We start from the raw sequence: 144,179 nt of genomic DNA, 5'->3' as shown, positions 1-144,179 counted from the left end.
GAGAGTGGAGAGCACCAGTTTCAACTGTCACAGGACAGAGAGTGGAGAGCACCAGTTCCCACTGTCACAGGACGGGAGAGTGGAGAGCACCAGTTCCCACTGTCACAGGACGGGAGAGTGGAGAGCACCAGTTCCAACTGTCGCACGACAGAGAGTGGAGAGCACCAGTTCCAACTGTCACAGGACAGAGAGTGGAGAGCACCAGTTCCAACTGTCACAGGACAGAGAGTGGAGAGCACCAGTTCCAACTGTCACAGGACGGGAGAGTGGAGAGCACCAGTTCCAACTGTCACAGGACAGAGAATGGAGAGCACCAGTTCCAACTGTCACAGGACAGAGAGTGGAGAGCACCAGTTCCCACTGTCACAGGACAGAGAGTGGAGAGCACCAGTTCCCACTGTCACAGGAGAGAGATTGGAGAGCATCAGTTCCAACTGTCACAGGACAGAAAATGGAGAGCACCAGTTCCAACTGTCACAGGACAGAGAGTGGAGAGCACCAGTTCCAACTGTCACAGGACAGAGAGTGGAGAGCACCAGTTCCAACTGTCACAGGACAGAGAGTGGAGAGCACCAGTTCCAACTGTCACAGGACAGAAAATGGAGAGCACCAGTTCCAACTGTCACAGGACAGAGAGTGGAGAGCACCAGTTCCAACTGTCACAGGACAGAGAGTGGAGAGCACCAGTTCCAACTGTCACAGGACAGAGAGTGGAGAGCACCAGTTCCAACTGTCACATGACAGAGGTTGGAGAGCACCAGTTCCAACTGTCACAGGACGGGAGAGTGGAGAGCACCAGTTCCAACTGTCACAGGACAGAGAGTGGAGAGCACCAGTTCCAACTGTCACAGGACGGGAGAGTGGAGAGCACCAGTTCCAACTGTCACAGGACAGAGAGTGGAGAGCACCAGTTCCAAATGTCACAGGACAGAGAGTGGAGAGCACCAGTTCCAACTGTCACATGACAGAGGTTGGAGAGCACCAGTTCCAACTGTCACAGGACGGGAGAGTGGAGAGCACCAGTTCCAACTGTCACAGGACAGAGAGTGGAGAGCACCAGTTCCAACTGTCACAGGACGGGAGAGTGGAGAGCACCAGTTCCAACTGTCACAGGACAGAGAGTGGAGAGCACCAGTTCCCACTGTCACAGGACAGAGAGTGGAGAGCACCAGTTCCCACTGTCACAGGACAGAGAGTGGAGAGCACCAGTTCCAACTGTCACAGGACAGAGAGTGGAGAGCACCAGTTCCAACTGTCACAGGACAGAGAGTGGAGAACACCAGTTCCAACTGTCACAGGACAGAGAGTGGAGAGCACCAGTTCCAACTGTCACAGGACAGAGAGTGGAGAGCACCAGTTCCAACTGTCACAGGACAGAGAGTGGAGAGCACCAGTTCCCACTGTCACAGGACGGGAGAGTGGAGAGCACCAGTTCCAACTGTCACAGGACAGAGAGTGGAGAGCACCAGTTCCAACTGTCACAGGACAGAGAGTGGAGAGCACCAGTTCCAACTGTCGCAGGACAGAGAGTGGAGAGCACCAGTTGCAACTGTCACAGGACAGAGAGTGGAGAGCACCAGTTCCCACTGTCACAGGACGGAGAGTGGAGAGCACCAGTTCCAACTGTCACAGGACAGAGAGTGGAGAGCACCAGTTCCAACTGTCACAGGACGGGAGAGTGGAGAGCACCAGTTCCAACTGTCACAGGACAGAGAGTGGAGAGCACCAGTTCCAACTGTCACAGGACGGAGAGTGGAGAGCACCAGTTCCAACTGTCACAGGACAGAGAGTGGAGAGCACCAGTTCCAACTGTCACAGGACGGGAGAGTGGAGAGCAGCAGTTCCAACTGTCACAGGACGGGAGAGTGGAGAGCAGCAGTTCCAACTGTCGCAGGACAGAGAGTGGAGAGCACCAGTTCCCACTGTCACAGGAGAGAGAGTGGAGAGCACCAGTTTCAACTGTCACAGGACAGAGAGTGGAGAGCACCAGTTCCAACTGTCACAGGACAGAGAGTGGAGAGCACCAGTTCCCACTGTCACAGGACGGAGATTGGAGAGCACCAGTTCCAACTGTCACAGGACAGAGAGTGGAGAGCACCAGTTCCAACTGTCACAGGACGGGAGAGTGGAGAGCACCAGTTCCAACTGTCACAGGACAGAGAGTGGAGAGCACCAGTTCCAACTGTCACAGGACGGAGAGTGGAGAGCACCAGTTCCAACTGTCACAGGACAGAGAGTGGAGAGCACCAGTTCCCACTGTCACAGGACGGAGAGTGGAGAGCACCAGTTCCAACTGTCACAGGACAGAGAGTGGAGAGCACCAGTTCCAACTATCACAGGACGGGAGAGTGGAGAGCACCAGTTTCAACTGTCGCACGACAGAGAGTGGAGAGCACCAGTTCCAACTGTCACAGGACAGAGAGTGGAGAGCACCAGTTCCAACTGTCACAGGACAGAGAGTGGAGAGCACCAGTTCCTACTGTCACAGGACAGAGAGTGGAGAGCACCAGTTCCAACTGTCACAGGACGGGAGAGTGGAGAGCACCAGTTCCAACTGTCACAGGACGGGAGAGTGGAGAGCACCAGTTCCAACTGTCACAGGACAGAGAGTGGAGAGCACCAGTTCCAACTGTCACAGGACAGAGAGTGGAAAGCACCAGTTCCAACTGTCACAGGACGGGAGAGTGGAGAGCACCAGTTCCAACTGTCACAGGACAGAGAATGGAGAGCACCAGTTCCAACTGTCACAGGACAGAGAGTGGAGAGCACCAGTTCCCACTGTCACAGGACAGAGAGTGGAGTGCACCAGTTTCCACTGTCACAGGAGAGAGAGTGGAGAGCACCAGTTCCAACTGTCACAGGACAGAGAGTGGAGAGCACCAGTTCCAACTGTCACAGGACAGAGAGTGGAGAGCACCAGTTCCAACTGTCACAGGACGGAGAGTGGAGAGCACCAGTTCCAACTGTCACAGGACAGAGAGTGGAGAGCACCAGTTCCCACTGTCACAGGACAGAGAGTGGAGAGCACCAGTTCCAACTGCCACAGGACAGAGAGTGGAGAGCACCAGTTCCAACTGTCACAGGACAGGAGAGTGGAGAGCACCAGTTCCAACTGTCGCACGACAGAGAGTGGAGAGCACCAGTTCCAACTGTCACAGGACAGAGAGTGGAGAGCACCAGTTCCAACTGTCACAGGACAGGAGAGTGGAGAGCACCAGTTCCTACTGTCACAGGACAGAGAGTGGAGAGCACCAGTTCCAACTGTCACAGGACGGGAGAGTGGAGAGCACCAGTTCCAACTGTCACAGGACGGGAGAGTGGAGAGCACCAGTTCCAACTGTCACAGGACAGAGAGTGGAGAGCACCAGTTCCAACTGTCACAGGACGGGAGAGTGGAGAGCACCAGTTCCAACTGTCACAGGACGGGAGAGTGGAGAGCACCAGTTCCCACTGTCACAGGAGAGAGAGTGGAGAGCACCAGTTCCAACTGTCACAGGACAGAGAGTGGAGAGCACCAGTTCCAACTGTCACAGGACGGGAGAGTGGAGAGCACCAGTTCCAACTGTCACAGGACAGAGAATGGAGAGCACCAGTTCCAACTGTCACAGGACAGAGAGTGGAGAGCACCAGTTCCCACTGTCACAGGACAGAGAGTGGAGAGCAAAAGTTCCCACTGTCACAGGAGAGAGAGTGGAGAGCACCAGTTCCAACTGTCACAGGACAGAGAGTGGAGAGCACCAGTTCCAACTGTCACAGGACAGAGAGTGGAGAGCACCAGTTCCAACTGTCACAGGACGGAGAGTGGAGAGCACCAGTTCCAACTTTCACAGGACAGAGAGTGGAGAGCACCAGTTCCCACTGTCACAGGACAGAGAGTGGAGAGCACCAGTTCCCACTGTCACAGGACGGGAGAGTGGAGAGCACCAGTTCCAACTGTCACAGGACAGAGAGTGGAGAGCACCAGTTCCAACTGTCACAGGACAGAGAGTGGAGAGCACCAGTTCCAACTGTCACAGGACAGAGAGTGGAGAGCACCAGTTCCAACTGTCACAGGACAGAGAGTGGAGAGCACCAGTTCCAACTGTCACAGGACGGGAGAGTGGAGAGCACCAGTTCCAACTGTCACAGGACAGAGAGTGGAGAGCACCAGTTTCAACTGTCACAGGACAGAGAGTGGAGAGCACCAGTTCCCACTGTCACAGGACGGGAGAGTGGAGAGCACCAGTTCCCACTGTCACAGGACGGGAGAGTGGAGAGCACCAGTTCCAACTGTCGCACGACAGAGAGTGGAGAGCACCAGTTCCAACTGTCACAGGACAGAGAGTGGAGAGCACCAGTTCCAACTGTCACAGGACAGAGAGTGGAGAGCACCAGTTCCAACTGTCACAGGACGGGAGAGTGGAGAGCACCAGTTCCAACTGTCACAGGACAGAGAATGGAGAGCACCAGTTCCAACTGTCACAGGACAGAGAGTGGAGAGCACCAGTTCCCACTGTCACAGGACAGAGAGTGGAGAGCACCAGTTCCCACTGTCACAGGAGAGAGATTGGAGAGCATCAGTTCCAACTGTCACAGGACAGAAAATGGAGAGCACCAGTTCCAACTGTCACAGGACAGAGAGTGGAGAGCACCAGTTCCAACTGTCACAGGACAGAGAGTGGAGAGCACCAGTTCCAACTGTCACAGGACAGAGAGTGGAGAGCACCAGTTCCAACTGTCACAGGACAGAAAATGGAGAGCACCAGTTCCAACTGTCACAGGACAGAGAGTGGAGAGCACCAGTTCCAACTGTCACAGGACAGAGAGTGGAGAGCACCAGTTCCAACTGTCACAGGACAGAGAGTGGAGAGCACCAGTTCCAACTGTCACATGACAGAGGTTGGAGAGCACCAGTTCCAACTGTCACAGGACGGGAGAGTGGAGAGCACCAGTTCCAACTGTCACAGGACAGAGAGTGGAGAGCACCAGTTCCAACTGTCACAGGACGGGAGAGTGGAGAGCACCAGTTCCAACTGTCACAGGACAGAGAGTGGAGAGCACCAGTTCCAAATGTCACAGGACAGAGAGTGGAGAGCACCAGTTCCAACTGTCACATGACAGAGGTTGGAGAGCACCAGTTCCAACTGTCACAGGACGGGAGAGTGGAGAGCACCAGTTCCAACTGTCACAGGACAGAGAGTGGAGAGCACCAGTTCCAACTGTCACAGGACGGGAGAGTGGAGAGCACCAGTTCCAACTGTCACAGGACAGAGAGTGGAGAGCACCAGTTCCCACTGTCACAGGACAGAGAGTGGAGAGCACCAGTTCCCACTGTCACAGGAGAGAGAGTGGAGAGCACCAGTTCCAACTGTCGCACGACAGAGAGTGGAGAGCACCAGTTCCAACTGTCACAGGACAGAGAGTGGAGACCACCAGTTCCAACTGTCACAGGACAGAGAGTGGAGAGCACCAGTTCCAACTGTCACAGGAGAGAGAGTGGAGACCACCAGTTCCAACTGTCACAGGACGGGAGAGTGGAGAGCACCTGTTCCAACTGTTACAGGAGAGAGAGTGGAGAGCACCGGTTCCAACTGTCACAGGACAGAGAGTGGAGAGCACCAGTTCCAACTGTCACAGGACGTGAGAGTGGAGAGCACCAGTTCCAACTGTCACAGGACGGGATAGTGGAGGGCACCAGTTCCAACTGTCACAGGACGGGAGAGTGGAGAGAACAGTTCCCACTGTCACAGGACGGGAGAGTGGAGAGCACCAGTTCAAACTGTCACAGGACGGGAGTGTGGAGAGCACCAGTTCCCATTGTCACAGGACAGAGAGTGGAGAGTACCAGTTCCTTCTGTCACAGGACGGGAGAGTGGAGAGCACCAGTTCCAACTGTCACGGGACAGAGAGTGGAGAGCACCAGTTCCCATTGTCACAGGACAGAGAGTGGAGTGCACCAGTTCCAACTGTCACAGAGAGAGAGTTGAGAGCACCAATTCCCACTGTCACAGGACGGGAGAGTGGAGAGCACCAGTTCCCATTGTCACAGGACAGATAGTGGAGAGTGCCAGTTCCTACTGTCACAGGACAGAAAGTGGAGAGCAGCAGTTCCCTCTTTCACAGGACGGGAGAGTGAAGAGCACCAATTCCCACTGTCACAGGACGGGAGAGTGGAGAGCACCAATTCCAACTGTCACAGGACGGGAGAGTGGAGAGCACCAGTTCCCACTGTCACAGGACGGGAGAGTGGAGAGCACCAATTCCCACTGTCACAGGACGGGAGAGTAGAGTGCACCAGTTCCCACTGTCACAGGACGGGAGAGTGGAGAGCACCAGTTCCAACTGTCACAGGAAAGAGAGTGGAGAGCACCAGTTCCCACTGTCACAGGAGAGAGAGTGGAGAGCACCAGTTCCAACTGTCACAGGACGGGAGAGTGTAGAGCACCAGTTCCCACTGTCACAGGACAGAGAGTGGAGAGCACCAGTTCCAACTGTCACAGGACGGGAGAGTGGAGAGCACCAGTTCCAACTGTCGCACGACAGAGAGTGGAGAGCACCAGTTCCAACTGTCACAGGACAGAGAGTGGAGAGCACCAGTTCCAACTGTCGCACGACAGAGAGTGGAGAGCACCAGTTCCAACTGTCACAGGACAGAGAGTGGAGAGCACCAGTTCCAACTGTCACAGGACGGGAGAGTGGAGAGCACCAGTTCCAACTGTCACAGGACGGGAGAGTGGAGAGCACCAGTTCCAACTGTCACGGGACAGAGAGTGGAGAGCACCAGTTCCAACTGTCACAGGACAGAGAGTGGAGAGCACCAGTTCCAACTGTCACAGGACAGAGAGTGGAGAGCACCAGTTCCAACTGTCACAGGAGAGAGAGTGGAGAGCACCAGTTCCAACTGTCACAGGACGGGAGAGTAGAGAGCACCAGTTCCAACTGTCACAGGACAGAGAGTGGAGAGCACCAGTTCCAACTGTCACAGGACAGAGAGTGGAGAACACCAGTTCCAACTGTCACAGGACAGAGAGTGGAGAGCACCAGTTCCAACTGTCACAGGACAGAGAGTGGAGAGCACCAGTTCCAACTGTCACAGGACAGAGAGTGGAGAGCACCAGTTCCCACTGTCACAGGACGGGAGAGTGGAGAGCACCAGTTCCAACTGTCACAGGACAGAGAGTGGAGAGCACCAGTTCCAACTGTCACAGGACAGAGAGTGGAGAGCACCAGTTCCAACTGTCGCAGGACAGAGAGTGGAGAGCACCAGTTGCAACTGTCACAGGACAGAGAGTGGAGAGCACCAGTTCCCACTGTCACAGGACGGAGAGTGGAGAGCACCAGTTCCAACTGTCACAGGACAGAGAGTGGAGAGCACCAGTTCCAACTGTCACAGGACGGGAGAGTGGAGAGCACCAGTTCCAACTGTCACAGGACAGAGAGTGGAGAGCACCAGTTCCAACTGTCACAGGACGGAGAGTGGAGAGCACCAGTTCCAACTGTCACAGGACAGAGAGTGGAGAGCACCAGTTCCAACTGTCACAGGACGGGAGAGTGGAGAGCAGCAGTTCCAACTGTCACAGGACGGGAGAGTGGAGAGCAGCAGTTCCAACTGTCGCAGGACAGAGAGTGGAGAGCACCAGTTCCCACTGTCACAGGAGAGAGAGTGGAGAGCACCAGTTTCAACTGTCACAGGACAGAGAGTGGAGAGCACCAGTTCCAACTGTCACAGGACAGAGAGTGGAGAGCACCAGTTCCAACTGTCACAGGACAGAGAGTGGAGAGCACCAGTTCCAACTGTCACAGGACGGGAGAGTGGAGAGCACCAGTTCCAACTGTCACAGGACAGAGAGTGGAGAGCACCAGTTCCAACTGTCACAGGACGGAGAGTGGAGAGCACCAGTTCCAACTGTCACAGGACAGAGAGTGGAGAGCACCAGTTCCCACTGTCACAGGACGGAGAGTGGAGAGCACCAGTTCCAACTGTCACAGGACAGAGAGTGGAGAGCACCAGTTCCAACTATCACAGGACGGGAGAGTGGAGAGCACCAGTTTCAACTGTCGCACGACAGAGAGTGGAGAGCACCAGTTCCAACTGTCACAGGACAGAGAGTGGAGAGCACCAGTTCCAACTGTCACAGGACAGAGAGTGGAGAGCACCAGTTCCTACTGTCACAGGACAGAGAGTGGAGAGCACCAGTTCCAACTGTCACAGGACGGGAGAGTGGAGAGCACCAGTTCCAACTGTCACAGGACGGGAGAGTGGAGAGCACCAGTTCCAACTGTCACAGGACAGAGAGTGGAGAGCACCAGTTCCAACTGTCACAGGACAGAGAGTGGAAAGCACCAGTTCCAACTGTCACAGGACGGGAGAGTGGAGAGCACCAGTTCCAACTGTCACAGGACAGAGAATGGAGAGCACCAGTTCCAACTGTCACAGGACAGAGAGTGGAGAGCACCAGTTCCCACTGTCACAGGACAGAGAGTGGAGTGCACCAGTTTCCACTGTCACAGGAGAGAGAGTGGAGAGCACCAGTTCCAACTGTCACAGGACAGAGAGTGGAGAGCACCAGTTCCAACTGTCACAGGACAGAGAGTGGAGAGCACCAGTTCCAACTGTCACAGGACGGAGAGTGGAGAGCACCAGTTCCAACTGTCACAGGACAGAGAGTGGAGAGCACCAGTTCCCACTGTCACAGGACAGAGAGTGGAGAGCACCAGTTCCAACTGCCACAGGACAGAGAGTGGAGAGCACCAGTTCCAACTGTCACAGGACAGGAGAGTGGAGAGCACCAGTTCCAACTGTCGCACGACAGAGAGTGGAGAGCACCAGTTCCAACTGTCACAGGACAGAGAGTGGAGAGCACCAGTTCCAACTGTCACAGGACAGGAGAGTGGAGAGCACCAGTTCCTACTGTCACAGGACAGAGAGTGGAGAGCACCAGTTCCAACTGTCACAGGACGGGAGAGTGGAGAGCACCAGTTCCAACTGTCACAGGACGGGAGAGTGGAGAGCACCAGTTCCAACTGTCACAGGACAGAGAGTGGAGAGCACCAGTTCCAACTGTCACAGGACGGGAGAGTGGAGAGCACCAGTTCCAACTGTCACAGGACGGGAGAGTGGAGAGCACCAGTTCCCACTGTCACAGGAGAGAGAGTGGAGAGCACCAGTTCCAACTGTCACAGGACAGAGAGTGGAGAGCACCAGTTCCAACTGTCACAGGACGGGAGAGTGGAGAGCACCAGTTCCAACTGTCACAGGACAGAGAATGGAGAGCACCAGTTCCAACTGTCACAGGACAGAGAGTGGAGAGCACCAGTTCCCACTGTCACAGGACAGAGAGTGGAGAGCAAAAGTTCCCACTGTCACAGGAGAGAGAGTGGAGAGCACCAGTTCCAACTGTCACAGGACAGAGAGTGGAGAGCACCAGTTCCAACTGTCACAGGACAGAGAGTGGAGAGCACCAGTTCCAACTGTCACAGGACGGAGAGTGGAGAGCACCAGTTCCAACTGTCACAGGACAGAGAGTGGAGAGCACCAGTTCCCACTGTCACAGGACAGAGAGTGGAGAGCACCAGTTCCCACTGTCACAGGACGGGAGAGTGGAGAGCACCAGTTCCAACTGTCACAGGACAGAGAGTGGAGAGCACCAGTTCCAACTGTCACAGGACAGAGAGTGGAGAGCACCAGTTCCAACTGTCACAGGACAGAGAGTGGAGAGCACCAGTTCCAACTGTCACAGGACAGAGAGTGGAGAGCACCAGTTCCAACTGTCACAGGACGGGAGAGTGGAGAGCACCAGTTCCAACTGTCACAGGACAGAGAGTGGAGAGCACCAGTTTCAACTGTCACAGGACAGAGAGTGGAGAGCACCAGTTCCCACTGTCACAGGACGGGAGAGTGGAGAGCACCAGTTCCCACTGTCACAGGACGGGAGAGTGGAGAGCACCAGTTCCAACTGTCGCACGACAGAGAGTGGAGAGCACCAGTTCCAACTGTCACAGGACAGAGAGTGGAGAGCACCGGTTCCAACTGTCACAGGACAGAGAGTGGAGAGCACCAGTTCCAACTGTCACAGGACGGGAGAGTGGAGAGCACCAGTTCCAACTGTCACAGGACAGAGAATGGAGAGCACCAGTTCCAACTGTCACAGGACAGAGAGTGGAGAGCACCAGTTCCCACTGTCACAGGACAGAGAGTGGAGAGCACCAGTTCCCACTGTCACAGGAGAGAGATTGGAGAGCATCAGTTCCAACTGTCACAGGACAGAAAATGGAGAGCACCAGTTCCAAATGTCACAGGACAGAGAGTGGAGAGCACCAGTTCCAACTGTCACATGACAGAGGTTGGAGAGCACCAGTTCCAACTGTCACAGGACGGGAGAGTGGAGAGCACCAGTTCCAACTGTCACAGGACAGAGAGTGGAGAGCACCAGTTCCAACTGTCACAGGACGGGAGAGTGGAGAGCACCAGTTCCAACTGTCACAGGACAGAGAGTGGAGAGCACCAGTTCCCACTGTCACAGGACAGAGAGTGGAGAGCACCAGTTCCCACTGTCACAGGAGAGAGAGTGGAGAGCACCAGTTCCAACTGTCGCACGACAGAGAGTGGAGAGCACCAGTTCCAACTGTCACAGGACAGAGAGTGGAGACCACCAGTTCCAACTGTCACAGGACAGAGAGTGGAGAGCACCAGTTCCAACTGTCACAGGAGAGAGAGTGGAGACCACCAGTTCCAACTGTCACAGGACGGGAGAGTGGAGGGCACCTGTTCCAACTGTTACAGGAGAGAGAGTGGAGAGCACCGGTTCCAACTGTCACAGGACAGAGAGTGGAGAGCACCAGTTCCAACTGTCACAGGACGTGAGAGTGGAGAGCACCAGTTCCAACTGTCACAGGACGGGATAGTGGAGGGCACCAGTTCCAACTGTCACAGGACGGGAGAGTGGAGAGAACAGTTCCCACTGTCACAGGACGGGAGAGTGGAGAGCACCAGTTCAAACTGTCACAGGACGGGAGTGTGGAGAGCACCAGTTCCCATTGTCACAGGACAGAGAGTGGAGAGTACCAGTTCCTTCTGTCACAGGACGGGAGAGTGGAGAGCACCAGTTCCAACTGTCACGGGACAGAGAGTGGAGAGCACCAGTTCCCATTGTCACAGGACAGAGAGTGGAGTGCACCAGTTCCAACTGTCACAGAGAGAGAGTTGAGAGCACCAATTCCCACTGTCACAGGACGGGAGAGTGGAGAGCACCAGTTCCCATTGTCACAGGACAGATAGTGGAGAGTGCCAGTTCCTACTGTCACAGGACAGAAAGTGGAGAGCAGCAGTTCCCTCTTTCACAGGACGGGAGAGTGAAGAGCACCAATTCCCACTGTCACAGGACGGGAGAGTGGAGAGCACCAATTCCAACTGTCACAGGACGGGAGAGTGGAGAGCACCAGTTCCCACTGTCACAGGACGGGAGAGTGGAGAGCACCAATTCCCACTGTCACAGGACGGGAGAGTAGAGTGCACCAGTTCCCACTGTCACAGGACGGGAGAGTGGAGAGCACCAGTTCCAACTGTCACAGGAAAGAGAGTGGAGAGCACCAGTTCCCACTGTCACAGGAGAGAGAGTGGAGAGCACCAGTTCCAACTGTCACAGGACGGGAGAGTGTAGAGCACCAGTTCCCACTGTCACAGGACAGAGAGTGGAGAGCACCAGTTCCAACTGTCACAGGACGGGAGAGTGGAGAGCACCAGTTCCAACTGTCGCACGACAGAGAGTGGAGAGCACCAGTTCCAACTGTCACAGGACAGAGAGTGGAGAGCACCAGTTCCAACTGTCGCAGGACAGAGAGTGGAGAGCACCAGTTCCAACTGTCACAGGACAGAGAGTGGAGAGCACCAGTTCCAACTGTCACAGGACAGAGAGTGGAGAGCACCAGTTCCCACTGTCACAGGACGGGAGAGTGGAGAGCACCAGTTCCAACTGTCACAGGACAGAGAGTGGAGAACACCAGTTCTCACTGTCACAGGAGAGAGAGTGGAGAGCACCAGTTTCAACTGTCACAGGACAGAGAGTGGAGAGCAGCAGTTGCAACTGTCACAGGAGAGAGAGTGGAGAGCACCAGTTCCCACTGTCACAGGACGGAGAGTGGAGAGCACCAGTTCCAACTGTCACAGGACAGAGAGTGGAGAGCACCAGTTCCAACTGTCACAGGACGGGAGAGTGGAGAGCACCAGTTCCAACTGTCACAGGACAGAGAGTGGAGAGCACCAGTTCCAACTGTCACAGGACGGAGAGTGGAGAGCACCAGTTCCAACTGTCACAGGACAGAGAGTGGAGAGCACCAGTTCCCACTGTCACAGGACGGAGAGTGGAGAGCACCAGTTCCAACTGTCACAGGACAGAGAGTGGAGCCACCAGTTCCAACTGTCACAGGACGGGAGAGTGGAGAGCACCATTTCCAACTGTCGCACGACAGAGAGTGGAGAGCAGCAGTTCCAACTGTCGCAGGACAGAGAGTGGAGAGCACCAGTTCCCACTGTCACAGGAGAGAGAGTGGAGAGCACCAGTTTCAACTGTCACAGGACAGAAAGTGGAGAGCACCAGTTCCAACTGTCACAGGACAGAGAGTGGAGAGCACCAGTTCCCACTGTCACAGGACGGAGATTGGAGAGCACCAGTTCCAACTGTCACAGGACAGAGAGTGGAGAGCACCAGTTCCAACTGTCACAGGACGGGAGAGTGGAGAGCACCAGTTCCAACTGTCACAGGACAGAGAGTGGAGAGCACCAGTTCCAACTGTCACAGGACGAAGAGTGGAGAGCACCAGTTCCAACTGTCACAGGACAGAGAGTGGAGAGCACCAGTTCCCACTGTCACAGGACGGGAGAGTGGAGAGCACCAGTTCCAACTGTCGCACGACAGAGAGTGGAGAGCACCAGTTCCAACTGTCACAGGACGGGAGAGTGGAGAGCACCAGTTCCAACTGTTACAGGAGAGAGAGTGGAGAGCACAAGTTCCAACTGTCACAGGACGGGAGAGTTGAGAGCACCAGTTCCAACTGTCACAGAACGGGAGAGTGGAGAGCACCAGTTCCAACTGTCACAGGACAGAGAGTGGAGAGCACCAGTTCCAACTGTCACAGGACGTGAGAGTGGAGAGCACCAGTTCCAACTGTCACAGGACGGGATAGTGGAGAGCACCAGTTCCAACTGTCACAGGACGGGAGAGTGGAGAGTACCAGTTCCCACTGTCACAGGACGGGAGAGTGGAGAGCACCAGTTCAAACTGTCACAGGACGGGACTGTGGAGAGCACCAGTTCCCATTGTCACAGGACAGAGAGTGGAGAGCACCAGTTCCAACTGTCACAGGAGAGAGAGTGGAGAGCACCAGTTCCCACTGTCACAGGAGAGAGAGTGGAGAGCACCAGTTCCCATTGTCACAGGACAGAGAGTGGAGAGCACCAGTTCCAACTGTCGCTGGACGGGAGAGTGGAGAGCACCAGTTCCCACTGTCACAGGACAGAGAGTGGAGAGCACCAGTTCCAACTGTCACAGGACGGGAGAGTGGAGAGCACCAGTTCCTTCTGTCACAGGACGGGAGAGTGGAGAGCACCAGTTCCAACTGTCACAGGACGGGAGAGTGGAGAGCACCAGTTCCAACTGTCACAGGACAGAGAGTGGAGAGCACCAGTTCCAACTGTCACAGGACGGAGAGTGGAGAGCACCAGTTCCAACTGTCACAGGACAGAGAGTGGAGAGCACCAGTTCCCACTGTCACAGGACGGAGAGTGGAGAGCACCAGTTCCAACTGTCACAGGACAGAGAGTGGAGCCACCAGTTCCAACTGTCACAGGACGGGAGAGTGGAGAGCACCAGTTCCAACTGTCGCACGACAGAGAGTGGAGAGCAGCAGTTCCAACTGTCGCAGGACAGAGAGTGGAGAGCACCTGTTCCCACTGTCACAGGAGAGAGAGTGGAGAGCACCAGTTTCAACTGTCACAGGACAGAGAGTGGAGAGCACCAGTTCCAACTGTCACAGGACAGAGAGTGGAGAGCACCAGTTCCCACTGTCACAGGACGGGAGAGTGGAGAGCACCAGTTCCAACTGTCACAGGACAGAGAGTGGAGAGCACCAGTTCCAACTGTCACAGGACGGAGAGTGGAGAGCACCAGTTCCAACTGTCACAGGACAGAGAGTGGAGAGCACCAGTTCCCACTGTCACAGGACGGGAGAGTGGAGAGCACCAGTTCCAACTGTCGCACGACAGAGAGTGGAGAGCACCAGTTCCAACTGTCACAGGACGGGAGAGTGGAGAGCACCAGTTCCAACTGTCACAGGAGAGAGAGTGGAGAGCACCAGTTCCAACTGTCACAGGACGGGAGAGTTGAGAGCACCAGTTCCAACTGTCACAGGACGGGAGAGTGGAGAGCACCAGTTCCAACTGTCACAGGACAGAGAGTGGAGAGCACCAGTTCCAACTGTCACAGGACGTGAGAGTGGAGAGCACCAGTTCCAACTGTCACAGGACGGGATAGTGGAGAGCACCAGTTCCAACTGTCACAGGACGGGAGAGTGGAGAGTACCAGTTCCCACTGTCACAGGACGGGAGAGTGGAGAGCACCAGTTCAAACTGTCACAGGACGGGAGTGTGGAGAGCACCAGTTCCCATTGTCACAGGACAGAGAGTGGAGAGCACCAGTTCCAACTGTCACAGGAGAGAGAGTGGAGAGCACCAGTTCCCACTGTCACAGGAGAGAGAGTGGAGAGCACCAGTTCCCATTGTCACAGGACAGAGAGTGGAGAGCACCAGTTCCAACTGTCGCTGGACGGGAGAGTGGAGAGCACCAGTTCCCACTGTCACAGGACAGAGAGTGGAGAGCACCAGTTCCAACTGTCACAGGACGGGAGAGTGGAGAGCACCAGTTCCTTCTGTCACAGGACGGGAGAGTGGAGAGCACCAGTTCCCATTGTCACAGGACAGATAGTGGAGAGTGCCAGTTCCTACTGTCACAGGACAGAAAGTGGAGAGCAGCAGTTCCCTCTGTCACAGGACGGGAGAGTGAAGAGCACCAGTTCCAACTGTCACAGGACAGAGAGTGGAGAGCACCAGTTCCAACTGTGACAGGACAGAGAGTGGAGAGCACCAGTTCCAACTGTCACAGGACAGAGAGTGGAGAGTACCAGTTCCAACTGTCACAGGACGGGAGAGTGGAGAGCACCAATTCCAACTGTCACAGGACGGGAGAGTGGAGAGCACCTGTTCCCACTGTCACAGGACGGGAGAGTGGAGAGCACCAATTCCCACTGTCACAGGACGGGAGAGTGGAGTGCACCAGTTCCCACTGTCACAGGACGGGAGAGTGGAGAGCACCAGTTCCAACTGTCACAGGACAGAGAGTGGAGAGCACCAGTTCCATCTGTCACAGGACGGGAGAGTGGAGAGCACCAGTTCCTACTGTCACAGGACAGAGAGTGGAGAGCACCAGTTCCAACTGTCACAGGACAGAGACTGGAGAGCACCAGTTCCAACTGTCGCACGACAGAGAGTGGAGAGCACCAGTTCCCACTGTCACAGGACAGAGAGCGGAGAGCACCAGTTCCAACTGTCACAGGACGGGAGAGTGGAGAGCACCAGTTCCAAATGTCGCACGACGGAGAGTGGAGAGCACCAGTTCCAACTGTCGCACGACAGAGAGTGGAGAGCACCAGTTCCAACTGTCACAGGACGGGAGAGTGGAGAGTACCAGTTCCCACTGTCACAGGACGGGAGAGTGGAGAGCACCAGTTCCTACTGTCACAGGACAGAGAGTGGAGAGCACCAGTTCCAACTGTCACAGGACAGAGACTGGAGAGCACCAGTTCCAACTGTCGCACGACAGAGAGTGGAGAGCACCAGTTCCAACTGTCACAGGACAGAGACTGGAGAGCACCAGTTCAAACAGTCACAGGACGGGAGTGTGGAGAGCACCAGTTCCCATTGTCACAGGACAGAGAGTGGAGAGTACCAGTTCCTTCTGTCACAGGACGGGAGAGTGGAGAGCACCAGTTCCAACTGTCACGGGACAGAGAGTGGAGAGCACCAGTTCCAACTGTCACAGGACAGAGAGTGGAGAGCACCAGTTCCAACTGTCGCACGACAGAGAGTGGAGAGCACCAGTTCCAACTGTCACAGGAGAGAGAGTGGAGAGCACCAGTTCCAACTGTCACAGGACGGGAGAGTGGAGAGCACCAGTTCCAACTGTCACAGGACAGAGAGTGGAGAGCACCAGTTCCCACTGTCACAGGACGGGAGAGTGGAGAGCACCAGTTCCAACTGTCACAGGAGAGAGAGTGGAGAGCACCAGTTCCAACTGTCACAGGACGGGAGAGTGGAGAACACCAGTTCCCACTGTTACAGGAGAGAGAGTGGAGAGCACCAGTTCCAACTGTCACAGGAGAGAGAGTGGAGAGCACCAGTTCCAACTGTCACAGGACGGGAGAGTGGAGAGCACCAGTTCCAACTGTCACAGGACGGGAGAGTGGAGAGCACCAGTTCCAACTGTCACAGGACGGGAGAGTGGAGAGCACCAGTTCCAACTGTCACAGGACGGGAGAGTGGAGAGCACCAGTTCCAACTGTCACAGGACAGAGAGTGGAGAGCACCAGTTCCAACTGTCACAGGACGGGAGAGTGGAGAGCACCATTTCCAACTGTCACAGGACAGAGAGTGGAGAGCACCAGTTCCAAATGTCACAGGACAGAGAGTGGAGAGCACCAGTTCCAACTGTCACAGGACAGAGAGTGGAGAGCATCAGTTCCAACTGTCACAGGACAGAGAGTGGAGAGCACCAGTTCCAACTGTCACAGGACGGGAGAGTGGAGAGCACCAGTTCCAACTGTCACAGGACAGAGAGTAGAGAGCACCAGTTCACACTGTCACAGGACGGGAGAGTGGAGAGCACCAGTTCCAACTGTCACAGGACGGGAGAGTGGAGAGCACCAGTTCCAACTGTCACAGGACAGAGAGTGGAGAGCACCAGTTCCAACTGTCACAGGAGAGAGAGTGGAGAGCACCAGTTCCAGCTGTCACAGGACAGAGAGTGGAGAGCACCAGTTCCAACTGTCACAGGACGGGAGAGTGGAGAGCACCAGTTCCAACTGTCACAGGACGGGAGAGTGGAGAGCACCAGTTCCAACTGTCACAGGAGAGAGAGTGGAGAGCACCAGTTCCAGCTGTCACAGGACAGAGAGTGGAGAGCACCAGTTCCAACTGTCACAGGACGGAGAGTGGAGAGCACTAGTTCCAACTGTCACAGGACGGGAGAGTGGAGAGCACCAGCTCCAACTGTCACAGGACGGGAGAGTGGAGAGCACCAGTTCCAACTGTCACAGGACGGAGAGTGGAGAGCACCAGTTCCAACTGTCACAGGAGAGAGAGTGGAGAGCACCAGTTCCAACTGTCACATACAGAGAGTGGAGAGCACCAGTTCCAACTGTCACAGGACGGGAGAGTGGAGAGCACCAGTTCCAACTGTCACAGGACAGAGAGTGGAGAGCACCAGTTCCCACTGTCACAGGACAGAGAGTGGAGAGCACCAGTTCTCACTGTCACAGGACAGAGAGTGGAGAGCACCAGTTCTCACTGTCACAGGACAGAGAGTGGAGAGCACCAGCTCCAACTGTCACAGGACGGGAGAGTGGAGAGCACCAGTTCCAACTGTCACAGGACGGAGAGTGGAGAGCACCAGTTCCCACTGTCACAGGACAGAGAGTGGAGAGCACCAGTTCCAACTGTCACAGGAGAGAGAGTGGAGAGCACCAGTTCCAACTGTCACAGGAGAGAGAGTGGAGAGCACCAGTTCCAACTGTCACAGGAGAGAGAGTGCAGAGCACCAGTTCCAACTGTCACAGGACGGGAGAGTGGAGAGCACCAGTTCCAACTGTCACAGGACGGAGAGTGGAGAGCACCAGTTCCAACTGTCACAGGACGGAGAGTGGAGAGCACCAGTTCCAACTGTCACAGGACGGAGAGTGGAGAGCACCAGTTCCAACTGTCACAGGAGAGAGAGTGGAGAGCACCAGTTCTCACTGTCACAGGACGGAGAGTGGAGAGCACCAGTTCCAACTGTCACAGGACAGAGAGTGGAGAGCACCAGTTCCAACTGTCACAGGAGAGAGAGTGGAGAGCACCAGTTCCAACTGTCACAGGACGGGAGAGTGGAGAGCACCAGTTCCAACTGTCACAGGACAGAGAGTGGAGAGCACCAGCTCCAACTGTCACAGGACGGGAGAGTGGAGAGCACCAGTTCCAACTGTCACAGGACGGAGAGTGGAGAGCACCAGTTCCAACTGTCACAGGAGAGAGAGTGGAGAGCACCAGTTCCAACTGTCACAGGAGAGAGAGTGGAGAGCACCACTTCCAACTGTCACAGGACGGGAGAGTGGAGAGCACCAGTTCCAACTGTCACAGGACAGAGAGTGAAGAGCACCAGTTCCAACTGTCACAGGACAGAGAGTGGAGAGCACCAGTTCCAACTGTCACAGGACGGGAGAGTGGAGAGCACCAGTTCCAACTGTCACAGGACGGGAGAGTGGAGAGCATCAGTTCCAACTGTCACAGGACGGGAGAGTGGAGAGCAGCAGTTCCAACTGTCACAGGACGGGAGAGTGGAGAGCACCAGTTCCAACTGTCACAGAGAGAGAGTGGAGAGCACCAGTTCCAACTGTCACAGGACGGGAGAGTGGAGAGCACCAGTTCCCACTGTCACAGAGAGAGAGTGGAGAGCACCATTCCAACTGTCACAGGACAGAGAGTGGAGAGCACCAGTTCCCACTGTCACAGGACAGAGAGTGGAGAGCACCAGTTCCAACTGTCACAGAGAGAGAGTGGAGAGCACCAGTTCCAACTGTCACAGGACAGAGAGTGAAGAGCACCAGTTCCAACTGTCACAGAGAGAGAGTGGAGAGCACCAGTTCCAACTGTCACAGGACAGAGAGTGGAGAGCACCAGTTCCAACTGTCACAGGACAGAGAGTGGAGAGCACCAGTTTAAACTGTCACAGGACGGGAGAGTGGAGAGCACCAGTTCCAACTGTCACAGGACAGATAGTGGAGAGCACCAGTTCCAACTGTCACAGGACGGGAGAGTGGAGAGCACCAGTTCCAACTGTCACAGGACAGAGAGTGGAGAGCACCAGTTCCAACTGTCACAGGACAGAGATTGGAGAGCACCAGTTCCAACTGTCGCAGGACGGGAGAGTGGAGAGCACCAGTTCCCACTGTCACAGGACAGAGAGTGGAGAGCACCAGTTCCAACTGTCACAGGACGGGAGAGTGGAGAGCACCAGTTCCAACTGTCACAGGACAGAGAGTGGAGAGCACCAGTTCCAACTGTCACAGGACAGAGAGTGGAGAGCACCAGTTCCAACTCTCACAGGACAGAGAGTGGAGAGCACCAGTTCCCACTGTCACAGGACAGAGAGTGGAGAGCACCAGTTCCAACTGTCACAGGACAGAGAGTGGAGAGCACCAGTTCCAACTGTCACAGGACGGGAGAGTGGAGAGCACCAGTTCCAACTGTTACAGGAGAGAGAGTGGAGAGCACCAGTTCCAACTGTCACAGGACGGGAGAGTTGAGAGCACCAGTTCCAACTGTCACAGGACGGGAGAGTGGAGAGCACCAGTTCCAACTGTCACAGGACAGAGAGTGGAGAGCACCAGTTCCAACTGTCACAGGACGTGAGAGTGGAGAGCACCAGTTCCAACTGTCACAGGACGGGATAGTGGAGAGCACCAGTTCCAACTGTCACAGGACGGGAGAGTGGAGAGTACCAGTTCCCACTGTCACAGGACGGGAGAGTGGAGAGCACCAGTTCAAACTGTCACAGGACGGGAGTGTGGAGAGCACCAGTTCCCATTGTCACAGGACAGAGAGTGGAGAGCACCAGTTCCAACTGTCACAGGAGAGAGAGTGGAGAGCACCAGTTCCCACTGTCACAGGAGAGAGAGTGGAGAGCACCAGTTCCCATTGTCACAGGACAGAGAGTGGAGAGCACCAGTTCCAACTGTCGCTGGACGGGAGAGTGGAGAGCACCAGTTCCCACTGTCACAGGACAGAGAGTGGAGAGCACCAGTTCCAACTGTCACAGGACGGGAGAGTGGAGAGCACCAGTTCCTTCTGTCACAGGACGGGAGAGTGGAGAGCACCAGTTCCCATTGTCACAGGACAGATAGTGGAGAGTGCCAGTTCCTACTGTCACAGGACAGAAAGTGGAGAGCAGCAGTTCCCTCTGTCACAGGACGGGAGAGTGAAGAGCACCAGTTCCAACTGTCACAGGACAGAGAGTGGAGAGCACCAGTTCCAACTGTCACAGGACAGAGAGTGGAGAGCACCAGTTCCAACTGTCACAGGACAGAGAGTGGAGAGTACCAGTTCCAACTGTCACAGGACGGGAGAGTGGAGAGCAACAATTCCAACTGTCACAGGACGGGAGAGTGGAGAGCACCTGTTCCCACTGTCACAGGACGGGAGAGTGGAGAGCACCAATTCCCACTGTCACAGGACGGGAGAGTGGAGTGCACCAGTTCCCACTGTCACAGGACGGGAGAGTGGAGAGCACCAGTTCCAACTGTCACAGGACAGAGAGTGGAGAGCACCAGTTCCATCTGTCACAGGACAGAGAGTGGAGAGCACCAGTTCTGACTGTCACAGGAGAGAGAGTGGAGAGCACCAGTTCCCACTGTCACAGGAGAGAGAGTGGAGAGCACCAGTTCCAACTGTCACAGGACAGAGAGTGGAGAGCACCAGTTCCCACTGTCACAGGACAGAGAGCGGAGAGCACCAGTTCCAACTGTCACAGGACGGGAGAGTGGAGAGCACCAGTTCCAAATGTCGCACGACGGAGAGTGGAGAGCACCAGTTCCAACTGTCGCACGACAGAGAGTGGAGAGCACCAGTTCCAACTGTCACAGGACGGGAGAGTGGAGAGTACCAGTTCCCACTGTCACAGGACGGGAGAGTGGAGAGCAACAGTTCCTACTGTCACAGGACAGAGAGTGGAGAGCACCAGTTCCAACTGTCACAGGACAGAGACTGGAGAGCACCAGTTCCAACTGTCGCACGACAGAGAGTGGAGAGCACCAGTTCCAACTGTCACAGGACAGAGACTGGAGAGCACCAGTTCAAACTGTCACAGGACGGGAGTGTGGAGAGCACCAGTTCCCATTGTCACAGGACAGAGAGTGGAGAGTACCAGTTCCTTCTGTCACAGGACGGGAGAGTGGAGAGCACCAGTTCCAACTGTCACGGGACAGAGAGTGGAGAGCACCAGTTCCAACTGTCACAGGACAGAGAGTGGAGAGCACCAGTTCCAACTGTCACAGGACGGGAGAGTGGAGAGCACCAGTTCCAACTGTCACAGGACAGAGAGTGGAGAGCACCAGTTCCAACTGTCACAGGACGGAGAGTGGAGAGCACTAGTTCCAACTGTCACAGGACGGGAGAGTGGAGAGCACCAGCTCCAACTGTCACAGGACGGGAGAGTGGAGAGCACCAGTTCCAACTGTCACAGGACGGAGAGTGGAGAGCACCAGTTCCAACTGTCACATACAGAGAGTGGAGAGCACCAGTTCCAACTGTCACAGGACGGGAGAGTGGAGAGCACCAGTTCCAACTGTCACAGGACAGAGATTGGAGAGCACCAGTTCCAACTGTCACAGGACGGGAGAGTGGAGAGCACCAGTTCTCACTGTCACAGGACAGAGAGTGGAGAGCACCAGCTCCAACTGTCACAGGACGGGAGAGTGGAGAGCACCAGTTCCAACTGTCACAGGACGGAGAGTGGAGAGCACCAGTTCCAACTGTCACAGGACGGGAGAGTGGAGAGCACCAGTTCCAACTGTCACAGGAGAGAGAGTGGAGAGCACCAGTTCCAACTGTCACAGGAGAGAGAGTGGAGAGCACCAGTTCCAACTGTCACAGGACAGAGAGTGGAGAGCACCAGTTCCCCGTGTCACAGGACAGAGAGTGGAGAGCACCAGTTCCAACTGTCACAGGACAGAGAGTGGAGAGCACCAGTTCCAACTGTCACAGGACGGGAGAGTGGAGAGCACCAGTTCCAACTGTCACAGGACGGGAGAGTGGAGAGCATCAGTTCCAACTGTCACAGGACGGGAGAGTGGAGAGCAGCAGTTCCAACTGTCACAGGACGGGAGAGTGGAGAGCACCAGTTCCAACTGTCACAGAGAGAGAGTGGAGAGCACCAGTTCCAACTGTCACAGGACGGGAGAGTGGAGAGCACCAGTTCCCACTGTCACAGAGAGAGAGTGGAGAGCACCAGTTCCAACTGTCACAGGACAGAGAGTGGAGAGCACCAGTTCCCACTGTCACAGGACAGAGAGTGGAGAGCACCAGTTCCAACTGTCACAGAGAGAGAGTGGAGAGCACCAGTTCCAACTGTCACAGGACAGAGAGTGAAGAGCACCAGTTCCAACTGTCACAGAGAGAGAGTGGAGAGCACCAGTTCCAACTGTCACAGGACAGAGAGTGGAGAGCACCAGTTCCAACTGTCACAGGACAGAGAGTGGAGAGCACCAGTTCAAACTGTCACAGGACGGGTGAGTGGAGAGCACCAGTTCCAACTGTCACAGGACAGATAGTGGAGAGCACCAGTTCCAACTGTCACAGGACGGGAGAGTGGAGAGCACCAGTTCCAACTGTCACAGGACAGAGAGTGGAGAGCACCAGTTCCAACTGTCACAGGACAGAGATTGGAGAGCACCAGTTCCAACTGTCGCAGGACGGGAGAGTGGAGAGCACCAGTTCCCACTGTCACAGGACAGAGAGTGGAGGGCACCAGTTCCAACTGTCACAGGACGGGAGAGTGGAGAGCACCAGTTCCAACTGTCACAGGACAGAGAGTGGAGAGCACCAGTTCCAACTGTCACAGGACAGAGAGTGGAGAGCACCAGTTCCAACTGTCACAGGACAGAGAGTGGAGAGCACCAGTTCCCACTGTCACAGGACAGAGAGTGGAGAGCACCAGTTCCAACTGTCACAGGACAGAGAGTGGAGAGCACCAGTTCCAACTGTCACAGGACGGGAGAGTGGAGAGCACCAGTTCCAACTGTCACAGGACGGGAGAGTGGAGAGCACCAGTTCCAACTGTCACAGGAGAGAGAGTGGAGAGCACCAGTTCCCATTGTCACAGGACAGAGAGTGGAGAGCACCAGTTCCAACTGTCACAGGACGGAGAGTGGAGAGCACCATTTCCAACTGTCACAGGACAGAGAGTGGAGAGCACCAGTTCCAACTGTCGCACGACAGAGAGTGGAGAGCACCAGTTCCAACTGTCACAGGACGGGAGAGTGGAGAGCACGAGTTCCAACTGTCGCACGACAGAGAGTGGAGAGCACCAGTTCCAACTGTCACAGGACGGGAGAGTGGAGAGCACGAGTTCCAACTGTCGCACGACAGAGAGTGGAGTGCACCAGTTCCAACTGTCACAGGACAGAGAGTGGAGAGCACCAGTTCCAACTGTCACAGGAGAGAGAGTGGAGAGCACCAGTTCCAACTGTCACAGGACGGGAGAGTGGAGAACACCAGTTCCCACTGTTACAGGAGAGAGAGTGGAGAGCACCAGTTCCAACTGTCACAGGAGAGAGAGTGGAGAGCACCAGTTCCAACTGTCACAGGACGGGAGAGTGGAGAGCACCAGTTCGAACTGTCACAGGACGGGAGAGTGGAGAGCACCAGTTCCTACTGTCACAGGACAGAGAGTGGAGAGCACCAGTTCCAACTGTCACAGGACGGGAGAGTGGAGAGCACCAGTTCCAACTGTCACAGGAGAGAGAATGGAGAGCACCAGTTCCAACTGTCACAGGACGGGAGAGTGGAGAGCACCAGTTCCAAATGTCGCACGACGGAGAGTGGAGAGCACCAGTTCCAACTGTCGCACGACAGAGAGTGGAGAGCACCAGTTCCAACTGTCACAGGACGGGAGAGTGGAGAGTACCAGTTCCCACTGTCACAGGACGGGAGAGTGGAGAGCACCAGTTCCTACTGTCACAGGACAGAGAGTGGAGAGCACCAGTTCCAACTGTCACAGGACAGAGACTGGAGAGCACCAGTTCCAACTGTCGCACGACAGAGAGTGGAGAGCACCAGTTCCAACTGTCACAGGACAGAGACTGGAGAGCACCAGTTCAAACTGTCACAGGACGGGAGTGTGGAGAGCACCAGTTCCCATTGTCACAGGACAGAGAGTGGAGAGTACCAGTTCCTTCTGTCACAGGACGGGAGAGTGGAGAGCACCAGTTCCAACTGTCACGGGACAGAGAGTGGAGAGCACCAGTTCCAACTGTCACAGGACAGAGAGTGGAGAGCACCAGTTCCAACTGTCGCACGACAGAGAGTGGAGAGCACCAGTTCCAACTGTCACAGGACAGAGAGTGGAGAGCACCAGTTCCAACTGTCACAGGACGGGAGAGTGGAGAGCACCAGTTCCAACTGTCACAGGAGAGAGAGTGGAGAGCACCAGTTCCAACTGTCACAGGACGGGAGAGTGGAGAGCACCAGTTCCAACTGTCACAGGAGAGAGAATGGAGAGCACCAGTTCCAACTGTCACAGGACGGGAGAGTGGAGAGCACCAGTTCCAAATGTCGCACGACGGAGAGTGGAGAGCACCAGTTCCAACTGTCGCACGACAGAGAGTGGAGAGCACCAGTTCCAACTGTCACAGGACGGGAGAGTGGAGAGTACCAGTTCCCACTGTCACAGGACGGGAGAGTGGAGAGCACCAGTTCCTACTGTCACAGGACAGAGAGTGGAGAGCACCAGTTCCAACTGTCACAGGACAGATACTGGAGAGCACCAGTTCCAACTGTCGCACGACAGAGAGTGGAGAGCACCAGTTCCAACTGTCACAGGACAGAGACTGGAGAGCACCAGTTCAAACTGTCACAGGACGGGAGTGTGGAGAGCACCAGTTCCCATTGTCACAGGACAGAGAGTGGAGAGTACCAGTTCCTTCTGTCACAGGACGGGAGAGTGGAGAGCACCAGTTCCAACTGTCACGGGACAGAGAGTGGAGAGCACCAGTTCCAACTGTCACAGGACAGAGAGTGGAGAGCACCATTTCCAACTGTCGCACGACAGAGAGTGGAGAGCACCAGTTCCAACTGTCACAGGACGGGAGAGTGGAGAGCACCAGTTCCAACTGTCACAGGAGAGAGAGTGGAGAGCACCAGTTCCAACTGTCACAGGACAGAGAGTGGAGAGCACCAGTTCCAACTGTCACAGGACGGGAGAGTGGAGAGCACCAGTTCCAACTGTCACAGGAGAGAGAGTGGAGAGCACCAGTTCCAACTGTCACAGGACAGAGAGTGGAGAGCACCAGTTCCAACTGTCACAGGACAGAGATTGGAGAGCACCAGTTCCCACTGTCACAGGACAGAGAGTGGAGAGCACCAGTTCCAACTGTCACAGGACGGGAGAGTGGAGAGCACCAGTTCCAACTGTCACAGGACGGGAGAGTGGAGAGCACCAGTTCCAACTGTCACAGGACGGGAGAGTGGAGAGCACCAGTTCCAACTGTCACAGGACGGGAGAGTGGAGAGCACCAGTTCCAACTGTCACAGGACGGGAGAGTGGAGAGCACCAGTTCCAACTGTCACAGGACAGAGAGTGGAGAGCACCAGTTCCAACTGTCACAGGACGGGAGAGTGGAGAGCACCAGCTCCAACTGTCACAGGACGGGAGAGTGGAGAGCACCAGTTCCAACTGTCACAGGACGGGAGAGTGGAGAGCACCAGTTCCAACTGTCACAGGACGGGAGAGTGGAGAGCACCAGTTCCAACTGTCACAGGACGGGAGAGTGGAGAGCACCAGTTCCAACTGTCACAGGACAGAGAGTGGAGAGCACCAGTTCCAACTGTCACAGGATGGGAGAGTGGAGAGCACCATTTCCAACTGTCACAGGACAGAGAGTGGAGAGCATCAGTTCCAACTGTCACAGGACAGAGATAGGAGAGCACCAGTTCCAACTGTCACAGGACAGAGAGTGGAGAGCATCAGTTCCAACTGTCACAGGACAGAGAGTGGAGAGCACCAGTTCCAACTGTCACAGGACAGGAGAGTGGAGAGCACCAGTTCCAACTGTCACAGGACAGAGAGTAGAGAGCACCAGTTCACACTGTCACAGGACGGGAGAGTGGAGAGCACCAGTTCCAACTGTCACAGGACGGGAGAGTGGAGAGCACCAGTTCCAACTGTCACAGGACGGGAGAGTGGAGAGCACCAGTTCCAACTGTCACAGGACGGGAGAGTGGAGAGCACCAGTTCCAACTGTCACAGGACAGAGAGTGGAGAGCACCAGTTCCCACTGTCACAGGACGGAGAGTGGAGAGCACTAGTTCCAACTGTCACAGGACGGGAGAGTGGAGAGCACCAGCTCCAACTGTCACAGGACGGGAGAGTGGAGAGCACCACTTCCAACTGTCACAGGACGGGAGAGTGGAGAGCACCAGTTCCAACTGTCACAGGACAGAGAGTGGAGAGCACCAGTTCCCACTGTCACAGGACGGAGAGTGGAGAGCACTAGTTCCAACTGTCACAGGACGGGAGAGTGGAGAGCACCAGCTCCAACTGTCACAGGACGGGAGAGTGGAGAGCACCAGTTCCAACTGTCACAGGACGGAGAGTGGAGAGCACCAGTTCCAACTGTCACAGGACAGAGAGTGGAGAGCACCAGCTCCAACTGTCACAGGACGGGAGAGTGGAGAGCACCAGTTCCAACTGTCACAGGACGGAGAGTGGAGAGCACCAGTTCCAACTGTCACAGGAGAGAGAGTGGAGAGCACCAGTTCCAACTGTCACAGGACGGGAGAGTGGAGAGCACCAGTTCCAACTGTCACAGGACAGAGAGTGGAGAGCACCAGTTCCCACTGTCACAGGACAGAGAGTGGAGAGCACCAGTTCCAACTGTCACAGGACAGAGAGTGGAGAGCACCAGTTCCAACTGTCACAGGACGGGAGAGTGGAGAGCACCAGTTCCAACTGTCACAGGACGGGAGAGTGGAGAGCACCAGTTCCAACTGTCACAGGATGGGAGAGTGGAGAGCACCAGTTCCAACTGTCACAGGACGGGAGAGTGGAGAGCACCAGTTCCAACTGTCACAGGACAGAGAGTGGAGAGCACCAGTTCCAACTGTCACAGGACGGGAGAGTGGAGAGCACCAGTTCCCATTGTCACAGGATGGGAGTGTGGAGAGCACCAGTTCCAACTGTCACAGGACGGAAGAGTGGAGAGCACCAGTTCCAACTGTCACAGGACGGGAGAGTGGAGAGCACCAGTTCCAACTGTCACAGGACGGGAGAGTGGAGAGCACCAGTTCCAACTGTCACAGGACGGGAGAGTGGAGAGCAGCAGTTCCAACTGTCACAGGACGGGAGAGTGGAGAGCACCAGTTCCAACTGTCACAGAGAGAGAGTGGAGAGCACCAGTTCCAACTGTCACAGGACAGAGAGTGGAGAGCACCAGTTCCAACTGTCACAGGACAGAGAGTGGAGAGCACCAGTTCCCACTGTCACAGAGAGAGAGTGGAGAGCACCAGTTCCAACTGTCACAGGACAGAGAGTGGAGAGCACCAGTTCCCACTGTCACAGGACAGAGAGTGGAGAGCACCAGTTCCAGCTGTCACAGAGAGAGAGTGGAGAGCACCAGTTCCAACTGTCACAGGACAGAGAGTGAAGAGCACCAGTTCCAACTGTCACAGAGAGAGAGTGGAGAGCACCAGTTCCAACTGTCACAGGACAGAGAGTGGAGAGCACCAGTTCCAACTGTCACAGGACAGAGAGTGGAGAGCACCAGTTCAAACTGTCACAGGACGGGAGAGTGGAGAGCACCAGTTCCAACTGTCACAGGACAGATAGTGGAGAGCACCAGTTCCAACTGTCACAGGACGGGAGAGTGGAGAGCACCAGTTCCAACTGTCACAGGACAGAGAGTGGAGAGCACCAGTTCCAACTTTCACAGGACAGAGATTGGAGAGCACCAGTTCCAACTGTCGCAGGACGGGAGAGTGGAGAGCACCAGTTCCCACTGTCACAGGACAGAGAGTGGAGAGCACCAGTTCCAACTGTCACAGGACGGGAGAGTGGAGAGCACCAGTTCCAACTGTCACAGGACAGAGAGTGGAGAGCACCAGTTCCAACTGTCACAGGAGAGAGAGTGGAGAGCACCAGTTCCAACTGTCACAGGACAGAGAGTGGAGAGCACCAGTTCCAACTGTCACAGGACGGGAGAGTGGAGAGCACCAGTTCCAACTGTCACAGGAGAGAGAGTGGAGAGCACCAGTTCCAACTGTCACAGGACAGAGAGTGGAGAGCACCAGTTCAAACTGTCACAGGACGGGAGAGTGGAGAGCACCAGTTCCAACTGTCACAGGACAGATAGTGGAGAGCACCAGTTCCAACTGTCACAGGACGGGAGAGTGGAGAGCACCAGTTCCAACTGTCACAGGACAGAGAGTGGAGAGCACCAGTTCCAACTTTCACAGGACAGAGATTGGAGAGCACCAGTTCCAACTGTCGCAGGACGGGAGAGTGGAGAGCACCAGTTCCCACTGTCACAGGACAGAGAGTGGAGAGCACCAGTTCCAACTGTCACAGGACGGGAGAGTGGAGAGCACCAGTTCCAACTGTCACAGGACAGAGAGTGGAGAGCACCAGTTCCAACTGTCACAGGAGAGAGAGTGGAGAGCACCAGTTCCAACTGTCACAGGACAGAGAGTGGAGAGCACCAGTTCCAACTGTCACAGGACGGGAGAGTGGAGAGCACCAGTTCCAACTGTCACAGGAGAGAGAGTAGAGAGCACCAGTTCCAACTGTCACAGGACGGGAGAGTGGAGAGCACCAGTTCCAACTGTCACAGGAGAGAGAATGGAGAGCACCAGTTCCAACTGTCACAGGACGGGAGAGTGGAGAGCACCAGTTCCAAATGTCGCACGACGGAGAGTGGAGAGCACCAGTTCCAACTGTCGCACGACAGAGAGTGGAGAGCACCAGTTCCAACTGTCACAGGACGGGAGAGTGGAGAGTACCAGTTCCCACTGTCACAGGACGGGAGAGTGGAGAGCACCAGTTCCAACTGTCACAGGACAGAGAGTGGAGAGCACCAGTTCCCACTGTCACAGGACAGAGAGTGGAGAGCACCAGTTCCAACTGTCACAGGACAGAGAGTGGAGAGCACCAGTTCCAACTGTCACAGGACGGGAGAGTGGAGAGCACCAGTTCCAACTGTCACAGGACGGGAGAGTGGAGAGCACCAGTTCCAACTGTCACAGGAGAGAGAGTGGAGAGCACCAGTTCCCATTGTCACAGGACAGAGAGTGGAGAGCACCAGTTCCAACTGTCACAGGACGGAGAGTGGAGAGCACCATTTCCAACTGTCACAGGACAGAGAGTGGAGAGCACCAGTTCCAACTGTCGCACGACAGAGAGTGGAGAGCACCAGTTCCAACTGTCACAGGACGGGAGAGTGGAGAGCACGAGTTCCAACTGTCGCACGACAGAGAGTGGAGAGCACCAGTTCCAACTGTCACAGGACGGGAGAGTGGAGAGCACCAGTTCCAACTGTCACAGGACAGAGAGTGGAGAGCACCAGTTCCAACTGTCACAGGATGGGAGAGTGGAGAGCACCATTTCCAACTGTCACAGGACAGAGAGTGGAGAGCATCAGTTCCAACTGTCACAGGACAGAGATAGGAGAGCACCAGTTCCAACTGTCACAGGACAGAGAGTGGAGAGCATCAGTTCCAACTGTCACAGGACAGAGAGTGGAGAGCACCAGTTCCAACTGTCACAGGACAGGAGAGTGGAGAGCACCAGTTCCAACTGTCACAGGACAGAGAGTAGAGAGCACCAGTTCACACTGTCACAGGACGGGAGAGTGGAGAGCACCAGTTCCAACTGTCACAGGACGGGAGAGTGGAGAGCACCAGTTCCAACTGTCACAGGACGGGAGAGTGGAGAGCACCAGTTCCAACTGTCACAGGACGGGAGAGTGGAGAGCACCAGTTCCAACTGTCACAGGACAGAGAGTGGAGAGCACCAGTTCCCACTGTCACAGGACGGAGAGTGGAGAGCACTAGTTCCAACTGTCACAGGACGGGAGAGTGGAGAGCACCAGCTCCAACTGTCACAGGACGGGAGAGTGGAGAGCACCACTTCCAACTGTCACAGGACGGGAGAGTGGAGAGCACCAGTTCCAACTGTCACAGGACAGAGAGTGGAGAGCACCAGTTCCCACTGTCACAGGACGGAGAGTGGAGAGCACTAGTTCCAACTGTCACAGGACGGGAGAGTGGAGAGCACCAGCTCCAACTGTCACAGGACGGGAGAGTGGAGAGCACCAGTTCCAACTGTCACAGGACGGAGAGTGGAGAGCACCAGTTCCAACTGTCACAGGACAGAGAGTGGAGAGCACCAGCTCCAACTGTCACAGGACGGGAGAGTGGAGAGCACCAGTTCCAACTGTCACAGGACGGAGAGTGGAGAGCACCAGTTCCAACTGTCACAGGAGAGAGAGTGGAGAGCACCAGTTCCAACTGTCACAGGACGGGAGAGTGGAGAGCACCAGTTCCAACTGTCACAGGACAGAGAGTGGAGAGCACCAGTTCCCACTGTCACAGGACAGAGAGTGGAGAGCACCAGTTCCAACTGTCACAGGACAGAGAGTGGAGAGCACCAGTTCCAACTGTCACAGGACGGGAGAGTGGAGAGCACCAGTTCCAACTGTCACAGGACGGGAGAGTGGAGAGCACCAGTTCCAACTGTCACAGGATGGGAGAGTGGAGAGCACCAGTTCCAACTGTCACAGGACGGGAGAGTGGAGAGCACCAGTTCCAACTGTCACAGGACAGAGAGTGGAGAGCACCAGTTCCAACTGTCACAGGACGGGAGAGTGGAGAGCACCAGTTCCCATTGTCACAGGATGGGAGTGTGGAGAGCACCAGTTCCAACTGTCACAGGACGGAAGAGTGGAGAGCACCAGTTCCAACTGTCACAGGACGGGAGAGTGGAGAGCACCAGTTCCAACTGTCACAGGACGGGAGAGTGGAGAGCACCAGTTCCAACTGTCACAGGACGGGAGAGTGGAGAGCAGCAGTTCCAACTGTCACAGGACGGGAGAGTGGAGAGCACCAGTTCCAACTGTCACAGAGAGAGAGTGGAGAGCACCAGTTCCAACTGTCACAGGACAGAGAGTGGAGAGCACCAGTTCCAACTGTCACAGGACAGAGAGTGGAGAGCACCAGTTCCCACTGTCACAGAGAGAGAGTGGAGAGCACCAGTTCCAACTGTCACAGGACAGAGAGTGGAGAGCACCAGTTCCCACTGTCACAGGACAGAGAGTGGAGAGCACCAGTTCCAGCTGTCACAGAGAGAGAGTGGAGAGCACCAGTTCCAACTGTCACAGGACAGAGAGTGAAGAGCACCAGTTCCAACTGTCACAGAGAGAGAGTGGAGAGCACCAGTTCCAACTGTCACAGGACAGAGAGTGGAGAGCACCAGTTCCAACTGTCACAGGACAGAGAGTGGAGAGCACCAGTTCAAACTGTCACAGGACGGGAGAGTGGAGAGCACCAGTTCCAACTGTCACAGGACAGATAGTGGAGAGCACCAGTTCCAACTGTCACAGGACGGGAGAGTGGAGAGCACCAGTTCCAACTGTCACAGGACAGAGAGTGGAGAGCACCAGTTCCAACTTTCACAGGACAGAGATTGGAGAGCACCAGTTCCAACTGTCGCAGGACGGGAGAGTGGAGAGCACCAGTTCCCACTGTCACAGGACAGAGAGTGGAGAGCACCAGTTCCAACTGTCACAGGACGGGAGAGTGGAGAGCACCAGTTCCAACTGTCACAGGACAGAGAGTGGAGAGCACCAGTTCCAACTGTCACAGGAGAGAGAGTGGAGAGCACCAGTTCCAACTGTCACAGGACAGAGAGTGGAGAGCACCAGTTCCAACTGTCACAGGACGGGAGAGTGGAGAGCACCAGTTCCAACTGTCACAGGAGAGAGAGTGGAGAGCACCAGTTCCAACTGTCACAGGACAGAGAGTGGAGAGCACCAGTTCAAACTGTCACAGGACGGGAGAGTGGAGAGCACCAGTTCCAACTGTCACAGGACAGATAGTGGAGAGCACCAGTTCCAACTGTCACAGGACGGGAGAGTGGAGAGCACCAGTTCCAACTGTCACAGGACAGAGAGTGGAGAGCACCAGTTCCAACTTTCACAGGACAGAGATTGGAGAGCACCAGTTCCAACTGTCGCAGGACGGGAGAGTGGAGAGCACCAGTTCCCACTGTCACAGGACAGAGAGTGGAGAGCACCAGTTCCAACTGTCACAGGACGGGAGAGTGGAGAGCACCAGTTCCAACTGTCACAGGACAGAGAGTGGAGAGCACCAGTTCCAACTGTCACAGGAGAGAGAGTGGAGAGCACCAGTTCCAACTGTCACAGGACAGAGAGTGGAGAGCACCAGTTCCAACTGTCACAGGACGGGAGAGTGGAGAGCACCAGTTCCAACTGTCACAGGAGAGAGAGTAGAGAGCACCAGTTCCAACTGTCACAGGACGGGAGAGTGGAGAGCACCAGTTCCAACTGTCACAGGAGAGAGAATGGAGAGCACCAGTTCCAACTGTCACAGGACGGGAGAGTGGAGAGCACCAGTTCCAAATGTCGCACGACGGAGAGTGGAGAGCACCAGTTCCAACTGTCGCACGACAGAGAGTGGAGAGCACCAGTTCCAACTGTCACAGGACGGGAGAGTGGAGAGTACCAGTTCCCACTGTCACAGGACGGGAGAGTGGAGAGCACCAGTTCCAACTGTCACAGGACAGAGAGTGGAGAGCACCAGTTCCCACTGTCACAGGACAGAGAGTGGAGAGCACCAGTTCCAACTGTCACAGGACAGAGAGTGGAGAGCACCAGTTCCAACTGTCACAGGACGGGAGAGTGGAGAGCACCAGTTCCAACTGTCACAGGACGGGAGAGTGGAGAGCACCAGTTCCAACTGTCACAGGAGAGAGAGTGGAGAGCACCAGTTCCCATTGTCACAGGACAGAGAGTGGAGAGCACCAGTTCCAACTGTCACAGGACGGAGAGTGGAGAGCACCATTTCCAACTGTCACAGGACAGAGAGTGGAGAGCACCAGTTCCAACTGTCGCACGACAGAGAGTGGAGAGCACCAGTTCCAACTGTCACAGGACGGGAGAGTGGAGAGTACCAGTTCCCACTGTCACAGGACGGGAGAGTGGAGAGCACCAGTTCCAACTGTCACAGGACAGAGAGTGGAGAGCACCAGTTCCCACTGTCACAGGACAGAGAGTGGAGAGCACCAGTTCCAACTGTCACAGGACAGAGAGTGGAGAGCACCAGTTCCAACTGTCACAGGACGGGAGAGTGGAGAGCACCAGTTCCAACTGTCACAGGACGGGAGAGTGGAGAGCACCAGTTCCAACTGTCACAGGAGAGAGAGTGGAGAGCACCAGTTCCAACTGTCACAGGACGGGAGAGTGGAGAGCACCAGTTCCAACTGTCACAGAGAGAGAGTGGAGAGCACCAGTTCCCATTGTCACAGGACAGAGAGTGGAGAGCACCAGTTCCAACTGTCACAGGACGGAGAGTGGAGAGCACCATTTCCAACTGTCACAGGACAGAGAGTGGAGAGCACGAGTTCCAACTGTCGCACGACAGAGAGTGGAGTGCACCAGTTCCAACTGTCACAGGACAGAGAGTGGAGAGCACCAGTTCCAACTGTCACAGGAGAGAGAGTGGAGAGCACCAGTTCCAACTGTCACAGGACGGGAGAGTGGAGAACACCAGTTCCCACTGTTACAGGAGAGAGAGTGGAGAGCACCAGTTCCAACTGTCACAGGAGAGAGAGTGGAGAGCACCAGTTCCAACTGTCACAGGACGGGAGAGTGGAGAGCACCAGTTCGAACTGTCACAGGACGGGAGAGTGGAGAGCACCAGTTCCTACTGTCACAGGACAGAGAGTGGAGAGCACCAGTTCCAACTGTCACAGGACGGGAGAGTGGAGAGCACCAGTTCCAACTGTCACAGGAGAGAGAATGGAGAGCACCAGTTCCAACTGTCACAGGACGGGAGAGTGGAGAGCACCAGTTCCAAATGTCGCACGACGGAGAGTGGAGAGCACCAGTTCCAACTGTCGCACGACAGAGAGTGGAGAGCACCAGTTCCAACTGTCACAGGACGGGAGAGTGGAGAGTACCAGTTCCCACTGTCACAGGACGGGAGAGTGGAGAGCACCAGTTCCTACTGTCACAGGACAGAGAGTGGAGAGCACCAGTTCCAACTGTCACAGGACAGAGACTGGAGAGCACCAGTTCCAACTGTCGCACGACAGAGAGTGGAGAGCACCAGTTCCAACTGTCACAGGACAGAGACTGGAGAGCACCAGTTCAAACTGTCACAGGACGGGAGTGTGGAGAGCACCAGTTCCCATTGTCACAGGACAGAGAGTGGAGAGTACCAGTTCCTTCTGTCACAGGACGGGAGAGTGGAGAGCACCAGTTCCAACTGTCACGGGACAGAGAGTGGAGAGCACCAGTTCCAACTGTCACAGGACAGAGAGTGGAGAGCACCAGTTCCAACTGTCGCACGACAGAGAGTGGAGAGCACCAGTTCCAACTGTCACAGGACAGAGAGTGGAGAGCACCAGTTCCAACTGTCACAGGACGGGAGAGTGGAGAGCACCAGTTCCAACTGTCACAGGAGAGAGAGTGGAGAGCACCAGTTCCAACTGTCACAGGACGGGAGAGTGGAGAGCACCAGTTCCAACTGTCACAGGAGAGAGAATGGAGAGCACCAGTTCCAACTGTCACAGGACGGGAGAGTGGAGAGCACCAGTTCCAAATGTCGCACGACGGAGAGTGGAGAGCACCAGTTCCAACTGTCGCACGACAGAGAGTGGAGAGCACCAGTTCCCACTGTCACAGGACAGAGAGTGGAGAGCACCAGTTCGCACTGTCACAGGACGGGAGAGTGGAGAGCACCAGTTCCTACTGTCACAGGACAGAGAGTGGAGAGCACCAGTTCCAACTGTCACAGGACAGAGACTGGAGAGCACCAGTTCCAACTGTCGCACGACAGAGAGTGGAGAGCACCAGTTCCAACTGTCACAGGACAGAGACTGGAGAGCACCAGTTCAAACTGTCACAGGACGGGAGTGTGGAGAGCACCAGTTCCCATTGTCACAGGACAGAGAGTGGAGAGTACCAGTTCCTTCTGTCACAGGACGGGAGAGTGGAGAGCACCAGTTCCAACTGTCACGGGACAGAGAGTGGAGAGCACCAGTTCCAACTGTCACAGGACAGAGAGTGGAGAGCACCAGTTCCAACTGTCGCACGACAGAGAGTGGAGAGCACCAGTTCCAACTGTCACAGGACGGGAGAGTGGAGAGCACCAGTTCCAACTGTCACAGGAGAGAGAGTGGAGAGCACCAGTTCCAACTGTCACAGGACAGAGAGTGGAGAGCACCAGTTCCAACTGTCACAGGACGGGAGAGTGGAGAGCACCAGTTCCAACTGTCACAGGAGAGAGAGTGGAGAGCACCAGTTCCAACTGTCACAGGACAGAGAGTGGAGAGCACCAGTTCCAACTGTCACAGGACGGGAGAGTGGAGAGCACCAGTTCCAACTGTCACAGGACGGGAGAGTGGAGAGCACCAGTTCCAACTGTCACAGGACGGGAGAGTGGAGAGCACCAGTTCCAACTGTCACAGGACGGGAGAGTGGAGAGCACCAGTTCCAACTGTCACAGGACGGGAGAGTGGAGAGCACCAGTTCCAACTGTCACAGGACAGAGAGTGGAGAGCACCAGTTCCTACTGTCACAGGACGGGAGAGTGGAGAGCACCAGCTCCAACTGTCACAGGACGGGAGAGTGGAGAGCACCAGTTCCAACTGTCACAGGACGGGAGAGTGGAGAGCACCAGTTCCAACTGTCACAGGACGGGAGAGTGGAGAGCACCAGTTCCAACTGTCACAGGACGGGAGAGTGGAGAGCACCAGTTCCAACTGTCACAGGACAGAGAGTGGAGAGCACCAGTTCCAACTGTCACAGGATGGGAGAGTGGAGAGCACCATTTCCAACTGTCACAGGACAGAGAGTGGAGAGCATCAGTTCCAACTGTCACAGGACAGAGAGTGGAGAGCACCAGTTCCCACTGTCACAGGACGGAGAGTGGAGAGCACTAGTTCCAACTGTCACAGGACGGGAGAGTGGAGAGCACCAGCTCCAACTGTCACAGGACGGGAGAGTGGAGAGCACCAGTTCCAACTGTCACAGGACGGAGAGTGGAGAGCACCAGTTCCAACTGTCACAGGACAGAGAGTGGAGAGCACCAGCTCCAACTGTCACAGGACGGGAGAGTGGAGAGCACCAGTTCCAACTGTCACAGGACGGAGAGTGGAGAGCACCAGTTCCAACTGTCACAGGACAGAGAGTGGAGAGCACCAGTTCCAACTGTCACAGGAGAGAGAGTGGAGAGCACCAGTTCCAACTGTCACAGGACGGGAGAGTGGAGAGCACCAGTTCCAACTGTCACAGGACAGAGAGTGGAGAGCACCAGTTCCCACTGTCACAGGACGGGAGAGTGGAGAGCACCAGTTCCAACTGTCACAGGAGAGAGAGTGGAGAGCACCAGTTCCAACTGTCACAGGACAGAGAGTGGAGAGCACCAGTTCCAACTGTCACAGGACAGAGAGTGGAGAGCACCAGTTCCAACTGTCACAGGACAGAGAGTGGAGAGCACCAGTTCCAACTGTCACAGGACAGAGAGTGGAGAGCACCAGTTCCAACTGTCACAGGACAGAGAGTGGAGAGCACCAGTTCCAACTGTCACAGGACGGGAGAGTGGAGAGCACCAGTTCCAACTGTCACAGGACAGAGAGTGGAGAGCACCAGTTCCAACTGTCACAGGACGGGAGAGTGGAGAGCACCAGTTCCCATTGTCACAGGATGGGAGTGTGGAGAGCACCAGTTCCAACTGTCACAGGACGGGAGAGTGGAGAGCACCAGTTCCAACTGTCACAGGACGGGAGAGTGGAGAGCACCAGTTCCAACTGTCACAGGACGGGAGAGTGGAGAGCAGCAGTTCCAACTGTCACAGGACGGGAGAGTGGAGAGCACCAGTTCCAACTGTCACAGAGAGAGAGTGGAGAGCACCAGTTCCAACTGTCACAGGACAGAGAGTGGAGAGCACCAGTTCCCACTGTCACAGAGAGAGAGTGGAGAGCACCAGTTCCAACTGTCACAGGACAGAGAGTGGAGAGCACCAGTTCCCACTGTCACAGGACAGAGAGTGGAGAGCACCAGTTCCAGCTGTCACAGAGAGAGAGTGGAGAGCACCAGTTCCAACTGTCACAGGACAGAGAGTGAAGAGCACCAGTTCCAACTGTCACAGAGAGAGAGTGGAGAGCACCAGTTCCAACTGTCACAGGACAGAGAGTGGAGAGCACCAGTTCCAACTGTCACAGGACAGAGAGTGGAGAGCACCAGTTCAAACTGTCACAGGACGGGAGAGTGGAGAGCACCAGTTCCAACTGTCACAGGACAGATAGTGGAGAGCACCAGTTCCAACTGTCACAGGACGGGAGAGTGGAGAGCACCAGTTCCAACTGTCACAGGACAGAGAGTGGAGAGCACCAGTTCCAACTGTCACAGGACAGAGAGTGGAGAGCACCAGTTCCAACTGTCACAGGACGGGAGAGTGGAGAGCACCAGTTCCAACTGTCACAGGACGGGAGAGTGGAGAGCACCAGTTCCAACTGTCACAGGACGGGAGAGTGGAGAGCACCAGTTCCAACTGTCACAGGACGGGAGAGTGGAGAGCACCAGTTCCAACTGTCACAGGACGGGAGAGTGGAGAGCACCAGTTCCAACTGTCACAGGACAGAGAGTGGAGAGCACCAGTTCCTACTGTCACAGGACGGGAGAGTGGAGAGCACCAGCTCCAACTGTCACAGGACGGGAGAGTGGAGAGCACCAGTTCCAACTGTCACAGGACGGGAGAGTGGAGAGCACCAGTTCCAACTGTCACAGGACGGGAGAGTGGAGAGCACCAGTTCCAACTGTCACAGGACGGGAGAGTGGAGAGCACCAGTTCCAACTGTCACAGGACAGAGAGTGGAGAGCACCAGTTCCAACTGTCACAGGATGGGAGAGTGGAGAGCACCATTTCCAACTGTCACAGGACAGAGAGTGGAGAGCATCAGTTCCAACTGTCACAGGACAGAGAGTGGAGAGCACCAGTTCCCACTGTCACAGGACGGAGAGTGGAGAGCACTAGTTCCAACTGTCACAGGACGGGAGAGTGGAGAGCACCAGCTCCAACTGTCACAGGACGGGAGAGTGGAGAGCACCAGTTCCAACTGTCACAGGACGGAGAGTGGAGAGCACCAGTTCCAACTGTCACAGGACAGAGAGTGGAGAGCACCAGCTCCAACTGTCACAGGACGGGAGAGTGGAGAGCACCAGTTCCAACTGTCACAGGACGGAGAGTGGAGAGCACCAGTTCCAACTGTCACAGGACAGAGAGTGGAGAGCACCAGTTCCAACTGTCACAGGAGAGAGAGTGGAGAGCACCAGTTCCAACTGTCACAGGACGGGAGAGTGGAGAGCACCAGTTCCAACTGTCACAGGACAGAGAGTGGAGAGCACCAGTTCCCACTGTCACAGGACGGGAGAGTGGAGAGCACCAGTTCCAACTGTCACAGGAGAGAGAGTGGAGAGCACCAGTTCCAACTGTCACAGGACAGAGAGTGGAGAGCACCAGTTCCAACTGTCACAGGACAGAGAGTGGAGAGCACCAGTTCCAACTGTCACAGGACAGAGAGTGGAGAGCACCAGTTCCAACTGTCACAGGACAGAGAGTGGAGAGCACCAGTTCCAACTGTCACAGGACAGAGAGTGGAGAGCACCAGTTCCAACTGTCACAGGACGGGAGAGTGGAGAGCACCAGTTCCAACTGTCACAGGACAGAGAGTGGAGAGCACCAGTTCCAACTGTCACAGGACGGGAGAGTGGAGAGCACCAGTTCCCATTGTCACAGGATGGGAGTGTGGAGAGCACCAGTTCCAACTGTCACAGGACGGGAGAGTGGAGAGCACCAGTTCCAACTGTCACAGGACGGGAGAGTGGAGAGCACCAGTTCCAACTGTCACAGGACGGGAGAGTGGAGAGCAGCAGTTCCAACTGTCACAGGACGGGAGAGTGGAGAGCACCAGTTCCAACTGTCACAGAGAGAGAGTGGAGAGCACCAGTTCCAACTGTCACAGGACAGAGAGTGGAGAGCACCAGTTCCCACTGTCACAGAGAGAGAGTGGAGAGCACCAGTTCCAACTGTCACAGGACAGAGAGTGGAGAGCACCAGTTCCCACTGTCACAGGACAGAGAGTGGAGAGCACCAGTTCCAGCTGTCACAGAGAGAGAGTGGAGAGCACCAGTTCCAACTGTCACAGGACAGAGAGTGAAGAGCACCAGTTCCAACTGTCACAGAGAGAGAGTGGAGAGCACCAGTTCCAACTGTCACAGGACAGAGAGTGGAGAGCACCAGTTCCAACTGTCACAGGACAGAGAGTGGAGAGCACCAGTTCAAACTGTCACAGGACGGGAGAGTGGAGAGCACCAGTTCCAACTGTCACAGGACAGATAGTGGAGAGCACCAGTTCCAACTGTCACAGGACGGGAGAGTGGAGAGCACCAGTTCCAACTGTCACAGGACAGAGAGTGGAGAGCACCAGTTCCAACTTTCACAGGACAGAGATTGGAGAGCACCAGTTCCAACTGTCGCAGGACGGGAGAGTGGAGAGCACCAGTTCCCACTGTCACAGGACAGAGAGTGGAGAGCACCAGTTCCAACTGTCACAGGACGGGAGAGTGGAGAGCACCAGTTCCAACTGTCACAGGACAGAGAGTGGAGAGCACCAGTTCCAACTGTCACAGGAGAGAGAGTGGAGAGCTCCAGTTCCAACTGTCACAGGACAGAGAGTGGAGAGCACCAGTTCCAACTGTCACAGGACGGGAGAGTGGAGAGCACCAGTTCCAACTGTCACAGGAGAGAGAGTGGAGAGCACCAGTTCCAACTGTCACAGGACGGGAGAGTGGAGAGCACCAGTTCCAACTGTCACAGGACAGAGAGTGGAGAGCACCAGTTCCAACTGTCACAGGAGAGAGAGTGGAGAGCTCCAGTTCCAACTGTCACAGGACAGAGAGTGGAGAGCACCAGTTCCAACTGTCACAGGACGGGAGAGTGGAGAGCACCAGTTCCCATTGTCACAGGATGGGAGTGTGGAGAGCACCAGTTCCAACTGTCACAGGACGGGAGAGTGGAGAGCACCAGTTCCAACTGTCACAGGACGGGAGAGTGGAGAGCACCAGTTCCAACTGTCACAGGACGGGAGAGTGGAGAGCAGCAGTTCCAACTGTCACAGGACGGGAGAGTGGAGAGCACCAGTTCCAACTGTCACAGAGAGAGAGTGGAGAGCACCAGTTCCAACTGTCACAGGACAGAGAGTGGAGAGCACCAGTTCCCACTGTCACAGAGAGAGAGTGGAGAGCACCAGTTCCAACTGTCACAGGACAGAGAGTGGAGAGCACCAGTTCCCACTGTCACAGGACAGAGAGTGGAGAGCACCAGTTCCAGCTGTCACAGAGAGAGAGTGGAGAGCACCAGTTCCAACTGTCACAGGACAGAGAGTGAAGAGCACCAGTTCCAACTGTCACAGAGAGAGAGTGGAGAGCACCAGTTCCAACTGTCACAGGACAGAGAGTGGAGAGCACCAGTTCCAACTGTCACAGGACAGAGAGTGGAGAGCACCAGTTCAAACTGTCACAGGACGGGAGAGTGGAGAGCACCAGTTCCAACTGTCACAGGACAGATAGTGGAGAGCACCAGTTCCAACTGTCACAGGACGGGAGAGTGGAGAGCACCAGTTCCAACTGTCACAGGACAGAGAGTGGAGAGCACCAGTTCCAACTTTCACAGGACAGAGATTGGAGAGCACCAGTTCCAACTGTCGCAGGACGGGAGAGTGGAGAGCACCAGTTCCCACTGTCACAGGACAGAGAGTGGAGAGCACCAGTTCCAACTGTCACAGGACGGGAGAGTGGAGAGCACCAGTTCCAACTGTCACAGGACAGAGAGTGGAGAGCACCAGTTCCAACTGTCACAGGAGAGAGAGTGGAGAGCTCCAGTTCCAACTGTCACAGGACAGAGAGTGGAGAGCACCAGTTCCAACTGTCACAGGACGGGAGAGTGGAGAGCACCAGTTCCAACTGTCACAGGAGAGAGAGTGGAGAGCACCAGTTCCAACTGTCACAGGACGGGAGAGTGGAGAGCACCAGTTCCAACTGTCACAGGAGAGAGAATGGAGAGCACCAGTTCCAACTGTCACAGGACGGGAGAGTGGAGAGCACCAGTTCCAAATGTCGCACGACGGAGAGTGGAGAGCACCAGTTCCAACTGTCGCACGACAGAGAGTGGAGAGCACCAGTTCCAACTGTCACAGGACGGGAGAGTGGAGAGTACCAGTTCCCACTGTCACAGGACGGGAGAGTGGAGAGCACCAGTTCCTACTGTCACAGGACAGAGAGTGGAGAGCACCAGTTCCAACTGTCACAGGACAGAGACTGGAGAGCACCAGTTCCAACTGTCGCACGACAGAGAGTGGAGAGCACCAGTTCCAACTGTCACAGGACAGAGACTGGAGAGCACCAGTTCAAACTGTCACAGGACGGGAGTGTGGAGAGCACCAGTTCCCATTGTCACAGGACAGAGAGTGGAGAGTACCAGTTCCTTCTGTCACAGGACGGGAGAGTGGAGAGCACCAGTTCCAACTGTCACGGGACAGAGAGTGGAGAGCACCAGTTCCAACTGTCACAGGACAGAGAGTGGAGAGCACCAGTTCCAACTGTCGCACGACAGAGAGTGGAGAGCACCAGTTCCAACTGTCACAGGACGGGAGAGTGGAGAGCACCAGTTCCAACTGTCACAGGAGAGAGAGTGGAGAGCACCAGTTCCAACTGTCACAGGACAGAGAGTGGAGAGCACCAGTTCCAACTGTCACAGGACGGGAGAGTGGAGAGCACCAGTTCCAACTGTCACAGGAGAGAGAGTGGAGAGCACCAGTTCCAACTGTCACAGGACAGAGAGTGGAGAGCACCAGTTCCAACTGTCACAGGACGGGAGAGTGGAGAGCACCAGTTCCAACTGTCACAGGACGGGAGAGTGGAGAGCACCAGTTCCAACTGTCACAGGACGGGAGAGTGGAGAGCACCAGTTCCAACTGTCACAGGACGGGAGAGTGGAGAGCACCAGTTCCAACTGTCACAGGACAGAGAGTGGAGAGCACCAGTTCCAACTGTCACAGGACAGAGAGTGGAGAGCACCAGTTCCAACTGTCACAGGACGGGAGAGTGGAGAGCACCAGTTCCAACTGTCACAGGACAGAGAGTGGAGAGCACCAGTTCCAACTGTCACAGGACGGGAGAGTGGAGAGCACCATTTCCAACTGTCACAGGACAGAGAGTGGAGAGCATCAGTTCCAACTGTCACAGGACAGAGAGTGGAGAGCACCAGTTCCAACTGTCACAGGACCGAGAGTGGAGAGCATCAGTTCCAACTGTCACAGGACAGAGAGTGGAGAGCACCAGTTCCAACTGTCACAGGACAGGAGAGTGGAGAGCACCAGTTCCAACTGTCACAGGACAGAGAGTAGAGAGCACCAGTTCACACTGTCACAGGACGGGAGAGTGGAGAGCACCAGTTCCAACTGTCACAGGACGGGAGAGTGGAGAGCACCAGTTCCAACTGTCACAGGACGGGAGAGTGGAGAGCACCAGTTCCAACTGTCACAGGACGGGAGAGTGGAGAGCACCAGTTCCAACTGTCACAGGACAGAGAGTGGAGAGCACCAGTTCCCACTGTCACAGGACGGAGAGTGGAGAGCACTAGTTCCAACTGTCACAGGACGGGAGAGTGGAGAGCACCAGCTCCAACTGTCACAGGACGGGAGAGTGGAGAGCACCAGTTCCAACTGTCACAGGACGGAGAGTGGAGAGCACCAGTTCCAACTGTCACAGGAGAGAGAGTGGAGAGCACCAGTTCTCACTGTCACAGGACAGAGAGTGGAGAGCACCAGCTCCAACTGTCACAGGACGGGAGAGTGGAGAGCACCAGTTCCAACTGTCACAGGACGGAGAGTGGAGAGCACCAGTTCCAACTGTCACAGGACAGAGAGTGGAGAGCACCAGTTCCAACTGTCACAGGAGAGAGAGTGGAGAGCACCAGTTCCAACTGTCACAGGACGGGAGAGTGGAGAGCACCAGTTCCAACTGTCACAGGACAGAGAGTGGAGAGCACCAGTTCCCACTGTCACAGGACAGAGAGTGGAGAGCACCAGTTCCAACTGTCACAGGACAGAGAGTGGAGAGCACCAGTTCCAACTGTCACAGGACGGGAGAGTGGAGAGCACCAGTTCCAACTGTCACAGGATGGGAGAGTGGAGAGCACCAGTTCCAACTGTCACAGGACGGGAGAGTGGAGAGCACCAGTTCCAACTGTCACAGGACAGAGAGTGGAGAGCACCAGTTCCAACTGTCACAGGACGGGAGAGTGGAGAGCACCAGTTCCCATTGTCACAGGATGGGAGTGTGGAGAGCACCAGTTCCAACTGTCACAGGACGGGAGAGTGGAGAGCACCAGTTCCCACTGTCACAGGACAGAGAGTGGAGAGCACCAGTTCCTACTGTCACAGGACGGGAGAGTGGAGAGCAGCAGTTCCAACTGTCACAGGACGGGAGAGTGGAGAGCAGCAGTTCCAACTGTCACAGGACGGGAGAGTGGAGAGCACCAGTTCCAACTGTCACAGGACGGGAGAGTGGAGAGCACCAGTTCCAACTGTCACAGGACGGGAGAGTGGAGAGCAGCAGTTCCAACTGTCACAGGACGGGAGAGTGGAGAGCACCAGTTCCAACTGTCACAGAGAGAGAGTGGAGAGCACCAGTTCCAACTGTCACAGGACAGAGAGTGGAGAGCACCAGTTCCCACTGTCACAGAGAGAGAGTGGAGAGCACCAGTTCCAACTGTCACAGGACGGGAGAGTGGAGAGCACCAGTTCCCACTGTCACAGAGAGAGAGTGGAGAGCACCAGTTCCAACTGTCACAGGACAGAGAGTGGAGAGCACCAGTTCCCACTGTCACAGGACAGAGAGTGGAGAGCACCAGTTCCAGCTGTCACAGAGAGAGAGTGGAGAGCACCAGTTCCAACTGTCACAGGACAGAGAGTGAAGAGCACCAGTTCCAACTGTCACAGAGAGAGAGTGGAGAGCACCAGTTCCAACTGTCACAGGACAGAGAGTGGAGAGCACCAGTTCCAACTGTCAGAGGACAGAGAGTGGAGAGCACCAGTTCAAACTGTCACAGGACGGGAGAGTGGAGAGCACCAGTTCCAACTGTCACAGGACAGATAGTGGAGAGCACCAGTTCCAACTGTCACAGGACGGGAGAGTGGAGAGCACCAGTTCCAACTGTCACAGGACAGAGAGTGGAGAGCACCAGTTCCAACTTTCACAGGACAGAGATTGGAGAGCACCAGTTCCAACTGTCGCAGGACGGGAGAGTGGAGAGCACCAGTTCCCACTGTCACAGGACAGAGAGTGGAGAGCACCAGTTCCAACTGTCACAGGACGGGAGAGTGGAGAGCACCAGTTCCAACTGTCACAGGACAGAGAGTGGAGAGCACCAGTTCCAACTGTCACAGGACAGAGAGTGGAGAGCACCAGTTCCAACTGTCACAGGACAGAGAGTGGAGAGCACCAGTTCCCACTGTCACAGGACAGAGAGTGGAGAGCACCAGTTCCAACTGTCACAGGACAGAGAGTGGAGAGCACCAGTTCCAACTGTCACAGGACGGGAGAGTGGAGAGCACCAGTTCCAACTGTCACAGGACGGGAGAGTGGAGAGCACCAGTTCCAACTGTCACAGGAGAGAGAGTGGAGAGCACCAGTTCCCATTGTCACAGGACAGAGAGTGGAGAGCACCAGTTCCAACTGTCACAGGACGGAGAGTGGAGAGCACCATTTCCAACTGTCACAGGACAGAGAGTGGAGAGCACCAGTTCCAACTGTCGCACGACAGAGAGTGGAGAGCACCAGTTCCAACTGTCACAGGACGGGAGAGTGGAGAGCACGAGTTCCAACTGTCGCACGACAGAGAGTGGAGAGCACCAGTTCCAACTGTCACAGGACGGGAGAGTGGAGAGCACGAGTTCCAACTGTCGCACGACAGAGAGTGGAGTGCACCAGTTCCAACTGTCAGAGGACAGAGAGTGGAGAGCACCAGTTCCAACTGTCACAGGAGAGAGAGTGGAGAGCACCAGTTCCAACTGTCACAGGACGGGAGAGTGGAGAACACCAGTTCCCACTGTTACAGGAGAGAGAGTGGAGAGCACCAGTTCCAACTGTCACAGGAGAGAGAGTGGAGAGCATCAGTTCCAACTGTCACAGGACGGGAGAGTGGAGAGCACCAGTTCCAACTGTCACAGGACGGGAGAGTGGAGAGCACCAGTTCCTACTGTCACAGGACAGAGAGTGGAGAGCACCAGTTCCAACTGTCACAGGACGGGAGAGTGGAGAGCACCAGTTCCAACTGTCACAGGAGAGAGAGTGGAGAGCACCAGTTCCAACTGTCACAGGACGGGAGAGTGGAGAGCACCAGTTCCAACTGTCACAGGACGGGAGAGTGGAAAGCACCAGTTCCAACTGTCACAGGACGGGAGAGTGGAGAGCACCAGTTCCAACTGTCACAGGACGGGAGAGTGGAGAGCACCAGTTCCAACTGTCACAGGACAGAGAGTGGAGAGCACCAGTTCCCATTGTCACAGGACGGAGAGTGGAGAGCACTAGTTCCAACTGTCACAGGACGGGAGAGTGGAGAGCACTAGTTCCAACTGTCACAGGACAGAGAGTGGAGAGCACCAGTTCCAACTGTCACAGGACAGAGAGTGGAGAGCACCAGTTCTCACTGTCACAGGACAGAGAGTGGAGAGCACCAGTTCCAACTGTCACAGGAGAGAGAGTGGAGAGCACCAGTTCTCACTGTCACAGGACAGAGAGTGGAGAGCACCAGCTCCAACTGTCACAGGACGGGAGAGTGGAGAGCACCAGTTCCAACTGTCACAGGACGGAGAGTGGAGAGCACCAGTTCCAACTGTCTCAGGAGAGAGAGTGGAGAGCACCAGTTCCAACTGTCACAGGAGAGAGAGTGGAGAGCACCAGTTCCAACTGTCACAGGACGGGAGAGTGGAGAGCACCAGTTCCAACTGTCACAGGACAGAGAGTGGAGAGCACCAGTTCCAACTGTCACAGGACAGAGAGTGGAGAGCACCAGTTCCAACTGTCACAGGACGGGAGAGTGGAGAGCACCAGTTCCAACTGTCACAGGACGGGAGAGTGGAGAGCAACAGTTCCAACTGTCACAGGACGGGAGAGTGGAGAGCACCAGTTCCAACTGTCACAGGACAGAGAGTGGAGAGCACCAGTTCCCACTGTCACAGGACAGAGAGTGGAGAGCACCAGTTCCAACTGTCACAGGACAGAGAGTGGAGAGCACCAGTTCCAACTGTCACAGGACAGAGAGTGGAGAGCACCAGTTCCAACTGTCACAGGACAGAGAGTGGAGAGCACCAGTTCCAACTGTCACAGAGAGAGAGTGGAGAGCACCAGTTCCAACTGTCACAGGACGGGAGAGTGGAGAGCACCAGTTCCCACTGTCACAGAGAGAGAGTGGAGAGCACCAGTTCCAACTGTCACAGGACGGGAGAGTGGAGAGCACCAGTTCCCACTGTCACAGAGAGAGAGTGGAGAGCACCAGTTCCAACTGTCACAGGACAGAGAGTGGAGAGCACCAGTTCCAACTGTCACAGGACGGGAGAGTGGAGAGCACCAGTTCCAACTGTCACAGAGAGAGAGTGGAGAGCACCAGTTCCCACTGTCACAGGACAGAGAGTGGAGAGCATCAGTTCCAACTGTCACAGGACAGAGAGTGGAGAGCACCAGTTCCAACTGTCACAGGACAGAGAGTGGAGAGCATCAGTTCCAACTGTCACAGGACAGAGAGTGGAGAGCACCAGTTCCAACTGTCACAGGACAGGAGAGTGGAGAGCACCAGTTCCAACTGTCACAGGACAGAGAGTGGAGAGCACCAGTTCCAACTGTCACAGGACGGGAGAGTGGAGAGCACCAGTTCCACTGTCACAGGACAGAGAGTGGAGAGCACCAGTTCCAACTGTCACAGGACGGGAGAGTGGAGAGCACCATTTCCAACTGTCACAGGACAGAGAGTGGAGAGCATCAGTTCCAACTGTCACAGGACAGAGAGTGGAGAGCACCAGTTCCAACTGTCACAGACAGAGAGTGGAGAGCATCAGTTCCAACTGTCACAGGACAGAGAGTGGAGAGCACCAGTTCCAACTGTCACAGGACAGGAGAGTGGAGAGCACCAGTTCCAACTGTCACAGGACAGAGAGTAGAGCGCACCAGTTCACACTGTCACAGGACGGGAGAGTGGAGAGCACCAGTTCCAACTGTCACAGGACGGGAGAGTGGAGAGCACCAGTTCCAACTGTCACAGGACGGGAGAGTGGAGAGCACCAGTTCCAACTGTCACAGGACGGGAGAGTGGAGAGCACCAGTTCCAACTGTCACAGGACAGAGAGTGGAGAGCACCAGTTCCCACTGTCACAGGACGGAGAGTGGAGAGCACTAGTTCCAACTGTCACAGGACGGGAGAGTGGAGAGCACCAGCTCCAACTGTCACAGGACGGGAGAGTGGAGAGCACCAGTTCCAACTGTCACAGGACGGAGAGTGGAGAGCACCAGTTCCAACTGTCACAGGAGAGAGAGTGGAGAGCACCAGTTCTCACTGTCACAGGACAGAGAGTGGAGAGCACCAGCTCCAACTGTCACAGGACGGGAGAGTGGAGAGCACCAGTTCCAACTGTCACAGGACGGAGAGTGGAGAGCACCAGTTCCAACTGTCACAGGAGAGAGAGTGGAGAGCACCAGTTCCAACTGTCACAGGAGAGAGAGTGGAGAGCACCAGTTCCAACTGTCACAGGACGGGAGAGTGGAGAGCACCAGTTCCAACTGTCACAGGACAGAGAGTGGAGAGCACCAGTTCCCACTGTCACAGGACAGAGAGTGGAGAGCACCAGTTCCAACTGTCACAGGACAGAGAGTGGAGAGCACCAGTTCCAACTATCACAGGACGGGAGAGTGGAGAGCACCAGTTCCAACTGTCACAGGACGGGAGAGTGGAGAGCACCAGTTCCAACTGTCACAGGATGGGAGAGTGGAGAGCACCAGTTCCAACTGTCACAGGACGGGAGAGTGGAGAGCACCAGTTCCAACTGTCACAGGACAGAGAGTGGAGAGCACCAGTTCCCATTGTCACAGGATGGGAGTGTGGAGAGCACCAGTTCCAAATGTCACAGGACGGGAGAGTGGAGAGCACCAGTTCCAACTGTCACAGGACGGGAGAGTGGAGAGCACCAGTTCCAACTGTCACAGGACGGGAGAGTGGAGAGCAGCAGTTCCAACTGTCACAGGACGGGAGAGTGGAGAGCACCAGTTCCAACTGTCACAGAGAGAGAGTGGAGAGCACCTGTTCCAACTGTCACAGGACGGGAGAGTGGAGAGCACCAGTTCCCACTGTCACAGAGAGAGAGTGGAGAGCACCAGTTCCAACTGTCACAGGACAGAGAGTGGAGAGCACCAGTTCCAACTTTCACAGGACAGAGATTGGAGAGCACCAGTTCCAACTGTCGCAGGACGGGAGAGTGGAGAGCACCAGTTCCCACTGTCACAGGACAGAGATTGGAGAGCACCAGTTCCAACTGTCACAGGACGGGAGAGTGGAGAGCACCAGTTCCAACTGTCACAGGACAGAGAGTGGAGAGCACCAGTTCCAACTGTCACAGGACAGAGAGTGGAGAGCACCAGTTCCAACTGTCACAGGACAGAGAGTGGAGAGCACCAGTTCCCACTGTCACAGGACAGAGAGTGGAGAGCACCAGTTCCAACTGTCACAGGACAGAGAGTGGAGAGCACCAGTTCCAACTGTCACAGGACGGGAGAGTGGAGAGCACCAGTTCCAACTGTCACAGGACGGGAGAGTGGAGAGCACCAGTTCCAACTGTCACAGGAGAGAGAGTGGAGAGCACCAGTTCCCATTGTCACAGGACAGAGAGTGGAGAGCACCAGTTCCAACTGTCACAGGACGGAGAGTGGAGAGCACCATTTCCAACTGTCACAGGACAGAGAGTGGAGAGCACCAGTTCCAACTGTCGCACGACAGAGAGTGGAGAGCACCAGTTCCAACTGTCACAGGACGGGAGAGTGGAGAGCACGAGTTCCAACTGTCGCACGACAGAGAGTGGAGAGCACCAGTTCCAACTGTCACAGGACGGGAGAGTGGAGAGCACGAGTTCCAACTGTCGCACGACAGAGAGTGGAGTGCACCAGTTCCAACTGTCAGAGGACAGAGATTGGAGAGCACCAGTTCCAACTGTCACAGGAGAGAGAGTGGAGAGCACCAGTTCCAACTGTCACAGGACGGGAGAGTGGAGAACACCAGTTCCCACTGTTACAGGAGAGAGAGTGGAGAGCACCAGTTCCAACTGTCACAGGAGAGAGAGTGGAGAGCACCAGTTCCAACTGTCACAGGACGGGAGAGTGGAGAGCACCAGTTCCAACTGTCACAGGACGGGAGAGTGGAGAGCACCAGTTCCTACTGTCACAGGACAGAGAGTGGAGAGCACCAGTTCCAACTGTCACAGGACGGGAGAGTGGAGAGCACCAGTTCCAACTGTCACAGGAGAGAGAGTGGAGAGCACCAGTTCCAACTGTCACAGGACGGGAGAGTGGAGAGCACCAGTTCCAACTGTCACAGGACGGGAGAGTGGAAAGCACCAGTTCCAACTGTCACAGGACGGGAGAGTGGAGAGCACCAGTTCCAACTGTCACAGGACGGGAGAGTGGAGAGCACCAGTTCCAACTGTCACAGGACAGAGAGTGGAGAGCACCAGTTCCCATTGTCACAGGACGGAGAGTGGAGAGCACTAGTTCCAACTGTCACAGGACGGGAGAGTGGAGAGCACTAGTTCCAACTGTCACAGGACGGGAGAGTGGAGAGCACCAGCTCCAACTGTCACAGGACGGGAGAGTGGAGAGCACCAGTTCCAACTGTCACAGGACGGAGAGTGGAGAGCACCAGTTCCAACTGTCACAGGAGAGAGAGTGGAGAGCACCAGTTCTCACTGTCACAGGACAGAGAGTGGAGAGCACCAGTTCCAACTGTCACAGGAGAGAGAGTGGAGAGCACCAGTTCTCACTGTCACAGGACAGAGAGTGGAGAGCACCAGCTCCAACTGTCACAGGACGGGAGAGTGGAGAGCACCAGTTCCAACTGTCACAGGACGGAGAGTGGAGAGCACCAGTTCCAACTGTCTCAGGAGAGAGAGTGGAGAGCACCAGTTCCAACTGTCACAGGAGAGAGAGTGGAGAGCACCAGTTCCAACTGTCACAGGACGGGAGAGTGGAGAGCACCAGTTCCAACTGTCACAGGACAGAGAGTGGAGAGCACCAGTTCCAACTGTCACAGGACAGAGAGTGGAGAGCACCAGTTCCAACTGTCACAGGACGGGAGAGTGGAGAGCACCAGTTCCAACTGTCACAGGACGGGAGAGTGGAGAGCAACAGTTCCAACTGTCACAGGACGGGAGAGTGGAGAGCACCAGTTCCAACTGTCACAGGACAGAGAGTGGAGAGCACCAGTTCCCACTGTCACAGGACAGAGAGTGGAGAGCACCAGTTCCAACTGTCACAGGACAGAGAGTGGAGAGCACCAGTTCCAACTGTCACAGGACAGAGAGTGGAGAGCACCAGTTCCAACTGTCACAGGACAGAGAGTGGAGAGCACCAGTTCCAACTGTCACAGAGAGAGAGTGGAGAGCACCAGTTCCAACTGTCACAGGACGGGAGAGTGGAGAGCACCAGTTCCCACTGTCACAGAGAGAGAGTGGAGAGCACCAGTTCCAACTGTCACAGGACGGGAGAGTGGAGAGCACCAGTTCCCACTGTCACAGAGAGAGAGTGGAGAGCACCAGTTCCAACTGTCACAGGACAGAGAGTGGAGAGCACCAGTTCCAACTGTCACAGGACGGGAGAGTGGAGAGCACCAGTTCCAACTGTCACAGAGAGAGAGTGGAGAGCACCAGTTCCCACTGTCACAGGACAGAGAGTGGAGAGCATCAGTTCCAACTGTCACAGGACAGAGAGTGGAGAGCACCAGTTCCAACTGTCACAGGACAGAGAGTGGAGAGCATCAGTTCCAACTGTCACAGGACAGAGAGTGGAGAGCACCAGTTCCAACTGTCACAGGACAGGAGAGTGGAGAGCACCAGTTCCAACTTTCACAGGACAGAGAGTGGAGAGCACCAGTTCCAACTGTGACAGGACGGGAGAGTGGAGAGCACCAGTTCCAACTGTCACAGGACAGAGAGTGGAGAGCACCAGTTCCAACTGTCACAGGACGGGAGAGTGGAGAGCACCATTTCCAACTGTCACAGGACAGAGAGTGGAGAGCATCAGTTCCAACTGTCACAGGACAGAGAGTGGAGAGCACCAGTTCCAACTGTCACAGGACAGAGAGTGGAGAGCATCAGTTCCAACTGTCACAGGACAGAGAGTGGAGAGCACCAGTTCCAACTGTCACAGGACAGGAGAGTGGAGAGCACCAGTTCCAACTGTCACAGGACAGAGAGTAGAGAGCACCAGTTCCAACTGTCACAGGACGGGAGAGTGGAGAGCACCAGTTCCCACTGTCACAGGACAGAGAGTGGAGAGCACCAGTTCCCACTGTCACAGGACGGGAGAGTGGAGAGCACCAGTTCCAACTGTCACAGGACAGAGAGTGGAGAGCACCAGTTCACACTGTCACAGGACGGGAGAGTGGAGAGCACCAGTTCCAACTGTCACAGGACAGAGAGTGGAGAGCACCAGTTCACACTGTCACAGGACGGGAGAGTGGAGAGCACCAGTTCCAACTGTCACAGGACGGGAGAGTGGAGAGCACCAGTTCCAACTGTCACAGAACGGGAGAGTGGAGAGCACCAGTTCCAACTGTCACAGGACGGGAGAGTGGAGAGCACCAGTTCCAACTGTCACAGGACAGAGAGTGGAGAGCACCAGTTCCCACTGTCACAGGACGGAGAGTGGAGAGCACTAGTTCCAACTGTCACAGGACGGGAGAGTGGAGAGCACCAGCTCCAACTGTCACAGGACGGGAGAGTGGAGAGCACCAGTTCCAACTGTCACAGGACGGAGAGTGGAGAGCACCAGTTCCAACTGTCACAGGAGAGAGAGTGGAGAGCACCAGTTCTCACTGTCACAGGACAGAGAGTGGAGAGCACCAGCTCCAACTGTCACAGGACGGGAGAGTGGAGAGCACCAGTTCCAACTGTCACAGGACGGAGAGTGGAGAGCACCAGTTCCAACTGTCACAGGAGAGAGAGTGGAGAGCACCAGTTCCAACTGTCACAGGAGAGAGAGTGGAGAGCACCAGTTCCAACTGTCACAGGACGGGAGAGTGGAGAGCACCAGTTCCAACTGTCACAGGACGGGAGAGTGGAGAGCACCAGTTCCCACTGTCACAGGACAGAGAGTGGAGAGCACCAGTTCCAACTGTCACAGGACAGAGAGTGGAGAGCACCAGTTCCAACTATCACAGGACGGGAGAGTGGAGAGCACCAGTTCCAACTGTCACAGGACGGGAGAGTGGAGAGCACCAGTTCCAACTGTCACAGGATGGGAGAGTGGAGAGCACCAGTTCCAACTGTCACAGGACGGGAGAGTGGAGAGCACCAGTTCCAACTGTCACAGGACAGAGAGTGGAGAGCACCAGTTCCCATTGTCACAGGATGGGAGTGTGGAGAGCACCAGTTCCAAATGTCACAGGACGGGAGAGTGGAGAGCACCAGTTCCAACTGTCACAGGACGGGAGAGTGGAGAGCACCAGTTCCAACTGTCACAGGACGGGAGAGTGGAGAGCAGCAGTTCCAACTGTCACAGGACGGGAGAGTGGAGAGCACCAGTTCCAACTGTCACAGAGAGAGAGTGGAGAGCACCAGTTCCAACTGTCACAGGACGGGAGAGTGGAGAGCACCAGTTCCCACTGTCACAGAGAGAGAGTGGAGAGCACCAGTTCCAACTGTCACAGGACGGGAGAGTGGAGAGCACCAGTTCCCACTGTCACAGAGAGAGAGTGGAGAGCACCAGTTCCAACTGTCACAGGACAGAGAGTGGAGAGCACCAGTTCCCACTGTCACAGGACAGAGAGTGGAGAGCACCAGTTCCAACTGTCACAGAGAGAGAGTGGAGAGCACCAGTTCCAACTGTCACAGGACAGAGAGTGAAGAGCACCAGTTCCAACTGTCACAGAGAGAGAGTGGAGAGCACCAGTTCCAACTGTCACAGGACAGAGAGTGGAGAGCACCAGTTCCAACTGTCACAGGACAGAGAGTGGAGAGCACCAGTTCAAACTGTCACAGGACGGGAGAGTGGAGAGCACCAGTTCCAACTGTCACAGGACAGATAGTGGAGAGCACCAGTTCCAACTGTCACAGGACGGGAGAGTGGAGAGCACCAGTTCCAACTGTCACAGGACAGAGAGTGGAGAGCACCAGTTCCAACTTTCACAGGACAGAGATTGGAGAGCACCAGTTCCAACTGTCGCAGGACGGGAGAGTGGAGAGCACCAGTTCCCACTGTCACAGGACAGAGAGTGGAGAGCACCAGTTCCAACTGTCACAGGACGGGAGAGTGGAGAGCACCAGTTCCAACTGTCACAGGACAGAGAGTGGAGAGCACCAGTTCCAACTGTCACAGGACAGAGAGTGGAGAGCACCAGTTCCAACTGTCACAGGACAGAGAGTGGAGAGCACCAGTTCCCACTGTCACAGGACAGAGAGTGGAGAGCACCAGTTCCAACTGTCACAGGACAGAGAGTGGAGAGCACCAGTTCCAACTGTCACAGGACGGGAGAGTGGAGAGCACCAGTTCCAACTGTCACAGGACGGGAGAGTGGAGAGCACCAGTTCCAACTGTCACAGGAGAGAGTGGAGAGCACCAGTTCCCATTATCACAGGACAGAGAGTGGAGAGCACCAGTTCCAACTGTCACAGGACGGAGAGTGGAGAGCACCATTTCCAACTGTCACAGGACAGAGAGTGGAGAGCACCAGTTCCAACTGTCGCACGACAGAGAGTGGAGAGCACCAGTTCCAACTGTCACAGGACGGGAGAGTGGAGAGCACGAGTTCCAACTGTCGCACGACAGAGAGTGGAGAGCACCAGTTCCAACTGTCACAGGACGGGAGAGTGGAGAGCACGAGTTCCAACTGTCGCACGACAGAGAGTGGAGTGCACCAGTTCCAACTGTCAGAGGACAGAGAGTGGAGAGCACCAGTTCCAACTGTCACAGGAGAGAGAGTGGAGAGCACCAGTTCCAACTGTCACAGGACGGGAGAGTGGAGAACACCAGTTCCCACTGTTACAGGAGAGAGAGTGGAGAGCACCAGTTCCAACTGTCACAGGAGAGAGAGTGGAGAGCACCAGTTCCAACTGTCACAGGACGGGAGAGTGGAGAGCACCAGTTCCAACTGTCACAGGACGGGAGAGTGGAGAGCACCAGTTCCTACTGTCACAGGACAGAGAGTGGAGAGCACCAGTTCCAACTGTCACAGGACGGGAGAGTGGAGAGCACCAGTTCCAACTGTCACAGGAGAGAGAGTGGAGAGCACCAGTTCCAACTGTCACAGGACGGGAGAGTGGAGAGCACCAGTTCCAACTGTCACAGGACGGGAGAGTGGAAAGCACCAGTTCCAACTGTCACAGGACGGGAGAGTGGAGAGCACCAGTTCCAACTGTCACAGGACGGGAGAGTGGAGAGCACCAGTTCCAACTGTCACAGGACAGAGAGTGGAGAGCACCAGTTCCCACTGTCACAGGACGGAGAGTGGAGAGCACTAGTTCCAACTGTCACAGGACGGGAGAGTGGAGAGCACCAGCTCCAACTGTCACAGGACGGGAGAGTGGAGAGCACCAGTTCCAACTGTCACAGGACGGAGAGTGGAGAGCACCAGTTCCAACTGTCACAGGAGAGAGAGTGGAGAGCACCAGTTCTCACTGTCACAGGACAGAGAGTGGAGAGCACCAGTTCCAACTGTCACAGGAGAGAGAGTGGAGAGCACCAGTTCTCACTGTCACAGGACAGAGAGTGGAGAGCACCAGCTCCAACTGTCACAGGACGGGAGAGTGGAGAGCACCAGTTCCAACTGTCACAGGACGGAGAGTGGAGAGCACCAGTTCCAACTGTCTCAGGAGAGAGAGTGGAGAGCACCAGTTCCAACTGTCACAGGAGAGAGAGTGGAGAGCACCAGTTCCAACTGTCACAGGACGGGAGAGTGGAGAGCACCAGTTCCAACTGTCACAGGACAGAGAGTGGAGAGCACCAGTTCCAACTGTCACAGGACAGAGAGTGGAGAGCACCAGTTCCAACTGTCACAGGACGGGAGAGTGGAGAGCACCAGTTCCAACTGTCACAGGACGGGAGAGTGGAGAGCACCAGTTCCAACTGTCACAGGACGGGAGAGTGGAGAGCACCAGTTCCAACTGTCACAGGACAGAGAGTGGAGAGCACCAGTTCCCACTGTCACAGGACAGAGAGTGGAGAGCACCAGTTCCAACTGTCACAGGACAGAGAGTGGAGAGCACCAGTTCCAACTGTCACAGGACAGAGAGTGGAGAGCACCAGTTCCAACTGTCACAGGACAGAGAGTGGAGAGCACCAGTTCCAACTTTCACAGAGAGAGAGTGGAGAGCATCAGTTCCAACTGTCACAGGACGGGAGAGTGGAGAGCACCAGTTCCCACTGTCACAGAGAGAGAGTGGAGAGCACCAGTTCCAACTGTCACAGGACGGGAGAGTGGAGAGCACCAGTTCCCACTGTCACAGAGAGAGAGTGGAGAGCACCAGTTCCAACTGTCACAGGACAGAGAGTGGAGAGCAACAGTTCCAACTGTCACAGAGAGAGAGTGGAGAGCACCAGTTCCTACTGTCACAGGACAGAGAGTGGAGAGCACCAGTTCCCACTGTCACAGGACGGGAGAGTGGAGAGCACCAGTTCCCACTGTCACAGAGAGAGAGTGGAGAGCACCAGTTCCCACTGTCACAGGACAGAGAGTGGAGAGCACCAGTTCCAACTGTCACAGAGAGAGAGTGGAGAGCACCAGTTCCAACTGTCATAGGACAGAGAGTGGAGAGCACCAGTTCCAACTGTCACAGAGAGAGAGTGGAGAGCACCAGTTCCAACTGTCACAGGACAGAGAGTGGAGAGCACCAGTTCCAACTGTCACAGGACAGAGAGTGGAGTGCACCAGTTCAAACTGTCACAGGACGGGAGAGTGGAGAGCACCAGTTCCAACTGTCACAGGACAGATAGTGGAGAGCACCAGTTCCAACTGTCACAGGACGGGAGAGTGGAGAGCACCAGTTCCAACTGTCACAGGACAGAGAGTGGAGAGCACCAGTTCCAACTGTCACAGGACAGAGAGTGGAGAGCACCAGTTCCCACTGTCACAGGACAGAGAGTGGAGAGCACCAGTTCCAACTGTCACAGGACGGGAGAGTGGAGAGCACCAGTTCCAACTGTCACAGGACGGGAGAGTGGAGAGCACCAGTTCCAACTGTCACAGGAGAGAGAGTGGAGAGCACCAGTTCCCATTGTCACAGGACAGAGAGTGGAGAGCACCAGTTCCAACTGTCACAGGACGGGAGAGTGGAGAGCACCAGTTCCAACTGTCACAGGAGAGAGAGTGGAGAGCACCAGTTCCAACTGTCACAGGACGGGAGAGTGGAGAGCACCAGTTCCAAATGTCGCACGACGGAGAGTGGAGAGCACCAGTTCCAACTGTCGCACGACAGAGAGTGGAGAGCACCAGTTCCAACTGTCACAGGACGGGAGAGTGGAGAGTACCAGTTCCCACTGTCACAGGACGGGAGAGTGGAGAGCACCAGTTCCTACTGTCACAGGACAGAGAGTGGAGAGCACCAGTTCCAACTGTCACAGGACAGAGACTGGAGAGCACCAGTTCCAACTGTCACAGGACGGGAGAGTGGAGAGCACCAGTTCCAACTGTCACAGGACAGAGAGTGGAGAGCACCAGTTCCAACTTTCACAGGACAGAGATTGGAGAGCACCAGTTCCAACTGTCGCAGGACGGGAGAGTGGAGAGCACCAGTTCCCACTGTCACAGGACAGAGAGTGGAGAGCACCAGTTCCAACTGTCACAGGACGGGAGAGTGGAGAGCACCAGTTCCAACTGTCACAGGACAGAGAGTGGAGAGCACCAGTTCCAACTGTCACAGGACAGAGAGTGGAGAGCACCAGTTCCAACTGTCACAGGACAGAGAGTGGAGAGCACCAGTTCCCACTGTCACAGGACAGAGAGTGGAGAGCACCAGTTCCAACTGTCACAGGACAGAGAGTGGAGAGCACCAGTTCCAACTGTCACAGGACGGGAGAGTGGAGAGCACCAGTTCCAACTGTCACAGGACGGGAGAGTGGAGAGCACCAGTTCCAACTGTCACAGGAGAGAGAGTGGAGAGCACCAGTTCCCATTGTCACAGGACAGAGAGTGGAGAGCACCAGTTCCAACTGTCACAGGACGGAGAGTGGAGAGCACCATTTCCAACTGTCACAGGACAGAGAGTGGAGAGCACCAGTTCCAACTGTCGCACGACAGAGAGTGGAGAGCACCAGTTCCAACTGTCACAGGACGGGAGAGTGGAGAGCACGAGTTCCAACTGTCGCACGACAGAGAGTGGAGAGCACCAGTTCCAACTGTCACAGGACGGGAGAGTGGAGAGCACGAGTTCCAACTGTCGCACGACAGAGAGTGGAGTGCACCAGTTCCAACTGTCAGAGGACAGAGAGTGGAGAGCACCAGTTCCAACTGTCACAGGAGAGAGAGTGGAGAGCACCAGTTCCAACTGTCACAGGACGGGAAAGTGGAGAACACCAGTTCCCACTGTTACAGGAGAGAGAGTGGAGAGCACCAGTTCCAACTGTCACAGGAGAGAGAGTGGAGAGCACCAGTTCCAACTGTCACAGGACGGGAGAGTGGAGAGCACCAGTTCCAACTGTCACAGGACGGGAGAGTGGAGAGCACCAGTTCCTACTGTCACAGGACAGAGAGTGGAGAGCACCAGTTCCAACTGTCACAGGACGGGAGAGTGGAGAGCACCAGTTCCAACTGTCACAGGAGAGAGAGTGGAGAGCACCAGTTCCAACTGTCACAGGACGGGAGAGTGGAGAGCACCAGCTCCAACTGTCACAGGACGGGAGAGTGGAGAGCACCAGTTCCAACTGTCACAGGACGGAGAGTGGAGAGCACCAGTTCCAACTGTCACAGGAGAGAGAGTGGAGAGCACCAGTTCTCACTGTCACAGGACAGAGAGTGGAGAGCACCAGCTCCAACTGTCACAGGACGGGAGAGTGGAGAGCACCAGTTCCAACTGTCACAGGACGGAGAGTGGAGAGCACCAGTTCCAACTGTCACAGGAGAGAGAGTGGAGAGCACCAGTTCCAACTGTCACAGGAGAGAGAGTGGAGAGCACCAGTTCCAACTGTCACAGGACGGGAGAGTGGAGAGCACCAGTTCCAACTGTCACAGGACAGAGAGTGGAGAGCACCAGTTCCCACTGTCACAGGACAGAGAGTGGAGAGCACCAGTTCCAACTGTCACAGGACAGAGAGTGGAGAGCACCAGTTCCAACTATCACAGGACGGGAGAGTGGAGAGCACCAGTTCCAACTGTCACAGGACGGGAGAGTGGAGAGCACCAGTTCCAACTGTCACAGGATGGGAGAGTGGAGAGCACCAGTTCCAACTGTCACAGGACGGGAGAGTGGAGAGCACCAGTTCCAACTGTCACAGGACAGAGAGTGGAGAGCACCAGTTCCCATTGTCACAGGATGGGAGTGTGGAGAGCACCAGTTCCAAATGTCACAGGACGGGAGAGTGGAGAGCACCAGTTCCAACTGTCACAGGACGGGAGAGTGGAGAGCACCAGTTCCAACTGTCACAGGACGGGAGAGTGGAGAGCAGCAGTTCCAACTGTCACAGGACGGGAGAGTGGAGAGCACCAGTTCCAACTGTCACAGAGAGAGAGTGGAGAGCACCAGTTCCAACTGTCACAGGACGGGAGAGTGGAGAGCACCAGTTCCCACTGTCACAGAGAGAGAGTGGAGAGCACCAGTTCCAACTGTCACAGGACGGGAGAGTGGAGAGCACCAGTTCCCACTGTCACAGAGAGAGAGTGGAGAGCACCAGTTCCAACTGTCACAGGACAGAGAGTGGAGAGCACCATTTCCCACTGTCACAGGACAGAGAGTGGAGAGCACCAGTTCCAACTGTCACAGAGAGAGAGTTGAGAGCACCAGTTCCAACTGTCACAGGACAGAGAGTGAAGAGCACCAGTTCCAACTGTCACAGAGAGAGAGTGGAGAGCACCAGTTCCAACTGTCACAGGACAGAGAGTGGAGAGCACCAGTTCCCACTGTCACAGGACAGAGAGTGGAGAGCACCAGTTCAAACTGTCACAGGACGGGAGAGTGGAGAGCACCAGTTCCAACTGTCACAGGACAGATAGTGGAGAGCACCAGTTCCAACTGTCACAGGACGGGAGAGTGGAGAGCACCAGTTCCAACTGTCACAGGACAGAGAGTGGAGAGCACCAGTTCCAACTTTCACAGGACAGAGATTGGAGAGCACCAGTTCCAACTGTCGCAGGACGGGAGAGTGGAGAGCACCAGTTCCCACTGTCACAGGACAGAGAGTGGAGAGCACCAGTTCCAACTGTCACAGGACGGGAGAGTGGAGAGCACCAGTTCCAACTGTCACAGGACAGAGAGTGGAGAGCACCAGTTCCAACTGTCACAGGACAGAGAGTGGAGAGCACCAGTTCCAACTGTCACAGGACAGAGAGTGGAGAGCACCAGTTCCCACTGTCACAGGACAGAGAGTGGAGAGCACCAGTTCCAACTGTCACAGGACAGAGAGTGGAGAGCACCAGTTCCAACTGTCACAGGACGGGAGAGTGGAGAGCACCAGTTCCACCTGTCACAGGACGGGAGAGTGGAGAGCACCAGTTCCAACTGTCACAGGAGAGAGTGGAGAGCACCAGTTCCCATTGTCACAGGACAGAGAGTGGAGAGCACCAGTTCCAACTGTCACAGGACGGAGAGTGGAGAGCACCAGTTCCAACTGTCACAGGACAGAGAGTGGAGAGCACCATTTCCAACTGTCACAGGACAGAGAGTGGAGAGCACCAGTTCCAACTGTCGCACGACAGAGAGTGGAGAGCACCAGTTCCAACTGTCACAGGACGGGAGAGTGGAGAGCACGAGTTCCAACTGTCGCACGACAGAGAGTGGAGAGCACCAGTTCCAACTGTCACAGGACGGGAGAGTGGAGAGCACGAGTTCCAACTGTCGCACGACAGAGAGTGGAGTGCACCAGTTCCAACTGTCAGAGGACAGAGAGTGGAGAGCACCAGTTCCAACTGTCACAGGAGAGAGAGTGGAGAGCACCAGTTCCAACTGTCACAGGACGGGAGAGTGGAGAACACCAGTTCCCACTGTTACAGGAGAGAGAGTGGAGAGCACCAGTTCCAACTGTCACAGGAGAGAGAGTGGAGAGCACCAGTTCCAACTGTCACAGGACGGGAGAGTGGAGAGCACCAGTTCCAACTGTCACAGGACGGGAGAGTGGAGAGCACCAGTTCCTACTGTCACAGGACAGAGAGTGGAGAGCACCAGTTCCAACTGTCACAGGACGGGAGAGTGGAGAGCACCAGTTCCAACTGTCACAGGAGAGAGAGTGGAGAGCACCAGTTCCAACTGTCACAGGACGGGAGAGTGGAGAGCACCAGTTCCCACTGTCACAGGACAGAGAGTGGAGAGCACCAGTTCCAACTGTCACAGGACGGGAGAGTGGAGAGCACCAGTTCCAACTGTCACAGGACGGGAGAGTGGAAAGCACCAGTTCCAACTGTCACAGGACGGGAGAGTGGAGAGCACCAGTTCCAACTGTCACAGGACGGGAGAGTGGAGAGCACCAGTTCCAACTGTCACAGGACAGAGAGTGGAGAGCACCAGTTCCCACTGTCACAGGACGGAGAGTGGAGAGCACTAGTTCCAACTGTCACAGGACGGGAGAGTGGAGAGCACCAGCTCCAACTGTCACAGGACGGGAGAGTGGAGAGCACCAGTTCCAACTGTCACAGGACGGAGAGTGGAGAGCACCAGTTCCAACTGTCACAGGAGAGAGAGTGGAGAGCACCAGTTCTCACTGTCACAGGACAGAGAGTGGAGAGCACCAGTTCCAACTGTCACAGGAGAGAGAGTGGAGAGCACCAGTTCTCACTGTCACAGGACAGAGAGTGGAGAGCACCAGCTCCAACTGTCACAGGACGGGAGAGTGGAGAGCACCAGTTCCAACTGTCACAGGACGGAGAGTAGAGAGCACCAGTTCCAACTGTCTCAGGAGAGAGAGTGGAGAGCACCAGTTCCAACTGTCACAGGAGAGAGAGTGGAGAGCACCAGTTCCAACTGTCACAGGACGAGAGAGTGGAGAGCACCAGTTCCAACTGTCACAGGACAGAGAGTGGAGAGCACCAGTTCCAACTGTCACAGGACAGAGAGTGGAGAGCACCAGTTCCAACTGTCACAGGACGGGAGAGTGGAGAGCACCAGTTCCAACTGTCACAGGACGGGAGAGTGGAGAGCACCAGTTCCAACTGTCACAGGACGGGAGAGTGGAGAGCACCAGTTCCAACTGTCACAGGACAGAGAGTGGAGAGCACCAGTTCCCACTGTCACAGGACAGAGAGTGGAGAGCACCAGTTCCAACTGTCACAGGACAGAGAGTGGAGAGCACCAGTTCCAACTGTCACAGGACAGAGAGTGGAGAGCACCAGTTCCAACTGTCACAGGACAGAGAGTGGAGAGCACCAGTTCCAACTTTCACAGAGAGAGAGTGGAGAGCACCAGTTCCAACTGTCACAGGACGGGAGAGTGGAGAGCACCAGTTCCCACTGTCACAGAGAGAGAGTGGAGAGCACCAGTTCCAACTGTCACAGGACGGGAGAGTGGAGAGCACCAGTTCCCACTGTCACAGAGAGAGAGTGGAGAGCACCAGTTCCAACTGTCACAGGACAGAGAGTGGAGAGCAACAGTTCCAACTGTCACAGAGAGAGAGTGGAGAGCACCAGTTCCTACTGTCACAGGACAGAGATTGGAGAGCACCAGTTCCCACTGTCACAGGACGGGAGAGTGGAGAGCACCAGTTCCCACTGTCACAGAGAGAGAGTGGAGAGCACCAGTTCCCACTGTCACAGGACAGAGAGTGGAGAGCACCAGTTCCAACTGTCACAGAGAGAGAGTGGAGAGCACCAGTTCCAACTGTCATAGGACAGAGAGTGGAGAGCACCAGTTCCAACTGTCACAGAGAGAGAGTGGAGAGCACCAGTTCCAACTGTCACAGGACAGAGAGTGGAGAGCACCAGTTCCAACTGTCACAGGACAGAGAGTGGAGAGCACCAGTTCAAACTGTCACAGGACGGGAGAGTGGAGAGCACCAGTTCCAACTGTCACAGGACAGATAGTGGAGAGCACCAGTTCCAACTGTCACAGGACGGGAGAGTGGAGAGCACCAGTTCCAACTGTCACAGGACAGAGAGTGGAGAGCACCAGTTCCAACTGTCACAGGACAGAGAGTGGAGAGCACCAGTTCCCACTGTCACAGGACAGAGAGTGGAGAGCACCAGTTCCAACTGTCACAGGACGGGAGAGTGGAGAGCACCAGTTCCAACTGTCACAGGACGGGAGAGTGGAGAGCACCAGTTCCAACTGTCACAGGAGAGAGAGTGGAGAGCACCAGTTCCCATTGTCACAGGACAGAGAGTGGAGAGCACCAGTTCCAACTGTCACAGGACGGGAGAGTGGAGAGCACCAGTTCCAACTGTCACAGGAGAGAGAGTGGAGAGCACCAGTTCCAACTGTCACAGGACGGGAGAGTGGAGAGCACCAGTTCCAAATGTCGCACGACGGAGAGCGGAGAGCACCAGTTCCAACTGTCGCACGACAGAGAGTGGAGAGCACCAGTTCCAACTGTCACAGGACGGGAGAGTGGAGAGTACCAGTTCCCACTGTCACAGGACGGGAGAGTGGAGAGCACCAGTTCCTACTGTCACAGGACAGAGAGTGGAGAGCACCAGTTCCAACTGTCACAGGACAGAGACTGGAGAGCACCAGTTCCAACTGTCACAGGACAGAGAGTGGAGAGCACCAGTTCCAACTGTCACAGGACGGGAGAGTGGAGAGCACCAGTTCCAACTGTCACAGGACGGGAGAGTGGAGAGCACCAGTTCCAACTGTCACAGCATGGGAGAGTGGAGAGCACCAGTTCCAACTGTCACAGGACGGGAGAGTGGAGAGCACCAGTTCCCATTGTCACAGGATGGGAGTGTGGAGAGCACCAGTTCCAACTGTCACAGGACGGGAGAGTGGAGAGCACCAGTTCCAACTGTCACAGGACGGGAGAGTGGAGAGCACAAGTTCCAACTGTCACAGGACGGGAGAGTGGAGAGCAGCAGTTCCAACTGTCACAGGACGGGAGAGTGGAGAGCACCAGTTCCAACTGTCACAGAGAGAGAGTGGAGAGCACCAGTTCCAACTGTCACAGGACGGGAGAGTGGAGAGCACCAGTTCCCACTGTCACAGAGAGAGAGTGGAGAGCACCAGTTCCAACTGTCACAGGACGGGAGAGTGGAGAGCACCAGTTCCCACTGTCACAGAGAGAGAGTGGAGAGCACCAGTTCCAACTGTCACAGGACAGAGAGTGGAGAGCACCAGTTCCCACTGTCACAGGACAGAGAGTGGAGAGCACCAGTTCCAACTGTCACAGAGAGAGAGTGGAGAGCACCAGTTCCAACTGTCACAGGACAGAGAGTGAAGAGCACCAGTTCCAACTGTCACAGAGAGAGAGTGGAGAGCACCAGTTCCAACTGTCACAGGACAGAGAGTGGAGAGCACCAGTTCAAACTTTCACAGGACGGGAGAGTGGAGAGCACCAGTTCCAACTGTCACAGGACGGGAGAGTGGAGAGCACCAGTTCCAACTGTCACAGGACAGAGAGTGGAGAGCACCAGTTCCAACTGTCACAGGACAGAGATTGGAGAGCACCAGTTCCAACTGTCGCAGGACGGGAGAGTGGAGAGCACCAGTTCCCACTGTCACAGGACAGAGAGTGGAGAGCACCAGTTCCAACTGTCACAGGACGGGAGAGTGGAGAGCACCAGTTCCAACTGTCACAGGACAGAGAGTGGAGAGCACCAGTTCCAACTGTCACAGGACAGAGAGTGGAGAGCACCAGTTCCAACTGTCACAGGACAGAGAGTGGAGAGCACCAGTTCCCACTGTCACAGGACAGAGAGTGGAGAGCACCAGTTCCAACTGTCACAGGACAGAGAGTGGAGAGCACCAGTTCCAACTGTCACAGGACGGGAGAGTGGAGAGCACCAGTTCCAACTGTCACAGGACGGGAGAGTGGAGAGCACCAGTTCCAACTGTCACAGGAGAGAGAGTGGAGAGCACCAGTTCCCATTGTCACAGGACAGAGAGTGGAGAGCACCAGTTCCAACTGTCACAGGACGGAGAGTGGAGAGCACCAGTTCCAACTGTCGCACGACAGAGATTGGAGAGCACCAGTTCCAACTGTCACAGGACGGGAGAGTGGAGAGCACGAGTTCCAACTGTCGCACGACAGAGAGTGGAGAGCACCAGTTCCAACTGTCACAGGACGGGAGAGTGGAGAGCACGAGTTCCAACTGTCGCACGACAGAGAGTGGAGTGCACCAGTTCCAACTGTCACAGGACAGAGAGTGGAGAGCACCAGTTCCAACTGTCACAGGAGAGAGAGTGGAGAGCACCAGTTCCAACTGACACAGGACGGGAGAGTGGAGAACACCAGTTCCCACTGTTACAGGAGAGAGAGTGGAGAGCACCAGTTCCAACTGTCACAGGAGAGAGAGTGGAGAGCACCAGTTCCAACTGTCACAGGACGGGAGAGTGGAGAGCACCAGTTCCAACTGTCACAGGACGGGAGAGTGGAGAGCACCAGTTCCTACTGTCACAGGACAGAGAGTGGAGAGCACCAGTTCCAACTGTCACAGGACGGGAGAGTGGAGAGCACCAGTTCCAACTGTCACAGGAGAGAGAGTGGAGAGCACCAGTTCCAACTGTCACAGGACGGGAGAGTGGAGAGCACCAGTTCCAACTGTCACAGGACGGGAGAGTGGAGAGCACCAGTTCCAACTGTCACAGGACGGGAGAGTGGAGAGCACCAGTTCCAACTGTCACAGGACGGGAGAGTGGAGAGCACCAGTTCCAACTGTCACAGGACAGAGAGTGGAGAGCACCAGTTCCCACTGTCACAGGACGGAGAGTGGAGAGCACTAGTTCCAACTGTCACAGGACGGGAGAGTGGAGAGCACCAGCTCCAACTGTCACAGGACGGGAGAGTGGAGAGCACCAGTTCCAACTGTCACAGGACGGAGAGTGGAGAGCACCAGTTCCAACTGTCACAGGAGAGAGAGTGGAGAGCACCAGTTCTCACTGTCACAGGACAGAGAGTGAAGAGCACCAGCTCCAACTGTCACAGGACGGGAGAGTGGAGAGCACCAGTTCCAACTGTCACAGGACGGAGAGTGGAGAGCACCAGTTCCAACTGTCTCAGGAGAGAGAGTGGAGAGCACCAGTTCCAACTGTCACAGGAGAGAGAGTGGAGAGCACCAGTTCCAACTGTCACAGGACGGGAGAGTGGAGAGCACCAGTTCCAACTGTCACAGGACAGAGAGTGGAGAGCACCAGTTCCAACTGTCACAGGACAGAGAGTGGAGAGCACCAGTTCCAACTGTCACAGGACGGGAGAGTGGAGAGCACCAGTTCCAACTGTCACAGGACGGGAGAGTGGAGAGCACCAGTTCCAACTGTCACAGGACGGGAGAGTGGAGAGCACCAGTTCCAACTGTCACAGGACAGAGAGTGGAGAGCACCAGTTCCAACTGTCACAGGAGAGAGAGTGGAGAGCACCAGTTCTCACTGTCACAGGACAGAGAGTGGAGAGCACCAGCTCCAACTGTCACAGGACGGGAGAGTGGAGAGCACCAGTTCCAACTGTCACAGGACGGAGAGTGGAGAGCACCAGTTCCAACTGTCTCAGGAGAGAGAGTGGAGAGCACCAGTTCCAACTGTCACAGGAGAGAGAGTGGAGAGCACCAGTTCCAACTGTCACAGGACGGGAGAGTGGAGAGCACCAGTTCCAACTGTCACAGGACAGAGAGTGGAGAGCACCAGTTCCAACTGTCACAGGACAGAGAGTGGAGAGCACCAGTTCCAACTGTCACAGGACGGGAGAGTGGAGAGCACCAGTTCCAACTGTCACAGGACGGGAGAGTGGAGAGCACCAGTTCCAACTGTCACAGGACGGGAGAGTGGAGAGCACCAGTTCCAACTGTCACAGGACAGAGAGTGGAGAGCACCAGTTCCCACTGTCACAGGACAGAGAGTGGAGAGCACCAGTTCCAACTGTCACAGGACAGAGAGTGGAGAGCACCAGTTCCAACTGTCACAGGACAGAGAGTGGAGAGCACCAGTTCCAACTGTCACAGGACAGAGAGTGGAGAGCACCAGTTCCAACTGTCACAGGACAGAGAGTGGAGAGCACCAGTTCCAACTGTCACAGAGAGAGAGTGGAGAGCACCAGTTCCAACTGTCACAGGACGGGAGAGTGGAGAGCACCAGTTCCCACTGTCACAGAGAGAGAGTGGAGAGCACCAGTTCCAACTGTCACAGGACGGGAGAGTGGAGAGCACCGGTTCCCACTGTCACAGAGAGAGAGTGGAGAGCACCAGTTCCAACTGTCACAGGACAGAGAGTGGAGAGCAACAGTTCCAACTGTCACAGAGAGAGAGTGGAGAGCACCAGTTCCTACTGTCACAGGACAGAGAGTGGAGAGCACCAGTTCCCACTGTCACAGGACGGGAGAGTGGAGAGCACCAGTTCCCACTGTCACAGAGAGAGAGTGGAGAGCACCAGTTCCCACTGTCACAGGACAGAGAGTGGAGAGCACCAGTTCCAACTGTCACAGAGAGAGAGTGGAGAGCACCAGTTCCAACTGTCACAGGACAGAGAGTGGAGAGCACCAGCTCCAACTGTCACAGGACGGGAGAGTGGAGAGCACCAGTTCCAACTGTCACAGGACGGAGAGTGGAGAGCACCAGTTCCAACTGTCTCAGGAGAGAGAGTGGAGAGCACCAGTTCCAACTGTCACAGGAGAGAGTGTGGAGAGCACCAGTTCCAACTGTCACAGGACGGGAGAGTGGAGAGCACCAGTTCCAACTGTCACAGGACAGAGAGTGGAGAGCACCAGTTCCAACTGTCACAGGACAGAGAGTGGAGAGCACCAGTTCCAACTGTCACAGGACGGGAGAGTGGAGAGCACCAGTTCCTACTGTCACAGGACGGGAGAGTGGAGAGCACCAGTTCCAACTGTCACAGGACGGGAGAGTGGAGAGCACCAGTTCCAACTGTCACAGGACAGAGAGTGGAGAGCACCAGTTCCAACTGTCACAGGACGGGAGAGTGGAGAGCACCAGTTCCAACTGTCACAGGACAGAGAGTGGAGAGCACCAGTTCCCACTGTCACAGGACAGAGAGTGGAGAGCACCAGTTCCAACTGTCACAGGACAGAGAGTGGAGAGCACCAGTTCCAACTGTCACAGGACAGAGAGTGGAGAGCACCAGTTCCAACTGTCACAGGACAGAGAGTGGAGAGCACCAGTTCCAACTGTCACAGGACAGAGAGTGGAGAGCACCAGTTCCAACTGTCACAGGACAGAGAGTGGAGAGCACCAGTTCCAACTGTCACAGAGAGAGAGTGGAGAGCACCAGTTCCAACTGTCACAGGACGGGAGAGTGGAGAGCACCAGTTCCCACTGTCACAGAGAGAGAGTGGAGAGCACCAGTTCCAACTGTCACAGGACGGGAGAGTGGAGAGCACCAGTTCCCACTGTCACAGAGAGAGAGTGGAGAGCACCAGTTCCAACTGTCACAGGACAGAGAGTGGAGAGCAACAGTTCCAACTGTCACAGAGAGAGAGTGGAGAGCACCAGTTCCTACTGTCACAGGACAGAGAGTGGAGAGCACCAGTTCCCACTGTCACAGGACGGGAGAGTGGAGAGCACCAGTTCCCACTGTCACAGAGAGAGAGTGGAGAGCACCAGTTCCCACTGTCACAGGACAGAGAGTGGAGAGCACCAGTTCCAACTGTCACAGAGAGAGAGTGGAGAGCACCAGTTCCAACTGTCACAGGACAGAGAGTGGAGAGTACCAGTTCCAACTGTCACAGGACAGAGAGTGGAGAGCACCAGTTCCAACTGTCACAGAGAGAGAGTGGAGAGCACCAGTTCCAACTGTCACAGGACAGAGAGTGGAGAGCACCAGTTCCAACTGTCACAGGACAGAGAGTGGAGAGCACAGTTCCAACTGTCACAGGACAGAGAGTGGAGAGCACCAGTTCAAACTGTCACAGGACAGAGAGTGGAGAGCACCAGTTCCAACTGTCACAGAGAGAGAGTGGAGAGCACCAGTTCCAACTGTCACAGGACAGAGAGTGGAGAGCACAGTTCCAACTGTCACAGGACAGAGAGTGGAGAGCACAGTTCCAACTGTCACAGGACAGAGAGTGGAGAGCACCAATTCCAACTGTCACAGGACAGAGAGTGGAGAGCACCAGTTCCAACTGTCACAGAGAGAGAGTGGAGAGCACCAGTTCCAACTGTCACAGGACAGAGAGTGGAGAGCACAGTTCCAACTGTCACAGGACAGAGAGTGGAGAGCACCAGTTCCAACTGTCACAGGACGGGAGAGTGGAGAGCACCAGTTCCAACTGTCACAGGACGGGAGAGTGGAGAGCACCAGTTCCAACTGTCACAGGACAGAGAGTGGAGAGCACCAGTTCCAACTGTCACAGGACAGAGAGTGGAGAGCACCAGTTCCCACTGTCACAGGACAGAGAGTGGAGAGCACCAGTTCCAACTGTCACAGGACGGGAGAGTGGAGAGCACCAGTTCCAATTGTCACAGGACAGAGAGTGGAGAGCACCAGTTCCAACTGTCACAGGACAGAGAGTGGAGAGCACCAGTTCCAACTGTCACAGGACGGGAGAGTGGAGAGCACCAGTTCCAACTGTCACAGGACGGGAGAGTGGAGAGCACCAGTTCCAACTGTCACAGGAGAGAGAGTGGAGAGCACCAGTTCCCATTGTCACAGGACAGAGAGTGGAGAGCACCAGTGCCAACTGTCACAGGACGGGAGAGTGGAGAGCACCAGTTCCAAATGTCGCACGACGGAGAGTGGAGAGCACCAGTTCCAACTGTCGCACGACAGAGAGTGGAGAGCACCAGTTCCAACTGTCACAGGACGGGAGAGTGGAGAGTACCAGTTCCCACTGTCACAGGACGGGAGAGTGGAGAGCACCAGTTCCTACTGTCACAGGACAGAGAGTGGAGAGCACCAGTTCCAACTGTCACAGGACAGAGACTGGAGAGCACCAGTTCCAAATGTCGCACGACAGAGAGTGGAGAGCACCAGTTCCAACTGTCACAGGACAGAGACTGGAGAGCACCAGTTCAAACTGTCACAGGACGGGAGTGTGGAGAGCACCAGTTCCCATTGTCACAGGACAGAGAGTGGAGAGTACCAGTTCCTTCTGTCACAGGACGGGAGAGTGGAGAGCACCAGTTCCAACTGTCACGGGACAGAGAGTGGAGACACCAGTTCCAACTGTCACAGGACAGAGAGTGGAGAGCACCAGTTCCAACTGTCGCACGACAGAGAGTGGAGAGCACCAGTTCCAACTGTCACAGGACGGGAGAGTGGAGAGCACCAGCTCCAACTGTCACAGGACGGGAGAGTGGAGAGCACCAGTTCCAACTGTCACAGGACGGAGAGTGGAGAGCACCAGTTCCAACTGTCACAGGAGAGAGAGTGGAGAGCACCAGTTCTCACTGTCACAGGACAGAGAGTGGAGAGCACCAGCTCCAACTGTCACAGGACGGGAGAGTGGAGAGCACCAGTTCCAACTGTCACAGGACGGAGAGTGGAGAGCACCAGTTCCAACTGTCACAGGAGAGAGAGTGGAGAGCACCAGTTCCAACTGTCACAGGAGAGAGAGTGGAGAGCACCAGTTCCAACTGTCACAGGACGGGAGAGTGGAGAGCACCAGTTCCAACTGTCACAGGACAGAGAGTGGAGAGCACCAGTTCCCACTGTCACAGGACAGAGAGTGGAGAGCACCAGTTCCAACTGTCACAGGACAGAGAGTGGAGAGCACCAGTTCCAACTGTCACAGGACGGGAGAGTGGAGAGCACCAGTTCCAACTGTCACAGGACGGGAGAGTGGAGAGCACCAGTTCCAACTGTCACAGGATGGGAGAGTGGAGAGCACCAGTTCCAACTGTCACAGGACGGGAGAGTGGAGAGCACCAGTTCCCATTGTCACAGGATGGGAGTGTGGAGAGCACCAGTTCCAACTGTCACAGGACGGGAGAGTGGAGAGCACCAGTTCCAACTGTCACAGGACGGGAGAGTGGAGAGCACCAGTTCCAACTGTCACAGAGAGAGAGTGGAGAGCACCAGTTCCAACTGTCACAGGACGGGAGAGTGGAGAGCACCAGTTCCCACTGTCACAGAGAGAGAGTGGAGAGCACCAGTTCCAACTGTCACAGGACGGGAGAGTGGAGAGCACCAGTTCCCACTGTCACAGAGAGAGAGTGGAGAGCACCAGTTCCAACTGTCACAGGACAGAGAGTGGAGAGCACCAGTTCCCACTGTCACAGGACAGAGAGTGGAGAGCACCAGTTCCAACTGTCACAGAGAGAGAGTGGAGAGCACCAGTTCCAACTGTCACAGGACAGAGAGTGAAGAGCACCAGTTCCAACTGTCACAGAGAGAGAGTGGAGAGCACCAGTTCCAACTGTCACAGGACAGAGAGTGGAGAGCACCAGTTCCAACTGTCACAGGACAGAGAGTGGAGAGCACCAGTTCAAACTGTCACAGGACGGGAGAGTGGAGAGCACCAGTTCCAACTGTCACAGGACAGATAGTGGAGAGCACCAGTTCCAACTGTCACAGGACGGGAGAGTGGAGGGCACCAGTTCCAACTGTCACAGGACAGAGAGTGGAGAGCACCAGTTCCAACTGTCACAGGACAGAGATTGGAGAGCACCAGTTCCAACTGTCGCAGGACGGGAGAGTGGAGAGCACCAGTTCCCACTGTCACAGGACAGAGAGTGGAGAGCACCAGTTCCAACTGTCACAGGACGGGAGAGTGGAGAGCACCAGTTCCAACTGTCACAGGACAGAGAGTGGAGAGCACCAGTTCCAACTGTCACAGGACAGAGAATGGAGAGCACCAGTTCCAACTGTCACAGGACAGAGAGTGGAGAGCACCAGTTCCCACTGTCACAGGACAGAGAGTGGAGAGCACCAGTTCCAACTGTCACAGGACAGAGAGTGGAGAGCACCAGTTCCAACTGTCACAGGACGGGAGAGTGGAGAGCACCAGTTCCAACTGTCACAGGACGGGAGAGTGGAGAGCACCAGTTCCAACTGTCACAGGAGAGAGAGTGGAGAGCACCAGTTCCCATTGTCACAGGACAGAGAGTGGAGAGCACCAGTTCCAACTGTCACAGGACGGAGAGTGGAGAGCACCATTTCCAACTGTCACAGGACAGAGAGTGGAGAGCACCAGTTCCCACTGTCACAGGAGAGAGAGTGGAGAGCACCAGTTCCAACTGTCGCACGACAGAGAGTGGAGAGCACCAGTTCCCACTGTCACAGGAGAGAGAGTGGAGAGCACCAGTTCCAACTGTCACAGGACGGGAGAGTGGAGAACACCAGTTCCCACTGTTACAGGAGAGAGAGTGGAGAGCACCAGTTCCAACTGTCACAGGAGAGAGAGTGGAGAGCACCAGTTCCAACTGTCACAGGACGGGAGAGTGGAGAGCACCAGTTCCTACTGTCACAGGACAGAGAGTGGAGAGCACCAGTTCCAACTGTCACAGGACGGGAGAGTGGAGAGCACCAGTTCCAACTGTCACAGGAGAGAGAGTGGAGAGCACCAGTTCCAACTGTCACAGGACGGGAGAGTGGAGAGCACCAGTTCCAGCTGTCACAGGACGGGAGAGTGGAGAGCACCAGTTCCAACTGTCACAGGACGGGAGAGTGGAGAGCACCAGTTCCAGCTGTCACAGGACAGAGAGTGGAGAGCACCAGTTCCCACTGTCACAGGACGGAGAGTGGAGAGCACTAGTTCCAACTGTCACAGGACGGGAGAGTGGAGAGCACCAGCTCCAACTGTCACAGGACGGGAGAGTGGAGAGCACCAGTTCCAACTGTCACAGGACGGAGAGTGGAGAGCACCAGTTCCAACTGTCACAGGAGAGAGAGTGGAGAGCACCAGTTCTCACTGTCACAGGACAGAGAGTGGAGAGCACCAGCTCCAACTGTCACAGGACGGGAGAGTGGAGAGCACCATTTCCAACTGTCACAGGACGGAGAGTGGAGAGCACCAGTTCCAACTGTCTCAGGAGAGAGAGTGGAGAGCACCAGTTCCAACTGTCACAGGACAGAGAGTGGAGAGCACCAGTTCCAACTGTCACAGGACAGAGAGTGGAGAGCACCAGTTCCAACTGTCACAGGACGGGAGAGTGGAGAGCACCAGTTCCAACTGTCACAGGACGGGAGAGTGGAGAGCACCAGTTCCAACTGTCACAGGACGGGAGAGTGGAGAGCACCAGTTCCAACTGTCACAGGACAGAGAGTGGAGAGCACCAGTTCCAACTGTCACAGGAGAGAGAGTGGAGAGCACCAGTTCTCACTGTCACAGGACAGAGAGTGGAGAGCACCTGCTCCAACTGTCACAGGACGGGAGAGTGGAGAGCACCAGTTCCAACTGTCACAGGACGGAGAGTGGAGAGCACCAGTTCCAACTGTCTCAGGAGAGAGAGTGGAGAGCACCAGTTCCAACTGTCACAGGAGAGAGAGTGGAGAGCACCAGTTCCAACTGTCACAGGACGGGAGAGTGGAGAGCACCAGTTCCAACTGTCACAGGACAGAGAGTGGAGAGCACCAGTTCCAACTGTCACAGGACAGAGAGTGGAGAGCACCAGTTCCAACTGTCACAGGACAGAGAGTGGAGAGCACCAGTTCCAACTGTCACAGGACAGAGAGTGGAGAGCACCAGTTCCAACTGTCACAGGACAGAGAGTGGAGAGCACCAGTTCCAACTGTCACAGAGAGAGAGTGGAGAGCACCAGTTCCCACTGTCACAGGACGGGAGAGTGGAGAGCACCAGTTCCAACTGTCACAGGACGGGAGAGTGGAGAGCACCAGTTCCAACTGTCACAGGACGGGAGAGTGGAGAGCACCAGTTCCAACTGTCACAGGACGGGAGAGTGGAGAGCACCAGTTCCAACTGTCACAGGACAGAGAGTGGAGAGCACCAGTTCCCACTGTCACAGGACAGAGAGTGGAGAGCACCAGTTCCAACTGTCACAGGACAGAGAGTGGAGAGCACCAGTTCCAACTGTCACAGGACAGAGAGTGGAGAGCACCAGTTCCAACTGTCACAGGACAGAGAGTGGAGAGCACCAGTTCCAACTGTCACAGGACAGAGAGTGGAGAGCACCAGTTCCAACTGTCACAGGACAGAGAGTGGAGAGCACCAGTTCCAACTGTCACAGAGAGAGAGTGGAGAGCACCAGTTCCAACTGTCACAGGACGGGAGAGTGGAGAGCACCAGTTCCCACTGTCACAGAGAGAGAGTGGAGAGCACCAGTTCCAACTGTCACAGGACGGGAGAGTGGAGAGCACCAGTTCCCACTGTCACAGAGAGAGAGTGGAGAGCACCAGTTCCAACTGTCACAGGACAGAGAGTGGAGAGCAACAGTTCCAACTGTCACAGAGAGAGAGTGGAGAGCACCAGTTCCTACTGTCACAGGACAGAGAGTGGAGAGCACCAGTTCCCACTGTCACAGGACGGGAGAGTGGAGAGCACCAGTTCCCACTGTCACAGAGAGAGAGTGGAGAGCACCAGTTCCCACTGTCACAGGACAGAGAGTGGAGAGCACCAGTTCCAACTGTCACAGAGAGAGAGTGGAGAGCACCAGTTCCAACTGTCACAGGACAGAGAGTGGAGAGCACCAGTTCCAACTGTCACAGGACGGGAGAGTGGAGAGCACCAGTTCCCACTGTCACAGGAGAGAGAGTGGAGAGCACCAGTTCCCACTGTCACAGGACAGAGAGTGGAGAGCACCAGTTCCAACTGTCACAGAGAGAGAGTGGAGAGCACCAGTTCCAACTGTCACAGGACAGAGATTGGAGAGCACCAGTTCCAACTGTCACAGAGAGAGAGTGGAGAGCACCAGTTCCAACTGTCACAGGACAGAGAGTGGAGAGCACCAGTTCCAACTGTCACAGGACAGAGAGTGGAGAGCACCAGTTCAAACTGTCACAGGACGGGAGAGTGGAGAGCACCAGTTCCAACTGTCACAGAACAGATAGTGGAGAGCACCAGTTCCAACTGTCACAGGACGGGAGAGTGGAGAGCACCAGTTCCAACTGTCACAGGACAGAGAGTGGAGAGCACCAGTTCCAACTGTCACAGGACAGAGAGTGGAGAGCACCAGTTCCCACTGTCACAGGACAGAGAGTGGAGAGCACCAGTTCCAACTGTCACAGGACGGGAGAGTGGAGAGCACCAGTTCCAATTGTCACAGGACAGAGAGTGGAGAGCACCAGTTCCAACTGTCACAGGACAGAGAGTGGAGAGCACCAGTTCCAACTGTCACAGGACGGGAGAGTGGAGAGCACCAGTTCCAACTGTCACAGGACGGGAGAGTGGAGAGCACCAGTTCCAACTGTCACAGGAGAGAGAGTGGAGAGCACCAGTTCCCATTGTCACAGGACAGAGAGTGGAGAGCACCAGTTCCAACTGTCACAGGACGGGAGAGTGGAGAGCACCAGTTCCAACTGTCACAGGAGAGAGAGTGGAGAGCACCAGTGCCAACTGTCACAGGACGGGAGAGTGGAGAGCACCAGTTCCAAATGTCGCACGACGGAGAGTGGAGAGCACCAGTTCCAACTGTCGCACGACAGAGAGTGGAGAGCACCAGTTCCAACTGTCACAGGACGGGAGAGTGGAGAGTACCAGTTCCCACTGTCACAGGACGGGAGAGTGGAGAGCACCAGTTCCTACTGTCACAGGACAGAGAGTGGAGAGCACCAGTTCCAACTGTCACAGGACAGAGACTGGAGAGCACCAGTTCCAACTGTCGCACGACAGAGAGTGGAGAGCACCAGTTCCAACTGTCACAGGACAGAGACTGGAGAGCACCAGTTCAAACTGTCACAGGACGGGAGTGTGGAGAGCACCAGTTCCCATTGTCACAGGACAGAGAGTGGAGAGTACCAGTTCCTTCTGTCACAGGACGGGAGAGTGGAGAGCACCAGTTCCAACTGTCACGGGACAGAGAGTGGAGACACCAGTTCCAACTGTCACAGGACAGAGAGTGGAGAGCACCAGTTCCAACTGTCACAGGACGGGAGAGTGGAGAGCACCAGCTCCAACTGTCACAGGACGGGAGAGTGGAGAGCACCAGTTCCAACTGTCACAGGACGGAGAGTGGAGAGCACCAGTTCCAACTGTCACAGGAGAGAGAGTGGAGAGCACCAGTTCTCACTGTCACAGGACAGAGAGTGGAGAGCACCAGCTCCAACTGTCACAGGACGGGAGAGTGGAGAGCACCAGTTCCAACTGTCACAGGACGGAGAGTGGAGAGCACCAGTTCCAACTGTCACAGGAGAGAGAGTGGAGAGCACCAGTTCCAACTGTCACAGGAGAGAGAGTGGAGAGCACCAGTTCCAACTGTCACAGGACGGGAGAGTGGAGAGCACCAGTTCCAACTGTCACAGGACAGAGAGTGGAGAGCACCAGTTCCCACTGTCACAGGACAGAGAGTGGAGAGCACCAGTTCCAACTGTCACAGGACAGAGAGTGGAGAGCACCAGTTCCAACTGTCACAGGACGGGAGAGTGGAGAGCACCAGTTCCAACTGTCACAGGACGGGAGAGTGGAGAGCACCAGTTCCAACTGTCACAGGATGGGAGAGTGGAGAGCACCAGTTCCAACTGTCACAGGACGGGAGAGTGGAGAGCACCAGTTCCCATTGTCACAGGATGGGAGTGTGGAGAGCACCAGTTCCAACTGTCACAGGACGGGAGAGTGGAGAGCACCAGTTCCAACTGTCACAGGACGGGAGAGTGGAGAGCACCAGTTCCAACTGTCACAGAGAGAGAGTGGAGAGCACCAGTTCCAACTGTCACAGGACGGGAGAGTGGAGAGCACCAGTTCCCACTGTCACAGAGAGAGAGTGGAGAGCACCAGTTCCAACTGTCACAGGACGGGAGAGTGGAGAGCACCAGTTCCCACTGTCACAGAGAGAGAGTGGAGAGCACCAGTTCCAACTGTCACAGGACAGAGAGTGGAGAGCACCAGTTCCCACTGTCACAGGACAGAGAGTGGAGAGCACCAGTTCCAACTGTCACAGAGAGAGAGTGGAGAGCACCAGTTCCAACTGTCACAGGACAGAGAGTGAAGAGCACCAGTTCCAACTGTCACAGAGAGAGAGTGGAGAGCACCAGTTCCAACTGTCACAGGACAGAGAGTGGAGAGCACCAGTTCCAACTGTCACAGGACAGAGAGTGGAGAGCACCAGTTCAAACTGTCACAGGACGGGAGAGTGGAGAGCACCAGTTCCAACTGTCACAGGACAGATAGTGGAGAGCACCAGTTCCAACTGTCACAGGACGGGAGAGTGGAGAGCACCAGTTCCAACTGTCACAGGACAGAGAGTGGAGAGCACCAGTTCCAACTGTCACAGGACAGAGATTGGAGAGCACCAGTTCCAACTGTCGCAGGACGGGAGAGTGGAGAGCACCAGTTCCCACTGTCACAGGACAGAGAGTGGAGAGCACCAGTTCCAACTGTCACAGGACGGGAGAGTGGAGAGCACCAGTTCCAACTGTCACAGGACAGAGAGTGGAGAGCACCAGTTCCAACTGTCACAGGACAGAGAATGGAGAGCACCAGTTCCAACTGTCACAGGACAGAGAGTGGAGAGCACCAGTTCCCACTGTCACAGGACAGAGAGTGGAGAGCACCAGTTCCAACTGTCACAGGACAGAGAATGGAGAGCACCAGTTCCCACTGTCACAGGACAGAGAATGGAGAGCACCAGTTCCAACTGTCACAGGACAGAGAGTGGAGAGCACCAGTTCCAACTGTCACAGGACGGGAGAGTGGAGAGCACCAGTTCCAACTGTCACAGGACGGGAGAGTGGAGAGCACCAGTTCCCATTGTCACAGGACAGAGAGTGGAGAGCACCAGTTCCAACTGTCACAGGACGGAGAGTGGAGAGCACCATTTCCAACTGTCACAGGACAGAGAGTGGAGAGCACCAGTTCCAACTGTCGCACGACAGAGAGTGGAGAGCACCAGTTCCAACTGTCACAGGATGGGAGAGTGGAGAGCACGAGTTCCAACTGTCGCACGACAGAGAGTGGAGAGCACCAGTTCCAACTGTCACAGGACGGGAGAGTGGAGAGCACGAGTTCCAACTGTCGCACGACAGAGAGTGGAGTGCACCAGTTCCAACTGTCACAGGACAGAGAGTGGAGAGCACCAGTTCCAACTGTCACAGGAGAGAGAGTGGAGAGCACCAGTTCCAACTGTCACAGGACGGGAGAGTGGAGAACACCAGTTCCCACTGTTACAGGAGAGAGAGTGGAGAGCACCAGTTCCAACTGTCACAGGAGAGAGAGTGGAGAGCACCAGTTCCAACTGTCACAGGACGGGAGAGTGGAGAGCACCAGTTCCAACTGTCACAGGACGGGAGAGTGGAGAGCACCAGTTCCTACTGTCACAGGAGAGAGAGTGGAGAGCACCAGTTCCAACTGTCACAGGACGGGAGAGTGGAGAGCACCAGTTCCAACTGTCACAGGACGGGAGAGTGGAGAGCACCAGTTCCAACTGTCACAGGACGGGAGAGTGGAGAGCACCAGTTCCAACTGTCACAGGACGGGAGAGTGGAGAGCACCAGTTCCAACTGTCACAGGACAGAGAGTGGAGAGCACCAGTTCCCACTGTCACAGGACGGAGAGTGGAGAGCACTAGTTCCAACTGTCACAGGACGGGAGAGTGGAGAGCACCAGCTCCAACTGTCACAGGACGGGAGAGTGGAGAGCACCAGTTCCAACTGTCACAGGACGGAGAGTGGAGAGCACCAGTTCCAACTGTCACAGGAGAGAGAGTGGAGAGCACCAGTTCTCACTGTCACAGGACAGAGAGTGGAGAGCACCAGTTCCAACTGTCACAGGAGAGAGAGTGGAGAGCACCAGTTCTCACTGTCACAGGACAGAGAGTGGAGAGCACCAGCTCCAACTGTCACAGGACGGGAGAGTGGAGAGCACCAGTTCCAACTGTCACAGGACGGAGAGTGGAGAGCACCAGTTCCAACTGTCACAGGAGAGAGAGTGGAGAGCACCAGTTCCAACTGTCACAGGAGAGAGAGTGGAGAGCACCAGTTCCAACTGTCACAGGACGGGAGAGTGGAGAGCACCAGTTCCAACTGTCACAGGACAGAGAGTGGAGAGCACCAGTTCCAACTGTCACAGGACAGAGAGTGGAGAGCACCAGTTCCAACTGTCACAGGACGGGAGAGTGGAGAGCACCAGTTCCAACTGTCACAGGACGGGAGAGTGGAGAGCACCAGTTCCAACTGTCACAGGAGAGAGAGTGGAGAGCACCAGTTCCAACTGTCACAGGACGGGAGAGTGGAGAGCACCAGTTCCAACTGTCACAGGACAGAGAGTGGAGAGCACCAGTTCCAACTGTCACAGGACAGAGAGTGGAGAGCACCAGTTCCAACTGTCACAGAGAGAGAGTGGAGAGCACCAGTTCCAACTGTCACAGGACGGGAGAGTGGAGAGCACCAGTTCCCACTGTCACAGAGAGAGAGTGGAGAGCACCAGTTCCAACTGTCACAGGACGGGAGAGTGGAGAGCACCAGTTCCCACTGTCACAGAGAGAGAGTGGAGAGCATCAGTTCCAACTGTCACAGGACAGAGAGTGGAGAGCAACAGTTCCAACTGTCACAGAGAGAGAGTGGAGAGCACCAGTTCCTACTGTCACAGGACAGAGAGTGGAGAGCACCAGTTCCCACTGTCACAGGACGGGAGAGTGGAGAGCACCAGTTCCCACTGTCACAGAGAGAGAGTGGAGAGCACCAGTTCCCACTGTCACAGGACAGAGAGTGGAGAGCACCAGTTCCAACTGTCACAGAGAGAGAGTGGAGAGCACCAGTTCCAACTGTCACAGGACAGAGAGTGGAGAGCACCAGTTCAAACTGTCACAGAGAGAGAGTGGAGAGCACCAGTTCCAACTGTCACAGGACAGAGAGTGGAGAGCACCAGTTCCAACTGTCACAGGACAGAGAGTGGAGAGCACCAGTTCCCACTGTCACAGGACGGGAGAGTGGAGAGCACCAGTTCCAACTGTCACAGGACGGGAGAGTGGAGAGCACCAGTTCCAATTGTCACAGGACAGAGAGTGGAGAGCACCAGTTCCAACTGTCACAAAGAGAGAGTGGAGAGCACCAGTTCCAACTGTCACAGGAGAGAGAGTGGAGAGCACCAGTTCCAACTGTCACAGGACAGAGAGTGGAGAGCACCAGTTCCAACTGTCACAGAGAGAGAGTGGAGAGCACCAGTTCCAACTGTCACAGGACAGAGAGTGGAGAGCACCAGTTCCAACTGTCACAGGACAGAGATTGGAGAGCACCAGTTCAAACTGTCACAGGACGGGAGAGTGGAGAGCACCAGTTCCAACTGTCACAGGACAGATAGTGGAGAGCACCAGTTCCAACTGTCACAGGACGGTAGAGTGGAGAGCACCAGTTCCAACTGTCACAGGACAGAGAGTGGAGAGCACCAGTTCCAACTGTCACAGGACAGAGAGTGGAGAGCACCAGTTCCCACTGTCACAGGACAGAGAGTGGAGAGCACCAGTTCCAACTGTCACAGGACGGGAGAGTGGAGAGCACCAGTTCCAATTGTCACAGGACAGAGAGTGGAGAGCACCAGTTCCAACTGTCACAGGACAGAGAGTGGAGAGCACCAGTTCCAACTGTCACAGGACAGAGAGTGGAGAGCACCAGTTCCCACTGTCACAGGACAGAGAGTGGAGAGCACCAGTTCAAACTGTCACAGGACGGGAGAGTGGAGAGCACCAGTTCCAACTGTCACAGGAGAGAGAGTGGAGAGCACCAGTTCCAACTGTCACAGGACGGGAGAGTGGAGAGCACCAGTTCCAAATGTCGCACGACGGAGAGTGGAGAGCACCAGTTCCAACTGTCGCACGACAGAGAGTGGAGAGCACCAGTTCCAACTGTCACAGGACGGGAGAGTGGAGAGTACCAGTTCCCACTGTCACAGGACGGGAGAGTGGAGAGCACCAGTTCCTACTGTCACAGGACAGAGAGTGGAGAGCACCAGTTCCAACTGTCACAGGACAGAGACTGGAGAGCACCAGTTCCAACTGTCGCACGACAGAGAGTGGAGAGCACCAGTTCCAACTGTCACAGGACAGAGACTGGAGAGCACCAGTTCAAACTGTCACAGGACGGGAGTGTTGAGAGCACCAGTTCCCATTGTCACAGGACAGAGAGTGGAGAGTATCAGTTCCTTCTGTCACAGGACGGGAGAGTGGAGAGCACCAGTTCCAACTGTCACGGGACAGAGAGTGGAGAGCACCAGTTCCAACTGTCACAGGACAGAGAGTGGAGAGCACCAGTTCCAACTGTCGCACGACAGAGAGTGGAGAGCACCAGTTCCAACTGTCACAGGACGGGAGAGTGGAGAGCACCAGTTCCAACTGTCACAGGAGAGAGAGTGGAGAGCACCAGTTCCAACTGTCACAGGACGGGAGAGTGGAGAACACCAGTTCCCACTGTTACAGGAGAGAGAGTGGAGAGCACCAGTTCCAACTGTCACAGGAGAGAGAGTGGAGAGCACCAGTTCCAACTGTCACAGGACGGGAGAGTGGAGAGCACCAGTTCCAACTGTCACAGGACGGGAGAGTGGAGAGCACCAGTTCCAACTGTCACAGGACGGGAGAGTGGAGAGCACCAGTTCCCACTGTCACAGGACGGGAGAGTGGAGAGCACCAGTTCCCATTGTCACAGGACGGGAGAGTGGAGAGCACCAGTTCCAACTGTCACAGGACGGGAGAGTGGAGAGCACCAGTTCCCACTGTCACAGGACGGGAGAGTGGAGAGCACCAGTTCCCACTGTCACAGGACGGGAGAGTGGAGAGCACCATTTCCAACTGTCACAGGACAGAGAGTGGAGAGCACCAGTTCTAACTGTCACAGGACGGGAGAGTGGAGAGCACCAGTTCCAACTGTCACAGGACAGAGAGTGGAGAGCACCAGTTCCCACTGTCACAGGACGGAGAGTGGAGAGCACTAGTTCCAACTGTCACAGGACGGGAGAGTGGAGAGCACCAGCTCCAACTGTCACAGGACGGGAGAGTGGAGAGCACCAGTTCCAACTGTCACAGGACGGAGAGTGGAGAGCACCAGTTCCAACTGTCACAGGAGAGAGAGTGGAGAGCACCAGTTCTCACTGTCACAGGACAGAGAGTGGAGAGCACCAGTTCCAACTGTCACAGGAGAGAGAGTGGAGAGCACCAGTTCCAACTGTCACAGGACGGGAGAGTGGAGAGCACCAGTTCCAACTGTCACAGGACAGAGAGTGGAGAGCACCAGTTCCAACTGTCACAGGACAGAGAGTGGAGAGCACCAGTTCCAACTGTCACAGGACGGGAGAGTGGAGAGCACCAGTTCCAACTGTCACAGGACGGGAGAGTGGAGAGCACCAGTTCCAACTGTCACAGGAGAGAGAGTGGAGAGCACCAGTTCCAACTGTCACAGGACGGGAGAGTGGAGAGCACCAGTTCCAACTGTCACAGGACAGAGAGTGGAGAGCACCAGTTCCAACTGTCACAGGACAGAGAGTGGAGAGCACCAGTTCCAACTGTCACAGAGAGAGAGTGGAGAGCACCAGTTCCAACTGTCACAGGACGGGAGAGTGGAGAGCACCAGTTCCCACTGTCACAGAGAGAGAGTGGAGAGCACCAGTTCCAACTGTCACAGGACGGGAGAGTGGAGAGCACCAGTTCCCACTGTCACAGAGAGAGAGTGGAGAGCATCAGTTCCAACTGTCACAGGACAGAGAGTGGAGAGCAACAGTTCCAACTGTCACAGAGAGAGAGTGGAGAGCACCAGTTCCTACTGTCACAGGACAGAGAGTGGAGAGCACCAGTTCCCACTGTCACAGGACGGGAGAGTGGAGAGCACCAGTTCCCACTGTCACAGAGAGAGAGTGGAGAGCACCAGTTCCAACTGTCACAGGACAGAGAGTGGAGAGCACCAGTTCCAACTGTCACAGGACAGAGAGTGGAGAGCACCAGTTCCAACTGTCACAGAGAGAGAGTGGAGAGCACCAGTTCCAACTGTCACAGGACAGAGAGTGGAGAGCACCAGTTCCAACTGTCACAGGACAGAGAGTGGAGAGCACCAGTTCCCACTGTCACAGGACGGGAGAGTGGAGAGCACCAGTTCCAACTGTCACAGGACGGGAGAGTGGAGAGCACCAGTTCCAATTGTCACAGGACAGAGAGTGGAGAGCACCAGTTCCAACTGTCACAAAGAGAGAGTGGAGAGCACCAGTTCCAACTGTCACAGGAGAGAGAGTGGAGAGCACCAGTTCCAACTGTCACAGGACAGAGAGTGGAGAGCACCAGTTCCAACTGTCACAGAGAGAGAGTGGAGAGCACCAGTTCCAACTGTCACAGGACAGAGAGTGGAGAGCACCAGTTCCAACTGTCACAGGACAGAGATTGGAGAGCACCAGTTCAAACTGTCACAGGACGGGAGAGTGGAGAGCACCAGTTCCAACTGTCACAGGACAGATAGTGGAGAGCACCAGTTCCAACTGTCACAGGACGGTAGACTGGAGAGCACCAGTTCCAACTGTCACAGGACAGAGAGTGGAGAGCACCAGTTCCAACTGTCACAGGACAGAGAGTGGAGAGCACCAGTTCCCACTGTCACAGGACAGAGAGTGGAGAGCACCAGTTCCAACTGTCACAGGACGGGAGAGTGGAGAGCACCAGTTCCAATTGTCACAGGACAGAGAGTGGAGAGCACCAGTTCCAACTGTCACAGGACAGAGAGTGGAGAGCACCAGTTCCAACTGTCACAGGACAGAGAGTGGAGAGCACCAGTTCCCACTGTCACAGGACAGAGAGTGGAGAGCACCAGTTCAAACTGTCACAGGACGGGAGAGTGGAGAGCACCAGTTCCAACTGTCACAGGAGAGAGAGTGGAGAGCACCAGTTCCAACTGTCACAGGACGGGAGAGTGGAGAGCACCAGTTCCAAATGTCGCACGACGGAGAGTGGAGAGCACCAGTTCCAACTGTCGCACGACAGAGAGTGGAGAGCACCAGTTCCAACTGTCACAGGACGGGAGAGTGGAGAGTACCAGTTCCCACTGTCACAGGACGGGAGAGTGGAGAGCACCAGTTCCTACTGTCACAGGACAGAGAGTGGAGAGCACCAGTTCCAACTGTCACAGGACAGAGACTGGAGAGCACCAGTTCCAACTGTCGCACGACAGAGAGTGGAGAGCACCAGTTCCAACTGTCACAGGACAGAGACTGGAGAGCACCAGTTCAAACTGTCACAGGACGGGAGTGTTGAGAGCACCAGTTCCCATTGTCACAGGACAGAGAGTGGAGAGTATCAGTTCCTTCTGTCACAGGACGGGAGAGTGGAGAGCACCAGTTCCAACTGTCACGGGACAGAGAGTGGAGAGCACCAGTTCCAACTGTCACAGGACAGAGAGTGGAGAGCACCAGTTCCAACTGTCGCACGACAGAGAGTGGAGAGCACCAGTTCCAACTGTCACAGGACGGGAGAGTGGAGAGCACCAGTTCCAACTGTCACAGGAGAGAGAGTGGAGAGCACCAGTTCCAACTGTCACAGGACGGGAGAGTGGAGAACACCAGTTCCCACTGTTACAGGAGAGAGAGTGGAGAGCACCAGTTCCAACTGTCACAGGAGAGAGAGTGGAGAGCACCAGTTCCAACTGTCACAGGACGGGAGAGTGGAGAGCACCAGTTCCAACTGTCACAGGACGGGAGAGTGGAGAGCACCAGTTCCAACTGTCACAGGACGGGAGAGTGGAGAGCACCAGTTCCCACTGTCACAGGACGGGAGAGTGGAGAGCACCAGTTCCCATTGTCACAGGACGGGAGAGTGGAGAGCACCAGTTCCAACTGTCACAGGACGGGAGAGTGGAGAGCACCAGTTCCCACTGTCACAGGACGGGAGAGTGGAGAGCACCAGTTCCCACTGTCACAGGACGGGAGAGTGGAGAGCACCATTTCCAACTGTCACAGGACAGAGAGTGGAGAGCACCAGTTCTAACTGTCACAGGACGGGAGAGTGGAGAGCACCAGTTCCAACTGTCACAGGACAGAGAGTGGAGAGCACCAGTTCCCACTGTCACAGGACGGAGAGTGGAGAGCACTAGTTCCAACTGTCACAGGACGGGAGAGTGGAGAGCACCAGCTCCAACTGTCACAGGACGGGAGAGTGGAGAGCACCAGTTCCAACTGTCACAGGACGGAGAGTGGAGAGCACCAGTTCCAACTGTCACAGGAGAGAGAGTGGAGAGCACCAGTTCTCACTGTCACAGGACAGAGAGTGGAGAGCACCAGTTCCAACTGTCACAGGAGAGAGAGTGGAGAGCACCAGTTCTCACTGTCACTGGACAGAGAGTGGAGAGCACCAGCTCCAACTGTCACAGGACGGGAGAGTGGAGAGCACCAGTTCCAACTGTCACAGGACGGAGAGTGGAGAGCACCAGTTCCAACTGTCACAGGAGAGAGAGTGGAGAGCACCAGTTCCAACTGTCACAGGAGAGAGAGTGGAGAGCACCAGTTCCAACTGTCACAGGACGGGAGAGTGGAGAGCACCAGTTCCAACTGTCACAGGACAGAGAGTGGAGAGCACCAGTTCCAACTGTCACAGGACAGAGAGTGGAGAGCACCAGTTCCAACTGTCACAGGACGGGAGAGTGGAGAGCACCAGTTCCAACTGTCACAGGACGGGAGAGTGGAGAGCACCAGTTCCAACTGTCACAGGAGAGAGAGTGGAGAGCACCAGTTCCAACTGTCACAGGACGGGAGAGTGGAGAGCACCAGTTCCAACTGTCACAGGACAGAGAGTGGAGAGCACCAGTTCCAACTGTCACAGGACAGAGAGTGGAGAGCACCAGTTCCAACTGTCACAGAGAGAGAGTGGAGAGCACCAGTTCCAACTGTCACAGGACGGGAGAGTGGAGAGCACCAGTTCCCACTGTCACAGAGAGAGAGTGGAGAGCACCAGTTCCAACTGTCACAGGACAGAGAGTGGAGAGCAACAGTTCCAACTGTCACAGAGAGAGAGTGGAGAGCACCAGTTCCTACTGTCACAGAGAGAGAGTGGAGAGCACCAGTTCCAACTGTCACAGGAGAGAGAGTGGAGAGCACCAGTTCCAACTGTTACAGGAGAGAGAGTGGAGAGCACCAGTTCCAACTGTTACAGGAGAGAGAGTGGAGAGCATCAGTTCCAACTGTCACAGGACAGAGAGTGGAGAGCAACAGTTCCAACTGTCACAGAGAGAGAGTGGAGAGCACCAGTTCCTACTGTCACAGGACAGAGAGTGGAGAGCACCAGTTCCCACTGTCACAGGACGGGAGAGTGGAGAGCACCAGTTCCCACTGTCACAGAGAGAGAGTGGAGAGCACCAGTTCCCACTGTCACAGGACAGAGAGTGGAGAGCACCAGTTCCAACTGTCACAGAGAGAGAGTGGAGAGCACCAGTTCCAACTGTCACAGGACAGAGAGTGGAGAGCACCAGTTCCAACTGTCACAGAGAGAGAGTGGAGAGCACCAGTTCCAACTGTCACAGGACAGAGAGTGGAGAGCACCAGTTCCAACTGTCACAGGACAGAGAGTGGAGAGCACCAGTTCCCACTGTCACAGGACGGGAGAGTGGAGAGCACCAGTTCCAACTGTCACAGGACGGGAGAGTGGAGAGCACCAGTTCCAATTGTCACAGGACAGAGAGTGGAGAGCACCAGTTCCAACTGTCACAAAGAGAGAGTGGAGAGCACCAGTTCCAACTGTCACAGGAGAGAGAGTGGAGAGCACCAGTTCCAACTGTCACAGGACAGAGAGTGGAGAGCACCAGTTCCAACTGTCACAGAGAGAGAGTGGAGAGCACCAGTTCCAACTGTCACAGGACAGAGAGTGGAGAGCACCAGTTCCAACTGTCACAGGACAGAGATTGGAGAGCACCAGTTCAAACTGTCACAGGACGGGAGAGTGGAGAGCACCAGTTCCAACTGTCACAGGACAGATAGTGGAGAGCACCAGTTCCAACTGTCACAGGACGGTAGACTGGAGAGCACCAGTTCCAACTGTCACAGGACAGAGAGTGGAGAGCACCAGTTCCAACTGTCACAGGACAGAGAGTGGAGAGCACCAGTTCCCACTGTCACAGGACAGAGAGTGGAGAGCACCAGTTCCAACTGTCACAGGACGGGAGAGTGGAGAGCACCAGTTCCAATTGTCACAGGACAGAGAGTGGAGAGCACCAGTTCCAACTGTCACAGGACAGAGAGTGGAGAGCACCAGTTCCAACTGTCACAGGACAGAGAGTGGAGAGCACCAGTTCCCACTGTCACAGGACAGAGAGTGGAGAGCACCAGTTCAAACTGTCACAGGACGGGAGAGTGGAGAGCACCAGTTCCAACTGTCACAGGAGAGAGAGTGGAGAGCACCAGTTCCAACTGTCACAGGACGGGAGAGTGGAGAGCACCAGTTCCAAATGTCGCACGACGGAGAGTGGAGAGCACCAGTTCCAACTGTCGCACGACAGAGAGTGGAGAGCACCAGTTCCAACTGTCACAGGACGGGAGAGTGGAGAGTACCAGTTCCCACTGTCACAGGACGGGAGAGTGGAGAGCACCAGTTCCTACTGTCACAGGACAGAGAGTGGAGAGCACCAGTTCCAACTGTCACAGGACAGAGACTGGAGAGCACCAGTTCCAACTGTCCCACGACAGAGAGTGGAGAGCACCAGTTCCAACTGTCACAGGACAGAGACTGGAGAGCACCAGTTCAAACTGTCACAGGACGGGAGTGTGGAGAGCACCAGTTCCCATTGTCACAGGACAGAGAGTGGAGAGTATCAGTTCCTTCTGTCACAGGACGGGAGAGTGGAGAGCACCAGTTCCAACTGTCACGGGACAGAGAGTGGAGAGCACCAGTTCCAACTGTCACAGGACAGAGAGTGGAGAGCACCAGTTCCAACTGTCGCACGACAGAGAGTGGAGAGCACCAGTTCCAACTGTCACAGGACGGGAGAGTGGAGAGCACCAGTTCCAACTGTCACAGGAGAGAGAGTGGAGAGCACCAGTTCCAACTGTCACAGGACGGGAGAGTGGAGAACACCAGTTCCCACTGTTACAGGAGAGAGAGTGGAGAGCACCAGTTCCAACTGTCACAGGAGAGAGAGTGGAGAGCACCAGTTCCAACTGTCACAGGACGGGAGAGTGGAGAGCACCAGTTCCAACTGTCACAGGACGGGAGAGTGGAGAGCACCAGTTCCAACTGTCACAGGACGGGAGAGTGGAGAGCACCAGTTCCCACTGTCACAGGACGGGAGAGTGGAGAGCACCAGTTCCCATTGTCACAGGACGGGAGAGTGGAGAGCACCAGTTCCAACTGTCACAGGACGGGAGAGTGGAGAGCACCAGTTCCCACTGTCACAGGACGGGAGAGTGGAGAGCACCAGTTCCCACTGTCACAGGACGGGAGAGTGGAGAGCACCATTTCCAACTGTCACAGGACGGGAGAGTGGAGAGCACCAGTTCCCATTGTCACAGGACGGGAGAGTGGAGAGCACCAGTTCCAACTGTCACAGGACGGGAGAGTGGAGAGCACCAGTTCCCACTGTCACAGGACGGGAGAGTGGAGAGCACCAGTTCCAACTGTCACAGGAGAGAGAGTGGAGAGCACCAGTTCCAACTGTCACAGGACGGGAGAGTGGAGAGCACCAGTTCCAACTGTCACAGGACGGGAGAGTGGAGAGCACCAGTTCCAACTGTCACAGGACGGGAGAGTGGAGAGCACCAGTTCCCACTGTCACAGGACGGGAGAGTGGAGAGCACCAGTTCCCATTGTCACAGGACGGGAGAGTGGAGAGCACCAGTTCCAACTGTCACAGGACGGGAGAGTGGAGAGCACCAGTTCCCACTGTCACAGGACGGGAGAGTGGAGAGCACCAGTTCCCACTGTCACAGGACGGGAGAGTGGAGAGCACCATTTCCAACTGTCACAGGACAGAGAGTGGAGAGCACCAGTTCCAACTGTCACAGGACAGAGAGTGGAGAGCACCAGTTCCAACTGTCACAGGACAGAGAGTGGAGAGCACCAGTTCCAACTGTCACAGGACGGGAGAGTGGAGAGCACCAGTTCCAACTGTCACAGGACGGGAGAGTGGAGAGCACCAGTTCCAACTGTCACAGGACGGAGAGTGGAGAGCACCAGTTCCAACTGTCACAGGAGAGAGAGTGGAGAGCACCAGTTCCAACTGTCACAGGAGAGAGAGTGGAGAGCATCAGTTCCAACTGTCACAGGACAGAGAGTGGAGAGCACCAGTTCCAACTGTCACAGGACAGAGAGTGGAGAGCACCAGTTCCAACTGTCACAGGACGGGAGAGTGGAGAGCACCAGTTCCAACTGTCACAGGACGGAGAGTGGAGAGCACCAGTTCCAACTGTCACAGGACAGAGAGTAGAGAGCACCAGTTCCAACTACCACAGGACAGAGAGTGGAGAGCACCAGTTCACACTGTCACAGGACGGGAGAGTGGAGAGCACCAGTTCCAACTGTCACAGGACGGGAGAGTGGAGAGCACCAGTTCCAACTGTCACAGGACGGGAGAGTGGAGAGCACCAGTTCCAACTGTCACAGGACGGGAGAGTGGAGAGCACCAGTTCCAACTGTCACAGGACAGAGAGTGGAGAGCACCAGTTCCCACTGTCACAGGACGGAGAGTGGAGAGCACTAGTTCCAACTGTCACAGGACGGGAGAGTGGAGAGCACCAGCTCCAACTGTCACAGGACGGGAGAGTGGAGAGCACCAGTTCCAAATGTCACAGGACGGAGAGTGGAGAGCACCAGTTCCAACTGTCACAGGAGAGAGAGTGGAGAGCACCAGTTCTCACTGTCACAGGACAGAGAGTGGAGAGCACCAGCTCCAACTGTCACAGGACGGGAGAGTGGAGAGCACCAGTTCCAACTGTCACAGGACGGAGAGTGGAGAGCACCAGTTCCAACTGTCACAGGAGAGAGAGTGGAGAGCACCAGTTCCAACTGTCACAGGAGAGAGAGTGGAGAGCACCAGTTCCAACTGTCACAGGACGGGAGAGTGGAGAGCACCAGTTCCAACTGTCACAGGACAGAGAGTGGAGAGCACCAGTTCCAACTGTCACAGGACAGAGAGTGGAGAGCACCAGTTCCAACTGTCACAGGACAGAGAGTGGAGAGCACCAGTTCCAACTGTCACAGGACGGGAGAGTGGAGAGCACCAGTTCCAACTGTCACAGGACGGGAGAGTGGAGAGCACCAGTTCCAACTGTCACAGGAGAGAGAGTGGAGAGCACCAGTTCCCATTGTCACAGGACAGAGAGCGGAGAGCACCAGTTCCAACTGTCACAGGACGGGAGAGTGGAGAGCACCAGTTCCAACTGTCACAGGAGAGAGAGTGGAGAGCACCAGTGCCAACTGTCACAGGACGGGAGAGTGGAGAGCACCAGTTCCAAATGTCGCACGACGGAGAGTGGAGAGCACCAGTTCCAACTGTCACAGGACGGGAGAGTGGAGAGCACCAGTTCCAACTGTCACAGGACGGGAGAGTGGAGAGCACCAGTTCCAACTGTCACAGGACGGGAGAGTGGAGAGCACCAGTTCCAACTGTCACAGGACGGAGAGTGGAGAGCACCAGTTCCAACTGTCACAGGACAGAGAGTGGAGAGCACCAGTTCTCACTGTCACAGGACAGAGAGTGGAGAGCACCAGTTCCAACTGTCACAGGAGAGAGAGTGGAGAGCACCAGTTCTCACTGTCACAGGACAGAGAGTGGAGAGCACCAGCTCCAACTGTCACAGGACGGGAGAGTGGAGAGCACCAGTTCCAACTGTCACAGGACGGAGAGTGGAGAGCACCAGTTCCAACTGTCACAGGAGAGAGAGTGGAGAGCACCAGTTCCAACTGTCACAGGAGAGAGAGTGGAGAGCACCAGTTCCAACTGTCACAGGACGGGAGAGTGGAGAGCACCAGTTCCAACTGTCACAGGACAGAGAGTGGAGAGCACCAGTTCCAACTGTCACAGGACAGAGAGTGGAGAGCACCAGTTCCAACTGTCACAGGACGGGAGAGTGGAGAGCACCAGTTCCAACTGTCACAGGACGGGAGAGTGGAGAGCACCAGTTCCAACTGTCACAGGACGGGAGAGTGGAGAGCACCAGTTCCAACTGTCACAGGACAGAGAGTGGAGAGCACCAGTTCCAACTGTCACAGGACAGAGAGTGGAGAGCACCAGTTCCAACTGTCACAGGACAGAGAGTGGAGAGCACCAGTTCCAACTGTCACAGAGAGAGAGTGGAGAGCACCAGTTCCAACTGTCACAGGACGGGAGAGTGGAGAGCACCAGTTCCCACTGTCACAGAGAGAGAGTGGAGAGCACCAGTTCCAACTGTCACAGGACAGAGAGTGGAGAGCAACAGTTCCAACTGTCACAGAGAGAGAGTGGAGAGCACCAGTTCCTACTGTCACAGGACAGAGAGTGGAGAGCACCAGTTCCCACTGTCACAGGACGGGAGAGTGGAGAGCACCAGTTCCCACTGTCACAGAGAGAGAGTGGAGAGCACCAGTTCCCACTGTCACAGGACAGAGAGTGGAGAGCACCAGTTCCAACTGTCACAGAGAGAGAGTGGAGAGCACCAGTTCCAACTGTCACAGGACAGAGAGTGGAGAGCACCAGTTCCAACTGTCACAGAGAGAGAGTGGAGAGCACCAGTTCCAACTGTCACAGGACAGAGAGTGGAGAGCACCAGTTCCAACTGTCACAGGACAGAGAGTGGAGAGCACCAGTTCCCACTGTCACAGGACGGGAGAGTGGAGAGCACCAGTTCCAACTGTCACAGGACGGGAGAGTGGAGAGCACCAGTTCCAATTGTCACAGGACAGAGAGTGGAGAGCACCAGTTCCAACTGTCACAGGACAGAGAGTGGAGAGCACCAGTTCCAACTGTCACAGGAGAGAGAGTGGAGAGCACCAGTTCCAACTGTCACAGGACAGAGAGTGGAGAGCACCAGTTCCAACTGTCACAGAGAGAGAGTGGAGAGCACCAGTTCCCACTGTCACAGGACAGAGAGTGGAGAGCACCAGTTCCAACTGTCACAGGACAGAGAGTGGAGAGCACCAGTTCCAACTGTCACAGGACAGAGAGTGGAGAGCACCAGTTCAAACTGTCACAGGACGGGAGAGTGGAGAGCACCAGTTCCAACTGTCACAGGACAGAGAGTGGAGAGCACCAGTTCCAACTGTCACAGGACAGATAGTGGAGAGCACCAGTTCCAACTGTCACAGGACGGGAGAGTGGAGAGCACCAGTTCCAACTGTCACAGGACAGAGAGTGGAGAGCACCAGTTCCAACTGTCACAGGACAGAGAGTGGAGAGCACCAGTTCCCACTGTCACAGGACAGAGAGTGGAGAGCACCAGTTCCAACTGTCACAGGACGGGAGAGTGGAGAGCACCAGTTCCAATTGTCACAGGACAGAGAGTGGAGAGCACCAGTTCCAACTGTCACAGGACAGAGAGTGGAGAGCACCAGTTCCAACTGTCACAGGACAGAGAGTGGAGAGCACCAGTTCCCACTGTCACAGGACGGGAGAGTGGAGAGCACCAGTTCAAACTGTCACAGGACAGAGAGTGGAGAGCACCAGTTCAAACTGTCACAGGACGGGAGAGTGGAGAGCACCAGTTCCAACTGTCACAGGAGAGAGAGTGGAGAGCACCAGTTCCAACTGTCACAGGACGGGAGAGTGGAGAGCACCAGTTCCAAATGTCGCACGACGGAGAGTGGAGAGCACCAGTTCCAACTGTCGCACGACAGAGAGTGGAGAGCACCAGTTCCAACTGTCACAGGACGGGAGAGTGGAGAGTACCAGTTCCCACTGTCACAGGACGGGAGAGTGGAGAGCACCAGTTCCTACTGTCACAGGACAGAGAGTGGAGAGCACCAGTTCCAACTGTCACAGGACAGAGACTGGAGAGCACCAGTTCCAACTGTCGCACGACAGAGAGTGGAGAGCACCAGTTCCAACTGTCACAGGACAGAGACTGGAGAGCACCAGTTCAAACTGTCACAGGACGGGAGTGTGGAGAGCACCAGTTCCCATTGTCACAGGACAGAGAGTGGAGAGTATCAATTCCTTCTGTCACAGGACGGGAGAGTGGAGAGCACCAGTTCCAACTGTCACGGGACAGAGAGTGGAGAGCACCAGTTCCAACTGTCACAGGACAGAGAGTGGAGTGCACCAGTTCCAACTGTCGCACGACAGAGAGTGGAGAGCACCAGTTCCAACTGTCACAGGACGGGAGAGTGGAGAGCACCAGTTCCAACTGTCACAGGAGAGAGAGTGGAGAGCACCAGTTCCAACTGTCACAGGAAGGGAGAGTGGAGAACACCAGTTCCCACTGTTACAGGAGAGAGAGTGGAGAGCACCAGTTCCAACTGTCACAGGACGGGAGAGTGGAGAGCACCAGTTCCAACTGTCACAGGACAGAGAGTGGAGAGCACCAGTTCCCACTGTCACAGGACGGGAGAGTGGAGAGCACCAGTTCCAACTGTCACAGGACGGAAGAGTGGAGAGCACCATTTCCAACTGTCACAGGACAGAGAGTGGAGAGCACCAGTTCCAACTGTCACAGGACAGAGAGTGGAGAGCACCAGTTCCAACTGTCACAGGACAGAGAGTGGAGAGTACCAGTTCCAACTGTCGCAGGACGGGAGAGTGGAGAGCACCAGTTCCAACTGTCACAGAACAGAGAGTGGAGAGCACCAGTTCCAACTGTCACAGGACAGAGAGTGGAGAGCACCAGTTCCAACTGTCACAGGAGAGAGAGTGGAGAGCACCAGTTCCAACTGTCACAGGACAGAGAGTGGAGAGCACCAGTTCCAACTGTCACAGGACGGGAGAGTGGAGAGCACCAGTTCCAACTGTCACAGGACGGAGAGTGGAGAGCACCAGTTCCAACTGTCACAGGAGAGAGAGTGGAGCCACCAGTTCCAACTGTCACAGGAGAGAGAGTGGAGAGCATCAGTTCCAACTGTCACAGGACAGAGAGTGGAGAGCACCAGTTCCAACTGTCACAGGACAGAGAGTGGAGAGCACCAGTTCCAACTGTCACAGGACGGGAGAGTGGAGAGCACCAGTTCCAACTGTCACAGGACGGAGAGTGGAGAGCACCAGTTCCAACTGTCACAGGACAGAGAGTAGAGAGCACCAGTTCCAACTGTCACAGGACAGAGAGTGGAGAGCACCAGTTCACACTGTCACAGGACGGGAGAGTGGAGAGCACCAGTTCCAACTGTCACAGGACGGGAGAGTGGAGAGCACCAGTTCCAACTGTCACAGGACGGGAGAGTGGAGAGCACCAGTTCCAACTGTCACAGGACGGGAGAGTATAGAGCACCAGTTCCAACTGTCACAGGACAGAGAGTGGAGAGCACCAGTTCCCACTGTCACAGGACGGAGAGTGGAGAGCACTAGTTCCAACTGTCACAGGACGGGAGAGTGGAGAGCACCAGTTCCAACTGTCACAGGAGAGAGAGTGGAGAGCACCAGTGCCAACTGTCACAGGACGGGAGAGTGGAGAGCACCAGTTCCAAATGTCGCACGACGGAGAGTGGAGAGCACCAGTTCCAACTGTCGCACGACAGAGAGTGGAGAGCACCAGTTCCAACTGTCACAGGACGGGAGAGTGGAGAGTACCAGTTCCCACTGTCACAGGACGGGAGAGTGGAGAGCACCAGTTCCTACTGTCACAGGACAGAGAGTGGAGAGCACCAGTTCCAACTGTCACAGGACAGAGACTGGAGAGCACCAGTTCCAACTGTCGCACGACAGAGAGTGGAGAGCAACAGTTCCAACTGTCACAGGACAGAGACTGGAGAGCACCAGTTCAAACTGTCACAGGACGGGAGTGTGGAGAGCACCAGTTCCCATTGTCACAGGACAGAGAGTGGAGAGTACCAGTTCCTTCTGTCACAGGACGGGAGAGTGGAGAGCACCAGTTCCAACTGTCACGGGACAGAGAGTGGAGACACCAGTTCCAACTGTCACAGGACAGAGAGTGGAGAGCACCAGTTCCAACTGTCGCACGACAGAGAGTGGAGAGCACCAGTTCCAACTGTCACAGGACGGGAGAGTGGAGAGCACCAGCTCCAACTGTCACAGGACGGGAGAGTGGAGAGCACCAGTTCCAACTGTCACAGGACGGAGAGTGGAGAGCACCAGTTCCAACTGTCACAGGAGAGAGAGTGGAGAGCACCAGTTCTCACTGTCACAGGACAGAGAGTGGAGAGCACCAGCTCCAACTGTCACAGGACGGGAGAGTGGAGAGCACCAGTTCCAACTGTCACAGGACGGAGAGTGGAGAGCACCAGTTCCAACTGTCACAGGAGAGAGAGTGGAGAGCACCAGTTCCAACTGTCACAGGAGAGAGAGTGGAGAGCACCAGTTCCAACTGTCACAGGACGGGAGAGTGGAGAGCACCAGTTCCAACTGTCACAGGACAGAGAGTGGAGAGCACCAGTTCCCACTGTCACAGGACAGAGAGTGGAGAGCACCAGTTCCAACTGTCACAGGACAGAGAGTGGAGAGCACCAGTTCCAACTGTCACAGGACGGGAGAGTGGAGAGCACCAGTTCCAACTGTCACAGGACGGGAGAGTGGAGAGCACCAGTTCCAACTGTCACAGGATGGGAGAGTGGAGAGCACCAGTTCCAACTGTCACAGGAAGGGAGAGTGGAGAGCACCAGTTCCCATTGTCACAGGATGGGAGTGTGGAGAGCACCAGTTCCAACTGTCACAGGACGGGAGAGTGGAGAGCACCAGTTCCAACTGTCACAGGACGGGAGAGTGGAGAGCACCAGTTCCAACTGTCACAGAGAGAGAGTGGAGAGCACTAGTTCCAACTGTCACAGGACGGGAGAGTGGGGAGCACCAGTTCCCACTGTCACAGAGAGAGAGTGGAGAGCACCAGTTCCAACTGTCACAGGACGGGAGAGTGGAGAGCACCAGTTCCCACTGTCACAGAGAGAGAGTGGAGAGCACCAGTTCCAACTGTCACAGGACAGAGAGTGGAGAGCACCAGTTCCCACTGTCACAGGACAGAGAGTGGAGAGCACCAGTTCCAACTGTCACAGAGAGAGAGTGGAGAGCACCAGTTCCAACTGTCACAGGACAGAGAGTGAAGAGCACCATTTCCAACTGTCACAGAGAGAGAGTGGAGAGCACCAGTTCCAACTGTCACAGGACAGAGAGTGGAGAGCACCAGTTCCAACTGTCACAGGACAGAGAGTGGAGAGCACCAGTTCAAACTGTCACAGGACGGGAGAGTGGAGAGCACCAGTTCCAACTGTCACAGGACAGATAGTGGAGAGCACCAGTTCCAACTGTCACAGGACGGGAGAGTGGAGAGCACCAGTTCCAACTGTCACAGGACAGAGAGTGGAGAGCACCAGTTCCAACTGTCACAGGACAGAGATTGGAGAGCACCAGTTCCAACTGTCGCAGGACGGGAGAGTGGAGAGCACCAGTTCCCACTGTCACAGGACAGAGAGTGGAGAGCACCAGTTCCAACTGTCACAGGACGGGAGAGTGGAGAGCACCAGTTCCAACTGTCACAGGACAGAGAGTGGAGAGCACCAGTTCCAACTGTCACAGGACAGAGAATGGAGAGCACCAGTTCCAACTGTCACAGGACAGAGAGTGGAGAGCACCAGTTCCCACTGTCACAGGACAGAGAGTGGAGAGCACCAGTTCCAACTGTCACAGGACAGAGAGTGGAGAGCACCAGTTCCAACTGTCACAGGACGGGAGAGTGGAGAGCACCAGTTCCAACTGTCACAGGACGGGAGAGTGGAGAGCACCAGTTCCAACTGTCACAGGAGAGAGAGTGGAGAGCACCAGTTCCCATTGTCACAGGACAGAGAGTGGAGAGCACCAGTTCCAACTGTCACAGGACGGAGAGTGGAGAGCACCATTTCCAACTGTCACAGGACAGAGAGTGGAGAGCACCAGTTCCAACTGTCGCACGACAGAGAGTGGAGAGCACCAGTTCCAACTGTCACAGGACGGGAGAGTGGAGAGCACGAGTTCCAACTGTCGCACGACAGAGAGTGGAGAGCACCAGTTCCAACTGTCACAGGACGGGAGAGTGGAGAGCACGAGTTCCAACTGTCGCACGACAGAGAGTGGAGTGCACCAGTTCCAACTGTCACAGGACAGAGAGTGGAGAGCACCAGTTCCAACTGTCACAGGAGAGAGAGTGGAGAGCACCAGTTCCAACTGTCACAGGACGGGAGAGTGGAGAACACCAGTTCCCACTGTTACAGGAGAGAGAGTGGAGAGCACCAGTTCCAACTGTCACAGGAGAGAGAGTGGAGAGCACCAGTTCCAACTGTCACAGGACGGGAGAGTGGAGAGCACCAGTTCCAACTGTCACAGGACGGGAGAGTGGAGAGCACCAGTTCCTACTGTCACAGGACAGAGAGTGGAGAGCACCTGTTCCAGCTGTCACAGGACGGGAGAGTGGAGAGCACCAGTTCCAACTGTCACAGGAGAGAGAGTGGAGAGCACCAGTTCCAACTGTCACAGGACGGGAGAGTGGAGAGCACCAGTTCCAACTGTCACAGGACGGGAGAGTGGAGAGCACCAGTTCCAACTGTCACAGGACGGGAGAGTGGAGAGCACCAGTTCCAACTGTCACAGGACGGGAGAGTGGAGAGCACCAGTTCCAACTCTCACAGGACAGAGAGTGGAGAGCACCAGTTCCCACTGTCACAGGATGGAGAGTGGAGAGCACTAGTTCCAACTGTCACAGGACGGGAGAGTGGAGAGCACCAGCTCCAACTGTCACAGGACGGGAGAGTGGAGAGCACCAGTTCCAACTGTCAAAGGACGGAGAGTGGAGAGCACCAGTTCCAACTGTCACAGGAGAGAGAGTGGAGAGCACCAGTTCTCACTGTCACAGGACAGAGAGTGGAGAGCACCAGTTCCAACTGTCACAGGAGAGAGAGTGGAGAGCACCAGTTCTCACTGTCACAGGACAGAGAGTGGAGAGCACCAGCTCCAACTGTCACAGGACGGGAGAGTGGAGAGCACCAGTTCCAACTGTCACAGGACGGAGAGTGGAGAGCACCAGTTCCAACTGTCACAGGAGAGAGAGTGGAGAGCACCAGTTCCAACTGTCACAGGAGAGAGAGTGGAGAGCACCAGTTCCAACTGTCACAGGACGGGAGAGTGGAGAGCACCAGTTCCAACTGTCACAGGACAGAGAGTGGAGAGCACCAGTTCCAACTGTCACAGGACAGAGAGTGGAGAGCACCAGTTCCAACTGTCACAGGACGGGAGAGTGGAGAGCACCAGTTCCAACTGTCACAGGACGCGAGAGTGGAGAGCACCAGTTCCAACTGTCACAGGACAGGAGAGTGGAGAGCACCAGTTCCAACTGTCACAGGACAGAAAGTGGAGAGCACCAGTTCCAACTGTCACAGGACAGAGAGTGGAGAGCACCAGTTCCAACTGTCACAGGACGGGAGAGTGGAGAGCACCAGTTCCAACTGTCACAGGACAGAGAGTGGAGAGCACCAGTTCCAACTGTCACAGGACAGAGAGTGGAGAGCACCAGTTCCAACTGTCACAGGACAGAGAGTGGAGAGCACCAGTTCCAACTGTCACAGAGAGAGAGTGGAGAGCACCAGTTCCAACTGTCACAGGACAGAGAGTGGAGAGCACCAGTTCCAACTGTCACAGGACAGAGAGTGGAGAGCACCAGTTCCCACTGTCACAGGACGGGAGAGTGGAGAGCACCAGTTCCAACTGTCACAGGACGGGAGAGTGGAGAGCACCAGTTCCAATTGTCACAGGACAGAGAGTGGAGAGCACCAGTTCCAACTGTCACAGGACAGAGAGTGGAGAGCACCAGTTCCAACTGTCACAGGAGAGAGAGTGGAGAGCACCAGTTCCAACTGTCACAGGACAGAGAGTGGAGAGCACCAGTTCCAACTGTCACAGAGAGAGAGTGGAGAGCACCAGTTCCCACTGTCACAGGACAGAGAGTGGAGAGCACCAGTTCCAACTGTCACAGGACAGAGAGTGGAGAGCACCAGTTCCAACTGTCACAGGACAGAGAGTGGAGAGCACCAGTTCAAACTGTCACAGGACGGGAGAGTGGAGAGCACCAGTTCCAACTGTCACAGGACAGAGAGTGGAGAGCACCAGTTCCAACTGTCACAGGACAGATAGTGGAGAGCACCAGTTCCAACTGTCACAGGACGGGAGAGTGGAGAGCACCAGTTCCAACTGTCACAGGACAGAGAGTGGAGAGCACCAGTTCCAACTGTCACAGGACAGAGAGTGGAGAGCACCAGTTCCCACTGTCACAGGACAGAGAGTGGAGAGCACCAGTTCCAACTGTCACAGGACGGGAGAGTGGAGAGCACCAGTTCCAATTGTCACAGGACAGAGAGTGGAGAGCACCAGTTCCAACTGTCACAGGACAGAGAGTGGAGAGCACCAGTTCCAACTGTCACAGGACAGAGAGTGGAGAGCACCAGTTCCCACTGTCACAGGACGGGAGAGTGGAGAGCACCAGTTCAAACTGTCACAGGACAGAGAGTGGAGAGCACCAGTTCAAACTGTCACAGGACGGGAGAGTGGAGAGCACCAGTTCCAACTGTCACAGGAGAGAGAGTGGAGAGCACCAGTTCCAACTGTCACAGGACGGGAGAGTGGAGAGCACCAGTTCCAAATGTCGCACGACGGAGAGTGGAGAGCACCAGTTCCAACTGTCGCACGACAGAGAGTGGAGAGCACCAGTTCCAACTGTCACAGGACGGGAGAGTGGAGAGTACCAGTTCCCACTGTCACAGGACGGGAGAGTGGAGAGCACCAGTTCCTACTGTCACAGGACAGAGAGTGGAGAGCACCAGTTCCAACTGTCACAGGACAGAGACTGGAGAGCACCAGTTCCAACTGTCGCACGACAGAGAGTGGAGAGCACCAGTTCCAACTGTCACAGGACAGAGACTGGAGAGCACCAGTTCAAACTGTCACAGGACGGGAGTGTGGAGAGCACCAGTTCCCATTGTCACAGGACAGAGAGTGGAGAGTATCAATTCCTTCTGTCACAGGACGGGAGAGTGGAGAGCACCAGTTCCAACTGTCACGGGACAGAGAGTGGAGAGCACCAGTTCCAACTGTCACAGGACAGAGAGTGGAGTGCACCAGTTCCAACTGTCGCACGACAGAGAGTGGAGAGCACCAGTTCCAACTGTCACAGGACGGGAGAGTGGAGAGCACCAGTTCCAACTGTCACAGGAGAGAGAGTGGAGAGCACCAGTTCCAACTGTCACAGGAAGGGAGAGTGGAGAACACCAGTTCCCACTGTTACAGGAGAGAGAGTGGAGAGCACCAGTTCCAACTGTCACAGGACGGGAGAGTGGAGAGCACCAGTTCCAACTGTCACAGGACAGAGAGTGGAGAGCACCAGTTCCCACTGTCACAGGACGGGAGAGTGGAGAGCACCAGTTCCAACTGTCACAGGACGGAAGAGTGGAGAGCACCATTTCCAACTGTCACAGGACAGAGAGTGGAGAGCACCAGTTCCAACTGTCACAGGACAGAGAGTGGAGAGCACCAGTTCCAACTGTCACAGGACAGAGAGTGGAGAGTACCAGTTCCAACTGTCGCAGGACGGGAGAGTGGAGAGCACCAGTTCCAACTGTCACAGAACAGAGAGTGGAGAGCACCAGTTCCAACTGTCACAGGACAGAGAGTGGAGAGCACCAGTTCCAACTGTCACAGGAGAGAGAGTGGAGAGCACCAGTTCCAACTGTCACAGGACAGAGAGTGGAGAGCACCAGTTCCAACTGTCACAGGACGGGAGAGTGGAGAGCACCAGTTCCAACTGTCACAGGACGGAGAGTGGAGAGCACCAGTTCCAACTGTCACAGGAGAGAGAGTGGAGAGCACCAGTTCCAACTGTCACAGGAGAGAGAGTGGAGAGCATCAGTTCCAACTGTCACAGGACAGAGAGTGGAGAGCACCAGTTCCAACTGTCACAGGACAGAGAGTGGAGAGCACCAGTTCCAACTGTCACAGGACGGGAGAGTGGAGAGCACCAGTTCCAACTGTCACAGGACGGAGAGTGGAGAGCACCAGTTCCAACTGTCACAGGACAGAGAGTAGAGAGCACCAGTTCCAACTGTCACAGGACAGAGAGTGGAGAGCACCAGTTCACACTGTCACAGGACGGGAGAGTGGAGAGCACCAGTTCCAACTGTCACAGGACGGGAGAGTGGAGAGCACCAGTTCCAACTGTCACAGGACGGGAGAGTGGAGAGCACCAGTTCCAACTGTCACAGGACGGGAGAGTATAGAGCACCAGTTCCAACTGTCACAGGACAGAGAGTGGAGAGCACCAGTTCCCACTGTCACAGGACGGAGAGTGGAGAGCACTAGTTCCAACTGTCACAGGACGGGAGAGTGGAGAGCACCAGTTCCAACTGTCACAGGAGAGAGAGTGGAGAGCACCAGTGCCAACTGTCACAGGACGGGAGAGTGGAGAGCACCAGTTCCAAATGTCGCACGACGGAGAGTGGAGAGCACCAGTTCCAACTGTCGCACGACAGAGAGTGGAGAGCACCAGTTCCAACTGTCACAGGACGGGAGAGTGGAGAGTACCAGTTCCCACTGTCACAGGACGGGAGAGTGGAGAGCACCAGTTCCTACTGTCACAGGACAGAGAGTGGAGAGCACCAGTTCCAACTGTCACAGGACAGAGACTGGAGAGCACCAGTTCCAACTGTCGCACGACAGAGAGTGGAGAGCAACAGTTCCAACTGTCACAGGACAGAGACTGGAGAGCACCAGTTCAAACTGTCACAGGACGGGAGTGTGGAGAGCACCAGTTCCCATTGTCACAGGACAGAGAGTGGAGAGTACCAGTTCCTTCTGTCACAGGACGGGAGAGTGGAGAGCACCAGTTCCAACTGTCACGGGACAGAGAGTGGAGACACCAGTTCCAACTGTCACAGGACAGAGAGTGGAGAGCACCAGTTCCAACTGTCGCACGACAGAGAGTGGAGAGCACCAGTTCCAACTGTCACAGGACGGGAGAGTGGAGAGCACCAGCTCCAACTGTCACAGGACGGGAGAGTGGAGAGCACCAGTTCCAACTGTCACAGGACGGAGAGTGGAGAGCACCAGTTCCAACTGTCACAGGAGAGAGAGTGGAGAGCACCAGTTCTCACTGTCACAGGACAGAGAGTGGAGAGCACCAGCTCCAACTGTCACAGGACGGGAGAGTGGAGAGCACCAGTTCCAACTGTCACAGGACGGAGAGTGGAGAGCACCAGTTCCAACTGTCACAGGAGAGAGAGTGGAGAGCACCAGTTCCAACTGTCACAGGAGAGAGAGTGGAGAGCACCAGTTCCAACTGTCACAGGACGGGAGAGTGGAGAGCACCAGTTCCAACTGTCACAGGACAGAGAGTGGAGAGCACCAGTTCCCACTGTCACAGGACAGAGAGTGGAGAGCACCAGTTCCAACTGTCACAGGACAGAGAGTGGAGAGCACCAGTTCCAACTGTCACAGGACGGGAGAGTGGAGAGCACCAGTTCCAACTGTCACAGGACGGGAGAGTGGAGAGCACCAGTTCCAACTGTCACAGGATGGGAGAGTGGAGAGCACCAGTTCCAACTGTCACAGGAAGGGAGAGTGGAGAGCACCAGTTCCCATTGTCACAGGATGGGAGTGTGGAGAGCACCAGTTCCAACTGTCACAGGACGGGAGAGTGGAGAGCACCAGTTCCAACTGTCACAGGACGGGAGAGTGGAGAGCACCAGTTCCAACTGTCACAGAGAGAGAGTGGAGAGCACTAGTTCCAACTGTCACAGGACGGGAGAGTGGGGAGCACCAGTTCCCACTGTCACAGAGAGAGAGTGGAGAGCACCAGTTCCAACTGTCACAGGACGGGAGAGTGGAGAGCACCAGTTCCCACTGTCACAGAGAGAGAGTGGAGAGCACCAGTTCCAACTGTCACAGGACAGAGAGTGGAGAGCACCAGTTCCCACTGTCACAGGACAGAGAGTGGAGAGCACCAGTTCCAACTGTCACAGAGAGAGAGTGGAGAGCACCAGTTCCAACTGTCACAGGACAGAGAGTGAAGAGCACCATTTCCAACTGTCACAGAGAGAGAGTGGAGAGCACCAGTTCCAACTGTCACAGGACAGAGAGTGGAGAGCACCAGTTCCAACTGTCACAGGACAGAGAGTGGAGAGCACCAGTTCAAACTGTCACAGGACGGGAGAGTGGAGAGCACCAGTTCCAACTGTCACAGGACAGATAGTGGAGAGCACCAGTTCCAACTGTCACAGGACGGGAGAGTGGAGAGCACCAGTTCCAACTGTCACAGGACAGAGAGTGGAGAGCACCAGTTCCAACTGTCACAGGACAGAGATTGGAGAGCACCAGTTCCAACTGTCGCAGGACGGGAGAGTGGAGAGCACCAGTTCCCACTGTCACAGGACAGAGAGTGGAGAGCACCAGTTCCAACTGTCACAGGACGGGAGAGTGGAGAGCACCAGTTCCAACTGTCACAGGACAGAGAGTGGAGAGCACCAGTTCCAACTGTCACAGGACAGAGAATGGAGAGCACCAGTTCCAACTGTCACAGGACAGAGAGTGGAGAGCACCAGTTCCCACTGTCACAGGACAGAGAGTGGAGAGCACCAGTTCCAACTGTCACAGGACAGAGAGTGGAGAGCACCAGTTCCAACTGTCACAGGACGGGAGAGTGGAGAGCACCAGTTCCAACTGTCACAGGACGGGAGAGTGGAGAGCACCAGTTCCAACTGTCACAGGAGAGAGAGTGGAGAGCACCAGTTCCCATTGTCACAGGACAGAGAGTGGAGAGCACCAGTTCCAACTGTCACAGGACGGAGAGTGGAGAGCACCATTTCCAACTGTCACAGGACAGAGAGTGGAGAGCACCAGTTCCAACTGTCGCACGACAGAGAGTGGAGAGCACCAGTTCCAACTGTCACAGGACGGGAGAGTGGAGAGCACGAGTTCCAACTGTCGCACGACAGAGAGTGGAGAGCACCAGTTCCAACTGTCACAGGACGGGAGAGTGGAGAGCACGAGTTCCAACTGTCGCACGACAGAGAGTGGAGTGCACCAGTTCCAACTGTCACAGGACAGAGAGTGGAGAGCACCAGTTCCAACTGTCACAGGAGAGAGAGTGGAGAGCACCAGTTCCAACTGTCACAGGACGGGAGAGTGGAGAACACCAGTTCCCACTGTTACAGGAGAGAGAGTGGAGAGCACCAGTTCCAACTGTCACAGGAGAGAGAGTGGAGAGCACCAGTTCCAACTGTCACAGGACGGGAGAGTGGAGAGCACCAGTTCCAACTGTCACAGGACGGGAGAGTGGAGAGCACCAGTTCCTACTGTCACAGGACAGAGAGTGGAGAGCACCTGTTCCAGCTGTCACAGGACGGGAGAGTGGAGAGCACCAGTTCCAACTGTCACAGGAGAGAGAGTGGAGAGCACCAGTTCCAACTGTCACAGGACGGGAGAGTGGAGAGCACCAGTTCCAACTGTCACAGGACGGGAGAGTGGAGAGCACCAGTTCCAACTGTCACAGGACGGGAGAGTGGAGAGCACCAGTTCCAACTGTCACAGGACGGGAGAGTGGAGAGCACCAGTTCCAACTCTCACAGGACAGAGAGTGGAGAGCACCAGTTCCCACTGTCACAGGATGGAGAGTGGAGAGCACTAGTTCCAACTGTCACAGGACGGGAGAGTGGAGAGCACCAGCTCCAACTGTCACAGGACGGGAGAGTGGAGAGCACCAGTTCCAACTGTCAAAGGACGGAGAGTGGAGAGCACCAGTTCCAACTGTCACAGGAGAGAGAGTGGAGAGCACCAGTTCTCACTGTCACAGGACAGAGAGTGGAGAGCACCAGTTCCAACTGTCACAGGAGAGAGAGTGGAGAGCACCAGTTCTCACTGTCACAGGACAGAGAGTGGAGAGCACCAGCTCCAACTGTCACAGGACGGGAGAGTGGAGAGCACCAGTTCCAACTGTCACAGGACGGAGAGTGGAGAGCACCAGTTCCAACTGTCACAGGAGAGAGAGTGGAGAGCACCAGTTCCAACTGTCACAGGAGAGAGAGTGGAGAGCACCAGTTCCAACTGTCACAGGACGGGAGAGTGGAGAGCACCAGTTCCAACTGTCACAGGACAGAGAGTGGAGAGCACCAGTTCCAACTGTCACAGGACAGAGAGTGGAGAGCACCAGTTCCAACTGTCACAGGACGGGAGAGTGGAGAGCACCAGTTCCAACTGTCACAGGACGCGAGAGTGGAGAGCACCAGTTCCAACTGTCACAGGACAGGAGAGTGGAGAGCACCAGTTCCAACTGTCACAGGACAGAAAGTGGAGAGCACCAGTTCCAACTGTCACAGGACAGAGAGTGGAGAGCACCAGTTCCAACTGTCACAGGACGGGAGAGTGGAGAGCACCAGTTCCAACTGTCACAGGACAGAGAGTGGAGAGCACCAGTTCCAACTGTCACAGGACAGAGAGTGGAGAGCACCAGTTCCAACTGTCACAGGACAGAGAGTGGAGAGCACCAGTTCCAACTGTCACAGAGAGAGAGTGGAGAGCACCAGTTCCAACTGTCACAGGACGGGAGAGTGGAGAGCACCAGTTCCCACTGTCACAGAGAGAGAGTGGAGAGCACCAGTTCCAACTGTCACAGGACGGGAGAGTGGAGAGCACCAGTTCCCACTGTCACAGAGAGAGAGTGGAGAGCACCAGTTCCAACTGTCACAGGACAGAGAGTGGAGAGCAACAGTTCCAACTGTCACAGAGAGAGAGTGGAGAGCACCAGTTCCTACTGTCACAGGACAGAGAGTGGAGAGCACCAGTTCCCACTGTCACAGGACGGGAGAGTGGAGAGCACCAGTTCCCACTGTCACAGAGAGAGAGTGGAGAGCACCAGTTCCCACTGTCACAGGACAGAGAGTGGAGAGCACCAGTTCCAACTGTCACAGAGAGAGAGTGGAGAGCACCAGTTCCAACTGTCACAGGACAGAGAGTGGAGAGCACCAGTTCCAACTGTCACAGAGAGAGAGTGGAGAGCACCAGTTCCAACTGTCACAGGACAGAGAGTGGAGAGCACCAATTCCAACTGTCACAGGAGAGAGAGTGGAGAGCACCAGTTCCAACTGTCACAGGACGGGAGAGTGGAGAGCACCAGTTCCAACTGTCACAGGACAGAGAGTGGAGAGCACCAGTTCCAACTGTCACAGGACAGAGAGTGGAGAGCACCAGTTCCAACTGTCACAGGACGGGAGAGTGGAGAGCACCAGTTCCAACTGTCACAGGACGGGAGAGTGGAGAGCACCAGTTCCAACTGTCACAGGACGGGAGAGTGGAGAGCACCAGTTCCAACTGTCACAGGACAGAGAGTGGAGAGCACCAGTTCCAACTGTCACAGGACAGAGAGTGGAGAGCACCAGTTCCAACTGTCACAGGACAGAGAGTGGAGAGCACCAGTTCCAACTGTCACAGAGAGAGAGTGGAGAGCACCAGTTCCAACTGTCACAGGACGGGAGAGTGGAGAGCACCAGTTCCCACTGTCACAGAGAGAGAGTGGAGAGCACCAGTTCCAACTGTCACAGGACGGGAGAGTGGAGAGCACCAGTTCCCACTGTCACAGAGAGAGAGTGGAGAGCACCAGTTCCAACTGTCACAGGACAGAGAGTGGAGAGCAACAGTTCCAACTGTCACAGAGAGAGAGTGGAGAGCACCAGTTCCTACTGTCACAGGACAGAGAGTGGAGAGCACCAGTTCCCACTGTCACAGGACGGGAGAGTGGAGAGCACCAGTTCCAACTGTCACAGAGAGAGAGTGGAGAGCACCAGTTCCAACTGTCACAGGACAGAGAGTGGAGAGCACCAGTTCCAACTGTCACAGAGAGAGAGTGGAGAGCACCAGTTCCAACTGTCACAGGACAGAGAGTGGAGAGCACCAGTTCCAACTGTCACAGGACAGAGAGTGGAGAGCACCAGTTCCCACTGTCACAGGACGGGAGAGTGGAGGGCACCAGTTCCAACTGTCACAGGACGGGAGAGTGGAGAGCACCAGTTCCAACTGTCACAGGACAGAGATTGGAGAGCACCAGTTCCAACTGTCGCAGGACGGGAGAGTGGAGAGCACCAGTTCCCACTGTCACAGGACAGAGAGTGGAGAGCACCAGTTCCAACTGTCACAGGACGGGAGAGTGGAGAGCACCAGTTCCAACTGTCACAGGACAGAGAGTGGAGAGCACCAGTTCCAACTGTCACAGGACAGAGAATGGAGAGCACCAGTTCCAACTGTCACAGGACAGAGAGTGGAGAGCACCAGTTCCCACTGTCACAGGACAGAGAGTGGAGAGCACCAGTTCCAACTGTCACAGGACAGAGAGTGGAGAGCACCAGTTCCAACTGTCACAGGACGGGAGAGTGGAGAGCACCAGTTCCAACTGTCACAGGACGGGAGAGTGGAGAGCACCAGTTCCAACTGTCACAGGAGAGAGAGTGGAGAGCACCAGTTCCCATTGTCACAGGACAGAGAGTGGAGAGCACCAGTTCCAACTGTCACAGGACGGAGAGTGGAGAGCACCATTTCCAACTGTCACAGGACAGAGAGTGGAGAGCACCAGTTCCAACTGTCGCACGACAGAGAGTGGAGAGCACCAGTTCCAACTGTCACAGGACGGGAGAGTGGAGAGCACGAGTTCCAACTGTCGCACGACAGAGAGTGGAGAGCACCAGTTCCAACTGTCACAGGACGGGAGAGTGGAGAGCACGAGTTCCAACTGTCGCACGACAGAGAGTGGAGTGCACCAGTTCCAACTGTCACAGGACAGAGAGTGGAGAGCACCAGTTCCAACTGTCACAGGAGAGAGAGTGGAGAGCACCAGTTCCAACTGTCACAGGACGGGAGAGTGGAGAACACCAGTTCCCACTGTTACAGGAGAGAGAGTGGAGAGCACCAGTTCCAACTGTCACAGGAGAGAGAGTGGAGAGCACCAGTTCCAACTGTCACAGGACGGGAGAGTGGAGAGCACCAGTTCCAACTGTCACAGGACGGGAGAGTGGAGAGCACCAGTTCCTACTGTCACAGGACAGAGAGTGGAGAGCACCTGTTCCAGCTGTCACAGGACGGGAGAGTGGAGAGCACCAGTTCCAACTGTCACAGGAGAGAGAGTGGAGAGCACCAGTTCCAACTGTCACAGGACGGGAGAGTGGAGAGCACCAGTTCCAACTGTCACAGGACGGGAGAGTGGAGAGCACCAGTTCCAACTGTCACAGGACGGGAGAGTGGAGAGCACCAGTTCCAACTGTCACAGGACGGGAGAGTGGAGAGCACCAGTTCCAACTGTCACAGGACAGAGAGTGGAGAGCACCAGTTCCCACTGTCACAGGACGGAGAGTGGAGAGCACTAGTTCCAACTGTCACAGGACGGGAGAGTGGAGAGCACCAGCTCCAATTGTCACAGGACGGGAGAGTGGAGAGCACCAGTTCCAACTGTCACAGGACGGGAGAGTGGAGAGCACCAGTTCCAACTGTCACAGGACAGAGAGTGGAGAGCACCAGTTCTCACTGTCACAGGACAGAGAGTGGAGAGCACCAGTTCCAACTGTCACAGGAGAGAGAGTGGAGAGCACCAGTTCTCACTGTCACAGGACAGAGAGTGGAGAGCACCAGCTCCAACTGTCACAGGACAGAGAGTGGAGAGCACCAGTTCCAACTGTCACAGGACGGAGAGTGGAGAGCACCAGTTCCAACTGTCACAGGAGAGAGAGTGGAGAGCACCAGTTCCAACTGTCACAGGACGGGAGAGTGGAGAGCACCAGTTCCAACTGTCACAGGACGGGAGAGTGGAGAGCACCAGTTCCAACTGTCACAGGACGGGAGAGTGGAGAGCACCAGTTCCAACTGTCACAGGACAGAGAGTGGAGAGCACCAGTTCCAACTGTCACAGGACAGAGAGTGGAGAGCACAAGTTCCAACTGTCACAGGACAGAGAGTGGAGAGCACCAGTTCCAACTGTCACAGAGAGAGAGTGGAGAGCACCAGTTCCAACTGTCACAGGACGGGAGAGTGGAGAGCACCAGTTCCCACTGTCACAGAGAGAGAGTGGAGAGCACCAGTTCCAACTGTCACAGGACGGGAGAGTGGAGAGCACCAGTTCCCACTGTCACAGAGAGAGAGTGGAGAGCACCAGTTCCAACTGTCACAGGACAGAGAGTGGAGAGCAACAGTTCCAACTGTCACAGAGAGAGAGTGGAGAGCACCAGTTCCTACTGTCACAGGACAGAGAGTGGAGAGCACCAGTTCCCACTGTCACAGGACGGGAGAGTGGAGAGCACCAGTTCCCACTGTCACAGAGAGAGAGTGGAGAGCACCAGTTCCCACTGTCACAGGACAGAGAGTGGAGAGCACCAGTTCCAACTGTCACAGAGAGAGAGTGGAGAGCACCAGTTCCAACTGTCACAGGACAGAGAGTGGAGAGCACCAGTTCCAACTGTCACAGAGAGAGAGTGGAGAGCACCAGTTCCAACTGTCACAGGACAGAGAGTGGAGAGCACCAGTTCCAACTGTCACAGGACAGAGAGTGGAGAGCACCAGTTCCCACTGTCACAGGACGGGAGAGTGGAGAGCACCAGTTCCAACTGTCACAGGACGGGAGAGTGGAGAGCACCAGTTCCAATTGTCACAGGACAGAGAGTGGAGAGCACCAGTTCCAACTGTCACAGGACAGAGAGTGGAGAGCACCAGTTCCAACTGTCACAGGAGAGAGAGTGGAGAGCACCAGTTCCTACTGTCACAGGACAGAGAGTGGAGAGCACCAGTTCCAACTGTCACAGAGAGAGAGTGGAGAGCACCAGTTCCAACTGTCACAGGACAGAGAGTGGAGAGCACCAGTTCCAACTGTCACAGGACAGAGAGTGGAGAGCACCAGTTCAAACTGTCACAGGACGGGAGAGTGGAGAGCACCAGTTCCAACTGTCACAGGACAGATAGTGGAGAGCACCAGTTCCAACTGTCACAGGACGGGAGAGTGGAGAGCACCAGTTCCAACTGTCACAGGACAGAGAGTGGAGAGCACCAGTTCCAACTGTCACAGGACAGAGAGTGGAGAGCACCAGTTCCCACTGTCACAGGACAGAGAGTGGAGAGCACCAGTTCCAACTGTCACAGGACGGGAGAGTGGAGAGCACCAGTTCCAATTGTCACAGGACAGAGAGTGGAGAGCACCAGTTCCAACTGTCACAGGACAGAGAGTGGAGAGCACCAGTCCCCACTGTCACAGGACATAGAGTGGAGAGCACCAGTTCAAACTGTCACAGGACGGGACAGTGGAGAGCACCAGTTCCAACTGTCACAGGAGAGAGAGTGGAGAGCACCAGTTCCAACTGTCACAGGACGGGAGAGTGGAGAGCACCAGTTCCTACTGTCACAGGACAGAGAGTGGAGAGCACCAGTTCCCACTGTCACAGGACGGGAGAGTGGAGAGCACCAGTTCCAAATGTCGCACGACGGAGAGTGGAGAGCACCAGTTCCAACTGTCACAGGACGGGAGAGTGGAGAGCACCAGTTCCAAATGTCGCACGACGGAGAGTGGAGAGCACCAGTTCCAACTGTCGCACGACAGAGAGTGGAGAGCACCAGTTCCAACTGTCACAGGACGGGAGAATGGAGAGTACCAGTTCCCACTGTCACAGGACGGGAGAGTGGAGAGCACCAGTTCCTACTGTCAGAGGACAGAGAGTGGAGAGCACCAGTTCCAACTGTCACAGGACAGAGACTGGAGAGCACCAGTTCCAACTGTCGCACGACAGAGAGTGGAGAGCACCAGTTCCAACTGTCACAGGACAGAGACTGGAGAGCACCAGTTCAAACTGTCACAGGACGGGAGTGTGGAGAGCACCAGTTCCCATTGTCACAGGACAGAGAGTGGAGAGTATCAGTTCCTTCTGTCACAGGACGGGAGAGTGGAGAGCACCAGTTCCAACTGTCACGGGACAGAGAGTGGAGAGCACCAGTTCCAACTGTCACAGGACAGAGAGTGGAGAGCACCAGTTCCAACTGTCACAGGACGGGAGAGTGGAGAACATCAGTTCCCACTGTTACAGGAGAGAGAGTGGAGAGCACCAGTTCCAACTGTCACAGGAGAGAGAGTGGAGAGCACCAGTTCCAACTGTCACAGGACGGGAGAGTGGAGAGCACCAGTTCCAACTGTCACAGGACGGGAGAGTGGAGAGCACCAGTTCCAACTGTCACAGGACGGGAGAGTGGAGAGCACCAGTTCCAACTGTCACAGGACGGGAGAGTGGAGAGCACCAGTTCCAACTGTCACAGGACAGAGAGTGGAGAGCACCAGTTCCAACTGTCACAGGACGGGAGAGTGGAGAGCACCATTTCCAACTGTCACAGGACAGAGAGTGGAGAGCACCAGTTCCAACTGTCACAGGACAGAGAGTGGAGAGCACCAGTTCCAACTGTCACAGGACAGAGAGTGGAGAGCACAAGTTCCAACTGTCACAGGACAGAGAGTGGAGAGCACCAGTTCCCACTGTCACAGGACGGGAGAGTGGAGAGCACCAGTTCCCACTGTCACAGAGAGAGAGTGGAGAGCACCAGTTCCCACTGTCACAGGACAGAGAGTGGAGAGCACCAGTTCCAACTGTCACAGAGAGAGAGTGGAGAGCACCAGTTCCAACTGTCACAGGACAGAGAGTGGAGAGCACCAGTTCCAACTGTCACAGAGAGAGAGTGGAGAGCACCAGGTCCAACTGTCACAGGACAGAGAGTGGAGAGCACCAGTTCCAACTGTCACAGGACAGAGAGTGGAGAACACCAGTTCCAACTGTCACAGGACAGAGAGTGGAGAGCACCAGTTCCCACTGTCACAGGACAGAGAGTGGAGAACACCAGTTCCAACTGTCACAGGACAGAGAGTGGAGAGCACCAGTTCCCACTGTCACAGGACGGGAGAGTGGAGAGCACCAGTTCCAACTGTCACAGGACGGGAGAGTGGAGAGCACCAGTTCCAATTGTCACAGGACAGAGAGTGGAGAGCACCAGTTCCAACTGTCACAGGACAGAGAGTGGAGAGCACCAGTTCCAACTGTCACAGGAGAGAGAGTGGAGAGCACCAGTTCCAACTGTCACAGGACAGAGAGTGGAGAGCACCAGTTCCAACTGTCACAGAGAGAGAGTGGAGAGCACCAGTTCCAACTGTCACAGGACAGAGAGTGGAGAGCACCAGTTCCAACTGTCACAGGACAGAGAGTGGAGAGCACCAGTTCAAACTGTCACAGGACGGGAGAGTGGAGAGCACCAGTTCCAACTGTCACAGGACAGATAGTGGAGAGCACCAGTTCCAACTGTCACAGGACGGGAGAGTGGAGAGCACCAGTTCCAACTGTCACAGGACAGAGAGTGGAGAGCACCAGTTCCAACTGTCACAGGACAGAGAGTGGAGAGCACCAGTTCCCACTGTCACAGGACAGAGAGTGGAGAGCACCAGTTCCAACTGTCACAGGACGGGAGAGTGGAGAGCACCAGTTCCAATTGTCACAGGACAGAGAGTGGAGAGCACCAGTTCCAACTGTCACAGGACAGAGAGTGGAGAGCACCAGTTCCAACTGTCACAGAACAGAGAGTGGAGAGCACCTGTTCCCACTGTCACAGGACAGAGAGTGGAGAGCACCAGTTCAAACTGTCACAGGACGGGAGAGTGGAGAGCACCAGTTCCAACTGTCACAGGAGAGAGAGTGGAGAGCACCAGTTCCAACTGTCACAGGACGGGAGAGTGGAGAGCACCAGTTCCAAATGTCGCACGACGGAGAGTGGAGAGCACCAGTTCCAACTGTCGCACGACAGAGAGTGGAGAGCACCAGTTCCAACTGTCACAGGACGGGAGAGTGGAGAGTACCAGTTCCCACTGTCACAGGACGGGAGAGTGGAGAGCACCAGTTCCTACTGTCACAGGACAGAGAGTGGAGAGCACCAGTTCCAACTGTCACAGGACAGAGACTGGAGAGCACCAGTTCCAACTGTCGCACGACAGAGAGTGGAGAGCACCAGTTCCAACTGTCACAGGACAGAGACTGGAGAGCACCAGTTCAAACTGTCACAGGACGGGAGTGTGGAGAGAACCAGTCCCCATTGTCACAGGACAGAGAGTGGAGAGTATCAGTTCCTTCTGTCACAGGACGGGAGAGTGGAGAGCACCAGTTCCAACTGTCACGGGACAGAGAGTGGAGAGCACCAGTTCCAACTGTCACAGGACAGAGAGTGGAGAGCACCAGTTCCAACTGTCGCACGACAGAGAGTGGAGAGCACCAGTTCCAACTGTCACAGGACGGGAGAGTGGAGAGCACCAGTTCCAACTGTCACAGGAGAGAGAGTGGAGAGCACCAGTTCCAACTGTCACAGGACGGGAGAGTGGAGAACACCAGTTCCCACTGTTACAGGAGAGAGAGTGGAGAGCACCAGTTCCAACTGTCACAGGAGAGAGAGTGGAGAGCACCAGTTCCAACTGTCACAGGACGGGAGAGTGGAGAGCACCAGTTCCAACTGTCACAGGAGAGAGAGTGGAGAGCACCAGTTCCAACTGTCACAGGACGGGAGAGTGGAGAACACCAGTTCCCACTGTTACAGGAGAGAGAGTGGAGAGCACCAGTTCCAACTGTCACAGGAGAGAGAGTGGAGAGCACCAGTTCCAACTGTCACAGGACGGGAGAGTGGAGAACACCAGTTCCCACTGTTACAGGAGAGAGAGTGGAGAGCACCAGTTCCAACTGTCACAGGAGAGAGAGTGGAGAGCACCAGTTCCAACTGTCACAGGACGGAGAGTGGAGAGCACCAGTTCCCACTGTCACAGGACAGAGAGTGGAGAGCACCAGTTCCAACTGTCACAGGACGGGAGAGTGGAGAGCACCAGTTCCAACTGTCACAGGACGGGAGAGTGGAGAGCACCAGTTCCAACTGTCACAGGACGGGAGAGTGGAGAGCACCAGTTCCAACTGTCACAGGACAGAGAGTGGAGAGCACCAGTTCCAACTGTCACAGGACGGGAGAGTGGAGAGCACCATTTCCAACTGTCACAGGACAGAGAGTGGAGAGCACCAGTTCCAACTGTCACAGGACAGAGAGTGGAGAGCACCAGTTCCAACTGTCACAGGACAGAGAGTGGAGAGCACCAGTTCCAACTGTCACAGGACAGAGAGTGGAGAGCACCAGTTCCAACTGTCACAGGACGGGAGAGTGGAGAGCACCAGTTCCAACTGTCACAGGACGGAGAGTGGAGAGCACCAGTTCCAACTGTCACAGGAGAGAGAGTGGAGAGCACCAGTTCCAACTGTCACAGGAGAGAGAGTGGAGAGCATCAGTTCCAACTGTCACAGGACAGAGAGTGGAGAGCACCAGTTCCAACTGTCACAGGACAGAGAGTGGAGAGCACCAGTTCCAACTGTCACAGGACGGGAGAGTGGAGAGCACCAGTTCCAACTGTCACAGGACGGAGAGTGGAGAGCACCAGTTCCAACTGTCACAGGACAGTGAGTAGAGAGCACCAGTTCCAACTGTCACAGGACAGAGAGTGGAGAGCACCAGTTCCAACTGTCACAGGACGGGAGAGTGGAGAGCACCAGTTCCAACTGTCACAGGACAGAGAGTGGAGAGCACCAGTTCCCACTGTCACAGGATGGAGAGTGGAGAGCACTAGTTCCAACTGTCACAGGACGGGAGAGTGGAGAGCACCAGCTCCAACTGTCACAGGACGGGAGAGTGGAGAGCACCAGTTCCAACTGTCACAGGACGGAGAGTGGAGAGCACCAGTTCCAACTGTCACAGGAGAGAGAGTGGAGAGCACCAGTTCTCACTGTCACAGGACAGAGAGTGGAGAGCACCAGCTCCAACTGTCACAGGACGGGAGAGTGGAGAGCACCAGTTCCAACTGTCACAGGACGGAGAGTGGAGAGCACCATTTCCAACTGTCACAGGAGAGAGAGTGGAGAGCACCAGTTCCAACTGTCACAGGAGAGAGAGTGGAGAGCACCAGTTCCAACTGTCACAGGACGGGAGAGTGGAGAGCACCAGTTCCAACTGTCACAGGACAGAGAGTGGAGAGCACCAGTTCCAACTGTCACAGGACAGAGAGTGGAGAGCACCAGTTCCAACTGTCACAGGACGGGAGAGTGGAGAGCACCAGTTCCAACTGTCACAGGACGGGAGAGTGGAGAGCACCAGTTCCAACTGTCACAGGAGAGAGAGTGGAGAGCACCAGTTCCCATTGTCACAGGACAGAGAGTGGAGAGCACCAGTTCCAACTGTCACAGGACGGGAGAGTGGAGAGCACCAGTTCCAACTGTCACAGGAGAGAGAGTGGAGAGCACCAGTGCCAACTGTCACAGGACGGGAGAGTGGAGAGCACCAGTTCCAAATGTCGCACGACGGAGAGTGGAGAGCACCAGTTCCAACTGTCACAGGACGGGAGAGTGGAGAGCACCAGTTCCAACTGTCACAGGACGGGAGAGTGGAGAGCACCAGCTCCAACTGTCACAGGACGGGAGAGTGGAGAGCACCAGTTCCAACTGTCACAGGACGGAGAGTGGAGAGCACCAGTTCCAACTGTCACAGGAGAGAGAGTGGAGGGCACCAGTTCTCACTGTCACAGGACAGAGAGTGGAGAGCACCAGTTCCAACTGTCACAGGAGAGAGAGTGGAGAGCACCAGTTCTCACTGTCACAGGACAGAGAGTGGAGAGCACCAGCTCCAACTGTCACAGGACGGGAGAGTGGAGAGCACCAGTTCCAACTGTCACAGGACGGAGAGTGGAGAGCACCAGTTCCAACTGTCACAGGAGAGAGAGTGGAGAGCACCAGTTCCAACTGTCACAGGAGAGAGAGTGGAGAGCACCAGTTCCAACTGTCACAGGACGGGAGAGTGGAGAGCACCAGTTCCAACTGTCACAGGACAGAGAGTGGAGAGCACCAGTTCCAACTGTCACAGGACAGAGAGTGGAGAGCACCAGTTCCAACTGTCACAGGACGGGAGAGTGGAGAGCACCAGTTCCAACTGTCACAGGACGGGAGAGTGGAGAGCACCAGTTCCAACTGTCACAGGACGGGAGAGTGGAGAGCACCAGTTCCAACTGTCACAGGACAGAGAGTGGAGAGCACCAGTTCCAACTGTCACAGGACAGAGAGTGGAGAGCACCAGTTCCAACTGTCACAGGACAGAGAGTGGAGAGCACCAGTTCCAACTGTCACAGAGAGAGAGTGGAGAGCACCAGTTCCAACTGTCACAGGACGGGAGAGTGGAGAGCACCAGTTCCCACTGTCACAGAGAGAGAGTGGAGAGCACCAGTTCCAACTGTCACAGGACGGGAGAGTGGAGAGCACCAGTTCCCACTGTCACAGAGAGAGAGTGGAGAGCACCAGTTCCAACTGTCACAGGACAGAGAGTGGAGAGCAACAGTTCCAACTGTCACAGAGAGAGAGTGGAGAGCACCAGTTCCTACTGTCACAGGACAGAGAGTGGAGAGCACCAGTTCCCACTGTCACAGGACGGGAGAGTGGAGAGCACCAGTTCCCACTGTCACAGAGAGAGAGTGGAGAGCACCAGTTCCCACTGTCACAGGACAGAGAGTGGAGAGCACCAGTTCCAACTGTCACAGAGAGAGAGTGGAGAGCACCAGTTCCAACTGTCACAGGACAGAGAGTGGAGAGCACCAGTTCCAACTGTCACAGAGAGAGAGTGGAGAGCACCAGTTCCAACTGTCACAGGACAGAGAGTGGAGAGCACCAGTTCCAACTGTCACAGGACAGAGAGTGGAGAGCACCAGTTCCCACTGTCACAGGACGGGAGAGTGGAGAGCACCAGTTCCAACTGTCACAGGACGGGAGAGTGGAGAGCACCAGTTCCAATTGTCACAGGACAGAGAGTGGAGAGCACCAGTTCCAACTGTCACAGGACAGAGAGTGGAGAGCACCAGTTCCAACTGTCACAGGAGAGAGAGTGGAGAGCACCAGTTCCAACTGTCACAGGACAGAGAGTGGAGAGCACCAGTTCCAACTGTCACAGAGAGAGAGTGGAGAGCACCAGTTCCAACTGTCACAGGACAGAGAGTGGAGAGCACCAGTTCCAACTGTCACAGGACAGAGAGTGGAGAGCACCAGTTCAAACTGTCACAGGACGGGAGAGTGGAGAGCACCAGTTCCAACTGTCACAGGACAGATAGTGGAGAGCACCAGTTCCAACTGTCACAGGACGGGAGAGTGGAGAGCACCAGTTCCAACTGTCACAGGACAGAGAGTGGAGAGCACCAGTTCCAACTGTCACAGGACAGAGAGTGGAGAGCACCAGTTCCAACTGTCACAGGACAGAGAGTGGAGAGCACCAGTTCCAACTGTCACAGGACAGAGAGTGGAGAGCACCAGTTCCAACTGTCACAGGACAGAGAGTGGAGAGCACCAGTTCCCACTGTCACAGGACAGAGAGTGGAGAGCACCAGTTCCAACTGTCACAGGACGGGAGAGTGGAGAGCACCAGTTCCAATTGTCACAGGACAGAGAGTGGAGAGCACCAGTTCCAACTGTCACAGGACAGAGAGTGGAGAGCACCAGTTCCAACTGTCACAGGACAGAGAGTGGAGAGCACCAGTTCCCACTGTCACAGGACAGAGAGTGGAGAGCACCAGTTCAAACTGTCACAGGACGGGAGAGTGGAGAGCACCAGTTCCAACTGTCACAGGAGAGAGAGTGGAGAGCACCAGTTCCAACTGTCACAGGACGGGAGAGTGGAGAGCACCAGTTCCAAATGTCGCACGACGGAGAGTGGAGAGCACCAGTTCCAACTGTCGCACGACAGAGAGTGGAGAGCACCAGTTCCAACTGTCACAGGACGGGAGAGTGGAGAGTACCAGTTCCCACTGTCACAGGACGGGAGAGTGGAGAGCACCAGTTCCTACTGTCACAGGACAGAGAGTGGAGAGCACCAGTTCCAACTGTCACAGGACAGAGACTGGAGAGCACCAGTTCCAACTGTCGCACGACAGAGAGTGGAGAGCACCAGTTCCAACTGTCACAGGACAGAGACTGGAGAGCACCAGTTCAAACTGTCACAGGACGGGAGTGTGGAGAGCACCAGTTCCCATTGTCACAGGACAGAGAGTGGAGAGTATCAGTTCCTTCTGTCACAGGACGGGAGAGTGGAGAGCACCAGTTCCAACTGTCACGGGACAGAGAGTGGAGAGCACCAGTTCCAACTGTCACAGGACAGAGAGTGGAGAGCACCAGTTCCAACTGTCGCACGACAGAGAGTGGAGAGCACCAGTTCCAACTGTCACAGGACGGGAGAGTGGAGAGCACCAGTTCCAACTGTCACAGGAGAGAGAGTGGAGAGCACCAGTTCCAACTGTCACAGGACGGGAGAGTGGAGAACACCAGTTCCCACTGTTACAGGAGAGAGAGTGGAGAGCACCAGTTCCAACTGTCACAGGAGAGAGAGTGGAGAGCACCAGTTCCAACTGTCACAGGACGGGAGAGTGGAGAGCACCAGTTCCAACTGTCACAGGACGGGAGAGTGGAGAGCACCAGTTCCAACTGTCACAGGACGGGAGAGTGGAGAGCACCAGTTCCAACTGTCACAGGACGGGAGAGTGGAGAGCACCAGTTCCAACTGTCACAGGACAGAGAGTGGAGAGCACCAGTTCCAACTGTCACAGGACGGGAGAGTGGAGAGCACCATTTCCAACTGTCACAGGACAGAGAGTGGAGAGCACCAGTTCCAACTGTCACAGGACAGAGAGTGGAGAGCACCAGTTCCAACTGTCACAGGACAGAGAGTGGAGAGCACCAGTTCCAACTGTCACAGGACAGAGAGTGGAGAGCACCAGTTCCAACTGTCACAGGACGGGAGAGTGGAGAGCACCAGTTCCAACTGTCACAGGACGGAGAGTGGAGAGCACCAGTTCCAACTGTCACAGGAGAGAGAGTGGAGAGCACCAGTTCCAACTGTCACAGGAGAGAGAGTGGAGAGCATCAGTTCCAACTGTCACAGGACAGAGAGTGGAGAGCACCAGTTCCAACTGTCACAGGACAGAGAGTGGAGAGCACCAGTTCCAACTGTCACAGGACGGGAGAGTGGAGAGCACCAGTTCCAACTGTCACAGGACGGAGAGTGGAGAGCACCAGTTCCAACTGTCACAGGACAGAGAGTAGAGAGCACCAGTTCCAACTGTCACAGGACAGAGAGTGGAGAGCACCAGTTCACACTGTCACAGGACGGGAGAGTGGAGAGCACCAGTTCCAACTGTCACAGGACGGGAGAGTGGAGAGCACCAGTTCCAACTGTCACAGGAAGGGAGAGTGGAGAGCACCAGTTCCAACTGTCACAGGACGGGAGAGTGGAGAGCACCAGTTCCAACTGTCACAGGACAGAGAGTGGAGAGCACCAGTTCCAACTGTCACAGGAGAGAGAGTGGAGAGCACCAGTTCCCACTGTCACAGGACGGAGAGTGGAGAGCACTAGTTCCAACTGTCACAGGACGGGAGAGTGGAGAGCACCAGCTCCAACTGTCACAGGACGGGAGAGTGGAGAGCAACAGTTCCAACTGTCACAGGACAGAGAGTGGAGAGCACCAGTTCCAACTGTCACAGGAGAGAGAGTGGAGAGCACCAGTTCTCACTGTCACAGGACGGGAGAGTGGAGAGCACCAGTTCCAACTGTCACAGGACAGAGAGTGGAGAGCACCAGTTCCAACTGTCACAGGACGGGAGAGTGGAGAGCACCAGCTCCAACTGTCACAGGACGGGAGAGTGGAGAGCACCAGTTCCAACTGTCACAGGACGGAGAGTGGAGAGCACCAGTTCCAACTGTCACAGGAGAGAGAGTGGAGAGCACCAGTTCCAACTGTCACAGGAGAGAGAGTGGAGAGCACCAGTTCCAACTGTCACAGGACGGGAGAGTGGAGAGCACCAGTTCCAACTGTCACAGGACAGAGAGTGGAGAGCACCAGTTCCAACTGTCACAGGACAGAGAGTGGAGAGCACCAGTTCCAACTGTCACAGGACGGGAGAGTGGAGAGCACCAGTTCCAACTGTCACAGGACGGGAGAGTGGAGAGCACCAGTTCCAACTGTCACAGGAGAGAGAGTGGAGAGCACCAGTTCCCATTGTCACAGGACAGAGATTGGAGAGCACCAGTTCCAACTGTCACAGGACGGGAGAGTGGAGAGCACCAGTTCCAACTGTCACAGGAGAGAGAGTGGAGAGCACCAGTGCCAACTGTCACAGGACGGGAGAGTGGAGAGCACCAGTTCCAAATGTCGCACGACGGAGAGTGGAGAGCACCAGTTCCAACTGTCACAGGACAGAGAGTGGAGAGCACCAGTTCCAACTGTCACAGCAGAGAGAGTGGAGAGCACCAGTTCCCATTGTCACAGGACGGGAGAGTGGAGAGCACCAGTTCCCACTGTCACAGGACGGGAGAGTGGAGAGCACCAGTTCCAACTGTCACAGGACGGGAGAGTGGAGAGCACCAGTTCCAACTGTCACAGGAGAGAGAGTGGAGAGCACCAGTGCCAACTGTCACAGGACGGGAGAGTGGAGAGCACCAGTTCCAACTGTCACAGGACGGGAGAGTGGAGAGCACCAGTTCCAACTGTCACAGGACGGGAGAGTGGAGAGCACCAGTTCCAACTGTCACAGGACGGGAGAGTGGAGAGCACCAGTTCCAACTGTCACAGGACGGGAGAGTGGAGAGCACCAGTTCCAACTGTCACAGGACAGAGAGTGGAGAGCACCAGTTCCAACTGTCACAGGACGGGAGAGTGGAGAGCACCATTTCCAACTGTCACAGGACAGAGAGTGGAGAGCACCAGTTCCAACTGTCACAGGACAGAGAGTGGAGAGCACCAGTTCCAACTGTCACAGGACAGAGAGTGGAGAGCACCAGTTCCAACTGTCACAGGACAGAGAGTGGAGAGCACCAGTTCCAACTGTCACAGGACGGGAGAGTGGAGAGCAACAGTTCCAACTGTCACAGGACGGAGAGTGGAGAGCACCAGTTCCAACTGTCACAGGAGAGAGAGTGGAGAGCACCAGTTCCAACTGTCACAGGAGAGAGAGTGGAGAGCATCAGTTCCAACTGTCACAGGACAGAGAGTGGAGAGCACCAGTTCCAACTGTCACAGGACGGGAGAGTGGAGAGCACCAGCTCCAACTGTCACAGGACGGGAGAGTGGAGAGCAACAGTTCCAACTGTCACAGGACAGAGAGTGGAGAGCACCAGTTCCAACTGTCACAGGAGAGAGAGTGGAGAGCACCAGTTCTCACTGTCACAGGACGGGAGAGTGGAGAGCACCAGTTCCAACTGTCACAGGACAGAGAGTGGAGAGCACCAGTTCCAACTGTCACAGGACGGGAGAGTGGAGAGCACCAGCTCCAACTGTCACAGGACGGGAGAGTGGAGAGCACCAGTTCCAACTGTCACAGGACGGAGAGTGGAGAGCACCAGTTCCAACTGTCACAGGAGAGAGAGTGGAGAGCACCAGTTCCAACTATCACAGGAGAGAGAGTGGAGAGCACCAGTTCCAACTGTCACAGGACGGGAGAGTGGAGAGCACCAGTTCCAACTGTCACAGGACAGAGAGTGGAGAGCACCAGTTCCAACTGTCACAGGACAGAGAGTGGAGAGCACCAGTTCCAACTGTCACAGGACGGGAGAGTGGAGAGCACCAGTTCCAACTGTCACAGGACGGGAGAGTGGAGAGCACCAGTTCCAACTGTCACAGGAGAGAGAGTGGAGAGCACCAGTTCCCATTGTCACAGGACAGAGAGTGGAGAGCACCAGTTCCAACTGTCACAGGACGGGAGAGTGGAGAGCACCAGTTCCAACTGTCACAGGAGAGAGAGTGGAGAGCACCAGTGCCAACTGTCACAGGACGGGAGAGTGGAGAGCACCAGTTCCAAATGTCGCACGACGGAGAGTGGAGAGCACCAGTTCCAACTGTCACAGGACAGAGAGTGGAGAGCACCAGTTCCAACTGTCACAGCAGAGAGAGTGGAGAGCACCAGTTCCCATTGTCACAGGACAGAGAGTGGAGAGCACCAGTTCCAACTGTCACAGGACAGAGAGTGGAGAGCACCAGTTCCAACTGTCACAGCAGAGAGAGTGGAGAGCACCAGTTCCCATTGTCACAGGACAGAGAGTGGAGAGCACCAGTTCCAACTGTCACAGGACGGGAGAGTGGAGAGCACCAGTTCCAACTGTCACAGGAGAGAGAGTGGAGAGCACCAGTGCCAACTGTCACAGGACGGGAGAGTGGAGAGCACCAGTTCCAAATGTCGCACGACGGAGAGTGGAGAGCACCAGTTCCAACTGTCACAGGACAGAGAGTGGAGAGCACCAGTTCCCACTGTCACAGGACGGGAGAGTGGAGAGCACCAGTTCCAACTGTCACAGGACGGGAGAGTGGAGAGCACCAGTTCCAACTGTCACAGGACGGGAGAGTGGAGAGCACCAGTTCCAACTGTCACAGGAGAGAGAGTGGAGAGCACCAGTGCCAACTGTCACAGGACGGGAGAGTGGAGAGCACCAGTTCCAACTGTCACAGGACGGGAGAGTGGAGAGCACCAGTTCCAACTGTCACAGGACGGGAGAGTGGAGAGCACCAGTTCCAACTGTCACAGGACGGGAGAGTGGAGAGCACCAGTTCCAACTGTCACAGGACGGGAGAGTGGAGAGCACCAGTTCCAACTGTCACAGGACAGAGAGTGGAGAGCACCAGTTCCCACTGTCACAGGACGGGAGAGTGGAGAGCACCAGTTCCAACTGTCACAGGACGGAGAGTGGAGAGCACCAGTTCCAACTGTCACAGGACAGAGAGTGGAGAGCACCAGTTCCAACTGTCACAGGACGGGAGAGTGGAGAGCACCAGTTCCAACTGTCACAGGACAGAGAGTGGAGAGCACCATTTCCAACTGTCACAGGACAGAGAGTGGAGAGCACCAGTTCCAACTGTCACAGGACAGAGAGTGGAGAGCACCAGTTCCAACTGTCACAGGACAGAGAGTGGAGAGCACCAGTTCCAACTGTCACAGGACAGAGAGTGGAGAGCACCAGTTCCAACTGTCACAGGACAGAGAGTGGAGAGCACCAGTTCCAACTGTCACAGGACAGAGAGTGGAGAGCACCAGTTCCAACTGACACAGGACAGAGAGTGGAGAGCACCAGTTCCAACTGTCACAGGAGAGAGAGTGGAGAGCACCAGTTCCAACTGTCACAGGACGGGAGAGTGGAGAGCAACAGTTCCAACTGTCACAGGACGGAGAGTGGAGAGCACCAGTTCCAACTGTCACAGGAGAGAGAGTGGAGAGCACCAGTTCCAACTGTCACAGGAGAGAGAGTGGAGAGCATCAGTTCCAACTGTCACAGGACAGAGAGTGGAGAGCACCAGTTCCAACTGTCACAGGACAGAGAGTGGAGAGCACCAGTTCCAACTGTCACAGGACGGGAGAGTGGAGAGCACCAGTTCCAACTGTCACAGGACGGAGAGTGGAGAGCACCAGTTCCAACTGTCACAGGACAGAGAGTAGAGAGCACCAGTTCCAACTGTCACAGGACAGAGAGTGGAGAGCACCAGTTCACACTGTCACAGGACAGGAGAGTGGAGAGCACCAGTTCCAACTGTCACAGGACGGGAGAGTGGAGAGCACCAGTTCCAACTGTCACAGGACGGGAGAGTGGAGAGCACCAGTTCCAACTGTCACAGGACGGGAGAGTGGAGAGCACCAGTTCCAACTGTCACAGGAGAGAGAGTGGAGAGCACCAGTTCCAACTGTCACAGGACGGAGAGTGGAGAGCACTAGTTCCAACTGTCACAGGACGGGAGAGTGGAGAGCACCAGCTCCAACTGTCACAGGACGGGAGAGTGGAGAGCACCAGTTCCAACTGTCACAGGACGGAGAGTGGAGAGCACCAGTTCCAACTGTCACAGGAGAGAGAGTGGAGAGCACCAGTTCTCACTGTCACAGGACAGAGAGTGGAGAGCACCAGCTCCAACTGTCACAGGACGGGAGAGTGGAGAGCACCAGTTCCAACTGTCACAGGACGGAGAGTGGAGAGCACCAGTTCCAACTGTCACAGGAGAGAGAGTGGAGAGCACCAGTTCCAACTGTCACAGGAGAGAGAGTGGAGAGCACCAGTTCCAACTGTCACAGGACGGGAGAGTGGAGAGCACCAGTTCCAACTGTCACAGGACAGAGAGTGGAGAGCACCAGTTCCAACTGTCACAGGACAGAGAGTGGAGAGCACCAGTTCCAACTGTCACAGGACGGGAGAGTGGAGAGCACCAGTTCCAACTGTCACAGGACAGAGAGTGGAGAGCACCAGTTCCAACTGTCACAGGAGAGAGAGTGGAGAGCACCAGTTCCCATTGTCACAGGACAGAGAGTGGAGAGCACCAGTTCCAACTGTCACAGGACGGGAGAGTGGAGAGCACCAGTTCCAACTGTCACAGGAGAGAGAGTGGAGAGCACCAGTGCCAACTGTCACAGGACGGGAGAGTGGAGAGCACCAGTTCCAAATGTCGCACGACGGAGAGTGGAGAGCACCAGTTCCAACTGTCACAGGACGGGAGAGTGGAGAGCACCAGTTCCAACTGTCACAGGACGGGAGAGTGGAGAGCACCAGTTCCAACTGTCACAGCAGAGAGAGTGGAGAGCACCAGTTCCCATTGTCACAGGACGGGAGAGTGGAGAGCAGCAGTTCCAACTGTCACAGGACGGGAGAGTGGAGAGCACCAGTTCCTACTGTCACAGGACAGAGAGTGGAGAGCACCAGTTCCAACTGTCACAGGACAGAGAGTGGAGAGCACCAGTTCCCACTGTCACAGGACAGAGAGTGGAGAGCACCAGTTCCAACTGTCACAGGACGGGAGAGTGGAGAGCACCAGTTCCAACTGTCACAGGAGAGAGAGTGGAGAGCACCAGTGCCAACTGTCACAGGACGGGAGAGTGGAGAGCACCAGTTCCAAATGTCGCACGACGGAGAGTGGAGAGCACCAGTTCCAACTGTCGCACGACAGAGAGTGGAGAGCACCAGTTCCAACTGTCACAGGACGGGAGAGTGGAGAGTACCAGTTCCCACTGTCACAGGACGGGAGAGTGGAGAGCACCAGTTCCTACTGTCACAGGACAGAGAGTGGAGAGCACCAGTTCCAACTGTCACAGGACAGAGACTGGAGAGCACCAGTTCCAACTGTCGCACGACAGAGAGTGGAGAGCACCAGTTCCAACTGTCACAGGACAGAGACTGGAGAGCACCAGTTCAAACTGTCACAGGACGGGAGTGTGGAGAGCACCAGTTCCCATTGTCACAGGACAGAGAGTGGAGAGTACCAGTTCCTTCTGTCACAGGACGGGAGAGTGGAGAGCACCAGTTCCAACTGTCACGGGACAGAGAGTGGAGACACCAGTTCCAACTGTCACAGGACAGAGAGTGGAGAGCACCAGTTCCAACTGTCGCACGACAGAGAGTGGAGAGCACCAGTTCCAACTGTCACAGGACGGGAGAGTGGAGAGCACCAGTTCCAACTGTCACAGGAGAGAGAGTGGAGAGCACCAGTTCCAACTGTCACAGGACGGGAGAGTGGAGAACACCAGTTCCCACTGTTACAGGAGAGAGAGTGGAGAGCACCAGTTCCAACTGTCACAGGAGAGAGAGTGGAGAGCACCAGTTCCAACTGTCACAGGACGGGAGAGTGGAGAGCACCAGTTCCAACTGTCACAGGACGGGAGATGGAGAGCACCAGTTCCAACTGTCACAGGACGGGAGAGTGGAGAGCACCAGTTCCAACTGTCACAGGACGGGAGAGTGGAGAGCACCATTTCCAACTGTCACAGGACAGAGAGTGGAGAGCACCAGTTCCAACTGTCACAGGACAGAGAGTGGAGAGCACCAGTTCCAACTGTCACAGGACAGAGAGTGGAGAGCATCAGTTCCAACTGTCACAGGACAGAGAGTGGAGAGCACCAGTTCCAACTGTCACAGGACAGAGAGTGGAGAGCACCAGTTCCAACTGTCACAGGACGGGAGAGTGGAGAGCACCAGTTCCAACTGTCACAGGACGGAGAGTGGAGAGCACCAGTTCCAACTGTCACAGGACGGGAGAGTGGAGAGCACCAGTTCCAACTGTCACAGGACGGAGAGTGGAGAGCACCAGTTCACACTGTCACAGGACGGGAGAGTGGAGAGCACCAGTTCCAACTGTCACAGGACGGGAGAGTGGAGAGCACCAGTTCCAACTGTCACAGGACGGGAGAGTGGAGAGCACCAGTTCCAACTGTCACAGGACGGGAGAGTGGAGAGCACCAGTTCCCACTGTCACAGGACAGAGAGTGGAGAGCACCAGTTCTCACTGTCACAGGACAGAGAGTGGAGAGAACCAGTTCCAACTGTCACAGGACAGAGAGTGGAGAGCACCAGTTCCAACTGTCACAGGACAGAGAGTGGAGAGCACCAGTTCCAACTGTCACAGGACGGGAGAGTGGAGAGCACCAGTTCCAACTGTCACAGGACGGGAGAGTGGAGAGCACCAGTTCCAACTGTCACAGGATGGGAGAGTGGAGAGCACCAGTTCCAACTGTCACAGGACGGGAGAGTGGAGAGCACCAGTTCCCATTGTCACAGGATGGGAGTGTGGAGAGCACCAGTTCCAACTGTCACAGGACGGGAGAGTGGAGAGCACCAGTTCCAACTGTCACAGGACGGGAGAGTGGAGAGCACCAGTTCCAACTGTCACAGAGAGAGAGTGGAGAGCACCAGTTCCAACTGTCACAGGACGGGAGAGTGGAGAGCACCAGTTCCCACTGTCACAGAGAGAGAGTGGAGAGCACCAGTTCCAACTGTCACAGGACGGGAGAGTGGAGAGCACCAGTTCCCACTGTCACAGGACGGGAGAGTGGAGAGCACCAGTTCCAACTGTCACAGGACAGAGAGTGGAGAGCACCAGTTCCAACTGTCACAGGACAGAGAGTGGAGAGCACCAGTTCCAACTGTCACAGGACAGAGATTGGAGAGCACCAGTTCCAACTGTCGCAGGACGGGAGAGTGGAGAGCACCAGTTCCGACTGTCACAGGACAGAGAGTGGAGAGCACCAGTTCCAACTGTCACAGGACGGGAGAGTGGAGAGCACCAGTTCCAACTGTCACAGGACAGAGAGTGGAGAGCACCAGTTCCAACTGTCACAGGACAGAGAATGGAGAGCACCAGTTCCAACTGTCACAGGACAGAGAGTGGAGAGCACCAGTTCCCACTGTCACAGGACAGAGAGTGGAGAGCACCAGTTCCAACTGTCACAGGACAGAGAGTGGAGAGCACCAGTTCCAACTGTCACAGGACGGGAGAGTGGAGAGCACCAGTTCCAACTGTCACAGGACGGGAGAGTGGAGAGCACCAGTTCCAACTGTCACAGGAGAGAGAGTGGAGAGCACCAGTTCCCATTGTCACAGGACAGAGAGTGGAGAGCACCAGTTCCAACTGTCACAGGACGGAGGGTGGAGAGCACCATTTCCAACTGTCACAGGACAGAGAGTGGAGAGCACCAGTTCCAACTGTCGCACGACAGAGAGTGGAGAGCACCAGTTCCAACTGTCACAGGACGGGAGAGTGGAGAGCACGAGTTCCAACTGTCGCACGACAGAGAGTGGAGAGCACCAGTTCCAACTGTCACAGGACGGGAGAGTGGAGAGCACGAGTTCCAACTGTCGCACGACAGAGAGTGGAGTGCACCAGTTCCAACTGTCACAGGACAGAGAGTGGAGAGCACCAGTTCCAACTGTCACAGGAGAGAGAGTGGAGAGCACCAGTTCCAACTGTCACAGGACGGGAGAGTGGAGAACACCAGTTCCCACTGTTACAGGAGAGAGAGTGGAGAGCACCAGTTCCAACTGTCACAGGAGAGAGAGTGGAGAGCACCAGTTCCAACTGTCACAGGACGGGAGAGTGGAGAGCACCAGTTCCAACTGTCACAGGACGGGAGAGTGGAGAGCACCAGTTCCTACTGTCACAGGACAGAGAGTGGAGAGCAACAGTTCCAACTGTCACAGGACGGGAGAGTGGAGAGCACCAGTTCCAACTGTCACAGGACGGGAGAGTGGAGAGCACGAGTTCCAACTGTCGCACGACAGAGAGTGGAGTGCACCAGTTCCAACTGTCACAGGACAGAGAGTGGAGAGCACCAGTTCCAACTGTCACAGGAGAGAGAGTGGAGAGCACCAGTTCCAACTGTCACAGGACGGGAGAGTGGAGAACACCAGTTCCCACTGTTACAGGAGAGAGAGTGGAGAGCACCAGTTCCAACTGTCACAGGAGAGAGAGTGGAGAGCACCAGTTCCAACTGTCACAGGACGGGAGAGTGGAGAGCACCAGTTCCAACTGTCACAGGACGGGAGAGTGGAGAGCACCAGTTCCTACTGTCACAGGACAGAGAGTGGAGAGCACCAGTTCCAACTGTCACAGGACGGGAGAGTGGAGAGCACCAGTTCCAACTGTCACAGGAGAGAGAGTGGAGAGCACCAGTTCCAACTGTCACAGGACGGGAGAGTGGAGAGCACCAGTTCCAACTGTCACAGGACGGGAGAGTGGAGAGCACCAGTTCCAACTGTCACAGGACAGAGAGTGGAGAGCACCAGTTCCAACTGTCACAGGACAGAGAGTGGAGAGCACCAGTACCCACTGTCACAGGACAGAGAGTGGAGAGCACCAGTTCCAACTGTCACAGGACGGGAGAGTGGAGAGCACCAGTTCCAACTGTCACAGGAGAGAGAGTGGAGAGCACCAGTTCCAACTGTCACAGGAGAGAGAGTGGAGAGCACCAGTTCTCACTGTCACAGGACAGAGAGTGGAGAGCATCAGTTCCAACTGTCACAGGAGAGAGAGTGGAGAGCACCAGTTCTCACTGTCACAGGACAGAGAGTGGAGAGCACCAGCTCCAACTGTCACAGGACGGGAGAGTGGAGAGCACCAGTTCCAACTGTCACAGGACGGAGAGTGGAGAGCACCAGTTCCAACTGTCACAGGAGAGAGAGTGGAGAGCACCAGTTCCAACTGTCACAGGAGAGAGAGTGGAGAGCACCAGTTCCAACTGTCACAGGACGGGAGAGTGGAGAGCACCAGTTCCAACTGTCACAGGACGGGAGAGTGGAGAGCACCAGTTCCCACTGTCACAGGACAGAGAGTGGAGAGCACCAGTTCCAACTGTCACAGGACGGGAGAGTGGAGAGCACCAGTTCCAACTGTCACAGGACGGGAGAGTGGAGAGCACCAGTTCCAACTGTCACAGGACGGGAGAGTGGAGAGCACCAGTTCCAACTGTCACAGGACGGGAGAGTGGAGAGCACCAGTTCCAACTGTCACAGGACGGGAGAGTGGAGAGCACCAGTTCCAACTGTCACAGGACGGGAGAGTGGAGAGCACCAGTTCCCACTGTCACAGGACAGAGAGTGGAGAGCACCAGTTCCAACTGTCACAGGACGGGAGAGTGGAGAGCACCAGTTCCAACTGTCACAGGACGGGAGATTGGAGAGCAACAGTTCCCACTGTCACAGGACGGAGAGTGGAGAGCACCAGTTCCAACTGTCACAGGACGGGAGAGTGGAGAGCACCAGTTCCAACTGTCGCAGGACGGGAGAGTGGAGAGCACCAGTTCCCACTGTCACAGGACAGAGAGTGGAGAGCACCAGTTCCAACTGTCACAGGACAGAGAGTGGAGAGCACCAGTTCCAACTGTCACAGGACGGGAGAGTGGAGAGCACCAGTTCCAACTGTCACAGGAGAGAGAGTGGAGAGCACCATTTCCAACTGTCACAGGACAGAGAGTGGAGAGCACCAGTTCCAACTGTCGCACGACAGAGAGTGGAGAGCACCAGTTCCAACTGTCGCAGGACGGGAGAGTGGAGAGCACCAGTTCCCACTGTCACAGGACAGAGAGTGGAGAGCACCAGTTCCAACTGTCACAGGACAGAGAGTGGAGAGCACCAGTTCCAACTGTCACAGGACGGGAGAGTGGAGAGCACCAGTTCCAACTGTCACAGGAGAGAGAGTGGAGAGCACCATTTCCAACTGTCACAGGACAGAGAGTGGAGAGCACCAGTTCCAACTGTCGCACGACAGAGAGTGGAGAGCACCAGTTCCAACTGTCACAGGACGGGAGAGTGGAGAGCACGAGTTCCAACTGTCGCACGACAGAGAGTGGAGAGCACCAGTTCCAACTGTCACAGGACGGGAGAGTGGAGAGCACGAGTTCCAACTGTCGCACGACAGAGAGTGGAGTGCACCAGTTCCAACTGTCACAGGACAGAGAGTGGAGAGCACCAGTTCCAACTGTCACAGGAGAGAGAGTGGAGAGCACCAGTTCCAACTGTCACAGGACGGGAGAGTGGAGAACACCAGTTCCCACTGTTACAGGAGAGAGAGTGGAGAGCACCAGTTCCAACTGTCACAGGAGAGAGAGTGGAGAGCACCAGTTCCAACTGTCACAGGACGGGAGAGTGGAGAGCACCAGTTCCAACTGTCACAGGACGGGAGAGTGGAGAGCACCAGTTCCTACTGTCACAGGACAGAGAGTGGAGAGCACCAGTTCCAACTGTCACAGGACGGGAGAGTGGAGAGCACCAGTTCCAACTGTCAAAGGAGAGAGAGTGGAGAGCACCAGTTCCAACTGTCACAGGACGGGAGAGTGGAGAGCACCAGTTCCAACTGTCACAGGACGGGAGAGTGGAGAGCACCAGTTCCAACTGTCACAGGACGGGAGAGTGGAGAGCACCAGTTCCCACTGTCACAGGACAGAGAGTGGAGAGCACCAGTTCCAACTGTCACAGAGAGAGAGTGGAGAGCACCAGTTCCAACTGTCACAGGACAGAGAGTGAAGAGCACCAGTTCCAACTGTCACAGAGAGAGAGTGGAGAGCACCAGTTCCAACTGTCACAGGACAGAGAGTGGAGAGCACCAGTTCCCACTGTCACAGGACAGAGAGTGGAGAGCACCAGTTCCCACTGTCACAGGACAGAGAGTGGAGAGCACCAGTTCCAACTGTCACAGGACAGAGAGTGGAGAGCACCAGTTCCAACTGTCACAGGACAGAGAGTGGAGAGCACCAGTTCCAACTGTCACAGGACAGAGAGTGGAGAGCACCAGTTCCAACTGTCACAGGACAGAGAGTGGAGAGCACCAGTTCAAACTGTCACAGGACGGGAGAGTGGAGAGCACCAGTTCCAACTGTCACAGGACAGATAGTGGAGAGCACCAGTTCCAACTGTCACAGGACGGGAGAGTGGAGAGCACCAGTTCCAACTGTCACAGGACAGAGAGTGGAGAGCACCAGTTCCAACTGTCACAGGACAGAGATTGGAGAGCACCAGTTCCAACTGTCGCAGGACGGGAGAGTGGAGAGCACCAGTTCCCACTCTCACAGGACAGAGAGTGGAGAGCACCAGTTCCAACTGTCACAGGACGGGAGAGTGGAGAGCACCAGTTCCAACTGTCACAGGACAGAGAGTGGAGAGCACCAGTTCCAACTGTCACAGGACAGAGAATGGAGAGCACCAGTTCCAACTGTCACAGGACAGAGAGTGGAGAGCACCAGTTCCCACTGTCACAGGACAGAGAGTGGAGAGCACCAGTTCCAACTGTCACAGGACAGAGAGTGGAGAGCACCAGTTCCAACTGTCACAGGACGGGAGAGTGGAGAGCACCAGTTCCAACTGTCACAGGACGGGAGAGTGGAGAGCACCAGTTCCAACTGTCACAGGAGAGAGAGTGGAGAGCACCAGTTCCCATTGTCACAGGACAGAGAGTGGAGAGCACCAGTTCCAACTGTCACAGGACGGAGAGTGGAGAGCACCATTTCCAACTGTCACAGGACAGAGAGTGGAGAGCACCAGTTCCAACTGTCGCACGACAGAGATTGGAGAGCACCAGTTCCAACTGTCACAGGACGGGAGAGTGGAGAGCACCAGTTCCAACTGTCACAGGACGGGAGAGTGGAGAGCACGAGTTCCAACTGTCGCACGACAGAGAGTGGAGTGCACCAGTTCCAACTGTCACAGGACAGAGAGTGGAGAGCACCAGTTCCAACTGTCACAGGACAGAGAGTGGAGAGCACCAGTTCCAACTGTCACAGGACAGAGAGTGGAGAGCACCAGTTCCCACTGTCACAGGACAGAGAGTGGAGAGCACCAGTTCCAACTGTCACAGGACAGAGAGTGGAGAGCACCAGTTCCAACTGTCACAGGAGAGAGAGTGGAGAGCACCAGTTCCAACTGTCACAGGACGGGAGAGTGGAGAACACCAGTTCCCACTGTTACAGGAGAGAGAGTGGAGAGCACCAGTTCCAACTGTCACAGGAGAGAGAGTGGAGAGCACCAGTTCCAACTGTCACAGGACGGGAGAGTGGAGAGCACCAGTTCCAACTGTCACAGGACGGGAGAGTGGAGAGCACCAGTTCCTACTGTCACAGGACAGAGAGTGGAGAGCACCAGTTCCAACTGTCACAGGACGGGAGAGTGGAGAGCACCAGTTCCAACTGTCACAGGAGAGAGAGTGGAGAGCACCAGTTCCAACTGTCACAGGACGGGAGAGTGGAGAGCACCAGTTCCAACTGTCACAGGACGGGAGAGTGGAGAGCACCAGTTCCAACTGTCACAGGACGGGAGAGTGGAGAGCACCAGTTCCAACTGTCACAGGACGGGAGAGTGGAGAGCACCAGTTCCAACTGTCACAGGACAGAGAGTGGAGAGCACCAGTTCCAACTGTCACAGGAGAGAGAGTGGAGAGCACCAGTTCTCACTGTCACAGGACAGAGAGTGGAGAGCACCAGTTCCCACTGTCACAGGACAGAGAGTGGAGAGCACCAGTTCCAACTGTCACAGGAGAGAGAGTGGAGAGCACCAGTTCCAACTGTCACAGGACAGAGAGTGGAGAGCACCAGTTCCAACTGTCACAGGACAGAGAGTGGAGAGCACCAGTTCCAACTGTCACAGGAGAGAGAGTGGAGAGCACCAGTTCTCACTGTCACAGGACAGAGAGTGGAGAGCACCAGCTCCAACTGTCACAGGACGGGAGAGTGGAGAGCACCAGTTCCAACTGTCACAGGACGGAGAGTGGAGAGCACCAGTTCCAACTGTCACAGGAGAGAGAGTGGAGAGCACCAGTTCCAACTGTCACAGGAGAGAGAGTGGAGAGCACCAGTTCCAACTGTCACAGGACGGGAGAGTGGAGAGCACCAGTTCCAACTGTCACAGGACAGAGAGTGGAGAGCACCAGTTCCAACTGTCACAGGACAGAGAGTGGAGAGCACCAGTTCCAACTGTCACAGGACGGGAGAGTGGAGAGCACCAGTTCCAACTGTCACAGGACGGGAGAGTGGAGAGCACCAGTTCCAACTGTCACAGGACGGGAGAGTGGAGAGCACCAGTTCCAACTGTCACAGGACAGAGAGTGGAGAGCACCAGTTCCAACTGTCACAGGACAGAGAGTGGAGAGCACCAGTTCCAACTGTCACAGGACAGAGAGTGGAGAGCACCAGTTCCAACTGTCACAGGACGGGAGAGTGGAGAGCACCAGTTCCCACTGTCACAGGACAGAGAGTGGAGAGCACCAGTTCCAACTGTCACAGGAGAGAGAGTGGAGAGCACCAGTTCCAACTGTCACAGGACAGAGAGTGGAGAGCACCAGTTCCAACTGTCACAGGACAGAGAGTGGAGAGCACCAGTTCCAACTGTCACAGGAGAGAGAGTGGAGAGCACCAGTTCTCACTGTCACAGGACAGAGAGTGGAGAGCACCAGCTCCAACTGTGACAGGACGGGAGAGTGGAGAGCACCAGTTCCAACTGTCACAGGACGGAGAGTGGAGAGCACCAGTTCCAACTGTCACAGGAGAGAGAGTGGAGAGCACCAGTTCCAACTGTCACAGGAGAGAGAGTGGAGAGCACCAGTTCCAACTGTCACAGGACGGGAGAGTGGAGAGCACCAGTTCCAACTGTCACAGGACAGAGAGTGGAGAGCACCAGTTCCAACTGTCACAGGACAGAGAGTGGAGAGCACCAGTTCCAACTGTCACAGGACGGGAGAGTGGAGAGCACCAGTTCCAACTGTCACAGGACGGGAGAGTGGAGAGCACCAGTTCCAACTGTCACAGGACGGGAGAGTGGAGAGCACCAGTTCCAACTGTCACAGGACAGAGAGTGGAGAGCACCAGTTCCAACTGTCACAGGACAGAGAGTGGAGAGCACCAGTTCCCACTGTCACAGGACGGGAGAGTGGAGAGCACCAGTTCCAACTGTCACAGGACAGAGAGTGGAGAGCACCAGTTCCAACTGTCACAGGACGGGAGAGTGGAGAGCACCAGTTCCAACTGTCACAGGACAGAGAGTGGAGAGCACCAGTTCCAACTGTCACAGGACAGAGAGTGGAGAGCACCAGTTCCAACTGTCACAGGACGGGAGAGTGGAGAGCACCAGTTCCAACTGTCACAGAGAGAGAGTGGAGAGCACCAGTTCCAACTGTCACAGGACGGGAGAGTGGAGAGCACCAGTTCCCACTGTCACAGAGAGAGAGTGGAGAGCACCAGTTCCAACTGTCACAGGACGGGAGAGTGGAGAGCACCAGTTCCCACTGTCACAGAGAGAGATTGGAGAGCACCAGTTCCAACTGTCACAGGACAGAGAGTGGAGAGCAACAGTTCCAACTGTCACAGAGAGAGAGTGGAGAGCACCAGTTCCTACTGTCACAGGACAGAGAGTGGAGAGCACCAGTTCCCACTGTCACAGGACGGGAGAGTGGAGAGCACCAGTTCCCACTGTCACAGAGAGAGAGTGGAGAGCACCAGTTCCCACTGTCACAGGACAGAGAGTGGAGAGCACCAGTTCCAACTGTCACAGAGAGAGAGTGGAGAGCACCAGTTCCAACTGTCACAGGACAGAGAGTGGAGAGCACCAGTTCCAACTGTCACAGAGAGAGAGTGGAGAGCACCAGTTCCAACTGTCACAGGACAGAGAGTGGAGAGCACCAGTTCCAACTGTCACAGGACAGAGAGTGGAGAGCACCAGTTCCCACTGTCACAGGACGGGAGAGTGGAGAGCACCAGTTCCAACTGTCACAGGACGGGAGAGTGGAGAGCACCAGTTCCAACTGTCACAGGACAGAGAGTGGAGAGCACCAGTTCCAACTGTCACAGGACAGAGAGTGGAGAGCACCAGTTCCAACTGTCACAGAGAGAGAGTGGAGAGCACCAGTTCCAACTGTCACAGGACAGAGAGTGGAGAGCACCAGTTCCAACTGTCACAGGACAGAGAGTGGAGAGCACCAGTTCCAACTGTCACAGGACAGAGAGTGGAGAGCACCAGTTCCAACTGTCACAGGAGAGAGAGTGGAGAGCACCAGTTCCAACTGTCACAGGACAGAGAGTGGAGAGCACCAGTTCCAACTGTCACAGAGAGAGAGTGGAGAGCACCAGTTCCAACTGTCACAGGACAGAGAGTGGAGAGCACCAGTTCCAACTGTCACAGGACAGAGAGTGGAGAGCACCAGTTCCAACTGTCACAGAGAGAGAGTGGAGAGCACCAGTTCCAATTGTCACAGGACAGAGAGTGGAGAGCACCAGTTCCAACTGTCACAGGACAGAGAGTGGAGAGCACCAGTTCCAACTGTCACAGAGAGAGAGTGGAGAGCACCAATTCCAACTGTCACAGGACAGAGAGTGGAGAGCACCAGTTCCAACTGTCACAGAGAGAGAGTGGAGAGCACCAGTTCCAATTGTCACAGGACAGAGAGTGGAGAGCACCAGTTCCAACTGTCACAGGACAGAGAGTGGAGAGCACCAGTTCCAACTGTCACAGGAGAGAGAGTGGAGAGCACCAGTTCCAACTGTCACAGGACAGAGAGTGGAGAGCACCAGTTCCAACTGTCACAGAGAGAGAGTGGAGAGCACCAGTTCCAACTGTCACAGGACAGAGAGTGGAGAGCACCAGTTCCAACTGTCACAGGACAGAGAGTGGAGAGCACCAGTTCAAACTGTCACAGGACGGGAGAGTGGAGAGCACCAGTTCCAACTGTCACAGGACAGATAGTGGAGAGCACCAGTTCCAACTGTCACAGGACGGGAGAGTGGAGAGCACCAGTTCCAACTGTCACAGGACAGAGAGTGGAGAGCACCAGTTCCAACTGTCACAGGACAGAGAGTGGAGAGCACCAGTTCCCACTGTCACAGGACAGAGAGTGGAGAGCACCAGTTCCAACTGTCACAGGACGGGAGAGTGGAGAGCACCAGTTCCAATTGTCACAGGACAGAGAGTGGAGAGCACCAGTTCCAACTGTCACAGGACAGAGAGTGGAGAGCACCAGTTCCAACTGTCACAGGACAGAGAGTGGAGAGCACCAGTTCCCACTGTCACAGGACAGTGAGTGGAGAGCACCAGTTCAAACTGTCACAGGACGGGAGAGTGGAGAGCACCAGTTCCAACTGTCACAGGAGAGAGAGTGGAGAGCACCAGTTCCAACTGTCGCACGACAGAGAGTGGAGAGCACCAGTTCCAACTGTCACAGGACAGAGACTGGAGAGCACCAGTTCAAACTGTCACAGGACGGGAGTGTGGAGAGCACCAGTTCCCATTGTCACAGGACGGGAGAGTGGAGAGCACCAGTTCCAACTGTCACAGGACAGATAGTGGAGAGCACCAGTTCCAACTGTCACAGGACGGGAGAGTGGAGAGCACCAGTTCCAACTGTCACAGGACAGAGAGTGGAGAGCACCAGTTCCAACTGTCACAGGACAGAGAGTGGAGAGCACCAGTTCCCACTGTCACAGGACAGAGAGTGGAGAGCACCAGTTCCAACTGTCACAGGACGGGAGAGTGGAGAGCACCAGTTCCAATTGTCACAGGACAGAGAGTGGAGAGCACCAGTTCCAACTGTCACAGGACAGAGAGTGGAGAGCACCAGTTCCAACTGTCACAGGACAGAGAGTGGAGAGCACCAGTTCCCACTGTCACAGGACAGTGAGTGGAGAGCACCAGTTCAAACTGTCACAGGACGGGAGAGTGGAGAGCACCAGTTCCAACTGTCACAGGAGAGAGAGTGGAGAGCACCAGTTCCAACTGTCACAGGACGGGAGAGTGGAGAGCACCAGTTCCAAATGTCGCACGACGGAGAGTGGATAGCACCAGTTCCAACTGTCGCACGACAGAGAGTGGAGAGCACCAGTTCCAACTGTCACAGGACGGGAGAGTGGAGAGTACCAGTTCCCACTGTCACAGGACGGGAGAGTGGAGAGCACCAGTTCCTACTGTCACAGGACAGAGAGTGGAGAGCACCAGTTCCAACTGTCACAGGACAGAGACTGGAGAGCACCAGTTCCAATTGTCGCACGACAGAGAGTGGAGGGCACCAGTTCCAACTGTCACAGGACAGAGACTGGAGAGCACCAGTTCAAACTGTCACAGGACGGGAGTGTGGAGAGCACCAGTTCCCATTGTCACAGGACAGAGAGTGGAGAGTACCAGTTCCTTCTGTCACAGGACGGGAGAGTGGAGAGCACCAGTTCCAACTGTCACGGGACAGAGAGTGGAGAGCACCAGTTCCAACTGTCACAGGACAGAGAGTGGAGAGCACCAGTTCCAACTGTCACAGGACGGGAGAGTGGAGAGCACCATTTCCAACTGTCACAGGACAGAGAGTGGAGAGCACCAGTTCCAACTGTCACAGGAGAGAGAGTGGAGAGCATCAGTTCCAACTGTCACAGGACAGAGAGTGGAGAGCACCAGTTCCAACTGTCACAGGACGGGAGAGTGGAGAGCACCATTTCCAACTGTCACAGGACAGAGAGTGGAGAGCACCAGTTCCCACTGTCACAGAGAGAGAGTGGAGAGTACCAGTTCCAACTGTCACAGGACGGGAGAGTGGAGAGCACCAGTTCCAACTGTCACAGGACAGAGAGTGGAGAGCACCAGTTCCAACTGTCACAGGAGAGAGAGTGGAGAGCATCAGTTCCAACTGTCACAGGACAGAGAGTGGAGAGCACCAGTTCCAACTGTCACAGGACGGGAGAGTGGAGAGCACCAGTTCCAACTGTCACAGGACAGAGAGTGGAGAGCACCAGTTCCAACTGTCACAGGACAGAGAGTGGAGAGCACCAGTTCCAACTGTCACAGGACAGAGAGTGGAGAGCACCAGTTCCAACTGTCACAGGACGGGAGAGTGGAGAGCACCAGTTCCAACTGTCACAGGACAGAGAGTGGAGAGCACCAGTTCCAACTGTCACAGGACGGAGAGTGGAGAGCACCAGTTCCAACTGTCACAGGAGAGAGAGTGGAGAGCACCAGTTCCAACTGTCACAGGACAGAGAGTGGAGAGCACCAGTTCCAACTGTCACAGGACGGAGAGTGGAGAGCACCAGTTCCAACTGTCACAGGAGAGAGAGTGGAGAGCACCAGTTCCAACTGTCACAGGAGAGAGAGTGGAGAGCACCAGTTCCAACTGTCACAGGAGAGAGAGTGGAGAGCACCAGTTCCAACTGTCACAGGAGAGAGAGTGGAGAGCATCAGTTCCAACTGTCACAGGACGGAGAGTGGAGAGCACCAGTTCCAACTGTCACAGGAGAGAGAGTGGAGAGCACCAGTTCCAACTGTCACAGGAGAGAGAGTGGAGAGCACCAGTTCCAACTGTCACAGGACGGAGAGTGGAGAGCACCAGTTCCAACTGTCACAGGAGAGAGAGTGGAGAGCACCAGTTCCAACTGTCACAGGAGAGAGAGTGGAGAGCATCAGTTCCAACTCTCACAGGACAGAGAGTGGAGAGCACCAGTTCCAACTGTCACAGGACAGAGAGTGGAGAGCACCAGTTCCAACTGTCACAGGACGGGAGAGTGGAGAGCACCAGTTCCAACTGTCACAGGACGGAGAGTGGAGAGCACCAGTTCCAACTGTCACAGGACAGAGAGTAGAGAGCACCAGTTCCAACTGTCACAGGACAGAGAGTGGAGAGCACCAGTTCACACTGTCACAGGACGGGAGAGTGGAGAGCACCAGTTCCAACTGTCACAGGACGGGAGAGTGGAGAGCACCAGTTCCAACTGTCACAGGACGGGAGAGTGGAGAGCACCAGTTCCAACTGTCACAGGACAGAGAGTGGAGAGCACCAGTTCCAACTGTCACAGGACAGAGAGTGGAGAGCACCAGCTCCAACTGTCACAGGACGGGAGAGTGGAGAGCACCAGTTCCAACTGTCACAGGACAGAGAGTGGAGAGCACCAGTTCCCACTGTCACAGGACAGAGAGTGGAGAGCACCAGTTCCAACTGTCACAGGACAGAGAGTGGAGAGCACCAGTTCCAACTGTCACAGGACGGGAGAGTGGAGAGCACCAGTTCCAACTGTCACAGGACGGGAGAGTGGAGAGCACCAGTTCCAACTGTCACAGGATGGGAGAGTGGAGAGCACCAGTTCCAACTGTCACAGGACGGGAGAGTGGAGAGCACCAGTTCCAACTGTCACAGGACAGAGAGTGGAGAGCACCAGTTCCAACTGTCACAGGACAGAGTGTGGAGAGCACCAGTTCCAACTGTCACAGGATGGGAGTGTGGAGAGCACCAGTTCCAACTGTCACAGGACGGGAGAGTGGAGAGCACCAGTTCCAACTGTCACAGGACGGGAGAGTGGAGAGCACCAGTTCCAACTGTCACAGGACGGGAGAGTGGAGAGCAGCAGTTCCAACTGTCACAGGACGGGAGAGTGGAGAGCACCAGTTCCAACTGTCACAGAGAGAGAGTGGAGAGCACCAGTTCCAACTGTCACAGGACGGGAGAGTGGAGAGCACCAGTTCCAACTGTCACAGAGAGAGAGTGGAGAGCACCAGTTCCAACTGTCACAGGACGGGAGAGTGGAGAGCACCAGTTCCCACTGTCACAGAGAGAGAGTGGAGAGCACCAGTTCCAACTGTCACAGGACAGAGAGTGGAGAGCACCAGTTCCAACTGTCACAGGACAGAGAGTGGAGAGCACCAGTTCCAACTGTCACAGGACAGAGAGTGGAGAGCACCAGTTCCAACTGTCACAGGAGAGAGAGTGGAGAGCACCAGTTCCAACTGTCACAGGACAGAGAGTGGAGAGCACCAGTTCCCACTGTCACAGGACAGAGAGTGGAGAGCACCAGTTCCAACTGTCACAGGACAGAGAGTGGAGAGCACCAGTTCCAACTGTCACAGGACAGAGAGTGGAGAGCACCAGTTCCAACTGTCACAGGACAGAGAGTGGAGAGCACCAGTTCCAACTGTCACAGGACAGAGAGTGGAGAGCACCAGTTCCCACTGTCACAGGACAGAGAGTGGAGAGCACCAGTTCCAACTGTCACAGGACGGGAGAGTGGAGAGCACCAGTTCCAACTGTCACAGGACAGAGAGTGGAGAGCACCAGTTCCAACTGTCACAGAGAGAGAGTGGAGAGCACCAGTTCCAACTGTCACAGGACAGAGAGTGAAGAGCACCAGTTCCAACTGTCACAGAGAGAGAGTGGAGAGCACCAGTTCCAACTGTCACAGGACAGAGAGTGGAGAGCACCAGTTCCAACTGTCACAGGACAGAGAGTGGAGAGCACCAGTTCAAACTGTCACAGGACGGGAGAGTGGAGAGCACCAGTTCCAACTGTCACAGGACAGATAGTGGAGAGCACCAGTTCCAACTGTCACAGGACAGGAGAGTGGAGAGCACCAGTTCCAACTGTCACAGGACAGAGAGTGGAGAGCACCAGTTCCAACTGTCACAGGACAGAGATTGGAGAGCACCAGTTCCAACTGTCGCAGGACGGGAGAGTGGAGAGCACCAGTTCCCACTGTCACAGGACAGAGAGTGGAGAGCACCAGTTCCAACTGTCACAGGACGGGAGAGTGGAGAGCACCAGTTCCAACTGTCACAGGACAGAGAGTGGAGAGCACCAGTTCCAACTGTCACAGGACAGAGAGTGGAGAGCACCAGTTCCAACTGTCACAGGACAGAGAGTGGAGAGCACCAGTTCCAACTGTCACAGGACAGAGAGTGGAGAGCACCAGTTCCCACTGTCACAGGACAGAGAGTGGAGAGCACCAGTTCCAACTGTCACAGGACAGAGAGTGGAGAGCACCAGTTCCAACTGTCACAGGACGGGAGAGTGGAGAGCACCAGTTCCAACTGTCACAGGACGGGAGAGTGGAGAGCACCTGTTCCAACTGTCACAGGAGAGAGAGTGGAGAGCACCAGTTAAACTGTCACAGGACGGGAGAGTGGAGAGCACCAGTTCCAACTGTCACAGGAGAGAGAGTGGAGAGCACCAGTTCCAACTGTCACAGGACAGAGAGTGGAGAGCACCAGTTCCAACTGTCACAGGAGAGAGAGTGGAGAGCACCAGTTCCAACTGTCACAGGAGAGAGAGTGGAGAGCACCAGTTCCCATTGTCACAGGGCAGAGAGTGGAGAGCACCAGTTCCAACTGTCACAGGACGGAGAGTGGAGAGCACCATTTCCAACTGTCACAGGACAGAGAGTGGAGAGCACCAGTTCCAACTGTCGCACGACAGAGAGTGGAGAGCACCAGTTCCAACTGTCACAGGACGGGAGAGTGGAGAGCACGAGTTCCAACTGTCGCACGACAGAGAGTGGAGAGCACCAGTTCCAACTGTCACAGGACGGGAGAGTGGAGAGCACGAGTTCCAACTGTCGCACGACAGAGAGTGGAGAGCACCAGTTCCAACTGTCACAGGACGGGAGAGTGGAGTGCACCAGTTCCAACTGTCACAGGACAGAGATTGGAGAGCACCAGTTCCAACTGTCACAGGAGAGAGAGTGGAGAGCACCAGTTCCAACTGTCACAGGACGGGAGAGTGGAGAGCACCAGTTCCAACTGTCACAGGACGGGAGAGTGGAGAGCACCAGTTCCAACTGTCACAGGACAGAGATTGGAGAGCACCAGTTCCAACTGTCACAGGACAGAGAGTGGAGAGCACCAGTTCCCACTGTCACAGGACAGAGAGTGGAGAGCACCAGTTCCAACTGTCACAGGACGGGAGAGTGGAGAGCACCAGTTCCAACTGTCACAGGACAGAGAGTGGAGAGCACCAGTTCCAACTGTCACAGGACGGGAGAGTGGAGAGCACCAGTTCCAACTGTCACAGGACGGGAGAGTGGAGAGCACCAGTTCCAACTGTCACAGGACAGAGAGTGGAGAGCACCAGTTCCAACTGTCACAGGACGGGAGAGTGGAGAGCACCAGTTCCTACTGTTACAGGAGAGAGAGTGGAGAGCACCAGTTCCCACTGTTACAGGAGAGAGAGTGGAGAGCACCAGTTCCAACTGTCACAGGAGAGAGAGTGGAGAGCACCAGTTCCAACTGTCACAGGACGGGAGAGTGGAGAGCACCAGTTCCAACTGTCACAGGACAGAGAGTGGAGAGCACCAGTTCCTACTGTCACAGGACAGAGAGTGGAGAGCACCAGTTCCAACTGTCACAGGACGGGAGAGTGGAGAGCACCAGTTCCAACTGTCACAGGAGAGAGAGTGGAGAGCACCAGTTCCAACTGTCACAGGACAGAGAGTGGAGAGCACCAGTTCCTACTGTCACAGGACGGGAGAGTGGAGAGCACCTGTTCCCACTGTCACAGGACGGGAGAGTGGAGAGCACCAGTTCCAACTGTCACAGGACAGAGAGTGGAGAGCACCAGTTCCAACTGTCACAGGACAGAGAGTGGAGAGCACCAGTTCCTACTGTCACAGGACAGAGAGTGGAGAGCACCAGTTCCCACTGTCACAGGACAGAGAGTGGAGAGCACCAGTTCCAACTGTCACAGGACAGAGAGTGGAGAGCACCAGTTCCTACTGTCACAGGACAGAGATTGGAGAGCACCAGTTCCAACTGTCACAGGACAGAGAGTGGAGAGCACCAGTTCCAACTGTCACAGGACGGGAGAGTGGAGAGCACCAGTTCCAACTGTCACAGGACGGGAGAGTGGAGAGCACCAGTTCCAACTGTCACAGGACGGGAGAGTGGAGAGCACCAGTTCCAACTGTCACAGGACGGGAGAGTGGAGAGCACCAGTTCCAACTGTCACAGGACAGAGAGTGGAGAGCACCAGTTCCAACTGTCACAGGACAGAGAGTGGAGAGCACCAGTTCCCACTGTCACAGGACGGAGAGTGGAGAGCACTAGTTCCAACTGTCACAGGACGGGAGAGTGGAGAGCACCAGCTCCAACTGTCACAGGACGGGAGAGTGGAGAGCACCAGTTCCAACTGTCACAGGACGGAGAGTGGAGAGCACCAGTTCCCACTGTCACAGGACAGAGAGTGGAGAGCACCAGTTCCAACTGTCACAGGAGAGAGAGTGGAGAGCACCAGTTCTCACTGTCACAGGACAGAGAGTGGAGAGCACCAGTTCCAACTGTCACAGGAGAGAGAGTGGAGAGCACCAGTTCTCACTGTCACAGGACAGAGAGTGGAGAGCACCAGCTCCAACTGTCACAGGACGGGAGAGTGGAGAGCACCAGTTCCCACTGTCACAGGACAGAGAGTGGAGAGCACCAGTTCCAACTGTCACAGGAGAGAGAGTGGAGAGCACCAGTTCCAACTGTCACAGGACAGAGAGTGGAGAGCACCAGTTCCCACTGTCACAGGACAGAGAGTGGAGAGCACCAGTTCCAACTGTCACAGGACAGAGAGTGGAGAGCACCAGTTCCCACTGTCACAGGACGGGAGAGTGGAGAGCACCAGTTCCAACTGTCACAGGAGAGACAGTGGAGAGCACCAGTTCCAACTGTCACAGGACGGGAGAGTGGAGAGCACCAGTTCCAACTGTCACAGGACAGAGAGTGGAGAGCACCAGTTCCAACTGTCACAGGAGAGAGAGTGGAGAGCACCAGTTCCAACTGTCACAGGACAGAGAGTGGAGAGCACCAGTTCCAACTGTCACAGGACAGAGAGTGGAGAGCACCAGTTCCAACTGTCACAGGACGGGAGAGTGGAGAGCACCAGTTCCAACTGTCACAGGACAGAGAGTGGAGAGCACCAGTTCCCACTGTCACAGGACAGAGAGTGGAGAGCACCAGTTCCAACTGTCACAGGACGGGAGAGTGGAGAGCACCAGTTCCTACTGTCACAGGACGGGAGAGTGGAGAGCACCAGTTCCAACTGTCACAGGACGGGAGAGTGGAGAGCACCAG

The sequence above is a fragment of the Pristiophorus japonicus genome, chromosome 15 (assembly GCF_044704955.1).
Source record: "Pristiophorus japonicus isolate sPriJap1 chromosome 15, sPriJap1.hap1, whole genome shotgun sequence".
Classification (NCBI taxonomy): Eukaryota; Metazoa; Chordata; class Chondrichthyes; family Pristiophoridae; genus Pristiophorus; species Pristiophorus japonicus.
Note: the sequence above shows the minus strand (reverse complement) of the source record.